At 35.9% G+C, this 135,496-nt stretch overlaps 2 protein-coding genes across 2 annotated transcripts; both read left to right on the forward strand.

Moving 5' to 3' along the window:
- Positions 1-55,142: 55,142 nt before the first annotated feature.
- Positions 55,143-56,191, forward strand: LOC115209519 (zinc finger MYM-type protein 6-like). Its single transcript, XM_036501666.1, has 2 exons — positions 55,143-56,035; positions 56,137-56,191. Exons 1-2 carry the CDS (start codon positions 55,143-55,145, stop codon positions 56,189-56,191), a joined length of 948 nt encoding a protein of 315 aa, XP_036357559.1.
- A 4,528-nt stretch (positions 56,192-60,719) lies between these two features.
- LOC115209163 (diacylglycerol lipase-beta) lies at positions 60,720-119,254 on the forward strand. The gene is made up of 12 exons (XM_029777390.2): positions 60,720-60,926; positions 66,987-67,234; positions 81,898-82,081; positions 82,658-82,748; positions 86,574-86,959; positions 88,174-88,312; positions 90,977-91,060; positions 97,471-97,626; positions 98,187-98,314; positions 99,554-99,695; positions 102,980-103,203; positions 115,192-119,254. The coding sequence occupies exons 1-12, from the start codon at positions 60,832-60,834 to the stop codon at positions 115,352-115,354; spliced, it is 2,040 nt and encodes a 679-aa protein (XP_029633250.1). The 5' UTR covers positions 60,720-60,831; the 3' UTR covers positions 115,355-119,254.
- The last annotated feature ends 16,242 nt before the right edge of the window (positions 119,255-135,496 follow it).

Below are 135,496 nucleotides of genomic sequence, written 5' to 3' on the forward strand. Positions count from 1 at the left end.
AACCTTCTAAACCACAGAATTTCAGTTTGAAAACGGCTATCGCAAGGCTCGAAGCTCATTGGAGTGACCGTAAACATTATCGTTAAAAAAAAAATTATCCCCGCAAAAGCCATCTCTACTCCTTTTTTCCTGTGTGTGTGTGTGTGTGGAAACATATACATAGGTGTCAACAGCTTGGCAACCGGTGTTAGTTTATTTACGTCCCTGTGCATTAGCGGTTCGGCAAAAAAGAGATCGATAGAATTAGTACCAAGCTTTAAAATATAAGTACTGGGGTTGATTTCTTTGGCTGAACTCCTCAAGGCAGTGTCCCAGCATAGCCACAATCTGATGACTGAAACAAGTAAAAGATAAAATATGTATATATACACATGCATATTCATGCATACATGCACAATTCATGTAAATAAATAAGTAAATTAATGATAAATATGAAATAAACAATCAAAAGCCAACAAGGCTGAACGAGATATATGTAGAAAGTGGGTGTCAGATAAATTTAATTCAATATAATTTATGCACGTTTATCTATCTATCTGTCTGTCTGTCTGTCTGTCTGTCTGTCTGTCTATTTATCTATCTATCTATCTATTTATCTGTCTGTCTGTCTGTATGTCTGTCTGTCTATTTATCTATCTATCTGTCTGTCTATTTATCTATCTATCTATCTATCTATCTATTTATCTATCTGTCTGTTTGTGTGTGCATGTGCGCGTGATTGTGCACACATGTATCAAGCACATACATATATGTTACTTTATATGTTTTATAGTTAATTCCTAACATTTAAAGCAGGAAGTATTAAAATTTAAAATAATTAAAGATAATTATGTGGAGAAGGAAAAACTATTAGCCTGTAACTAAAATTATTTTTATTACTTCAACACGTACAGATATATTTTGGCTTATGACTAAACTAATGAATGAATTTATCAGTGAAATATAGACTTTGATGCAATTGCCAAGAAAGGGATTGAAGAATCGTGAAATAATTGTACAAACTGCACACTGGTTGCATAAAAAAGCCTAACTTGTTTAGAGAAGTAAGTTACTTATATAAGTTTACTTATCTATTAGTCTGAGAAAGAAAGATCACCACCTATTGACTCTTTAGATGCTCCAAAACTAAGAGACGAAAATGGAACTACTTGAAACATTGCACAGAGAAAGGACTCTTAGTTGTCTAAGATAATTCAAACTCAACAAAGACAATGTCTGAAATTTCATACACCGCCATCAGCAAGTAGTCATCATTATCAACATTGTTTTAATGTCCACTTTTGCATCTTTGTATGGACTGGACAAAGTTTATTGAGGCCAATTTTCTTCAGCAGTATGTGTTTTCTGTCATCAACCTTCAACTGTTTGCAAGTAAAGCAATATTTACACATGGCAGGCATGTTTTTGCTGAATATTGGAAATGAATGACACTGTATGACAACAACACTTGTTTACAACTATCACACAATATCAAGACAAGTAGACACACACACATACACCCGCGTGCACAATAGGCTTCTCTTAGTTTCTCTCTACCAAATTTACTCACAAGGCTTTGGTCAGTCCTTTATGCAAATTATTGAAAAAGCTGTGCACTAGCTTACAAGACAGCAAACTTGAAGCTTGCTCCTTACTGTGGATCAATTATAATAAATATTTTCAAGCTAAAGACAACTAGTCATAAGCAGCAAATTGACAGAGTCATTAAAACATCAGATGGAATGCTTCAAATTATTTGTTCCAACTCTGTACTCAAACATCCAATAGATTGCAGATTCTTGTGCATGTTACCTGTCACCTGCTTCTTAGAAGCCATTTTGCATACAATGTGAGGTGTGATAAAACTTATTTCAACACCCACAGAACTAAACAGTTCAGAAACATTTTCCTACCAGTTTATTGCAACATTTAATTAAGGAGAATGGAATTTAATCTTTTAGCTTTCAGATTACTCTATCAAATGTAATGCTTATTTATTCGTAATGCTCTGAATTAAGCAGGCATAATCTCATAGCCTTCAGATTTCAATGATGTGATGTTTATTTTTAGAATGATATTGTAAGATATGTGTGAGAGGTCAGATCTGGTGATCTTGAATACAAAACAGGTAGAATATTTACACTGGATATGGCTGGTTTAAATGCTAGAGGGCTAAACCAAGTACCACAGATTAATGAAACATGAGTTATACTGTGACCCTCTGAATACAGTTAAGTAATCCAAATCAGTGTTTCTGGTGTGGAGGGAGGGCTAAGGGGATTGAAAAAGAGTTAGCAAATTGCTATGCTTAATTACATTAACCCTTTTGTTACTATATTTATATTGAAATATACTGCATTTGTTTTAGTTAATTTTGAAAATAATGAAGAATTTATTGAAATATTTTTTTTGTTATCTGCTGTCACAGATTTCATAGTTTTTCAATTTTGTTCCAATTATTTTCAGATTTGATTATATTAAATCAGTTTCGTACGCTATGAAAATGAAATAAATTTTTGCTGAATTAATAAATAAAAAGTTAATAGATTTTAAAGTTTGCAAATCTTGTGTAATTTTAGCCATTGAGAGCCACCATTATACACATGACCGTAAATCTCGCATTGTTGTCTGCTTCCAATAGTAATGAGCAAAATTGTAGTCTACTCTGCATTCATTGTAACAAGGATGCTGTACTCTGCAACTATAACACTTTCACCATCACAACCACTACCACAAGTTTTGCAAAGTGATACTATTTTGTACTGGTTATTTCTGTTTATCATTTTGTGACAGGCAGGCATCACACAGAAAATGCAAGGCTTCCAATTCCTGTTTTATGATTGGATTAAAACTGATCAAACTTTGAACATCCGTAACATATTTCTAAATTTCTGAGAATAAAGGAATCCCAAATTCAGATTCAGCATGAAAAATTACATCAATATACCAAATTTGAAAAGTTTCACTTAATTTTTAAATTTCCAAATCTGTGACAATAATCACAAAGATCTGAAAGATGAATTATAGGGATACAAACTCTATTTTGTCTTACTAATAAAGAAGAGGTGGTACAAAAGTGCTACGAGTATTTGGTGGGAGTGCTAGTATTTGTCAGTCTGAAAACCACTGAATTAGATCATTGAAATATAAGTATCTTAGTTATGAATATACTGTGAAATTTGAACCTTCAACAACCTAGCTACCAGACCAACTTCCTAATGAACCAGACAGTTGCTGTTATTTATACAGTAATGAGATATGTTCAGTAAGGTGAAAAAAGGAAATGTGAATTAGTTGGGAAAAAACATTTGGTAAGTAAAGTGAAGTTGATAAAATGGGTGGATAAACGGTGTGATCTGATAAAGTTGATGGCTAATAAAAAGCATTAGTTGATGTCTGCGAAAGATATGACTGTTGTAATATGACTATGAAATGATCATGAATGACTTGAGTAAAAATTGTCTCATGGATTTTTGTTTATGTCCAGAGCATTATTAATTGATGAGACTTACGATCAAAGTTATTTCAGCTATAACTATTCACTTTTCTGCCAGATATAGTGTATTATTCAATACATCCTCTCTTTTTAAATACAGTGGAGTGTAATTTAAGAGAGATTTGGTTGCTATTTCTAGCAGATCAAGTGATCATAGAGATGTTCCCCTTGTTGGATATTGCTGTGGTTTAAACTTAGGCCAGCCCTAATCAAGAAAATTTATTATCAAAGACATTTCAGCTATGACCATACTATCTGTAACCATGAATCCATATTAAAATGTATTTTTTCTAAGACAGTAGGATATATATAAGTGAAATTTGCCTACTATTTCTAGTAGTTTGAGAAATGCATAGAGATTCTTTTGTTGGCTCATCATGTTATATTTGGTGGCAGTGAAATGAGAGAGGATCAGGTTTTAGAAAATATAGAGGAGCGCTCTGTCGGTTACAACAACGAACATCCCAGCTGATATGATCAACGGAACAGCTTGCTTGGAACAGCTTGCTCGTGAAATTAACATGCAAGTGGTTGAGCACTCCACAAACACGTGTACTCTTAATGTAGTTCTCAGGGAGATTCAGCCTGACACAGAGTGTGACAAGGCTGGCCCTTTGAAATAGAGGTACTACCCATTTTTGCTAGCTGAGTGGACTGGAACAACATGAAATAAAGTGACTTGCTCAAGGACACAACGCATCACTGGGAATTGACCTCACGACCATATGATCATGAGCCGAATGCCCTAACCACTAAGCCATGTGCCTTCACAGAGAAGAAAATATAAAATATAGTTGATTTGTTCCATAGAAAATATTATTAACCTTTCAGCTAGACTGCAGATCAGATGGAAAAAAATGATCTGTAGCTCAGCTAGTTTATACCAGTATGATTACAAATTCTCCTGATAAGACATCAAGCTGGATCTACTGGTGAACCCCCAGCTCAGGAGCTCAGGAGTTTTGGGGAGTAATCACCACTACTCCCAGTTCCACTCTGGCCCTAGATTTTAGTATTGTCAAGCCTCCTACCCCCAATTATGGGTCAAATAGTGTAAAATGGGTTCCTGGCTCAGACTTGAAAGAGGAGGGATGGTCCTTAGACATGTCACACAGACTCACTAGTGTGTGGACATGTGCTGATGTCATGGAAACCAATCCCTCTGCTTAATAGTTAAGCAACCTTATCCTGTGTCTCAAGGAAAAGGCAGGGAGTACAGAAAACAAGCAGAATAAAACTGACTGTATAGTAAGAAGTTTGCTTCCTAGCCCTGGGCTAACCAAAAGCCTTGTAAGTGGAATTAGTAGACAGAAAATGAAAGAAAAGGAGCCTATCATGTACATATGTGTGTGTGTGTGTGTGTGTATGTGATACTACTAGAAGTCTCTTGCTGGATCTCTACACAGTTGGTAACCATTGGGTGATGGCCATTCCAGCACAGAACTTGTGAGTGACTGTGCTGTCTATGTCCGCCAGTGGTGACAAGCAGGTCTACTGAGACACAGTGCTACTTTTCCCAACAGAGGGAAGAGTGAGAAAAGGAGCCCCAAATATTGCTTACTCACCTTAAACTTGGCAGCCCACTGCAGCTGTCTGGCTATTCAGTAACACAGTCAAAACATGAAGAAATCTAAGAATATTAACCTTGGTTCTTGGAATGTGTGCACTCTCCAAGACAGTCACTCAGTATCAGAACAAAAAACAGCACTGGCTGCTCTTTGAACTAAAGAAATACAACATTGTAGGATCATCACTGTTAGAAGAAAGTAAAGGTGGATACATATTTTTCTGCTGTGGAAGAAATGAGATGAACAATACCACTCTAGTGTTGGTTTTGCCATCAAGACAGTAATATCTAGATAGATCCCTTCTTTCTCTACCCAAAGGTATTTCTGATTGCATCATGACACTAACATTGGAACTCGATCACATCACTTGTACTAAGCTTGTCAGTTACTATGCCCCAACCATGGCCATCACCGAGCAGGAAAAGGATGAATTTTACAACCAACTCCATGATGACATCTCCAGTTGTCACCATAGGGACAAACTTTCCCTTATGGGTGACTTTAATGCTCATGTTGGTACTATCAGGCATGGGAAGATGTACTTGGTTGCTATGGTGTAGGTTGAATGAACTCCAGCAGTCTGTGTGTGCTCTCGATCTGCTGGGAATTCAGTCTAAGCATCACAAATACCTTTTCCAACCGCAAAATTGTTGCAAGACGACCTGGATGTTTCCTAGATCTAAGGATAGGCATCTCATAGACTATGTTATCACTAAGAAACAAAATATTAGGGATTTTAACATTACATATTCCTTTCATAACACCTACTACTATTTCTCTGACCATTCTCTTCTCTGAAGTAAAGCTACATTCCATCTGAAACACACAAGACTACAAAGTCATCAGTGCCTAAGCACATTAATGTTCTGCCTTTTAAAACTGTTGAAAAGAAGGCTGAGCTTTGAAACCTGTTGAAAAGCAGGTATATAACAACACAGATGTCCAACTGTTGATAGATAAAATACACAGCCCTCACAAAACATGGATAAATGATAAGAGCTCATCCAGAAAATAGAATGCCCATAAGAAATGCAGAGGCCAGGCCCAAAGTACTCTGAGACAGATGAAGGAGGCTTGGTGGTCTTCCAAGGCTACAGAACTCCAAGAAGCTGCAGACAGAAAGGATTCTAAAGCCTTTTATGATGGCCTCAAGAAAGTGTATCATTCTCAAGAGCACAGTGTTACCCCTATTTTTTCATTCAATAGAGAGACACTGTTGACTGACAAATCTGACATCCTGAAATGATGGAAAGATCACTTCGAAGCTGTGTTGAACTCCACCTCAGACACTAATGATGATGTCATAATATCTATTCCACAGCACACTGAAATACCGGAACTGTCTCTGGAGTCAACCTTCCTGGAACAGATTTCTTCTGGTAAAGCATTTGGTATAGATGCTGTCCCTCCTGAAATCTACAAGCATAGTGGACAGAAGCTTTTTAAGAAATTGCATGACTTCTTCATAAATATTTGGATGGTAGGCCATGCACCACAGGACTTCAAGGATACCTCAATTCAACATCTTTATAAGAACAAAAGAAACAGAAGTGTCTGTGATAATCATTGTGAGATATTGCTTCTGTCTATTGCTAGAAAAATTTTTGCTTGACTCATTCTTGACAGGATCATCTAGCTCTTTGTAAATGATCTCTATCCAGCATTACAGTGCAGATTTTACTCTGGTCATGGCACTATCAACATGATCTTTTCCCTTCAACGGGTCATGGAGAAGGCACGTGAGAAAAATCAAGGGTTGTTCATGGTATTCATTGACCTTAGTAAGGCTTTCAACACAGTTAACCAGCAAACACTATGGAAAGTTCTGAAAAGCTTGGTATACCTAACAAGATATTGAATGTTATCATTTCCTTTCATGAAGGAATGAAGGCTGCTGTATATGTATATGTGTGTGTGTGTGTGTGTGTGTGTATATATATATATATATATAATAATAATGATATGTATATATGTGCTTATATATATATATATATAAATTAATCAAAATAAAAACATGATGCCAAAGATTCAGCGGTACATATGTTTCGGGCCTTTATTAGACGGATTTATAACAATGCATAATGTGTGTCTATGGCCTTCTTCAGCCGCGCGCAACTACTACCTCAAGGACATGTATTACATCAAAAATTCTACGTTGGGGATGCAAATCCTCTCATTCGCGTACAACATAATGCGGCAACAGCATAAAAATGAAGCGTCCATCTCGTCCTTCTCTCAATGTACATATGTATATATATATATATATATATATATATATATATATATATACTGTGTGTATGTGCAAGAGATAGCTTTGGGATCACATTTGGCATGAAGTTGAAAATATTTTTGGCCTATGACACTGCATGTATGTAGGTATTATATATATATGTATGTATTTATATATACATATGTGTATATAAATATATATACATAAATATATATACACCATCATCATCATTTAACATCCATTGTGACCCATACTTAAGAGCATGGTCTGTGTGCGTGTGTGTGTGTGTGCACGCGTATGTGCACATGCACATATGTGTGTATAGGAGAAATTAAGATAAGCACAAGTTATATTATTAGTTCCTATGTAAGTTCACTCCTTTGATAGCTTGAAAACCTGCATTGGATGTTCCAAGTTCACTTGGACGCTTAACCAGAACACATCATCAGGGAACGCTTTATTGCATAAAGTTAGAAAACAAGTACTGGGTTCAATTTGTTTGACTAAACCTTTCAAAGCAGTGCCCCAGCATGGTCACAGTCCAATGACTGAAACAAATAAAAGATAAAAAGATAAAAACCAACAAAAGGCAAAAAGAAACCAGTACTATATCTTTCTCAATGAAATTCACAAGTCTTCAGACTGTGGCATGGAAGTCCATTATTGCCAACATCTGTAGGCATAGCACAGAAAGAAAAAGATGATTACAAAATATTTGTTACCATAATTCATAATAGGGATGTTGGTATCGAATAAATTCTAAATACATAAACAACATTATAATGTACGAATAAATAAATGAATCTGAACAGCACACTTTGAATATATATATATACATTCCTGGTAACTATTAAGAACATTCTGTCTGGAATCAGTATTGGAAAATGTTTTGCATAAGAAGTCAATGTAATGATATTTCTAAGTGCATAATTTAAACACATGATTTTCATGTTTGTACTTGAACTAATCACCTGTCATGGCTCATATTATCTTTACTTTATCACAAGATGATTTTGTTATTCATGAGATTACTGTCAAATCCAAAAATAAATTTGTATGTGTATATATCTATAAATATGTAAATTTATGCACATCAAATCAGCACTCAATCTATATGAGTGTGTGTGTGTGTGTGTGTGTAAAGTTCATGCATGGATGTGTGATTAAGAAACTTACTTCTCAACCATGTGGTCTTCAGTTCAGTCCCACAGCACAACAGCTTGGGCATGTATCTTCTACGATAACTTTGTGGTGACCAAAATCTTGTGAGTGGATTTGGTAGAGTCAGCTGAAAGAACCTCATCATGTGTGTGTGTATGCAATCACAGAAGAGATAACAAAGACCAAAAGAATGGGGCAATTTGTTGTACTTGAGAAGAGCTGTCCATTTCTGCAAAAAAGTGAAGGCCTAAAAGCATACCACTTATGTCTGTACCCCCACTCACAATCTGTATCTTGTCAAGGCTCCCCCACATCTCATCTTCATGACATCCATCCCTCCTTTACCTTCCTCTGTTGCTGTGATTATCTTAGAGCAAAACTGCATATATTTCATCCCTATTTTGTATTTGTGCTACCAGTTATCTCCTTCCTTTGAACCACTTCCTTTGTCAACCATTCTGCATCCTCAACATACTCCCCTAACCACTTTATTTTCAGCTAAACACTCTCTCATATCTGCTACTGATGATACCCACTCCCTTTGATTATCACTCACTATGTTCTCAGCATGGTACTTTAGACCTCTATCTTTTTTCACTGCATTATCTTCCTATTTCTCATCTATCAATAACTCTGCTATATTGTTGCTCTCCAATTTCTTGCAACAGCTTCATGTACTGCCACCTCTTACCTCCACCTGCCTAGCCCACTCCTGTTTTCCTTTACCTCCCTTCTCAAGCTAGGATTCACCATTAACCATACCTCCATCCCTGTTCATCATCACTGCATTCACCTCTATCTTCATCTCTAGCCATCTGCCATTCTCCTTTCATACTCTCATGAATCTACAAATCTAACCTATTTCTTTACTACCCACAAGGGGCTAAACACAGAGAGAACAAACAAGGACAGACAAACGGATTAAGTCGATTATATTGACCCCAGTGTATAACTGGTACTTATTTAATTGACCCTGAAAGGATGAAAGGCAAAGTCGACCTCAGCGGAATTTGAACTCAGAATGTAGCGGCAGACGAAATACCGCTAAGCATTTCGCCTGGCATGCTAATGTTTCTGCCAGCTCGCCGCCTTTGTCTACAAATCTAACCATTCTCAGTTGTTTGTCCTTATTCTCACTTCATCCACCTTCTTTGCACTTGTAGGTATGCCCTAAAACTTCATCTCCACTATCCTCTCTCTCTTTCTAGCTGAGATAGCCATATGTCTGCTCTATAGAAAGACACCTGTTATCCATCTCTTATATTTTAGTTTCTCAACACCTGACTCAAAGCTACCTCCCTCAGAATTGCACCTCCATTGTTGAGGTGTATTGTTTTGTGAGTTACTTAATGACCTCATTTATGTTGGTGACATGAAAAAGCCTCCAGTGCACTCTATAATGTGGCTGACATTAGGAAAGGTATCCAGACTATGAACCCATGCCAAACCATACAGTGGAGCTCAGTGCAGTCCCTTGGCTCGTTGGATCCTATGAACCATCCAACCCATGCCAGCATAGAACATGGATGTTAAATGACAATGATGATGATGATGATATAAACAATTGTCACACAACTTATGTATGTGTGTGTGTATAAACCAAATGACAGAGATGGAAAATGGAATACACAGGAAGCTTTATTGCTCCCAATGATCATTTCGATACATCCTGCATTGGTGGGAAGCTATACAACTAGTTGTGGTGCATCTGTCGGTGCAGAAGCGTCTTGTCAGGTGACGTAATAAGAGGCACCTCGTTAAATGAACTCTGTTTTGCTCGGATTTAGTACAGAATGTTATTGGTAACCATGGGTTTAAGCTGTTGGGCAGGAATGGTGAGGGATGGATTCCATCCCAAAGTTATTGATACAGACAGGGAGTAATTAAGAAAAATAAGAAGAATAAAGAAAATGAGCAGAATAAGGAGAATAAAGTATACAATAAAGTAAAATATTAGGTATGTCAGTACCCAGATATATTTATCCTTTCTATCATTTGATTTATACATAACATACACTGAGGAATTCTTGAGGTAGATCCAGTGATAATTGCGCGGTTACTGTGGATAATGCCAGGTAGCCATAGGCAGTGAACATATTGTTATATTTCAGGATCATTTTTTTTTTTGCCAAATAAACACATGTGCTATATATTCATCCTTTACTTGTTTATTACTGTTCTTATTTTAACTTGCGATCTCTTCAGCAACACTTTCTGTCTTCGTGTGTGCTCCTGCTCTGCTTAGTCCATTAGAATGGACTAAGATTTCTAGACAATGGGACCATCCCAAAATATAACAATATCTGTTTCAACACACGGTTTCACATCAGGAATCTTGCAACACAAATTCATAAATATATATATATAAAATTAATATAAACAGCCAGTCACAATGTGATACCATAAAGGAAAAATTCAATCATCACTAAGTGTGACTAAGGGTGCCAGAGCATCTGCATTGCTAGAAATAAGAGTTAAAATACTCTTAATGCTGTGGAGGGAGTGCAGAAAGTATACACCCATGCTAACAGAGGGGGGGGGTACTCCATGACTGACTTGAGGATCTCCAGACTGGATTTAGTTTTGTCTATGACTGTAGGCATCATTGGTGAGGACTGCTTGAATGATGCATGATTGGCTAATTCCCTCTGCCAGCATATATATATTTAACAAAAATTTATGAATGATTTAGCGAAATGCTAATGCATATACTAAAAATTAATATAAACTGCCAGGCACAATGTGATACTATAAAGGAAAAATTCAGTCATCACTAAGTATGACTAAGGGTGCCAGAGCACCTACATTGCCAGAAATATGAGTTAAAATACTCTTAATGCTGTATGTATATAGCTAATCACTGTCCATTTAGATACTATTTATATTAGATATAACTGATTAACACACTTGAAATATTTGATTATTAAAATCGTTGATTCAATCAACTGTAATCACCTTATCAATGCACAGTAGGTAATTAACTTTAGAGTCATTGTTATAGCTTACTATAAGAATAATTCATAGCATCTAATAAGTATCAATGTCAGTATTATCTTCAGTCTGATCATTGACATCAGCCACAACACCAGTTTGACTGGTGAGGTTTCTATCTTTTGTCACTAAAATCCTCTCTATGGTCATCATCATCATTGTTGTCATCCTTGTTGTCATCAGCAGCACCAGCACTAGTAGCATTCTCTATTCCACAGTTATATTGATATTATTGCCTTCCCATTCCATTTGCTTTTCTTCCTCCCCCGCTGCTGATAATTATTGCTATGAATGGATGAATTAACAATTTATTTTTTTCATCTCACTTTATGGGTAGATAGTTTGCCTTACATTTGGCAGTCGCTTTTTCTTCAATTCCTCTTCTTCAAAACATGCTTAGAAAAGCTTTAACAAATATATAAATTGTCCTTCACCACCATCACTTTTTTTGTTCCAATTTTTGTGATAATATTTTGCCATATTTACTTCACATTCTGCTTTCCTTGATAGTTTTTGTTATGGCAAAAATCTAGTCAGCTTCAGTGTAAAAGATCAATATCTTAAATTCAGCCATTCAAATGCTTTATTTTTATGTTTTTAATGTTTTTTATAGCCTCTAGCATAAACTGAGTCTAGAATATAATGTCCCAACTAGATAAGCCATAGACAAAAAATGTAATGTATCTGGCCTAAGTTTTGATAATCTCTCAACAAGATTGCACATCTGTTATTTATAGCTAACAACAATGGTACAATGATTATTTATTAATAAACCTAAAAAAATTTAGACTGCATAATTGCATGAGCAACACAATGGTTATGCTGATAGTATAAATTAACAAGATAACCTTATGACCATATTAGATAAGATCAAATATAGATAGAGGACAAGGGTATATCACATTAATTCTATGAAAAAACAGCAAACATAGACTGTACAATCTCCTAAACAACTCATACAGATAAACATGTCTCAACAATATAACTGGTAATAATAACACAGATGTTTCATTATTGAATGCCAAGTTTAGACAGTGTAAATAGAAAGGCTTGGTAACATATTGTATAACTGACAAAGAATCATACAGTGTTTCTGTTTTAGAACCATGAGTTTGGTCTGCATAATTAACAAGAAAACAGTAGACTATTGAGACACTATTAAGTCTGTAGTTTATAATTCTGAATTTAGATTTTGTGAAGATAAACTTCATCATTTGTTTCTCTGTAACCTATAAAATTTCTATTGATTTTATAGGTTATAGAGGATTAGGTAAGAGTAAGTGAAGTATATGGTATCTTCACAATTGAAACACTTGAGAATCCATTTCTTATTTATTTTGTATTCTGTACTGTTCCCTGACAAAGGCACCAACTACTTTTACTGAAGTTCAGTACTTGATCTGCTTAATCATGGAAAACAGATCTAAAAGGAAATCTGTGGAATTTGGTGGTTTATTCTGGAATGAGTTAAATCAAATGTAATCAGCTTAAAACCTAGCTATATAGCACAGATATTGTTATGTGGTTAATAATTCACACCCATGTGGTTCTGTATTCAGTCTCACAGAGTGGTATCTTAGGTAAGTATCCTTTAAAACAGACCCAGCTGGACCAATGCCTTATGAGAAAAATTGGATAACTGAAAACTGCACGGAACATCATGAATATACATATCAATACGTGTGTGTGTGTGTGTGTATGTATAAGAACTGAAAGGAAATGAGAAAAGGAGATTTTATATATCATCATCATCATCATTTAACATCCATTTTCCATGCTGGCATGACTTGGACAGTTTTGACTGGAGCTGGTAATGCCAGAAGATGCACCAAGCTCCATTGTCTTTTCTGATATGGTTTCTATGGCTGGCTGCCCTTCCTAATGCCAACCACTCTATAGAGTATACTGGGAGCTTTTTATGTGGCACCAACACCAGTGCTTTTAATGTGGCATCAGCATGAATGCTTTTTATGTGGCACCAGTCACCAGTATCAATTCTGCTATGACAGATGGGTTTTCTTGAGTACAGTAATGCACTAGATATCTTGATCCTTAGTCACCTCCTTCCTAAGACTCAGCGTCTTGAGATCAGTCTTCAATACTTTGTCCCATGTCTTCTTGGGTCATCCATCTTCCACGAGATCCATCCACTTTCAGTGATTGGAACTTCTGTATTCAACTGTCCACATCATATGTATCACATGACCAAACCAGTGCAGTCTTCTCTCTTGCACACTGCATCTAATTTTTTTTATTCCCAACATTTCCCTCAAAACACTAGCGCTCTGTTGCACCTGTACATTGACATTGCACATCCTGCAGAACATAGTAGCTTCATTCCTCTCTAACCTTCATATGTTTTCTGCATTCAGGGCCCACATCTCACTACCATGTAACATTGCTGCTTGTATACAATCGTCCTTTCACTTGTGAGAGACCCTTGATTGCTAACAGAGGCAAAAGCTCTGTGAATTGCCTCATATATTTTTATTCTAGGATTTGATTGGTAGAGGACACTAGCCAGGAGTGTTTCTGTGTCCCTGTGCTCAGATTGGTTGTCATTACATATGCTAGTTACCAAATGCTGGGACCCTGACAAGTGCTACTATTCCAGGTCAGAGTAGACCTGGGAACAATACTGACTAGGATGTGGTTCCACACTTCTTGAAACTCTGAAACTTGCAAATCAGAGCCCCACTACCAATGCAATTTAATGTCAGATGCAAGACATAATACACATATCTAATGGCTGTCCACTCGTGACCGAGGAAGACCATCATTGACTATTACTCATGCAAAATGCCAGCAATGCCCATACATGAGGTTATTGCACTCTCAGTTGATTTCATCTGAGTTCAGGCCTGTGGTTTCCATGGTCACTGCAGTACCTTCTTACTCAACCAAGCTTCAAGACGTTGCCTTGCTGGCAATTGCATAGCCTAAAATTTTAGATCCAATAAGGCTTGCACAACACCTCACAGATCCTTTCCACCCTACTGACATGATCCAGAGACAAGCCAAGGCAAGATATCCAGTGCTGATATGGGTCAAGGCTCAGGAGTGTGGGGTACCATGATCTAAAGCACAATCAAAAGATCCCCAAAATGTTCAATGCCATTCCTTACATATCTGGTTTTCCTCATGTGACACTGTAGATATATGCCTGTAGGTTCTAGTGGTTGCTATAGCAGATGAAAACAAGATATAATTGGTCAGATTGCAACATTTGCTGTTCCCATTCTTTTGTTAGTGGTGACTCATGTAGGACAACTATTGTCCATAATGGATGCAATGTATAGTTTGTACACCATTGTTGTTATTTTTTTCTCTTGACTAATTTGGTACCCCTCCTTGCTCGAAATGTCTCTTTACTATGTCTTCCATGTAGTTTGTGAATATTGTGGAAGAGCTATGTATATGTATGTAGTCAAGTGGTAAGATCGTTTGGCTTATGATCAGAAGGATGTGAATTCAATTTCTGAACCAGGCTGTACATTGTGTCCTTGAGCAAGGCACTTCATTTCATGTTACTCCAGTCTAATCAGATGTAAATGAGTACTAGTCAGGTACTGGTGTAACTCTCTCTCTCTTCCTCCAGTTGCTACCTTCAAGATGAGCTACTGAGTCAAAAGGAGGCCAAGGGCATATCTATATCTGCTTGTGACTACATAGACACACACCTGAAACATTAAAGTATGGCAAATGTTACTAAGCCATCACAAGCTTGCAAGAGACAGCTGGTTGTACAGTATTTTTGGCTAGAGGAGTTGTGTGTAACTCTTAGTATTTTTGTATTCTCAGTGAATGTAAAGTATGCTTATATTGTTGAGTGTGATGGTTACTTTTACATTATTTATATTTGACAGAGGCAAGTGAAAATCAAAATCAAATCAAATCAAAACAAATCAAAATAGATGAACATAAATGGAATTTGTATCTTTGTGGTACCAGTGCCGGTGGCACACAAGAAAATCATCCGAACGTGGCCGTAGCCAGTACCGCATAGACTGGCCTCCGTGCTTTGGGGACGTAACAAACACCATCCGATCGTGGCCGTCCGCCAGCCTCATCTGGCACCTGTGTCGGTGGCACATAAAAACACCATCCGAGCGTGGCCGTCTGCCAGCCTCGTCTGGCACCTGTGTCGGTGGCACATAAAAACACCATCCGAGCGTGGCCGTCTGCCAGCCTCGTCTGGCACCTGTGTCGGTGGCACATAAAAACACCATCCGAGCGTGGCCGTTCGCCAGCCTCGTCTGGCACCTGTGTCGGTGGCACATAAAATCACCCACTACACTCTCGGAGTGGTTGGCGTTAGGAAGGGCATCCAGCTGTAGAAACACTGCCAGATCTGACTGGCCTGGTGCAGCCTTCGGGCTCCCCAGACCCCAGTTGAACCGTCCAACCCATGCTAGCATGGAAAACGGACGCTAAATGATGATGATGATGATGATGATTGTCCTCATCTTCAGCTGATATATTCTCCAGCCTTCATCAGGTGTCTTGGGGAAATCTTGAAACTGGGTTCTCATTCCTAAGGTATTTTTCGATGTTGTTATTATTATTATTCAAGTCACTGCCCGTGCTCTTAACCCCAAGATTCCAAGTTCGATTCCAGGCAGTGACCTGAATAATAATAATAATAATAATAATAATAATAATATAATAATAATAATAATAATAATAATAATATAAACAACAACAACATCGAAAAGTACCTTAGGAATGAGAACCTAGGTTCGAAATTTCCCCAAGACACCTGATGAAGGCTGGAGGGTATATCAGCTGAAACATTGTGTTAACAACAAACAAGATGAGAACAAATATCCGTCAAATGTAAATAATGTACATAATTCCTCATCTCTTAAATATAGAACTGTATGGCTGGTTTTATTTGGTGTTGCTGATATGAAGGCAGGCAGTGGAGTTGGTAGTGTCACTTCAAGCCTGTTGTTATGGAGTCAGGTTTCTAGATGATTTAAGAAGTATTACAGAAGTTTTACAAGAAGTGTCAAGAGAATTGTGGGAGGACGTGAATACGATGTAATTTGCATACCAGGTTGTGTATATGTGTTGCAGAGGTGTGGGAAGAATGCGTAGGTACTGGCTGAAAATCGTAGGTGAGAGGGTGGATTTCTGTGGAAATTGCAGGTTCTGGAAGTATTGTCCCAGTACACTCCATAGGCTTGGCAACCTGACAAATAGTTCGCTATTTTGTTTTGTGTGTGTAGGTGGGGTGATTTTTTCTTTTTCCTTAAATACTTGGATAGTAGAAAATGGGAATGAAAGTGTTGCTGATGTCACTGGTAGTTATTACAATAGTTACAATACAATGTGTAGGAGGAATTTTGTTGAAACATTCATGTATTTTTGGCGTTAATTTAACGAATAATGCTTTTGTGATTTAAATCCATGTTGTAACATGATGTGGGGGATGCATGGATTAGTTATGTCAAAAATTAGCCTTTCTAGAATGTTTGAAGCTGTCATAGGTATGATGTTAATCAACCTGCTTGCTACTGAAATCAGATATATCTATTCAAAATTAATTTTAACTACAGAAAGTGATTTTATATACCAATCTATCATGTCATGTTTTGAAATTATTTTCTTGTTAAAATATGTCCAAGTTTACTGAGACAACGTCTTTCAGAATATAGCACTTCTATCTTTTGGTACATATTTAACAGTCATTACTGGCCAGTGCTAGTGACATATAAAAGGCACCTGAGTTGGTGAAATGTAAAAAGCACCTATGCCAGTGACACATAAGAGACACTCAGTACACTTTGTGGAGTGGTTGGCATTAGGAAGTACATCCATTAGTAGAAACCAAGCTAAGATAGACTGGAACCAAGTGCAGCTCTCCAGCTTACTAGCCCCAGTCAAACCCCTTTACTCATGCTAGTATGGAAAATGGAAGTTAAATAATGATGAGTGGAATAACCATGGAATTTAATTTTGCAGTTTAAGGGTTAAGATTTTTGTTGTGCTTCAGAATTGTTATAACTTTGTCTAGCTTCTGATTTCTGGTAATTAACATAGTTGTAGATATTGATGAGTACCAAGACTGTTTCAGGTCCAAGGTTCTTTTATGCATATTTGTGATTTTGTTTGGTCTTGTTGCTCCTGAATTTTTAGAATTCTCTCTTGCTTTTTGGATGTTTAATGGAAGGAAGGAATAAAGTTGAGATCTATATAGAAAGGGATTATTTTACATTTTGTATCTCTGACTTTTTGTGGGAATTTTAAAGGCTAATTTTCGAAAACTGCCTGATGAGAGTATTTGATATTGCTGAGTTTGTTATTATGACATATAAGTGTGGCTGTTGATGATGATGCTACTTGTATGTAGTGTTTTATTGTTAGTTTTGTAGTTTGCTTTTGCGGTTGTCTCTGGTTTTTATGAGCCTAGCTATTTCTGGTGTATGAGTTTCATTTTATATGGTGGTACTTTGAAGGATATGTTTTTTTGTTTGTTTTTGTTTTTGCTTTTTTAGAGACGCCTATAATTATTTTGTTGAATATATGTATTACAGTGCTTACATTGGTGATTGTGATGTTTGTAGATATTTTGAAAACCTTGATTGTTCTGGGAGGAAATCGTTCCTCTAATGCTTTTTTGAAGTTAATAAAATGTGTTTTTGTTTTCTTCAATGATGTACGAGTGTGTTGTGATAATTGGTAAGTGGTCCAAGGTAAGTTGGGAAATTGCCTGCCAAGTGGTTTTGATAGCTAGGTATGTGAAGCCGAGGTGGGGGGATTGGACGTTTGGGGAAGAGATGTTGAGCGAATGAGTGCGCGTTCACTCACAGTAATACATCAACATAATGATAATTGATCTTGTTTCCTTTTAATAGACAACCAGCCAAACGTATATTACTGAACAACGGTTTGCTTTGCACTCAAAACAAAGCAATAATGTGGTCTGATTTGCTCTGGTAGTAGTATTATGGCAAAAGGATCTAGGTCAAACAGAAATAATATAATTTATTGTATCTTTTTGTGAAACAGCGAATACATTTTCACACGCTCATACATACACATCTGCCTATGTGTACATATGTATGTGCGGTGTGTGTATATATACGTATGTATATATATATATATATATATATATATATATGCGTGCGCGCGCGCACACACATTCACATACATACACACATATATATATTATTTTCTTGTTTCAGTCATTAGACTGCTGCATGACAGAGTTTCGGATTAGGATGTCCACATAAGTTGGATTTTCCCCGTTTTGACGAGGATCTTGCGGATTCTTTTTTGAAATAATGAATTAAAATTTTTTGAAAAATCTATGATTTTTTTCACCCCACCTTTTCTACACGACCCTCTGTGCCGATTTTGGTCAATATTTTGCACTACGCACTTAAAAAAGATGAGAGAAGCCTTTTCGGTAAAAAAAAAAATTGAAAATATTTTCAGTCGAAAAGGTGTGTGATTTAAGGGAGATTTAGCTGTTGTTTCTAGCACATCCCACGATCACCTTGTACCTTCCTCGTTCGGCCCAGGTTCAATTTCCGGCATGGGAACAGCATTATTGTTTATATAGGCACAGGCATGTTTGTGTGGTAAGAAGCTTGCTTCCCAACCACATGGTTCCGGGTTCAATCCCACTGCGTGGCACCTAGGGCAAGTGTCTTCTGTAGCTTCGTGGGTGGACCAAAGACTTGTGAGTGGATTTGGTAGGCGGAAACTGAAAGAAGCTCGTCGTATATATATATATATATATATATATATATATATATATGTATGTTCGCGTCTGTGTTTGTTCCCCCTCTCTCGCTTGACAACCGATGTTGGTGTGTTTACGTCCTCGTAACTTAGCGGTTCGGCAAAAGAGGTGATAGAATAAGTACTAGACTTACAAAGAATAAGTCCTGGGGTCGATTGTTCGACTAAAGGCGGTGCTCCAGCATGGCCGCAGTGAAATGACTGAAACAAATAAATGAAATGAAGTAAAAAATGTTTTATATCCACGCAGTCAGACAAGGAAGATGTCGGTTAGAATGTCTTTCAAAATAGTCTTCGGTCAAAGCTAGCCTGATATACATACTTTCCTTCATTTCCTTTTCTATTGGATATTTTTTCTGTTTATTTACATCTTACTTTCCTTTGATTAAACAATAACTAAATAAAATCCACCCAATTAACATTGGTATGAAATAACAGGTTTGGCTCTATGACTCATGGGGAAGTAGACGCAAAACGTTTTTGTAGTGCAAAATCGTCGGTTGGGTGTTACTAACTGAGCTTTTATTTACTTCTACATGAAACACGTCTCATAAATTCCGACGTCTCCTTTCACATATCTCTGAGATATTTAGTAGTCGCTTTTACTATTATACATTTTCTTCTTTTCTACCTGTAGAATTACGTTTTTTTTTTTCCTTTTTAAAAAATTTCTCTGTTGTCTTCTGGTATAATGAAAATTTAATATGAATGATTTCAGAAGACAAGCAGACAAATAATTTTTCATTGATCACGAAAGAAAAAAAGCCAACTGTAAAATTTGCCTTTGATCTAATACATCCTTTTCTACTAGAGGAACACGGCCTAAAATTTAGCAGGGAGGGGGCTAGTCGGTCCCTAGTACTTCTTTTATCGACCCCGAAAGGCAAAGTCAACCTCAACAGAATTTGGACTTGGAACGTAAAGACGAAGCTCGCCGCTTTTGATCTAATAAATTAACAAAGAGGGGTCTTATAACTACATACTTACAAATCAATTAAATTAATCTCTTCCTGTAGGCTAATTAAGAAAATAAATAACTGCTTTTTACTTACTTACAGACATAAAAATCAAATTTAGAAAAAGAAAAAAGTGTAATTAATTGATAAAACTAATTACCCGTTATTTTTAAAGCATTTCATTACTGTCATTAGTAAAGTGTAGTTATAAATTTCAGAAATATTAAATTATTACGAAATAAATTAAGCACAGTTTTTTAGGGACCTGTTTTTTCTATTTACATTCTATAACGAAATAGATATGTTCTTAGGTTTGATGTTAACAATTTTAAGTCTATATATCACCATTCAAACATTAACATATTTTAGAAATAGTAAAAATGAAATAAATGTATTTCATATAAATTGCACTTAATCTTTCTCGACGTAATTGTATCCTCTAAATAAGAGAAATTAATTTGAGTTGGAATATTTAATTGGGATGAAACAATATACAGTATAAAAAAATTGTCGTTTTCTGCATAAATCCGGAATGGTGCATATGTCAGAAATGAGAACAGTTTCGTTCACGTGTCTTAATGCCTTTATCATTCGTTCATCACATCACATTCCCACTCTTCCTTTAACTTTTAACTCAGAAGCTTTATAACTACAGCCATATTGAATTATGTTGTGGCAAGTGGAAACTGAAAAATACAGGACATAAAAAATTCTAAATTTTATTATTTTAGTGTGATTCTAATCTAAACCACTGGTAATAACAGTAAATTCATACATATTAAATACTAGTATTGACATTCTTTGCTGAGACAACCGACTGAGATGGCGTTGGAGGTAGTGATGGACTAATAGCAGCCTGCCAAGGCGCTTTTGTCTTCGTGTGATGTTTAATATAAATAGAAATCACTTACACACACTTTCATCACCTACTCATATATTGATACAAATAATATTCAACATATGTACTATTATTTACAACTACATTTTGTTTTAATCAAATAATAACTGCTAAAAACTGGGTGTAACAGACTTTCACATGTAAATGTCACAATAAAATATAGGCATGACTAATTAAAAAAAGAAAAACTATACACATAAATTTTAAATTTATTTTCTGCTTTGCCTCGCAATACTTCCGAAAATGGCTGTGAGCATTTTAAAGCAATTGCTATGTTAAATGAGGTCCATAAGGCAACTATTTATTTCCCTCCCAATTACGATTATTATACGTATACATATATAACACACGCACAAGCACGATTTCTTAGAAACCAGCGTTTTCCGAAGTAGGTTTCCACGAACATCAGGGTTTTTGCAAGATGACTTTTTAATAAAATTTTATACAAATGCACTTTATTAAAGAATAGTATTCACCATTTTAAGTTGCAATATATGTGTTAATCCCTCCATATATAAAATATACATACATGCATGAATGCATATATATATATATATATACGCACACACATATGTACGGTAACTAAAGTTTATATTCAACAAGTAAAATGTTCTGTCCCTGTGACTGCATAAAAAAATTATTTTTATTTACTTTGTCCCTTTTGTTAAATCAAAACGTATTTATACAACCAGTTAGAGATTCAACAAGCATATTCCAAATAAAATAGAAACACCGTTTTAACATGGTATGACACCTAAATAGATTATCGTTTTACTACTTAAAAGCTTCCCCGTGATTCATCAAGAAGAATCAGATGTTGATGCCATTTTATTTTTTCCCCACAAAGCCTAGTCGATGAAGTTGAATTAACCTCAAGGGAACCGAAATAGTGGTTTTAGTTATATGTGAGCACTGGTGCCTGCAAAACGAATCACGTATTTTATAAAGTTTAATTCAACACAATCATTACTAGATTACCCCATATTCATATTTCTCCTTTTCCTTATCTATAACAAAATGTTTAAATGATCTTCAGAAAAATTTTGAAGGTATTTTAGATGGAAGAATGGAAGCTATCTTAATCGATTCTTGCTTTGGTAGTCACACCATTTATCATAATTATATATTCAGCAGTGTATTGTAGATGTAAGCTTATCCAGTCCAGTTTCAAATCCAAATGGATGCTATTAACATTAATAAAAAACATAAATTAAAAACGTTCTTAACAGTATAAATTTCATCCCTATTTCCCAATAAAACTGATGGCCTAAGTGCAAGAAATATACTTTTTTATTATCCTGCGTTTTAACCTCCATTTATTCTCATTAGCACACATTAAAATAAATCACTATCTGAAGCTGTTGATTATTTTGTAACTTAAGTTATCATTACGTGATAAAATTCTAACTTAAACTTCTTTGGGCTTCTTTTAATTGTTGAAATTACACTTTAGTCGAACAGCCATAAAGAAATCTTATTTGTAAAGATTTTTTTTTAATATTCGCCTGAATTTTTCAATTTATAACATGATATAAAGTAGACACAGTTGGTTATTTTTCATATGTACTTTCAAATTGAATATAATTTAATCCCTGTCTTTAATATAAACAACTTATTGCGTCATAGTATTCTATTCGCAAAACATTTTATTTCTGCTATTGATGCAACGATGATATCATTTTATTAAACACACCCTCGATTTCAGTCTTCCACAAAGGACTGGCAGACACACACGCATCTATACATTAATCATGCATAAATGAATATAAAGAAATATTCCTCGATTTTAAAATACTCGCTAAAAAGATTTGTTTTCAGAAATCTCACAGGAAAGTTGACCTGATATTTTGCAAATTTCATTTTCTTCTATTATGCTATCAATACAATTGGGATTGGTAACTTGTACAATAATTAAAAATTTGTCTGGTCAATTTTCCGATTAGAGAATTAGACGATATACTATATAGAGTGTACGACACTCACACATATACACGTAAGTGTATACACACACTAATACGCAAGCACCTATACGTGTGTGAACATGTCTAAGTGCATAAATATTGTCTTACTGAATTAGTATAGAATTAAAATATTAACAGTGCATGTTGTCTTTAAAAGTGAAACAGTGAGTCTTCAATAACTAAATATTGATGACTAAAATAGCTATGTCTATTCTCTTAATAATTATGGCGGACGAGGCCGTTCTCTTCTCAATTCATGCTAAATAACTGACTTATGTGGCCATTTAATCTAGAGTTACACTTCTAATAAATATCTCTACCGTAATTACGTCATCGTCTAACTAAAACTCAGCTTACGTTCATGAGAAAGTCATGATTTTCGCTATGTCACCTTTATTGACTGAATATAAGTCACGTATAAACTAATACGTAACTTGTATTTCGCTACGCAATTAATATAATGATTTCACTGGTGACAAAAAATGTTTTACTGAATTCCTTGAAACAAAAGAAAAAATCCCATAAAAACTTGAATTTCCATTTCTATCTGACAATCTACACCTAAAAAATTGGACAAAATAATTAGTTTTGTAAAATTTCAGAACGATAAGATTTTTGGTAGCCCACAATATACTCTATATACATGCACAATTATATTTATAATATATACACTCATACTGACGTTTTTATTCATCCATTTATACATACATATGCACAAACGTATGCTCTTATGTATATGTATACACACATACATCTTTTATCTTTTGTTTCAGATATTAGACTGCAGCCATGCTGAAGCACCGCATTGAAGAATTTTAGTCGAACGAATCGACCTCAGTACTTTATATATATTTACGGCTCTGATTCTGAATAATTGCTGAAGAACTGCAGAAATAATTCGAAAACTAAAATGAAATCGGTGCTACTAGCCTATTTAGCGTGCGACCTCCCTGAGCCTGTTACATTATTATGCAGACTACTTAAGATATGATTACACTGTAGATTGAAAAGAAAACTGCCATGTAATTGATTAGACTCATAATTTTTATTATAATAACAAAAGAAAAACTGTACAATATGATTTATTAATGATAACATTCTTTATTATGATAAAACAAAACCGTACATGAGTAATGGCATACATGTAGCATCACATCCTTTAATGGCATACTATTCGTATATCATTTAGAAATTCTACAAATACAGAATCTGCATCATTTTTTTTTTCTTTTAGAACTTTCCAGCAAATGTGGTCAAGGTGCAGAAGCTGACCCCTATTTAATATTCTCCAGTATGTCTGTCGATCAATGAATTTTGCTTCCTTTATTTGGAGTTATCGGTAAACCTACACAAGCGTGTCTAGAAAATTTCATTAAAAAATGTCCATTTTTTAAAAAGTTACGAAGAAATAAAATCGGGTGGCACACAGGGCATACTCACGTATGCTCCCCCACCGATTTCGTTTCCTTGTAACTTTAAGAAAAAAGGATTTTTTTAATGAAATTTTCCCCTCATTCTCATTCTCCGTACCAACCTATCTTCGTGCACGATGGAAAACGATAGCCTGCCCCTCGCACTTCTTGACAGCTATATATCACAGTACTGAAAAATTTTTTACTATTGTGCTCATGGGTATTTCCATTACTATTACAAAAAATTAGCGGAGGACATGGCAGACCGTCACCACGCCCACATTCCTTTTTTTTTTTTCATGTCCGCCAAATTAGCAATAGTTCTTAAAATTTTGCACAAACTCAGATCGCAATGTAATTTATTGTTCATCTCCGGTTAATGCAGTTTCCTATCCGGATAGAACGTGAAGTGAAGCACTCTTTGCGGAGACATTAAAGTCTAGGCATGTTATTTCCTACCTCAGTCACGTTTCCTTCTTTTCTTGTACATCGACTTGCAAGACCACATCGATGACAAGGGTCTGCTTCTAGTGACTCCGACCAGAAGAGATTGGTGAAGATGACATTTCCGTAGAAATCTCTCAACAGCTTTGTACAGGGCAAACTCATTTAAGAGAAATATTCTCGGCTTGATCTTTAGAAGGATATTAATGTGGTATTCGTTGGTCACCCTGTCTTGAGGTCAGGTCAAATAGGATTTTCATTGATGTGCCGGATATACAGAAATTTACTACCTGAAATAGAAAATTCCGAAAATGGCAAAATAAGCTGTCTGATACATTGCGCATATCCTGATGCACGAAAGAAACTTTCTTGAAATTTTAATTGTTTATTTAGAATTTTGTGAATTAGAAATAATTTCAAATGAGTTTACCCTGTACAAATTATCAAGAGCGTCCCAAACGTAACCATCCAATCCTTTAAAATATTTTAAACCTTGACCATCCTGGACTTCTCTAAAAGTGTCCCAGCAGTATTCATCTAGATTTTTAACGCTTTTCATCCAACATTCCTAAAGTGAGCAACCTGTTTTAAAATTTCTAACCGTGACCATCCCATCTTTTTTTTTAAACGTTCTTGCTGTGACCACGGAGTCTTTAAAAAATGTATATTCCAGTTATGACTCTCAACTTTTAAAAAGAGATCTTCAATCCTAAGTTATATATATCTGTAATATAATATGTGACAATTATTCGGTTGCAATAAGCATTTTTGTTTGTCTTAATAACTGACGAGATGCCGGAGCAGATTTACGCCCCGACATCCGAAACTCGGAGTTTTATTACAGCAACCGAATAATTGACACATATTACAGATAAATTCCTCTATTTACCTAATATCATGGTCTCATTCATTACTATCAATATATATATATATACACTATACACACACATACAATTTTAAATATATATATATATATATATATATACATATCGTTTTTAGATTTGGTTTGGAGTGTCAAGACTTGAAAATGTTGCAAGACGCAACGAAAATTTTAGGAAAATAAAAATAAGGAATAAGTGGAAATATATATATATACACTACATATGTGGATCGATTGCATTAAGGGCGCAGTCGTCAGCAAAGAGAAAGTCTCTGACGACTGTCTCCCTCACCTTTGTGACAGCCTGCAATCTTCTGGAGTTGAAAAGTTTCCCGTCTGTCCTGTACTTGATGTCGATACCGGACTTGCAGTCCCTAAAGGCGTCGGACAGCATTGCCGAGAACATGATGCTGAACAGTGTTGGGGCCAGGACACAGCCCTGCCTGACTCCGTTGGTCACCTGGAAGGTGAGGGAGACAGTCGTCAGAGACTTTCTCTTTGCTGACGACTGCGCCCTTAATGCAATCGATGAGCAGGAGATGCAGCTCGAGATGGACAGGTTCTCATCAGCCTGTGACAACTTCGGTCTCACCATCAGTGTCAAGAAAACCGAAGTGATGTTTCAGCCAGCCCCCGGCAAACAATACCATGAGCCTCAGATAAGGGTGAACGGACGGATCCTACGAGTGGTGGAAAACTTCACCTACCTGGGCAGCACTCTCTCCTGCAATGCCAACATAGATGCTGAAACCATCAACAGAATCTCCAAGGCAAGCAGCGCGTTTGGGAGACTGCGAAAGAAAGTCTGGGAGCGGAGAGGAATCAGCCTCAACACCAAGCTGAAAGTCTACCGGGCAGTCGTGCTTACCACCCTACTATACGGCTGCGAGACGTGGACTGCTTACCGAAGGCACGAGCGCCAGATAAACCACTTCCATCTCAGGTGTCTTCGGAACCTCCTTCACATCCGCTGGCAGGACAAAGTCCCAGACACGGAAGTTCTGAAGCAGGCAGATCTCCCTAGCACCATCACAATCATGCGCAAGGTCCAGCTGAGATGGGCGGGCCACGTCTCCCGCATGTCCGACACTCGCATCCCAAAACAGCTCTTCTACGGTGAACTCGGCCAGGGCAGGCGCAAAGTCGGAGGGCAGAAGAAGCGCTACAAGGATAGTCTCAAGGTCTTTCTCAAAGACTTCTCGGAACAGAGACCTGGGAGACACTTTTTGCCAACCGCTCATCCTGGCGCAGCGCAATCACCGTGGGAGCAGGGACAACCGAGGAGGGACGGATTCGGTCAGCGGAGCAGAAACGTCAGATGCGTAAAGCCAGAGCCGCCTGCACCAGTAGCACGGCCCCTACCTACTTCTGCCCCACCTGTGGGAGGGGCTTCCTTGCCCGGATTGGCCTCACCAGCCACCCCAGGTCTCATGGCGGCAGTTCCATCAGATGATGTCAGTTGGTCATCTTCGAACCGAAGGACGAACATTATTATTACATATGTGGAAAATTCTGTCTGTGTGTGTGTTTGCTTATGGGTTTGTTTACTAACTCCTCCTACATCGTTTTATCGATTTTTATGAAACTTGAGACGTGAGTAGAACTCATGTCTGGAAACCTCGTGACATACTTAGATTGTTGAAAAAAAAAATCGATAATTGGGCTCCTGGAAGGGATCCTTATATATATCTAAAAAAATTATTTTAAAAATCAAGGGAAATAACCCTTTCGCTCCTGGAAGGGATCTTTAATATAGCCAAGAGAAATAACCCATTTACTTTCGTAAATTATTTGGTATAAATCATATTGAGTATGCTTATTTTTTAGTATTTTAACTGTTAGACTTATTTTCGTAATTTCTCCAATACAACGCTTAAACAAGTAAATAGTATTTTCCTAAACAATAGATCCACTTATTTCGGTTAGTGACTTATTCAGAATATACCAACACTAGCGCCGCTGAGTAATATTTTCTGGGAACGCACAAAAGCCCTTTCAGAGTTATTTAATTTGAATTGTTATTATCTAATATCTGATTACATAACATGGTTCACGATTTTAGTATATATACCTTATTAGTATTTCCTAATTTATTTTAATTCTTACTATCGGGTAACTAATTTCATGTTATTACATAACTGATTTCACAATTTGGGTATTCATAACTTATTGGGAATTCCTAAAAACAAGACCCTGTGTAAGACAGTTCGGTATTCTATGTAAATGCACAAAAACTGTTTTAAGGGCTACATACTATGTATTGTTGTTACTGGATTAGCGAAACAATTATGAGAACGGAACCAAGGAATAAGCCCCGCTTTCCCGGGAATTACCGGGTACGTCAGCTAGTATGTATATACATATATATATATATATATATATATATATATATATATATATATATATATATATATATATATATACATATACATATACATATACATATATCGGGTACTTGTCTATTGTCGTGGTCCCGGTTTCGCACACGCGAATTCGCGCGCGCGCGCCAGACGTAGGTACTCGATACTCGAGATCCTACGAGGTGACTTGCGCATGCGCAGTGCAGAATTCGCGCATGCGCGTTACCCCCCACCCCCCAAAAAAGGTGTTGGATTTCACTAAAAATATATATGTGTGTGTGTGTGTGTGTGTGTATATATAACATTTTCAATTTTACACAAAAAAATTACATAGTCGCTTTCCTCGCGGATTTACAGATAAATGAATTAATTACTATTTTACAGAATAAAATTAATGAATTAATTATATAAATTAAATAATTCTTGAAAATTAATTAATATTAATAATATTTTTTGAACAAAGTAAATAATTTATAAAACTTGGTTAATAATTTTTTTTACACAAACGCGAACGTATATAATTTGTGAAACTTTTTTTTTTTTACAGACGTATATAATTTGGTAAACTTAATGAATTAATTTCTTCTCATCATCATCATCGTTTAACGTCCGTTCTCCATGCCAGCATGGGTTGGACGGTTCGACCGGGGATCTGGGAAGCCAGAAGGCTGCACCAGACTCCAGTCTTATCTGGCAATGTTTCTACAGCTGGATGCCCTTCCTAACGCCAACCACTCCGAGAGTGTAGTGGGTGCTTTTTACATGCCACCCGCACAGGTGCCAGGAGAGGCTGGCAACGGCCACGGTCGGATTGGTGCCAGTCGAGGCGGCTCTGGCATCGGCCACGATTCGGATAGTGCTTTTTACGTACCACCAGTCCAGGGGTCCTGGCATTTGCCGGGTGCCACACTTGCCCCAACATGTCTTCGCAAGCAAAGGGGGTTGGCGTGGGTGCCTGTCGTGGGATGAGGTTCGATATCAACTTCGCTTGCCTCAACAGGTCTTTGTGTATAAATGTATAAATTTTTCGCACTAAATTCTTTCCGTAGAATTTATCAAAAAACGCGCAAAATTATTCCGTAGAATTTATCAAATTAAAAAACGCAAAATTAATATATTTTTTGAAATTGCAAATTATTTAGAATATAAAACAAATGAAGTTAAATTTTAAAAATAAATGTCATATACTTATACTCTGTAAGGTGCTGTGTTCACACTTCAATTTACTATTTTCTAGAAATGTTGCTTTTCTAATTGAAACAATTTTTCTCAATCTCCATTTAAAAGTCCATAATGCCTCTTGAGCCATATCAAAATGAACAACTTTGAATTACGCGGGAAAGCGACTATGTAATTTTTTTGTGTAAAATTGAAAATGTTATATATACACACACACATATATATTTTTAGTGAAATCCAACACCTTTTTTTTTTTTTTGGGGGGGGGGGGGTAACGCGCATGCGCGAATTCTGCACTGCGCATGCGCAAGTCACCTCGTAGGATCTCGAGTATCGAGTACCTACGTCTGGCGCGCGCGCGCGCGAATTCGCGTGTGCGAAACCGGGACCACGACAATAGACAAGTACCTATATATCGTTTGTAGAAATACATAAATACGGGGTAGAAGCACACTCTAAGATGTAGAGCAGTTGATTATTATAGTGGGGACCGGTTTATGGAGTTACCCTAGCTTTCTCGCTCATAAGGGGTTTAACCTTACGACATTGATAGCATAAAGGCCTCTTCAAAATATCCTGGGTTTGAAAATATTTTGAAGCGAGAAATCCAGGGTAACCCAATAAACCGGCCTCCGTTATAATACACACACGCACACACACATACACTCACTCATATATATATAATATATATATTCAAAATTCCGTTGAATTAGATACTTAAATTGAGGTACCTTTCTAGGTCGGTATGATCCGCACACGCTAACAATATTAATTGAATATTGAATATCAGGACTTCGTGTACGGGTGTTTGTACGTGATATTTCAGCTGCGTGTGCAGACAAGGCAAACCCAGCTAAGTGAAGATATTCGCTCTTGGTAATTCTGACCATTACTTTTTATAAACGTACTTTCTAAAATATTTCCGAAGTGCAGATTCCAGGTTAGGTGAATAAAATATAAATGAGTAACAAAGATGTGCAGGTGTCAGTTCGTTACGGAGTAGCTTGAAACGGCCGTAATGAATTGACACCTGTATATCTTTGTTACTCATATACATATATTAGTAGTATTTTGTAAGCTTAAAGCTCATAAGCGATCATTGTGCAATGGTTAAAGAAATTAGTCTAATACTGGAGCTTACACGACCTCGACGGAAAAAAAAGTTTTTTTCCGTACGCGTGGGACACGAACCTACATCTCTTTGTTTTCGTGACAAGTGTACTAACCATTTAAACTATCGTCGAAAAACTTCCTCCAGACACACATATAAACTCACTCTAGGTATTTTCTCTTAACTGTGTGTGTGTGTTTTTTGTGAGTGTGTGTTCGTGTTCATGCATATATGTATATTAAAAAGTGTTATTAAAAAGCTAGGGAGACTATATTAATATTAGAGTAAAATTTATTGTAAATTTCGAATTGAATGGGACTTCAAATTTCGCTTATCGGATATTCAACCGAGTTGTGTAGGTCAATTGGAGAAAATTTGAAGAATAGAAAAGTTTTTCAACGAAAGTCTAATTAAATTTGTCATAGTTACGACTAACTTTTTTTCGGAAGAAATATACGTAATTATAGTTTCTCGGATGTTCGTACCAATCCGTTTTATTTACGACATGAAAAAAGATTGAATGCCACAAAAACATTCAGCCTATCATTGCTATTAAACTATGACATTATTTTTTACAAGTTACCTATTTAATGAACATGTTTTTAAATTGAGGAATATATATTTATCAGTGGCGTAGCTATTAGGGGAACAAGAGGAGCGACAGCTCTCCACGAGCACATTTTTTTTCAAAATTGGCGCCTTCTTAACAATTTAAAAAAAAACTGTTTATATAATAATAATGAAATTATTGTATACAGTGCTCAGGTGCACCACAACTATTAATTACCTATATCAGTAGTTGTTTTATACATAATGATATTGTTATTGAAACATGAAATTAATGTAGAATAAATTATATTGTAACTAATGAAACATCGCGTAACATAAAAGAAATGAGTCAAAAACTGCTGTCAGGGCGCTTTCTTTGTGTTTGCACCCACTAACTTTAGAACTTGGCTACGCCTCTGATACTTATACATAAATATGTAACATTAAATGTGTGCATGTCTCATGGAAGAAGCCTCTACGTATCGCTCGACTAGCTAGAAGTTGCAGCTAAAGTGTCTCAAATCATATCTTGTCATTTCAGAAAGGATAGTCACGGGTTCTCTGCATATAGATTGAAAAAAGAAAAAGTTATGGTTCGCCTGTTTTTGATCTGCTCGATGAGAACTGACTGGGTTTGAATAACACCACCTAAGATTGCAGGTGTGGTTTTTAATATTATTGTTGCTCAATGACAAAAACTTACAGTTAGTGAATAAAAAGTAATAAAAGTAATGATGCAATGACATTCAGGTTTATAAAAAAAAAAAGAAATTTATATTCATTGTGAAAGTAAATATGAAGAAAGGAATATGTCTATATTTTTATTCTATTTCATATATAGCTTTATTATAAATTGATAGTCTTCGTAAATTAAAAAAAAAAGAAAAAAGAAGCTATTTAATTAGATTTCTTCGTAAGTTAGAAGAAGCATTGCAGAAATTTAGCAATTTTGAATTGTAGCCAAATAATAACTCAAGACAGTGCTGCAAATGTTCTCAGCATCCGGGGAAAAACATTTGGCGCCCTTATTTAAATCATGTTAATTTCGCACCCCTTTGCGCCTGCGCCTGGGTAACTTCTACCCATCGGATCTCTTATTTCTGACACTGAATACAGTCATAACTTTTTTTTTGTTTTGTTGGGAGTGATTATAGGAGCACAATTCTAATAATTAGCAGAAGCAAAAAATTTGGAAATAAAACCATTTCTTACACAAAACCATAAATTTACAAGGAAGAAGAAATAAAGATAACGCTGTATCTTAAGCAAGGCATTTTACTTCATTGTGTTTTAGTTCACACATCTGAAAGTTGAGTAAGAATTGAAAAACCGGGTCGCAAATATTTGGTCATCCCATAATTAATGCGGTTTTTTATAGTTTTATTTTTCAAAATTAAGATCAACAAAGTTCTTTTTTAATCTAAAAATATACTCCCCTTCATTTTCTACAGTGCTCTTCCATCTATCTGGTAGACTTGCAAAATTCACTTGTCTGTGACGAAAAATACTCTTCCAGTACTGTTCTGACCTTGTCTACAAAGTTCATATTTTTTCTGTCCAAATGATTTTCAAGACTGCAGAATAAATGATAATCAGATGAGGCAATGTCTGGTGAATATGGTGGGCGGGGCATCATTTCCCATTGAAACTGCTCCAGCCTTTGGAATGTCATCTTTGCTGTATGTGGGCGAGCATTATCCTGATGGAAGAACACCTTTCATCTTGAAACCAAAGATGGTTGTTTTTCTTCTAGCACTGACTTGAATGACTGGTTGAATGACCAAAACCAAGCTTCTCTGCTAATTCTTCAACAGTTATGATGGGATTTTGTTTCACCTGGGTTTGCAGGATGTCCTCAACAAGCTCTAAGATCTAGGACAAGTCTCACCTTCTAGGCTGTAGTTTTCAGCTCAGAATTTCTGGAACTACTATTGACACTGGCTTATGCTTATTGTCCAATCCCCATATATTGCATTTATATTTCTTTCGCTTTCCATTGCATTGTTGCCTTTATTGAACTCATGAAGCAAAATATGCCAAATATGCTTCTTTGTCACTTCCATTATAGCTTTGAAAAAATAACTGTTAAAATCAAACTGCACTCTTCAAAACTTGCACTAAGAATAAGGACAAGGTAAAATTACTACCTGCTTATATAGCAAATTGATGTGGGTAGTTTATCCCGTCCTCCTCCGACTTTTATTTCATGCAATTACAAAACTTATTATTTATGGGATGACCCAATCCTTGCATCTACAGATTTCTACTGAACATATAGTCAAGCATGGACCAATTAAAATGGTCAAAACCTTTAATTTTTTTTTTTTTATTATCTAAACATTATTTGAAGGCTGTATTTTTCTGAAAGTTTTTAGATTTTAGATATTTTACTACAGGTAAAAAAAGAATAAAGAAAGTGAAAACTATATTTCAATGACAAGAATTAAAGATGAAATACAAGAGGGTGCTACCATGGAGAAGATAATGAATGTGTTGTACAAAACTTGATAAAATATTTGTTATTCCTAGATTAGTGATCAACATAATAGCCAGAAATCCTGGTTTTGATCCTGATCAGAATCAATTTCCTTCGCATGTGCAGACAAGGTATTTGTGAAAAAGGTTTAATATTCATTCTCCCATTTAACCTTTTAAGTAATAAACAAAAATTTTCAATTAGTTTTTTTTTCTATTGGAAACAAACTTGTTAATTTCTACTTGAATATATTCATTTGTCATCGTCAACAGCATCATCATTTATGTCTTGTCTTCCATGTTGGCATGGGTTGCATGGCTTGACAGGATCCAATGAACCAAAGAACTGTGGCAAGTTCCAATATCTGCTATGGCTTAGTTTCTACAGTTGGGTACCCTTTCTAACACTAACTGCATTATAGAGTGAAGTAAGTGCTATTTTTTGTGACACTGGCATGAGTGAAATTTGTTAAGTAAGTAGTAAGACAAAGAAAATGAAAAAGCCGCCCAGAGGATGTGGCCCTGTGATGGGTGTTGAGAGGCTAAACTATGTCAAGCACAGGTGTCTTGCTCTCTCTCTATATATAGAGTGGACAAATGAAATTAAGTGGCTCTCAACATATTTGGTAAGAGTTACCTATACTTTTTAATAATAATGAAATAATAATAATAATAACAACAACAAAAACAATACAGTTCTATATTTAAGAGATGAGGAATTATGTACATTATTTACATTTGACAGATATTTGTCTTCATCTTGTTTGTTGTTAACACAATGTTTCAGTTGATATACCCTCCAGCCTTCTTCAGGTGTCTTGGGGAAATTTCGAACCTGGGTTCTCATTCCTAAGGTATTCTTCGATGTCATTATTATTATTATTGTTCAGGTCACTGCTTGGAATCGAACTCGGAATCTTGGGGTTAGTAGCCCATGCTCTTAATCACTATGCCATATGCCCGTGGGCATATGGCATAGTAACAACAGTGACTAATGCTTGATATACAAATTAGTTTCACCATTTCAGCTAAGTACAAGATATTGACTAATTTAAATACCATTTGCTATAAAGTTGTATTCATAAGCAGACCTGTGAGGAGTGCTTGTTCTCTGAAGTGTGTCTATGAAACATGCTAGAATAATCTATATTATTGTTCTGTATCAAGGAACTAGAATAAGAAATAAAATAGAAATATAGGCACTTAAATAAGAAAAGAGTAAAGACCAAAACATACTCCATGTCCAAGATACTGGTCAGTAACTAATTTCTGGAAAAAAAAAATTTTATAAAGTCTTAAATGAATGATTTAATAAAAGATTTTGACCTTGAATCATGTTATGACAAAACAAAATAATAAAATGAATATAAAGATGGAAACGTATTTTAAAATTCTAAAGTGACCATACTACACTGAAATCACTGTAGTTTCACAAAATCATCTCAGATTAATAGATCAGGAAGCAATTCCAATTAAGGAATTCCTTAAATGTTAATACATATTCGAGAGAAGATTCAAATGTAGATTTGGAAAGGGCCTAATGCAAGGGAGGTAATTTCACGTTTACCTAAACTTTCCCCACCCCGTATGTACACACCTATACGTATCGCAATGCGTACAAACATATAACCATACATGCAGAAAGCCCCATGCCCAATTTTTCACGTACAGTCTCTTCGTTTAAGTCATATTTGCTAAATATTTGAGCCCCAGTGCATACGAGCCAAAGAGGGGACTTCGCTCTGATTGCTCAACTAGCTAAATAAGCGGCCAAATCTTCTTAAAATCTTATTCTATAGTCTTAAAAAGATAACATTGGGAAATTTCATCTAACACAACTTTAAAGAGACCATTTGGTATCAGCTAGAATGTCTTCAATTATATATCTGCTCGATTTAGACTGACTTGGAACTGAGCAAATTCTAAATACGTTAAAATAATTTTAAGGCAGTTTGATTTACCTCCCTTTTGTTTCTGTCACTTTTGAAAATCCCTTTTCATAGAGAATTTGTATGTTTTGAATTTTATGTCCAATTTATTGGAACGGTATCAATATATACCTTTGAATGTATATTAATAAAACCACTTGATTGGCCATTTGATATTCAAATAAAAATAGCTGAAAGAGAAATGCCGAAAGGGAGAGAGAAAGAAGGAGAGAGAGGATAAAATGACATGAAAATCTAGATGACCTTAAATTTTAAAATGTTTGTTTTCAGCCGCCTCCTCAGTTCAGGTTGAATTGAATGGAAGACACAACTATTTTCTTTACGCACACTTTTCTCTGGAAGTGATTTTCAAGAGGAGATTGGTTGTAGAGGAAAAGATCTGACTAATTTTTCCAACCTTGTTCACTATCCCACCATTTTTTGTCACAGCAAATAATGATTGTAAGATTAATTTTTGCTGGTAGGACTCATGTAATATCTGTTTTTGATAGGTAGCATACTTAAGCCACCGTCGAGTTAACACCACCACCTAGACCTTGAGTGTTTTAGTGGAGTCTACTCAGCTGCAAGCATCCAGAGAAGGTTCCTAGTCTGAAAGTGGAAGCATGTGACTTGGTGGTTAGGGTGTTGGACTCATAATTGTAAGATTGTGGTTTCGATTCCTGACACATTATGTTCTTGAGCAAAACACTTAATTTCACATTACTCCGGTTCACTCAGCTGGCAAAAATGAGTAATCCTGTGGTGGACCAGCATCCCATCAAGGGGGTTAATATATACATCATGGAAACTGGGAAACTGTCCCTATGAGTCTGTACAACTCAGAAAGGATCTCTTATCCCTAGTCTGAATAACTCAAATATGTGCAACCAATGTTCCCTGATTTCTTTGCTCTCCCACCTAATCAGACTTGGAGGCCTTGTTAGATTCACAGATGCTGCTCTTCCTTTCTGAATAAAACAAAAAACAAAACAAAGTAAAACAAAGACATTGTTCTTACAGGGTACATCTGCCTGAGTACTTTGTCTTTAATAATTTATTCAAATTTTGGCACAAACTTAGCAATTGGGGAGTGGCTAGTCAATTACGTTGGCCCCAGTACTTGAGTAGTACTTATCTCATAGACCCTGGAAAGATGAATGGCGAAGTTGATCTCGCTGGTATTTGAACTCAGAATATAAAGAGATAGGAGTGCTTCTAAAATTTTCCCCATGTGCTAATGATTCTGTTAGCTTACTACCCCACTACTACTACTATTACTACTACTACTTTCTACTATGGGGACAAGGCTGGAAATTTTGTGGGTGTGTGACTAGTTCATCAACCTCAGTTAGCAACTGGTATTTACTTTATCAAGCCTGATGATTCCCAGTTGTTAGTTTTGTAGTTATACTTTGTATTTGCAACATTTTTTTTCTTGCAATCTACTATCTGTTCACTATTGGCAGACCACCAAACAACGGAGACTGTCTGGCACCAAGGCTGGCTTTTCTGAGATAGAAAGTATTTGACAAGTACTTTACAGTTCATTCAATGAAAGCAGACTAATAGTCACTTCCTTTCCATTAACCTTTGCCCCATTTCAAAGCTGAGTTGAGGGAGCCTCTATGTAATTACTTAAACTGTGAGAAATAGCAATTATATCTCACTCAAATCATAGCTCCACCACTTTAGAAAAACGCAAGCTTTTGTGTAATGTCTTGGTCTTTGGACATGGCCTGGCTTTTCATCAGTTACAACAAGTGTTCCTGTTGATACAATCAACTGAATAGCCTGCTGATGAAATTAATGTGAAAGTGGCCGAGTAATCCACAGATACGTGAATCCTTAATGTAGTTCTCAGGGAGATTCAGTATGACACAGACTATGATGAGGCTGGCCCTTGAAATACAGGTATTGCTAATTTTTGACAGTTGATTGGACATTAAATAAAGTGTCTTCCTCAATGACACAATGCACCACTGGGAATTGAACTCACAACCTTCATGTATTGAATATTCTAACCACTAAGCCATATGCCTTCACTGTTTTGGACATGGAACTCAGGGTGATATGATTCTGAGTTTCCTGCACATACAAAAAAGAGAAGACGCTCCCTGCCAGAATGCCTTTGGTCATAAATCTGCTAGATCAGAGTTGACTTGGGGCTAAACAACAACAACATCATCAACATCTATTTCAAAGACAGAACATATTGGTGCAACACTGTAGCCAACTACAGTTCCTTTTTCTGTTACACTTTCTAAAACTGATTATTGTACTTCCAACTTTTCCTTCATATTTGAGAAAATAATCAGAAAATTCAAAATTTTAACAGTGCTCAAGTTATCCCTAAGATTACCTTCAAAAAGGAATCACTATCTATATTAGATATCCTACTAATATTTACCTGTTAAAGTCTGTGCATACTTACTTAAAAATCTTGTCCTGATTTACAAGAATATCAACATCTTGATTCTTTCTTCTTTCATTGACATTTTTCTAATTAAAACTTAGAAACTGTATCAAACTTTATTCAGTGACACTTAACATGAGCTATGGGAAAATATGCATAGAAGAGCCTTATACAATGAACTCTTCTCTGGTTGTAAGGGTATCTCAGACTTGGATTTGTAAGAAAAGATAAAAATGTCTTTTTAATGGACTATGATCATTATTTTATATCCTTGGGATGATATTTACAATGTACACTGTTTTTATACCCATCTGGTTGGCAGACTACAGGAACTGTGTAATGTATTTCACCACATAAACACCATTATGTATAATAATTGCAAAAAGCATTAAAATACTTATTTTGAGCTTATGTATAAGAATGTGTGTGACTATAGTTTTGATGCTTGTATATAACCTCCAGCCAACTATTCAGCTAGAGGGCATTGAACTAAGAAGTTAGAATGTTTATTTAGTCCAAGGATAATGTATTTTAAGAAAAAATAAATAAAGGTAAAAAGACATGACTTTTATAAGTATAATCTTTAATTTAATAGCATTCAATAGCTTAAATACTGTAAGAAATATGAACGCACGTGGTCGCATTGTGTAGGGAATACGATCGCACGTGGCCATATTCTTAACGAATGTAGATAAGCCATTAGTACAAATTTATACAATGCAGTGCCAACAGAATATAGATGAACTGACGACAAGCCATTCCACTGTTTGAGAGATAGATATTATTTTATTTACAATGGTGTTAATGTTAGAAGGTTGTGAGTGCTAGCAAGTGCATGTGTGCAACACGTGTTTGTGTCTGTGACAGATACAATAAGGGTGAAAGCGTGTGACATAGTAGGTACAGAGCATAGAGTTAATAATGGAAATTGATTTACTGTTCATGAGGTACACGAAGTGTAAGCGTTCAATATCAAGATGTTGTGTCTCGGAGCTGAGATTAGTTGAATCACTTGTTGTTCTTATCTTTCTCTTGATATAGATATTCTTTCAGATATATATACTGCAACTGTTTTTCCGTGGTGAGATTTTCACACTAACAGCATGAGTTGAATCTGTATTTATCTTGTCGTGGCTGATCGTCTGTCGCTGTGACTGGAACATGTTGAGTAGCTCTGTGGTCAGAGGTTTAGTCCTCATAAGGACTAGAAACCAAAGACGCAAGTATACTGAAAACACTCCCTTATATACAAGTAAAGTGGCTCAACAGAGCCTAGGAAATGGGACCTTAACCAAAGGCTGTGATTGGTTGGCTTTGGCCAGTGGCGCGAAATAAGTAGAGAGACAGACCGTGTTTAGATGCCAACCAATCAAAATAGTGGACACAACAACGTTAAACTAGCCAAAGATGTTTGTAATCTCAAACGAGATCATTCTTAATATTTCTCTCAAACGGTGAAGATAGCAATGAAGAAAACAATATTGCTACAGATAGCCTCTTGCCAGACGTTTTGTCATAGACAAAACGATGATAAAATTGAAGCAAAGATGATATTCGAACGCTTGGTCAATCTAACTGGCACTAAGTCACCTATGTGGAATGTTCGAATGAACATAAAATGGCTGCGTGTTTGAAAACGGCGGGTCACCAGTGTAGGGAATAATAATGGCTGAGTGTGTGCATGCAACACATGTTTGTGTCTGTGTGTTCGTGTGTGTGACAGATACAATAAGAGTGAAAGCATGTGACATAGTAGGTACAGAGCATAGAGTTAATGATGGAAATTGATTTACTGTTCATGAGGTACACGAAGTGTAAGCGTTCAATATCAAGATGTTGTGTCTTGGAGCTGAGATTAGTTGAATCACTTGTTGTGCTTATTTTTCTCTTGATATAGATATTCTTTCAGATATATATACTGCAACTGTTTTTCCGTGGTGAGATTTTCACACTAACAGCGTGAGTTGAATCTGTATTTATCTTGTCGTGTACAAGTTGAATCTTCGTAGATGGAGACGATGTTGGTACAATGATGGTGACGACGGTGGCAGAGATAGAAATTGGTTTTCTGTTGCGGGTGTACACTAGCGTCGTCGTGGCTGATCGTCTGTCGCTGAGACTGGAACATGTTGAGTAGCTCTGTGGTCAGAGGTTTAGTCCTCATAAAACCAAAGACGCAAGTATACTGAAAACACTCCCTTATATACAAGTAAGGTGGCTCAACAGAGCCTAGGAAATGGGACCTTAACCAAAGGCCATGATTGGTTGGCTTTGGCCAGTGGCGCGAAATAAGTAGAGAGACAGACCACGCTTAGATGCCAACCAATCAAAATAGTGGACACAACAACGTTAAACTAGCCAAAGATGTTTGTAATCTCAAACGAGATCATTCTTAATATTTCTCTCAAACGGTGAAGATAGCAATGAAGAAAACAATATCAGGAACTGTGTAATGTATTTCACCATATAAACATCATTATGTATAATAATTGCAAAAAGCATTAAAATACTTATTTTGAGCTTATGTATAAGAATGTGTGTGACTATAGTTTTGATGCTTGTATGTAACCTCCAGCCAACTATTCAGCTAGAGGGCATTGAACTAAGAAGTTAGAATGTTTATTTAGGCCAAGGATAATGTATTTTAAGAAAAAATAAATAAAGGTAGAAAGACATGACTTTTATAAGTATAATCTTTAATTTAATAGCATTCAATAGCTTAAATACCAAGCCCATCGGTAAAAATATAAAATGCATGTTTACAAACCACACCTTGGTATATCAAAAACAAAGGAAACAGTTAAGCTACTCTTTCATAAAAATGTGGCTCTTGTGCACATCTTCTAAGTGTTTATGGCCAACTGAAATATTTATGCCAATTAATCTTTGCTTTAATCATATAATATATCTTTTATTAGTTGATACAAGGTCATGATTATAAAAAAGAAAGAAGCAAAATTGAAAATTGGACAAAAATATCTATATTATTAGAAATAATTAATTTCTTCTGTCTGCTGCCTTTCTTCAAAATAAACAAATCAAAAAATTTATTTTTGCTGTTAAGGAAAAGAGAGTCAAATTATGCTAAGAATGTACAATTATAGCAAGGTGGAAGAATTTGTTAATTTGGGTGGTATTTGATCAAGTAGGAAAAATGACCAAGAAGCTAGCACAGTGAATACTGAAAACTTTTTCTAGGGGTCTCCCATGCAAGAAGAACCTATAGTTAAATATGTGCTAATATACAGACTGTATTGAGCCAAAAATAAATTTTAATCAGCTGAAATCAACTTTTCTACTCATTGCTGGCATAATTTCAAATGATTAAAAATATTTTTGGTTTACTATGTTCAGCACTTAACTGTATATGTTTCATGTAGAAGTTGCCTCTAAGAAATTTCTCAAAATCATTATTTAAGATTAGTCAATAAGTGAATACTTTTTACACTCTAAATATTTGAAGACCTGGTGTGTGAGAATAGGGTTTGCTGAGGAGTCTTAATATAGCTACATGTCTGAAACTGTCATTGTAAATACCACACACCAGTCACCTTCCCCACAATATACCTCCATTCAATTTTTACCCAAAGTAAATTTTAGGATTCACTTCCATACCCCCTTGACGAAAAGTATCATTTAATGGTAATGACTTTTCTTTGCATTACAGGTGTAATTTAAGTTGATTAAACATTTTTAGGCTTATTTGATTTGGTTTCTTAGCCTGCTTTTAACTATATGTAGTTAATAGTTGTACTGTTTTGAGAACAAATGCATATCAATTTGTTCATATGATTATTTGTTTTCGCAAGAGCAATCTTGAATCTTAAATTCATTTCCTGTTTAGGAAAGGTCTCTTGCAGTAGAATATTTTCTAGCACATTTCAACAATGAATTCATAGAGATCACAGAAAGTATCAATAGTCATCTGTTGTTTTGTGATTCTAATTATGGGATGTGTCAAAGCCAATGGAAAAATCATCAAAGGACAGTGATATTGATTGCTGAAATATACTCTTCATATGCCACATGTAATGAAAACATCAATAAAAATATTAAATTCCCGGTGACATGTGTCTTTGAGCAAGACACTTTATTTCATGTTGCTCCAGTCCACTCAGCTGGCAAAAATTAGTAGTACCTGTATTTCAAAAGGCCAGCCTTGTCACACTGTGTCATGCCGAATCTCCCTGAGAACTACATTAAGGATTCACGTATCTGTGGAGTGCTCAGCCACTTGCATGTTAATTTTACAAGCAAGCTGTTCCGTTGATCATATCAGCTGGGACCCTCATCGTCGTTACTACATAGGTATAAACACTGACCTTATTGCTGAAAAAAGACAGAATTTTGAAAACTACATGAAACCTTCAACATTGAAAAGAATTTTTTTTTTACTTGTTTCTATCCATTTCAAAGATTGTCAGTTATGAGTCTCTGACTTTAATAAAAGAATGAATTTTATTCAAAAAATTTGCACATTATTGAAGACATTGGTTTGAGATAAGAAAACAAGTTACTTTTGATTGCTAAACAGGCCTTGACTTTGATATTTCCAAAACTGGTACTTTTGAAAATTATGGACCCATTATAATAATAATAATAATAATAAAAGTACAGAAGTACAAAGGGTAAGGTCACTTTCTTTATACTGACTGTTGTGACTCTAGTCTTAATCTATCTTTGTATTTATACAAATGAAATATTTGCTTTGTTAGAACAAGTGGAAAAAAATGTTCTAGAATTTTCTAAGCTGAAATCAAATAATGAAAGAAAAAGCAAAACGTTCCCATTTTATAAAATACTCATGATAAATAGTAATGAAATGAATCTCCAGATTAGTGAAATATTAACAAATAACAAATATATAAATAACCTGATTATGCCATTGACTCCTTGTAAAACATACTTCTAATAACAATAGTAGAATGTTTGAGAAAATCAGTCAAATAGTATACAATTCTCTCATTTCACATGTTAGATTTAACAATGCTGAATGCTTATGACTTTCATATTTATTGAAGGCAGGGGCAGGAGGTAGTTTTTTTAAAATCAAAATTTCAAAATAAAAAACAATTTAATAGAGGTCATGCAATAACTTGTTGAAGAATATGGTACCTTCGATTGTTAGGTATAGTAGAACGTCTAACTACAATATTGAGAGGTTTAGTGCTGTAAATTTTATACAAAAGCTATTATTCTGATCATATGCTGTCAACAGGAATTGAAAACAGGGACATCACAGATATTTTGTATATACAAACAATAGTATAGATATCAAGAGAAGTTCATATGTAACAAATTGATGTACAGAATGTAAGTTTTGTCTATATTTGGGAGATTGTTTTAGAGTTTATGATACTTGAATAACATTTTAGTGAATCAGACTTTATGTAAGTATTGGTCTTATTTGAACGCTTCATTAGAAACTACGATACAAAACTCAATATTAGGTGTGGGTGTGTGGTAAGAAGCTTGCTTTCCAACCACACGGTTCTGGATTAATCCCACCATGTGGCACAGTCGGCAAGTGTTTTTTACTATAGCCTCAGGCTGCCCAAAGCCTTGGTAGATGGAAACTTAAAGAAGTCCATTGTATATCATCATCATCATCATTGTTTAACGTCTGCCTTCCATCTAGCATGAATACTTACCTACCTATATTTATTTTATCCTTCTTATTCAATTTTTGTTTGTGATATGAACATGTCAAATGAAAATACAAACATAATTAAAAAAGAGTTCATTATCACTATTTTGTGTTCACTAAATTACAGAATATATTGAAGATGTAACTGAAACGACAATTGTTAGAGAATGGGATTTGAGTGAAATAACTCTTGTTTTAATGTTTTAAGAAATCAGTTGTTTATACTAGAATTAAGTTAACTACTTGACAGCTATGAGTCTTAAAGGATGAAAAGCAAGGTAGGAAACCAACTTTTTAAATTACAACTCCAGTGAGTCTATTCTGAGTAGTTTTGAGTTAAAGGGAAGTAATTTCTTGTTGTTTTATTTTTAACTAAATTTCTTTTGACAAGTCCCAAAGCCAAAGTAATAAGCAAAAGATTTACTAATATTAAAATTTTATGATCAATATTTAAACAATAACAGTTCCATAATGAAGAGCTGGGAACAACAATAATTATAAATAGGCAAAATCAAGAATAACAAAATCACAGAGCATCCAGGACCACACTATTCGATGTGTTATTTTTCACTAAGATATTAATGTGTGATTTGAACACAAATTGTCTACTGTTTTTCTCATGTTAAGTGGCCTTTGTTGGTTTGAGAGTGGAACAAATTAGATGATGGGAACTAGAATTAAGACTGGACCAAAAACCAAGGCTACAAGCATAGAGTTGAGTATGTGGTGGAGAACTGACCAGCAGAGTGTTTTTAATATTTTCCACTAGATTTTGTCTTATTTATGATTGATAGTGTTTATTGGAGCACAAAAGCTCAAAAACATGGCTAATCAATTAGAATCAACTTTTGAATCTACTCCTGCTGGACCCCAAGTGGATATCAGAGGCTATGGATGGGCATCTTAAAATTCAGAGCTTGCTGAATTGTTGCATCAGTAATAATTTAATAGAGAACAGGATTTGAGGTAATATGCCAATGAATAAGGCAGTCAACTTCCCAAGGCATTATACATAATTTTAAGCATCTATAGGACATGGTATTGGGAGTGACTCTGCTCTCCACTGTCAGGACTATCAAGGAACACATCTCAGTGGGCAACAGTACAACAAGACGTATTGTCTTCCTAAAACTGGACGCCTAGCTCAAGTAGTTGCAACAAAGTGAACTCTCATGAATGTACACACATCCAGGAGAGGGTGTAAACCGGGCAATAGGTAGCTGCTACAACACTTTACATATTCTGGTGGCAATAAAGCTCTGTGTTCTGCCTGACTGTATTCTGGATGCACTGTTTCTAATAATAAATAACTAAAATAATCTCATGCACATGGTTCTGGTTTCAATCCCACTGTTTCGCACATTCGGCAAGTGTCTTCTATCTTTGCGAGTAGATTTAGTAGATGGAAACTGAATGAAACCCAGTGTGTGTGTGTATCTTTTTCTTTCTCTGTATGTCTGTTGTCCATAAGTCAGAACCCCCCCCCACTAATTTTGAGAAGTTATTCGTTGCGGTTATGTTAAACTGTCGTATGTCCAAATGCGTTTTTTTTCCATATTTATTTTTGTTTGCAAAAGTCGGTTCTTTTGGTCAAACTATCGTATCTTCAGTTGCTTAAGATGCCAAGATATCAAAAATTGTTAAGGTGTAGTAGAACGGTTTTGCTTATGGAATGGGAAAACTTACAACACTTTTGCACAATAGCAACGATTTATATAATAAAATGGTACAATATAGTACATTCTTGGTTATGGCAGAAACATTGGTTTTGTGTCTACTATTGCACTTGGTTATATTGATGACTCGTCAAACCTGTTGGCTGGAAGAACATAGTCTACTGATGGATGTAAATATACAATCTTTGTCAGTTCAGTTGTGAAAAAACAGAAACGATAAAAATCCCTACTGAGAGAGAAAGAAGAGTTGCTTCCCCTTGCATGATTCCGACTGTAGCTAAATTAGATTAGTTGTGCCTGCTTTACATTATTTCTGTTTTCTTTGTATATGTGCTTTTGCATGTAGGCTAATCAATTAATCAATCAAGTTTTAAGGAGTTGGATAAAAAAAAAAAATTAATATCCTGGGACTCAAAGAAAAAGTTTTTCAAATGGCACTCTGCATATTCAGATTTTTTTAATCTATTATCCAAGGTTAACTGGACTGACTTGTCCAGAAGAGAAACATGGAGAAGTATATGTGTGTGTGCATGCGTGCGTGTGTGTGTGTGTGTGAAAGTGTGTGTGAGTTTGTGTGTGAAAGTATGTGTGTGTGGTTAATTTTTGGAGACTTCATTAGTGGGAGTAAAAAAGAAAAAAGAATGATCTGATGGAAGAAAGAAGGACAGGAAGAAAGAAAGAGAAAAGAGAGAAAGAAAGAGAAAGAGAAAAGAAAGAGAGAAAGAAAGAAAAAAGAAAGAGAAAGACCAAACTATACAATCTGTGTGTGTCTTTGTCTTTGTTCTGCTCCCACCATTTGACAACTGGTATTGGTTTGTTTATGTCTATGTAACTTAGCAGTTTAGTAAAAAGACTGATAGAATAAGTACTCCAACTGGGGTTGATGTATTTGAGTAAGCCCTTTATAGCATTGCCCCAGCATGACCACAGTCTAATGGCTGAAACAAATAAAAAGTTAAAGCTAAAAGATATTAATCTAACCTAGAGGTAAACACTCAGTGGCATTGGTATTTTATCTTGTATTAAAAATTATTTGCATGTGAGATAAGATACCAATAGGTGTATTTCTGAACAGATACCTGACATCTAAATATGGTAATATTTTATGGAGTTATCATTCTAATCAAAGACTGAGTAAAAAACAAAAACAGAAACAAAAACAAAAGGAACAAACAAAACAAAACTCTGACTTACTCTATTGTAAAAGTTGAGTTAAAAAATTCTCAGACATGTATGCATTTACACAAATTAAAATCTACAATAATTTTCATCTTGACATTGTTATACTTAGGGATGGTCAAATTTTGCCAATTAAACTTGCACACTATATATTTGGTCTTCATTTCAGATTTTATTATTATTATTTTAGTTTAATTTGTCAAAGCTCTTTCATCACACATCCTGTGACCTCTTCAATGACTCTTTATCCTATGTCTCCTCTTGTTCTGCATGTTTAATTGGCAAAATATGACCATCTCATGTATAACAATATCTGTTTCAGTACACAATTTCACATCAAGAATCTTGCAAAACAAATCCATAAACATTTCAGCTAGACTTTCTGCTTAAATTTGTTGGCTCTCAGGTTATCTATGAATACTCACAATCTCTTTTAAAATTTATGCTTTATAAATTATAATTAAAAAGAAATCCCTAAGATTTTTTACTAACTTTATAAATAATTCTTTCTACTATTGGTAAAGATCTGAAATTTGGGGAGGGGAAAATCAATTACACCAACTACAGTGCTCAACTCATATTTGTTTTATCAATCTTGAAAGTATGAAAGTTAAAGCTGGCCTTGGTGGAATTTGAACTTAAAATGTAAAGAACAGGAATAAAAGCCACTAAGTATTTTGTTTAGCACAGTAATGATTCTCTCAACGTACTACCTTAATAACCTTATTAATACTGATATCAAATTTTAGCATAGGGCCAGTAGTTTTTGAGGGGAGGAAGTAGTCAATAACATTGACCCCAGTGTTCAACAGGTACTTATTTTTATTGACCTTGAAGGGATGAAAAACAAAGTTGACCTTGGTGGAATTTGAACTCAGAATGTAAAGATACATGAAATGCTACTAAGCATTTTGTCCAGCATGCTAATGATTCTGCCAACTTCCTGCTTTAAAAACCTTATAAATAATAAAACTATCAATACAGAATTGCAAATCCTAACCTAGGGAAAATTTTTCACCTGGATAAAATTCTAAGATTTCAAGAGGCAAAGCATTCTTCAGTTGAAAAATTCTTCATTATAATTTACATTCTTTTATTTGATTTACCAAAACAGAAGCTGAAAGAGATGCCACTAAGCATTTTTGTCTGGTGTGCAAGTGATTCTAACAGTTTGCTGCCTTTAACATTAAATTAATGATTGAAAGCTGTTAATGTTATATAAGCATTGTATGCAAAACATTTTACTTATCATATATGTGTGTGTGTGTGTGAACTGAAAAAAGTGAATAAACAAAACTTATCAATTACTACTCCTCCATTGAATCATGCTGTCCTATTATCTCTGCACTTGTTAACTACTTAGAAATATTAGCAAAATAGATTATATAAGTCTAACCTAAGTGAATCACTTCCTTTTTAAATCACTATTTTTCTTACTGCTTTATATATATATATATATATATAAGTTGGCTAAAAGTTAAGTGAATCGTCCAACCTCGCTACGACTACCTTCTTTCTTGCACTTATCCTTATTCTTTCTCTATTCTTCAATTTCCATCTCATTGTATTGTCACTCATTCTTTCAGTATTCCCTCATTACCCTGTCTAGCTCAAACATTTTTTTTTTTTTTTTTTTTTTTCGTTTAGACTTGTCTCCAGGTTCATAGCCACTCTGATTTTTCAATTTTTCAATTTTTCGTTTAGTATTGTCTCCCGATTCATACAAACCCATTTGCTAGCTCACGATTAACAGAACCTCTTTACTCAGCTACGGTGTTATATTAGCTATCAATAATGATATTCCCTCTGATTTTTCTGATTTTCAAACCTATTTATCTAATGTTTATTTATCGACAATGCCGTCCCCAGTCAAATTCCCTCACACCGCTTATTGTCACGTGTCCCTTGACCTCTCTTTCTAACTAACCGTATCTCTCTCTCGCTATGTCCCCCCTTCCCATAACCATCATCGCCATGGTCCTCTATGCCCCCCCCTCCCCAAAACCATCATCGCCATACATAAAAGAGCCATCGCATTTATCGTTAACCCCACTCGCTTCAAAATATCTAAAGAATACGCACAGATCATGAATGGCTAAAAGTTAAGTGAATCGTCCAACCTCGCTACGACTACCTTCTTTCTTGCACTTATCCTTATTCTTTCTCTATTCTTCAATTTCCATCTCATTGTATTGTCACTCATTCTTTCAGTATTCCCTCATTACCCTGTCTAGCTCAAACATTTTTTTTTTTTTTTTTTTTTTTTTCGTTTAGACTTGTCTCCAGGTTCATAGCCACTCTGATTTTTCAATTTTTCAATTTTTCGTTTAGTATTGTCTCCCGATTCATACAAACCCATTTGCTAGCTCACGATTAACAGAACCTCTTTACTCAGCTACGGTGCACCCGCCCTCCCACCCCCACCACGCATGCCGGAAGTTCCTATTCTCTTCCATTCCGGGGTTGCTTCCCATGAAGACTGCAAATGCTCTCACCATCCATACCCCTCCCTACCCCTAGTCTCGACCTATGTAAGGTAATGTTCATACAGTGCAAAATATGAAAGGCTAGCGTTATGCAGGTTGTACTGAAGGCTACTTTACTACTTCATTTCTTGCACATGAATTCTGCCAAATGCGAGCTTTCTTTTCAGGTACACGAAGCTACTGTCCACCGTCCCAGGGTCTCTAGAGCCCATGCCTTCCACACCCTCAGGGTTGGCACCCTCAACGTTGGCACTCTGAAAGGTAGGTCTGGTGAGATAGTCGAGATGCTTGAACGGAGATGTGTGGATATATGTTGCATGCAAGAAATAAGGTGGAGAGGAGGATCAGCTAGGTTCCTCACAGGCAAGGAACGCAGGTACAAGATTTTCTGGGCAGGGAACACTGACGGGGTTGGTGGCGTGGGTATACTTATCGCTGAGAAATGGGTAGATAAAGTAATTGAGGTAATCAGAGTAAGTGACAGAATACTTAAGATTAGATTAGTGCTTCATCATAGTTTAGCAACCATTATATCAGCCTATGCTCCTCAGTCGGGGCTACCCGATGGACAGAAAGACCGATTCTATGACACTCTACTGCAGACTACCTCATTGACGAACGACAGAGACCTTATCTTTGTGGCTGGTGACTTCAATGGTCACGTTGGACGACATGCTGGGGGCTTCCATGGCGTACATGGAGGCTATGGCTATGGCTCCCGCAACGAGGAGGGAACCAGGCTGCTGGAGTTCTGCGATGCAAATAATCTTATGATTTGCAACACTAACTTCAGGAAACCTACCAGCCACCTAGTCACTTACCAATCGGGCCAACATACCAGCCAAATTGACTACATCCTTACAAGGCAAAGGGAGAGATGGCTGCTTATAAATGCCAAAACCTTCCCAGGTGAAGAATGTACCCCACAACATAGACTGGTAGTTAGTGACTTTAGGATCAGGACTAGGAGGACAACCAGAAGACGTCAAATATGGAGAAGAAGGATCTGGAAGCTTAAAGATCCTGCAAATGGACAGAGATTTAGGGACATATTACTTGAAGCCTCTGACGAAGTAGAAGGGGATAGAGCATCACAGGGGGTAGAAGACAGCTGGACGTTTCTAAGGGACAACCTGCTGAGAGCCACTGACCAGATCTGTGGCTGGTGCAAAGTCCCCTCTCGACCTAGAATAACGTGGTGGTGGAACAATATTGTAGACAGGGCTATTAGAGAAAAGAGACAGGCTTGGAAGGTCTGGAAAAATGGGGGTAGCAGGGAATTGTATCAGACTGCCAAAAGAGAAGCTAGGAGACAGGTTTATTTAGCCAGAGGGGAAGCAGATAAGAAAAAATTTGCCAATGTTCTGCACCGTGAGGACCAAAGACTGGAGGTGTTTCGTGTTGCAAGACAGTGTTTGAGAGAGAATCGTGATGTGGTAGGAGAGAAGTGTGTTCGCATGGAAGATGGTTCACTTGCGCTAAATGAGGATGCGAAGAGAGAGGTTTGGAGATGCCACTATGAAAGGTTGCTGAATGAAGAAAATGAATGGGATAAAGAGAGTCTGCCGAATGTTGACCCAACAGAGGGACCAGCTATCCGAGTTGATAGTTCTGTGGTAGCTAAGGCAATTAGAAGCATGAAGACAGGGAAAGCCCCAGGCCCATCAGGAATCACTGCAGAGATGCTCAAAATGTCTGGTAGTGTCGGCTATAGCCTAGTCACCCATATAGTTAATCAGGTGATACACAAAGGGGTCATACCCAATGACTGGTGTAGCAGTATAATAGTCAACTGCTACAAAGGTAAAGGTGATGCCCTAGATACAAATAACTACAGAGGTATCAAGCTGTTGGACCAGGTGATGAAGGTTACGGAGAGGGTCATAGCCCAACTAATTAGAGAGAGAGTTAGTTTAGATGAGATGCAGTTTGGGTTTGTGCCAGGGAAAAGTACTACTGATGCTATATTCCTGGTAAGGCAGCTGCAGGAGAAATACCTAGCCAAAGATAAGCCCCTGTACCTGGCTTTTGTTGACATGGAGAAAGCCTTCGACAGGGTCCCCCGATCCCTTATCTGGTGGGCAATGAGAAAACTAGGGATAGATGAATGGTTAGTGAGAGCTGTGCGGGCCATGTATAGGGACGCCGCTAGTAGGGTGAGGGTTGGAAATGAGTACAGTGAAGAATTCCGGGTAGAGGTAGGGGTCCACCAAGGCTCAGTACTCAGCCCCCTCCTATTTATCATAGTCCTCCAGGCAATAACGGAGGAATTCAAGACAGGATGCCCTTGGGAGCTCCTCTATGCTGATGACCTTGCTCTAATTGCTGAGTCGCTATCAGAACTGGAGGAGAAGTTTCAGGTGTGGAAACAAGGATTAGAATCGAAGGGCCTCAGAGTCAATCTAGCTAAAACCAAAGTCGTAATCAGTAGGAAGGTAGACAAATCACAAACACCTTCAGGTAGATGGCCCTGCTCGATCTGTAGAAAAGGTGTAGGTAGAAACTCTATAAGATGCACCAAGTGTAAGCTATGGACACATAAGAGATGCAGCAATGTCAAAGGAAGGCTAACTAGGAAGATGGTTTTTGTATGTGGCAGATGCTCAGGAACAATAAACACTGAAAATGCTCTGAGACCAACTTCCGTCACTTTCCAGGGAGAAAAACTAGAAATAGTTGATAGTTTCCGTTACCTAGGTGACCAAGTCAGCAGCGGGGGTGGGTGTGCTGAAAGTGTAACTGCTAGAGTAAGAATAGCTTGGGCAAAGTTCAGAGAGCTCTTACCTCTGCTGGTGACAAAAGGCCTCTCGCACAGAGTGAAAGGCAGACTGTATGATGCGTGTGTACGAACAGCCATGCTACATGGCAGTGAAACATGGGCCGTGACTGCTGAGGATATGCGTAAGCTCGCTAGAAATGAAGCCAGTATGCTCCGATGGATGTGTAATGCCGGTACTCACACTCGGCAGAGTGTAAGTACCTTGAGAGAAAAGCTGGACCTAAGAAGCATCAGTTGTGGTGTGCAAGAGAGACGTTTGCGCTGGTATGGTCATGTGGCGAGAATGGATGAAGATAGTTGTGTGAAAAAGTGCCACACCCTAGCGGTTGAGGGAACCTGTGGAAGAGGCAGACCCAGGAAAACCTGGGACGAGGTGGTGAAGCACGACCTTTGAACTTTAGGTCTCACTGAGGAAATGACTAGAGACCGAGACCTCTGGAAGTGTGCTGTGCGCGAGAAGACCCGGCAGGACAAGTGAGTCCACAACCCGTGGCCTTCTACATGGGATGGAGCCAGCCTACGTATGCATACCTTCCCTTCTTGGGACACAAAACTCTACTTGTGAAGACGTGTTGAGGCAAGTGAGGATCAGAATCGAAATCGATCAATGGAAATTGCGGATGTGCTACCAGTGCCGGTGGCATGTCGAAACTCTGCTTGTGAAGACCCATTGAGGCAAGTGAGGATCAGAATCGAAATCGATCAATGGAAATTGCAGATGTGTTACCAGTGCCGGTGGCATGTAAGAGAACTTTCCATTTCGCGACCGTTGCCAGCATCGCCCCGTTTCGTGTCCGTTGCCAGCCTCGCCTGGCCCTCGTGCCGGTGGCACATAAAAAGCACCATCCGTTCGTGGCCATTTGCCAGCTCTGTCTGGCACCAGTGCGGGTGGCATGTAAAAAGCACCCACTACACTCATGGAGTGGTTGGCGTTAGGAAGGGCATCCAGCCGTAGAAACACTGCCAGATTTGACTGGGCCTGATGAAGCCTTCTGGCTTCACAGACCCCAGTAGAACCGTCCAACCCATGCTAGCATGGAAAACGGACGCTAAATGATGATGATGATGATGATGATGAAGTTCAAATAAAGGTTGTAAACCTCATTAAGGAATAATAAAATCCAATGAATATACTGGTTTATTACCTATCACAAGAAGTATTGAATATTACAATTAATGTTGTTTATATATATTTTTAAGAAAAAAAGAAAATAGAGAGATAATTAAATTAATAATTATAATTATTTATTATAAAATTAGACATCATCTGTGACAGCTGTTTCGATTAAAGACTTTAGAAATGAATAGGAATAATTAAAAACATATTAAAACCGAATCTCACTGGAGTTAGGTAAAGATATACTAATGATATTTCTTTAGCCAACTCTGATGTGATCCAGCTTTAATATGTTTTTAATTATGCTAATTAATTTATTTCTAAAGTCTTGAATCAAAACAGCTGTCATATATATATATATATAGGGAGCAGTGAATAAACTGTCATCTAAATTAATCAAAAATGAAAATAGCACTGACATCTCATTTTAACAGATATATTTACCAATATTACATAAAAATATCTTGAAATACTAAAGAGTAAATTTATTCAATAAAATCGCCATTGACTTCAACTATGGCCTCTAGACGATTTTAGAATCTCCTGCAACTCTTCTGGATGGTCTTGTTGTTTAAGTTGGTGAATGCTGCCATAATCCTTGCCTTCAGTTGATCTTTGGTGTTACAAGGAGTTTTATTTGTCTCTTGCTCAACTGTGCCCCACACATAATAATCAAGTGGGTTGCAGTCTGGGGAGTTAGGTGGCCAGATATTAGGGGTGATGTAGTCACAGAAATTGTCTGACAGTCATGACTGTGTTTTACTGCTTGTGTGGCATGGTGTAGGGTCTTCCAGCAGTCACTCTCTTGACCCAGGGCAGCACTACTTCCTCCAGGCACTTGATGTAAGACTCTGTGTTGAGTCTGAGGCCGTGTGGGAAGATGAATGGAAGCATAACATCACCATCACTAGTGATCACTCCAAACACCATGATGTTAACTGGATGTTTGATTTTTATCACTTCTGGTGTGAATGCCAAGCAGTACAGCATGGTATTTCCAAATTTCTGGCAGAGTGAATTGCGTCATGATGCTGTTTTTCTCACAGATGGTATCCAACTGACCTTTCTATACTGTGTAGTCAACAAAATCAACAACAAACAATGTGCATACATAAAATTAAAAATATAAAATAGTGACAATTTACCCATTGCACCCTGTATATATATATGTGTGTGTGTGCATGTATATATGCATATATCTATGTGTGTGCATTGTTGTATTTGTCACCACTGCTGCTTGATAACTGGTGTTGACTTGTTTATGTCCCTGTAACTTAGCCTACACAAAAGAACATCAAAATAAGAACCAGGCTTAAAAATAAGTACTGGGGTTGATTTGCTTGACTAAACCCTTCAAGGAGGTACCCCAGCATGGCCAAAGTCCAATAAGTGGAATAACAAGTAAAAGATGATATATATATATATATATATATACATATCATCATCATTTAGCGTCCGTTTTCCATGCTAGCATGGGTTGGACGGTTCAACTGGGGTCTGTGAAGCCAGAAGGCTGCATCAGGCCCAGTCTGATCTGGCAGTGTTTCTACGGCTGGATGCCCTTCCTAACGCCAACCACTCCGCGAGTGTAGTGGGTGCTTTTTACGTGCCACCCGCACAGGTGCCAGACGGTGCTGGCAAACGGCCAAGAACAGATGGTGCTTTTACGTGCCACTGGCACATATATATACACACACATATATGCCCCATTAGTCTTACTAGCTGCATCGCCAAACTGATAGAATCCTGTGTCAGAGAAACCCTCTGGAACTTCTGGAAGTCTCACAGCCTCATCCAGCCGTCACAATTTGGATTTATTCCTAACTCTAGCTGCTGTAATCAACTCATTGAGTTTCTTGAGGACATTACCCAAATCACTGATCATGGATCCTGGGTGGATGTTGTTTACCTGAACTTTGCTAAGGCTTTTAAATCTGTGCCACACAAAAGACTTATGGTGAAACTCTCTGCTTTGGGCATAAGAGACGAACTCCATAACTGGTTGAAGTCCTTTATTTTCGGCCGAAAAGAGGTTGTCACAGTTCTAGGACAGCACTCTTCCCCTATGAGATGACATCTGGTGTACCATAGGGATCTGTTCTTGGCCCCCTTTTATTTGTTGCATATGTTAATGACATAGATGCCAACTTAAAGAATGCCACAGTGCTGAAATATGCAGATGACATCAAGCTGTACCTTGAAATAAAGAGGTCAGATCCTGTACACCAGTGATTCGCAAGGTGGGGCGTACGCCCCACTGGTGGGGCCTGAGAAAATTCAGGTGGGGCGCGGGGCATAGACGTGGGCTGTGAAAATATTTGTACATGACGAGCGGTCATCGCGGGCACAACCTTAGATTCCGTCTTTCCTTTGAAGCCTCCACATCGGAAACTCTCGCACCCCAGCGAGACAAAGAAGATCCCGCACTGAGCAATAAACTTACTATTCAGATAAGCCAATCAATTGCCTCAATTAGTTTGCCTCAATTAGTCTTTTGTTAGCCCTATTGAAAATGAGCAAACCAAACAAGAAGAAGACTCGTCAATACGCGGTGGAGTTTTTGAAGTTTGGATTCATTCCTGATGAGCATGATGAGCGTAAACCGTTTTGCTTATTATGTAATCAGACGATGAGCAATGAGTCAATGAAGGCAGGTAGGCTGGAAGCGCACTTAAAGGTAAGACATCCTAATAATTCTAATTTAGATTTGGAATACTTCAAATCATTGAAAGAAAAATTTAAAAACCGAACAAAACTCACTTCACTATTTCATGCAAAACAAGCGCCTCATACTCGTGCCCTTGAAGCCAGCTACGAAATCTCCTTGCTTATAGCAAAACATGGAAAGAATCACACTATTGGAGAGCAACTGATTAAACCTGCTATCTCAATATTCTTAAAAACTGTATTACAAAAAGATGATGGAGATATCAGGACTATGCCACTCAGTAATAACACTGTCTCGAACAGAATAGATGAAATGGGGCAAGATGTTGAAAGCCAGCTCATTGAGAAATTAAAATTGCATAAGTTTTCATTACAAATGGACGAATCCACAATCCGGGACAGTGAGGCTCTGTTATTGACTTATGTGAGGTATATTGACCATGAGGAGTTTCAGGAAGAGATGCTGTTCTGCGAATCGTTTGAAACCACCACAACTGCAAATGATATTTACATCAAAATCAAACATTATTTGGATGCAAACAAAATACCAAAGGAAAACTTACTGGCATGTGCGGCAGACGGTGCACCTGCCATGATGGGCAAGAATACGGGATGCTTAAAAACGATGAAGGATGAAAATCCAAACATGTTGACTGTCCATTGTGTAATACACCGAGAAAACTTGGTTGCCAAGAAATTGTCCCCTGTTCTTAACAAGATTCTTCAAAGTGTGATCAAGTGTGTCAACAGCATTAAAAGAAATTCTAAATCTGAACGTCTTTTTAAGCAGTTTTGTATAAATCAAAGTGCTGAACATGTTCGATTATTGCTTCATACAGAAGTAAGATGGCTATCAAGTGGAAACTGCTTAAAGAGGTTCATGGAATTATTTGATCAGATTAACGACTTTCTTAGTGATAAATGTGAAATGAAATTGCTGTCAACAACGGATGGAAAAGCATTTGTCAGTTATTTGACAGACATATTTAAGAAACTTGGAAACTTGAATAAACAACTTCAAGGTGCAAACATGACACTTATTGATGCAAAAGCAAAGATTTTTGGATTTATTACAGCTCTCGAATTATGGAAAAAGAAATTTTCCAAAAGAAATTTCAGTGAACTTTACTGGTTGAGTAAATGTGAAATAACGAATGATGCTGGCATTGTAATTATTGATCATTTAAATATCTTGATAAAGGATTTCAATGACAGATTTTGCGATTTAAAGGCAATGAATTTTCCTTCTTGGTTAACTCAACCGCTTCTGATTAACGTTTCTGATGCTACAATCCAATACCAAGAAGAGTTATCAGAATTACAACATGATGAATCAGTGAAGACTTTGTTTAAATTGAAAGGTACAAAGATGTGGCTATATGACGAGGTTGAAAGAAAATATCCTAAAATTTCTACATCAGCGAGAGAGCTACTGATTCCTTTCCCTTCGTCTTATTTGTTCGAATGTGGTTTTAGTGCAGTTGATAATTTGCTCGAAGCCAAGAGAAACTGGCTTGAGATTACAAAACGTGGCGATTTACAACTGAAATTAACAAAGTTGTCTCCTCAAATTAAAAACTTGTGCTGTATGCATCAGGCACAGGGTTCTCACTAAATTAGTCGAGCTGACCGTCAAATAATTGAACTGAAAAAACGTGTTTCTTTATTCTTTATAAATTGACATTTTTTAAAAACATGAGAAATCGTAATAATTTTATCGATTTATTGGGTGTTATTATGCACTTTCAGTGCCTGTTGTTTCAATTCTCAAACTATTTTTTTGTATTTTGAATACAATTTTTTAATTTTTGATTTTTTTTCAATTGTAAGTAGGCCCACAAGTACTTGTAAATGTGAGTGGACATGGGAAAAGGTGGGGCGTAAAAACTTTTGCTATGAAAAAGTGGGGCGCCGGGAAAAAAGGTTGGGAAACACTGCTGTACACTATAGATCTCTATTGCAAGCAGACCTGGACACAATGCAGCAGTGGATCATGGACTGGCAACTCAAGCTGGCTGTGGACAAATGTACCACCATGCATTTTTGGAGGAGAAACCCAGTGTCCACTTACTCCCTCCACAACACTAATCTCAAAAAGTCTTCATGTGAACGTGACCTGGGTGTTATTGTCGACAGCGATTTGCGTTGGACAAAACACATTGCTAAAATTGCCAAGAAGGCTGAGGGTGTCTTGGCATCACTCACCAAGTTTTTGTGAGCCGCTCTCCGGCTATCATTCTGTGGCTTTATATAGCTATGGTAAGACCTCACCTGGAATTTGCATCACTGGTTTGGAACCCCTATCTTGCCCAGGATATTAATTGTCTGGAAGCCGTTCAGCGACGTGCAGCCAAGAGAATACCCTCCATCAGGCATTTGCCATATTTTGAACGCCTTACTTCCCTGGGCATGGACACATTGAAACTCCGACGTCTAGCAGCTGACTTGGCAGACATCCATAGAATTATTAACTATCTTACAAACAATAACTTTGAGCACCTTTTCAAACCCCATCTGTCTAACTCCCGTGGACATGTTTACAAAATCAGAAAACAGCACAGCTCCCAAGGCTTTCAGAAACATTTTTTCATGCTAAGAGTTGCTGAAGCATGGAACAAACTGCTGGCATCTGCTGTTAGTTGTTGGAGCACTGCATCCTTCAAAACTTCCATGCTTCCTGAGATTCGCCAACACTACACCGGATTTTCTCCCCTCCATAAACACGCAAACATGTATCTGACTCATACACTGTTCACTTTCCAGACATTTGTACATTACTGCATATGCTTTATGCACACTTTTGACAAGTTGTGGTGCACCTGAGCACTGTATACAATAATTTCATTATTATTATGGCCACAGCTCATGAGCTGAAACTAGAATCAATCAATCATATAAATATATATACACACACATATCATCATCATTTAACATCCGTTTTCCATGATGGCATGGGTTAGTCAGTTTGACCGGAGCTGGTAGGCTGGAGAGCTGCACCAGGCTCTACTTAGTCGTTTTGGCACAGTTTCTACAGCTGGATGCCCTTTCTAACACCAACTACTTTACAGAGTATACTGGGTGCCTTTTAAGAGTCACTAGCACTGGCCTGACTACAATTTCACTTAGCTTGATGTGTTTTCTCAAGCGCAGCAAATCGTTAGAAGTTTTGGTCACTTATTGCCTCCATGAGACTCAACAACCAAAGATCATATTTCACTGACCTCGTCCCGTGTCTATAAATAAATTAAAATTAGAAAATACGAAATTATTCTGCCCATGGCAGAACCTTTGTGCTTGTGTATCATCCTATAGCTTCAAAAATGATGTATAATTTTATTTGGGAAAGCAACTGGTTTAAGTGTATCCCTCAGTGTAGATGTGTCTCCTCAGATGATTTCAAGTGGTATCTCGTTAAAATAAACTCTATTTCACACAACTTATTTCTAGATGTTTTCTTCTTGGTTTTGTATTGTGTATTTGTTTCTTTTTGTATCTCATCTTTTGTTATGGATCTTCTATAAGAATGAAGTTGTATCCCTTAATTTGCTATAACTATTTTTGTTTTTGTTTTTGCAGTGTTAATGCTTTTTATATGTATATATATAAATGTAAATGCTTTCCCAAATAAAATTATACATCATTATACATAATTATAAAATTATGCCAGGGATGGGTTGAAATGATTGTAGTGATCAATAAATATTCTCATATCTTCCATCTTCTGTCTCTCTCATTAATTAGTTATGCATGTATATATATAAATAAAACTTACTTGGAAAAGGATGCGTGGCGTTCGATCATATAATACAAATCTATATATATAAAACTGTAGTTGTGTGAGTGTCTGTCCCCTTCGATTTAGATTCCTAACTACTCCCACATTTTGTGGTGCAGTTTAACCAAATTCGGGTATCTTATAGTCGTGATTCATATCGAGCCCGTCTGAGTATTAGCGCGCGTCTACGATGAGTCTACGATTTCAAAAATAATTTAACATAATTTTTTATTCCATTTTAATGCATAATTTTTCGTGTGTCGATGGCGGTGGAGTTGGCGTCCATGGTCACACCTGCACCTGTTTGCTTCTCCCCCTTCTTCCCTCCCTCGTGAAGCTGTGGGGAAGGGAGTGTAAGGAAATCAACGTCGTAAAGCGTTGTCAAGGAGACCAGCGTTCTTTTAGAACAACGACTTCATGGCTTGAAGACACCAAAACAGAAATGGCTAAGAAAGCCCGAATTGGCATCTATAAGGGAAGTAACTCTCTAAAAATGCTTATATAGTTATTTCCCTTACAAACCCGAGCAACGCCGGGCGATACTGCTAGTAATATATAAATATATGCATATATACATACATATACGTACATACCTACATATATATGTATATTATACATGCATATATGTGTACAGGACATCAAGAAAACGAGGAACACAATGAGAAACGAAAACATAGAAACGAACTTTTTTCAAACAACGAAAAAAACAGAGTACAAGACATACAATACAAGGAGTATTCCCCTTCTTCAGCTGTCACTGTTTTATCTACTCCACGTTTCGAAAATTTTTTTTTCTACACAAACCCCCGTTTTCTGCGGGAAATTGGTTGAGGACGGGAGGAAGTCTTTCCTATATAACCCCAACGAGTCTAGTTCGCCACTAGGGATCTTCCAGGTTATAGACATTTCAATTAACTTACGCCGTTCATTTCTTCGAAATAAGCAAGGGTATTGTACGATCTTTTATTCATTACCTCTCAGGTCTTGTGTCTGTCTCATAAATGGGAGAAACCGTTATATGGTTGATAGTACTGGTAGAAATAGCGGCAAAATCTCTCAAAAATCCTACTGTATAAAGAATACATTGGATAATGTACCCTAAGCCAATGAAGGAACTACTTCGTGGTCGTTCGACTTGCTAGAAGTAGCGGGCAGATGCCCATTCAAACCACACTACCTTCACAAATATTAGATAACGTAGCTTGAGATAAGCTTTGTCCGAGAAGATGGGATGATCAAAGACAGATCGTATTTGATCACAAGGTCTGTCGAATGAGAGCTGACCTGAAGCTAAAGAACGACAAGGTGGTACCAGTTAGCTATCAAATCACGATTGAAGTTGAACAAAAACAGATAGAAGTGTTGCACGTTTTCGTAATTTTGTTTCTTGCAAAGCTAACTTGAGAATGAAAGCTATTAAAAAAATAGTAACCCTTAAGTATTTATCTTAGCAGTTTTATGAATGTATATGATTAATGTTTTCATATGATTGAGTCTGTGTGTGTGTATGTATGTATAAACATGTATATGTATGTATGTATCTATGTATATATATATATATATATATATATATATATATATGCATACACACACACATACATGTATATAACGCATTGTCTGTGTGTACACGCGCGTTTGAAAATACGAAACTAATGAAGGAATTCCCACACTTAAGACTCGGGGAATTGTCGTCTGTGCGGAAAGAATCCCTGTAATGCTTGAAATATGGGACTAATTTGACGTGTTGTTGGAGTCAACAATGCCTGGTTTAGTGTTGTTTAATCGTCGATGGCATATTAGTGGAGATGATTTAGTATTTCCAGGGCTGTTGGAAATTTTTACGCGGCTCGCATGGTAAATTTCTTTTATCTTTTCCTTAAAATACAATTTGTGCATTAATATGCGTATCTATCTATCTATCTATCTTTATATGTAGGTATGTAGTTATGTATGTACTGCTTTGTTTATAATTACATAGGAATATGAAAACATTATACATAACCAATTTCTATCAGACGTCATCAAACTCGAAAAACAAGACACGTACAGGTATTTCAGAAGAATACCTGTCTTTTTATTCCTTCATCCAAAAAAGGAGGAATGAAAAATGGGCTGTGAAATTTCTTTAAAATCTCTTTCTCTCTCAATATTTTTGAACCCCAAACTATAAATCTTATCCCAAATCATATGTATTTTATTTATCTATTTTTAAAATGAAAAATGCGTTCTTATTCATTAAAAAAGGGAACGTTTTAATTATTTAAACAGTATCCAAGTATTCCAGTAGAATAATTTAATTATCCTAAAAAAGAATAAATTAAGGAATGTTTCTAATGAGTGTGTGTGTACACGGAAGCTAATAATGTCATTTACTTTCGATATATATATGAGAGAGAGAGAGGGGCGGGGATGAAGAGAAATGGAGATGGTAGAACTCTATTTCAGTTTGTCCCACTGAAAATACTTTTTGAAATGTTTTAAAATTACGTGAAATAACCTATAAAGTATACAAGTAGAACAGAAACAAAACTGAAACACTTTAAAATGTCACTTTAAATTGAGTTGATAATAGCAAGAAATGACTGAATGCTTTTAACAGTTTCTAAAATTTAGTTTCCTTGTTTTTCTAGTTCAAACCCTGCATTGCTGAGTTAGTTTTTATTTCCCTCTTGAGTCAATGAAATAGTATTAGTACTGCACAGCAGTAAATTCAGCTAGCTGTTTTTTGAGCAGCATGGGAGCCTCTTATTGATTGTTTTATCTTCTAGAAATAACAGCAAAATCTCCTTCGTGTAAGTACCTGATCATGGGAAGGGAGGGCACATTAGATAATGTAAGCATTGGCACACTATGCTTTGGGGGAAAAAGGACATGTTGGTTACATCTGGAATGCCTTTTGACTCAATTGCTTGACTTGTTTAAAATCATCATCATCATCGTTTAACGTCCGCTTTCCATGCTAGCATGGGTTGGACGATTTTGACTGAGGGCTGGCGAACCAGATGGCTGCACCAGGCACCAATCTTGATTTGGCAGAATTTCTACAGCTGGATGCCCTTCTTAACACCAACCACTCAGAGAGTGAGGTGGGTGCTTTTTGCCAGTCAGGCGGTACTGGCAACGACCTCGCTTGAATCCTTTTACACATGCCACCAGCACAGGTGCCAGTAGGGCGACTTTGGTAATGATCACGCTCGAATGGTGCCCTTTTACGTGCCACTGGCACGGAAGCCAGTTGGCTGCTCTGGCAACGATCACGCTCAGATGGTGCTCTTGGCACCCTTCTAGCACGGGCACAAGTGCCAGTAGGGCGATGCTGGTAACGATCATGCTCGAATGGTGCCCTTTAAGTGCCACTGGCACGGAAGCCGAGACTAAAATCTTTGAACTCTTGTCCTTAAATAGAGAAGGTTACATGAGATAATGTGATCTATGTTATACAGAAAGGAAGGATGATCATAACTTGAGCTTTCACCATTGGTCTGCTCACTCAGAGAGAACTTAGAACCAAAAAAAGAAAAAAAAAGTAAAGAAAAGTCTACCTCTTGGTTTGTGCCTAGTCAAATAAATAGGGCAATATTTTCTTTTGATTTAATGCAAGGGTTTTCCTCCCATCATAATGAGAGGGTGTATAGTTAAGTGAATTGATTCTAGTATATTACAGAAATTTATATTATTCATCCTGGGCTAAAAGGTTAAGTTAACAACAGTGGAATTTGAACCCAGAAACTTTTTAAAAGATTCCCACATTCTTGCCTTGATATATAATAATGCATTTCTAAAAGCCTAAAAAGTAATCATTTTGTAGAATAGGTTGAATGATGGTCTGAGTGTCTTAAAGTATTTAATTACTTTTAGTGTTCAGTATTCTAGGATTGCTGTGTTTCCTTTATCCTCTAAAACATTCCAGCTATGACAATCCCATTTTTTAGGTGTGTCTAGGATTAAATTATGTAAAGTGTTCTCTCTTTTTTTCAAAATGACATGATTTCATTCAAGGGAGTCTTGATTGGTGTTTCTAGCAAGTTAACTACTTAAAGTCTTGGTCATTGGCTCATTCTTCCAGGGTTGATAAAATAAGTTCTGGTCATATATGTAACAGACTGATTCAAGCAAGTATATTCCATTCCATGCAACTAATATCCTTAACAGTGTTAATTTGTATTCTATCAATTTCTTACATATGTTTAAGGGCTTAAATTCATAAGGTAGAAAAGATGATATAGTGTGACTGTTTATTCTTAAAAGCATTAGTAATTATTTAGTGTAAGGTGGAAATGAAGTTCCCTATACATTTGCATGGTCTTTAAGTCAATCTGGGTAATATTCTACAATAGCTTTTCAATCTGGGTAATATTCTACAATGCTTCAGATGGGTATAGGTCTGAAAATGAATAATTAGGTCGTGTTTTATATATGACTCTTCGCAGGTATGCAAGGATAAGAGGAAAAACTAGTATATGGGCTTGGACAGGAATGGTATACAAATTGGTGATTGGAGCAGGAACCCTTGTAGTAGATGAAACTGAGGGCAATTACAGTGAATTTATAGACTAGTGGTTGTAGTGTGTTGGTAAATGAAAATTGACTATCAGTCAGTCAGCCATTTTTTGGATGTGGTTTAAATTGTCGGTGTGAGTAACAGTTGCATTCTCCCTGAGTTGAGAGCAATATTGTAACATGAGGTGCATTTGTACTTTTTAGAAAGTGAACAATTGTTCATGCTTGAAATACTTTTTGGGCTGCCATGAAAGCTCAAGATTTTAAGGTTTAGCATTTGTAGTAATGACTAGGAATAGAACCTTGGTTGCTAAGTAGTTTTCACAGATTATCTTTTACTCTTTCTTGTGTAATTTCAACACTGTACTGGGAGCCTTTATATGGACTCTAGATCAGTGCTACTCAAACTGGTGGCCCACTGACTGTGGCCAGTCTGTGAGCCATCAGCTGCCGATATGCAGTGAGTTTCCAGAAAAGAAACATTCTAAAATGCTTACGTGACATTAACTGGTGGCCCGCTGACTGTGGCCAGTCTGTGAGCCATCAGCTGCCGATATGCAGTGAGTTTCCAGAAAAGAAACATTATAAAATGCTTACATGACATTGTACTATTTGTTTACAAAATATATATAAGATAAAAAAATTGTCAACTTTTATTATATTCATTGTATATATTGTTTCCAGTTTAAATTAATATTACTAGGAAATATTACTGGTCCCTGGTACACTGGAAAAAAAACTGCTGGTACACCATATCAGATACTTTGGGAAGCACTGCTCTGGACAAGCTAGAAATAGTTGCTTCAAATTATACACTCCCATCCTGCAAAGGAGTTACATAGTTGATATCGTTCTTGATGTTCAATGCTCGAGAGAAGGATGGATGATCATAGTTGGAATGCTTTTAGTCACAGGTCTTCTCAGTCGGTGTTTCTTTTCAAGGCCTGAAATTTTTGAGGAGGGGGCCAGTCAATTAGAATGAGCAAGGCCTGAAAGTTTTGGGGATGGGGCCAGTCGATTAGATCAACCAAGGCCTGAAATTTTTGGGGAGTGGGGGGCCAGTTGATTAGATTGACCCCAGTATGCAGCTGGTACTTAATTTATCGACCCTGAAAGGATGAAAGGCAAAGTTGACATCGGTGGAGTTTGAACTCAGAACGTAAAGACAGATGAAATACCGTGAAGCATTTCACCCAGTGTGCTAATGTTTCTGCCAATTTGCCGCCTTCTCAGTTGATGTGGTGTTAAATAACAACAATACATCTATATATATAAAACTGTAGTTGTGTGAGTGTCTGTCTCCTACGGTTTAGATTCCTAACTACTCCCACATTTTGCGGTGCAGTTTAACCAAATTCGGGTATCTTATAGTCGTGATTCATATCAAGCCCGTCTGGGTATTAGCACGCGTCTACGATGAGTCTACAATTTAAAAAATAATTTAAGATAATTTTTTATTCCATTTTAATGCATATTTTTTTGTGTGTCGATGGCGGCGGAGTTGGCGTCCACGCTCACACCTGCACATGTGTTGCTTCTCCCACTTCTTCCCTCCCTCGTGAAGCTGTGGGGAAGGGAGTGTAAGGAAATCAACGTCGTAATGCGTTGTCAAGGAGACCAGCGTTCTTTTAGAACAACGACTTCATGGCTTGAAGTCGCCAAAACAGAAATCGCTAAAAAAGCTGAAACGGATCCACAAAAACGGCAAAAACCGCCACACAGGGCAGGTTTCCTGTGCAAACAATTTGCACAACCGAATGTTTTAGTTGTTGCACAAATCTTTATATATAAAAGTAAGGTTGTGTGTCTGTCTCCTATGATTTAGATTCCTAACTACTCCCACATTTTGCGGTGCAGTGTAACCAAAACCGGGTATCTTATAGTCGTGATTCATATCGAGCCCTTCTGGGTATTAGCGCGCGTCTGCGATGAGTCTACGATTTAAAAAAAAATTTACCATCATTTTTTATTCCATTTTAATGCATTTTTCGCTATTATATAAAGGAAGTAACTCTCTAAAAATGTCTACGATGAGTCAACGATTTAAAAAAAAATTACCATCATTTTTTATTCCATTTTTAATGCATTTTTTGCTATTTTTTTGCTATAACTCACTAAAAATGCTTATATAGTTATTTCCCTTACAAACCTGAGCAACTCCGGGCGATACTGCTAGTTTGATATGAAATAGTAGTTTGATATATTTTATTTCAACTCATGGTTTATTATTTCAGTTGGTTCTAAATAATGCATTTCTAACCTATTTATTCTAGCTAACATTCTAGTTCAGCTATGCTATTTATTTAAAAAATTTTTTTATCAAGATAAAATTGAAGTGGTTGTTTTAAGTTTGTGTAGTTGTGCAACAGGATATAAACAACAGTAGTTTCTAGTATTTACTTTAATCTTTTTTTTTTTTACTGAGAATTAAAGCTTATTGCTGAAAAACAACAATGGATATTGAAAGTATTTATTCTTATGCTTAAATAAAAAAAAAAAAAAAAATTTAGATTGTGATTTTGATGGAATTTTTATTTGGATATAGCGATACATGTAATTGGCTTAATTTAAAATATTTAGGCTCAAGACATTTAGCTTCATTTACAATTCTGTACTTTAATGACAAGAACTTGTAAAGTTGCAGCAATAGAATTTGTAGTATTGGTTGTTAAACTACATTTGTAATGTGATGACTATTAGTAAAATCAAATATCTCTTATTAAAAGAAGTTGTGTACAGGCACTATGTGAAAGCAATTGTATTTAATATTGAGTACTAGGCACAGAAAAATATAAATTGCTTCCAAAAATACTGTTTCCATTTCAAATTTATTCCTCTCTTTGCTGAGGAAGGGAATAAATTTGGAATAAAAATAAATTATATCATGAATATGGCATTATTTCATAAAGAAAAACTTTTGTAAAAATACTATTTAAGTTTTTAAGATTTAAGAATTTGGTTTCAGCATCTCTTACTTTTTGGTATCTCTGGTTCATACTGATGGTGATAACATTATTGTTCTCTACTTAGACTATCAAATCCAGTTGATGAAATAAAGATTCCAGAAGCAGTGTCTCTAGTTAAGGAATACCACTTGAAGATGATTGGAGAGAATACTGTATAAAGATTACCAACAATATTTCCATAATTGGTAAAAATAGTCCTAAAAACTGATGTCACTACAAACCCATCTCAGACTAAAAGAATAGAGACTATTGAAGTGTATCTAATTGTTCAGCCTACCTGTTTTATTACACACAGTAAACTTTTGTTATTAGCCAGTTTTAGGTAGCAGTTGGTCACAGGAAAGAGCTCATAGCAAATTATGACTGATTTTATTGTACCTTTTTGATAATTTGTGCATTTCTGTGAAAAGTAAAACTGATCACTTTTATTTTTACTTTTGTTGTTTAGGTTAATTGCTATAATTGTGGTTTTTAATCACCACAAAGAAGCTTTCAGTTGCAATGATGGCCATTTGTTATGGACTTATTACATTGGAGTTATCACTCTTCTTTCAATCAGCATTGTTCTGACAATTGGTATAATCAGTATAAGCATGAAAGGGAGCATTACCAACACATTTCCTCGAAGAAAGCTACCATATTTTCTCTACTTAAAAGTTCTCCTTGGAATGCCTGAACTTATCTGGAATGTACTTGGTAAATATTTAATTTGTTTTATTGGATTAATTGAATAAATTGTGTGTATATAAATGCATATCATTATCATCATTGCTTTTAATGTCCACCTAAAAGTGAGGCCCAGTGTCTGACGATCCTTTCTCACTTCTGGGACGAAGTAGTGAGAAAGGATCTTCAGATACTGAGCCTCACTGAGGAGATCACAAGGGATCAAGGCCTCTGGTGATTTGTTGTAATTGAGATGACATGTCAAGCAATTAAAATCGTAGCCATCCATACATACAGGCATGTCCTTTGTGGCCATGCCTCCACTCCTCCCAAATGAGAGGTCTTTGTCTTGCAGGTGCTGGTGCTACATGAAGTGCATTTGTGTTAGTGTCACATAAAATGCACTTGTGCTTACTGGCACTCTATTGGTTATGACGATGAGTGCTCTAGTTGATCTGATCAATAGAACAACTTACTCGTGAAATTAACATGCAAGTGGCTGAGCATTCCTCACACACAAATAACCTTCATTTAGTTCTCAAGGAGATTCAACGTGACACAGAATGTGACAATGTTGGCCCTTTGAACTATAGGTACAACTCATTTTTGCCAGCTGAGTGAATTGGTGCAACATGAAATAAAGTGTCAATGAATCGACCCTAGTACTTATTTATCTAAGCTTGGTATTTATGCTATTGGTCTCTTTTGCCAAACTTCTAACTTATGGGGATATAAACACACCAACATCAGTTGTCAAGCAGTGGTAGGACACAAGCACAAAGACACATGCAAAGATATATATATATATATATATGATAATGATATCATCATTGTGAAGATAATGATGATTACACATATACACATACACACACATACATACATATATATATATGATAGACTTCTTTCAGCTTCCATCTACCACTCACAAGGCTTTGTTCAGTTTGTAGCTATCGAAGACACTTGCCCAAGGTGCTGCACAGTGGGACTGAACCTGGAACCACGTGGTTGGGAAGCAAGCTTCTTACGATAGAGCCAATCCTGCACCTATGCATACACATATATATATATGCTGGACTTGGTTTCTGTCTACCAAATCCACTCACAAGGTTTTGGTTGGCTTGGGACTATAGCAAAGAATATTTGCCCACAATAATTACCATTCAGTGAGACTGATCCTGAAACCACATAATTAAGAAGTGAACTTATTAACAATGTGGCAACCATTCTTGTACCTATCAGTCATGCCTGTGCTTGTTGGCCTTGCCTGGGATTGTTGTGTATGCTTGGGATTGTTGGCCATGCTTGAACTTTGCACTGTATATATATATGTGTGTGTGTGTGTGTTTTTACTTTCTTCTACTGTACTTGAAGCTTAATGTCAGCTCTGATCAAGCAGACCTATGGAAAAGAGCATTCTAGCTGTGATCATCCTGTTTTTGTTTTTCTTTCAGCCACAGTATATTGAGGACTATTTTATACAATGCGCCTTTCCATTTCTTAATGCAATATAGTATGATTTAAAGTGGGTTTGGTTGCTGTTGCTGGCAGATTGAGCAACCACATAGACACTCTCTTGATTTGTTTGTTTTATGAGTTAAACAGAAGATAGGCAGTCCTCATAATCTTTGCAGATGACATTCAGATTGAATGTTTGTAGGAAAAATATGGATTTCAGGAAACTCTAGTTGATTGCAATTGTGGGGAAGGAGGACAGGAAAAAATATTTAGTGCAGGGCCTGCAAGGTGTGAGTGATGGGGGAGAGAAAAGAGACGAGATTCTAGATGGGGAAACGCAGCTAACAAGTTCAGGATTGTAGAGGTACTGCAATCATTGAGCCAGTGGTTGCAGTATGTTGATAAGTGAATCCTTGCCAATTAGCCAAATAGCATTCTTTGATATCTGGTTTAGGATGTATGTGTATGTCTGTGTCCTTTTAAAATAGGATTGAAGAAAGGGGTTGAGTTTAGTGAGTTTAGTGAAACTGAATTTCAGATCTAGCTTTAAAATATATTGTTTAAAGATGATGGATAATTTGGCATTAGGACTGGTTGGAACAATTAGAGGATTTTTTGTTCATGGCAGCTGCAAATGTAGTGCTAATAGAGACATCTTGGTTGACAAGTAATGTGTATTCTGTCAATTTGGAGACACTCTTGGCAAGTGATCAGATATTATCGCTTCCATTTGATTGGCAAGAAAGCTTGAAGGCATTCTTTATTTTTTTGATGAGGCATTGTGGTAGTGAATAATTAGCCTCCCTCACCCTGTCGTCATCATTGCTGTCATCATCATCATTTTGCACTCACTATTTCTGATGGCAAGAATTGGATGGATCATCATGTCCAAGTTAATCTTTATTCAGAGTTACTGGCTTCTGATGGTAAAAAAGGATGACTGATGTCAATGATGATTGACTTGTGGGAAAGGGAGTGATGGTTAGCTTTACAGAAAGGTGATGGTAAGGATGTATCAGCTATGGAGAGATCTGATACAATCCATTATTATGCAGGCATCATGACGTGAGATAGAGATAGTGGTAGGGAATGATCCGATGCCATCCCTTGCTATACAAGAGGTGTGGTATAGTGTCTTGGAGAGAGACTATGTGATAAGGAGATAAGAGAGTATTAAATAACAAGCAGATGAAGACTTAAGAGCATATTGTGTGAGAGACTGAAATGTAAATATATTTTAGATATATATGAAATGTAAATGTATTATAGATCACAGCCTGCATCACTATCACCATTTTAACATTTGTTTCGCCATGCTTGCATGTGAGGGCAAGTACTAGAGTACTATGAGTTGCAAGTCTTTGCAGTCATTTGTCATGTCCTTTGTATCTTTTACTTGTTTCAGTCATTTGACTGTGGCCATGCTGGGGCACCACCTTGAGCAGTTTCAGTCAAACAAATCAACCCCCAGCCCTTTTTTTAAAGCTTGGTACTTATTCTATCGGTCACTTTTGCTGAACTGTTAAATTATGGGGATGTAAACACACTAATACTTATTATCAAGTAGTGATCGAAGACAAATACAGGCACAAAGTAATACATACACATTCTTTTATTCTTTTATTTGTTTCAGTCATTTGACTGTGGCCATACTAGGGCACTGCCTTTAGTCGAACAAACTGACCCCAGTCCTGGGGTCAATTGTATATGTGTGGGCATACTCATAGCTGAGAAATGTGTGGATAAGGTCATAGACAAGTGACTGAACCTGTGGACTTCTTTGCCACCTCACTCTAAGACCCTTTGATTCTAGACCTTGTTTCCACACCTAAAATATATATATATATAATCATCATTGTTTAACGACTGCTTTCCATGCTAGCATGGGTTGGACGATTTGACTGAGGACTGGCAAACCAGATGGCTGTACCAGGCTCCAATCTGATCTGGCGGAGTTTCTGCAGCTGGATGCCCTTCCTAACACCAACCACTCCGAGAGTGTAGTGGGTCTACCTCTTCCACAGGTTCCCTCAACCACTAGGGTGTGGCACTTTTTCACACAGATATCCTCATCCATTCTTGCCACATGACCATACCAGCACAGTCATCTCTCTTGCACACCACATCTAATGCTTCTTAGGTCCAACTTTTCTCTCAAGGTACTTACACTCTGTTGAGTATGCACAGTGACATTACACGTCTATCAGAGCATATTGGCTTCATTCCTTGTGAGCTTACGCATGTCCTCAGCAGTCATGGTCCATGTTTCACTGCAATGTAGCATAGTTGTTTGTACGCATGCCTCATACAGTCTACCTTTTACTCTGAGCAAGAGGCTCTTTGTCACCAGCAGAGGTAAGAGCTCTCTGTACTTTGCCCAGGCTATTCTTATTCTAGCAGCTACACTTTCAGTGCACCCTCCCCTGCTACTGACTTGGTCACCTAGGTAACGGAAGCTATCAACAACTTGTAGTTTTCCTCCCTGGAATGTGGTGGAAGTTGTTCTCTGCACATTTCCAGTGTTTATTGCTCCTGAGCATCTGCCACATACAAAAACTATCTTCCCAGTTAGCCTCCTTTTGATATTGCTGTACCTCTTATGAGTCCATGGCTTACACTGGGTACATTTTATGGAGTTTCTACCTATGCCTTTTCTACAGATCGAGCAGGGCCATCTACCTGAAGGGATTTGTAGTTTGTCTGCCTTCCTACTTATTAGGACTTTGGTTTTAGCTAGGTTGACTCTAAGGACCTTTGATTCTAATCCTTGTTTCCACACCTGAAACTTCTCCTCTAGTTCTGATAGTGACTCAGCAATTAGAGCAAAATCGTCAGCATAGAGGAGCACCCATGGGTATCCTCTTTTGAATTCCTCTCTTATTGCTTGGAGGACTATGATAAATAGGAGGGGACTGAGGACTGAACCTTGGTGGACCCCTACATCTATCCAGAATTCTTCACTGTACTCATTGCCAACCCTCACCTTACTGACAGAATCCCTTGCACAGCTCTCACTAACCATTCATCTATCCCTAGTTTCCTCATTGACCACCAAGTAAGTGATTGGGGGACCCTATCAAAGGTTTACTCCATGTCAACGAAAGCCAGGTACAGAGATTTGTCTTTGGTTAGGTATTTCTCCTGCAGCAGTCTTACCAGAAATATAGCATTGGTGGTGCTTTTCCCTGGCACAAACCCAAACTGCATCTCATCTAAACTGACTCTCTCCCTAATTAGTTGGGCTATGACTCTTTCTGGGACCTTCATTACCTGATCCAACAACTTGATACCTCTGTAATTATTTGTATCTAGTAGTTGACTATGGTGTTGCTACATCAGTCATTGGGTATGGCTCCTTTGTGTATCACCTGGTTAACTATACAGGTGACTAGGCTACAGCCAACACTGCCAGATATTTTGAGCATCTCTGCAGTGATTCCTGATGGGCTGGGGGGGAGGGGGGGCTTTCCTTGTCTTCATACTCTTAATTGCTTTATCTACCAAGGTACTGTCAACTTGGATAGCTGGTCCCTCTGTTGGGTCGACATTTGGCAGACTCTCTTTCTCCCATTCATTTTCTTTATTGGGCAACCTTTCATAGTGGCATCTCTAAAGCTCTATCTTTGCAGCCTTGTTTAGTGCAAGTGAACCATCATCCATGCGGACACATTTCTCTTCTACAACATCATGATTCTCTCTCACACACTGTCTTGCAACACAAAATACCTCAAGTCTTTAGTCCTCACGGCACAGAACATTGGCAAATTTTTTCTTATTTGCTTCTCCTCTGGCTAAATAAACCTGTCTCCTAGCTTCCCTTCTGGCAGTCTGATACAATTCCCTGCTACCACCGTTCTTCCAATCCTTCCAAGCCTGTTTCTTTTCTCTAATAGCCCTGTCAACAACATTATTCCACCACCACGTTATTTTGGGTCGAGAGGGACTTTGCATCATCCACAGATCTGGTCAATGGCCTTCAGCAGGTTGTCCCATAGAAACCTCCAGTTGTCTTCTACATCATGTGAAGCTATATCCTCTTCTATTTTTTCAAAGGCTTCGAGAATGTGTCTCTAAATCCCTGTCCATTCACAGAATCTTTAAGCTTCCAGACCCTTCTCCTCCATGCTGGTCGTCTTCTGGGCATTCAGTTAGCCCTGATCCTGAAGTCACTAACTATCAGTCTATGTTGTGGGGGTACATTCTTCGCCTGGGAAGGTTTTGGCATTTATAAGCAGCCATCTTTCCCTTTTTCTGGCGATGATGTAGTCAATTTGGCTAGTGTGTCTGCTTGAACGGTGGGTGACTGGCAGGTTTCCTGAAGTTAGCATTGCAAACAATAAGATCATTTGCTTGGTTGAACTTCAGCAGCATGGTTCCCTCCTCATTGTAGGAACCAAAACTGTAGCCTCCATGTATGCCATGGAAGCCACCTGTATGTTGTCCAACATGTCCATTGAAGTCACCTGCCACAAAGAGAAGGTCCCTGTCATTCGCCAATGAGGTAGTCTGCAAGAGGGTATCTTAGAATCTTTCAGTTTCCATTTACCTAATCTGCTCACAAAGCTTTGGTTGGCATGAGGTTATAGTAGAAGACACTTACCCAAGGTGTCATGCAATGGGACTCAACCCAGATGCATTTGGTTGGGAAGCAAGCTTCTTACCACACAGCCACACCTGCACCTATCTTAACATCTTGATATTCATCTTCACTACTTCATCCCATATTGTCCTAGATGTCTTTCACAGGGTTCTATCCACTTTGAGTGTTCATAAGTTCTTTATATAGTTGTCATACTCTATATGCATCACATGCCCACCCCAGTGCTGTCCTTTGTATAGTTTTCTCTCAGGTTATATTTATTCTGTCATTCATATACACTAGTATTACAGATTCAGTGAAGTTTGCTAACTTCATTTTATTCTTGCCTTTCAAAATATTTTGCATTCAAGATTCATATTTCACTAACATGCAACATTATACTTGATATACAAATTATAAACAATCTGCTTTTCACAGAGATAGAATTCCTTTGTTGTCAGCAGAAGTAGTAGCTCCTTGAACTTTCATGGCCTTGTTTTTACTCTTCTGCTCTCACTATTCTGAATATCTACCTCTGCTGCTAATTAGATCATATCAGTAAGAAAAGCTAGCAACTACTTTTAGAGTCTCCAGAACAGTTGAAAGAATTTATTTCACATGTATTCTTACTACTGACTATGCCTGTGCTTCTGCCACATAAGAAACCTATTGTCAGCTGGAATTTCTACCCACTCCTTTTCTGCTTGTTAAATATATGGCCATTTCCCTTATGGTAGCAGAGTCCTGTCTTCTTTTCTACTTAAGTCTTTGATAAGTTTTCTTTTGAAGCTTCTTGATTTTAAGTGTTTAAATCAGGAATTTCTTTCCTGAATAGTCTTAAGATACTACCATAAGAACCAGGTCATCATCATACAGGAGCATCCACAGGTAGCTAATCTTAAACTCCTCAGTTATAGTCAGTAAGATTATGATAATCAGGAGAGCCTGTGAGCTGAACCCTAATGGACCCTACCTGTATGGTAAATTCATCACTGAACTCTTTACTAACTTTCATCTTGCTGGTGGTGCCTCTGTAAATGGCTTCTGTGACCCTCTTAAATCATTAATTTATTCTTAGCATACTTGGCAACCACTAGATTACAGAGCATGGGAGGCCTTCTTCAGATCAACAAAAGCTAGGTACAAAGTCTTATGCCAAGTTAAGTACTTCTGCAGTTGCCTCACTAGGATGATGATAATGCTAATATCTCTTGCAGCACTCATCTAGGCCAATTCTCTTCCAAATCAATTGTGCAATAGCTCTTTTAATAACTTTCATAACTTGGTCAACAATTTAGTACCTCTACAATTACCTATCCTAAGTGTTTCTTTGCTCTTATAGTAGTTAACTATCTTATTGTGCCAGTTATTAGACATGACACCTTCCTGCACTATTGTATTGGGCATTGTACTACTGATTGAGTATGTGAGCGACTAGTACATACCAAATATTTAAAGCATCTCTTTGACTTTTCCTGACAGACCAGCTGCCTTCCTTACTTTTATTTCTTTAATTGTTATTGTTATTAATACTGCTTGTCATCTTGTTGTTATCAACTTGCGTGGTTGGTCTCTTTGTTCGGTCTACTTGGGAAAAAAATCCTTTTTCTCCTATCAATTTTTCTCATCCAATAATTTCTTGTAATACTGATTTCACATCCCTTACTTTTTGGTGTCATCAAAATCAAGTGCCATTATACTTCTTTATACACTTCCTCCTAATGATATCTCAGTTTTATCTTGTGCACTACCTTCCATCCTGGAATACTTCACACTTCTGATCTTCATGCTACAGAAAATTAGTAAACTTCTTATTTTTAGCTTCTCGCATTATTTGATAGGAAAAATCTTTCAGGTAGTAGTGGTAGGGGATTTCCTTTAGGTTTTTGTAAGCAGTGTTCTTAGTTCTTGTGTAAGTAAACCACTCAGAGATTCTGGGCTTTTGGTTTTGAGTAAAATGGGAATGGTCACTTGATTAGCTGTCTCAGATGGCTCAGGAGTAAATTACATTTAAGCAGACATTATAGATTTGATGGAACTCCAACCAGTTAACTGACCTTGATTTGGCAGTGACTGGATGATCCAATGAATACATAAATAGTAAGTTATTGCTGGGTAAAGGTTTGTTTGGGACAGGAGGAACAGATCAAATATTTTGTGCATCTGTCAGGAATACAGCTATTTGAGGATACTACTTAATTGCATAGGCATCTTACGGTGGCAAACGTGTGTGTGTTTGTGTGAATAACTGCACATGTGTACAAGTAAGGATGTCATTGCTTGTGTGGACATGCATATTTTGATCTAGGTGTGTGTACATATATTTTTTTATACTTACATATACATATGCACTTATTACAAGCTAAAGTTCTGGAATGTTTGACATATTTTAGCAGTTCCATTAATAGTTAATAATTGTAATTTATTAATTAGTTGTGTCTCTTTGGGTTTTGTGAAACCAAAATTAGTACCGAGATAGTTAGTTACATTATCAATCCCTTCCTCCAATTACAGGTATAAATCTAAAATTATAGTCTGAGCGTAGTATATGCAGATTTTTTATTTGTGAGGTACAGAATTTTTTCTTTTTCTTTTAAAACTATGTTAATTTTTGTTGGACAACTAATTTCATCTACCGTGCACATTTTTTTTTCTCTCTCAGATCATTGTCTGGTCTATTATGTATATATATTACAGAAACATTCCACAGTATTTTTTCATGTTATGGGTGATTATGCATATTACATCACTGTAACTTCTTATATTATAATGTTCACAGCTATCCTTTCTATGATTTGCATGGTATAATGGTTTGGCTATACCTCATGTAGATATGATGACAATTTTGGACAGCTGCTTACAGTATGGGTAACATCTTTTATTTTAATTCTATGGAGTCTGCATTGGTTATCATACCTAGACATTTTTAGTTGCATCTCTATTCTTTTTGAGCCTTGGATTACAAAAGTATAATTTTCAACACTCATTGTTGGTCCAAGGTAGACCACTTTGGTTAACAATTGATTACTGTCATTTTGAAGCTTTCTGATAACATAGTCATGCAAGACTTTCTGCTGATAATCAGAAAATCATTCATCTGAGAATTTGTAGTTGTAGAACTGTGCCACTTCCTTGTATTTTTAATCTTTGGGTAGGGAGTATGTTCTAAAGAGCTCTTTTCCAACTCTTGTAATGTTATTTGTCTCATGTATGCATATTAAATCCAGACATGCATTTTGATACTTGGTGGTTAGTAGTTGTTGATGAAGGAATATTATGTGACATTTGAAGGCTGTTTTATGTTAAGACACTGCCTCCTTTTTTATATATTTAATTTGAGGCAGTTAATTTTCCCACCGATGGGAAAATTTCTGGTAGTGGTTTACAGTTTTTGGGTTTTAACATCAATGGGCTGAATCTCCTCTGGTTTCTTAAAGGTTGCCCAAATGTTGGTATGAGTACTACTTTAGCAAACAAACTGTGGGCCACTGATTTATAGTATACAGAGAATTCTGAAAACAATATATATATATATAACACAGATGTAATTTTTCCTGGTTATGCTTTTCTTGTTTAAGATCCATCTTAGGATATATGTTTATCCATCCCTAGCTACCTGTAGCGTTCTCCATCAGATATTGGCAAAATAGTCTGGCCATTGAAAGAGATGTTACTAGACTGGTTTGTAGTTTTCCATACAATCAGGTAGAAACATTTATCCAGCCAAACTCCATCCCTACATCCTTTGAAAATGTAATTAGATCAAGGCTTTTCTTCATGCCATTCATATTCTAGGTATTTACTTTCAAGTTGTTCACTAAAAAGCTATGTCTTAAGTTGGTGTCTCTGTCCTCCTGTGAGCCAGTTATGTTCCATTCAGATTTCTGCCACAGGTGCAGCTGTGTGGTAAGAAGTTTGCTTCCCAAGTATGTGGTTCTGGGTTCAGTTCCACTGCATGACGCTTCAGGCAAGTGTCTTCTACCATAGCCTTTGGCTGAAAGAAACCTGTCATATATATGTGTTTGTGTGTGTTTATATCTGTATGTGTTTGTCCTCCACCACTGCTTGATAACCAGTGTTGGTTTGTTTACATTTCTGTAACTTAGTGGTTTGGCAAAAGAGCCTGATAGAATAAACACTTGAGTCCAGTAACTGAAACGAGTGAAAGATAAAAAAAAAAGACATAAGGTCACTGAAAATATAAACAGTATCAGAGAAAGGCTGTCTCTTTGAAATATGTCCCTGAGATACTGTATCCTATTTATGACAACTCCATCACTTTTTATGTTTAATTTCAAGATAGTGGCTTAAGTTCTCTGTGGTCTTGATTTTCATTTCTGAAACTTTAGTAATCAGAAATTTCAATGCTACTTCAGTGTGTGTGGTCTACCACGGTATCTGTATTCTATGCAGTAAAGTAACCTGATCTGGGTTAGGACTAGGAACACTTTGAAGATACAGATTGAAAATTCAGAAGGCATAGGTATGTTAGTACCGCCTCATGTCTACACAAGAAATGCTGTTCTTCATGAACTTCTGCAGAAAATCATACCTGTATAGTATTTTGGGAGTGATAAATATAATTTTCTTATTTTCTTGTTATTTTGGCATTTTTATTTTCTTTCTCACCCTCTAATTAATTTTTCATCAACTTAGGGTAACTTTTTCAACCATAACACAGTCATTGTTGACAGCTCAAGTACTCTAGTATATCAATAATATGCTATGGCAGTATATGTGTGCTTTGAAAAATGAGACTGGTTGAATGACACAATGTGATAGAGAAAGTTTTTCACATTGGTAATAATGGCTTGACGCATGAGCCAAACTTCTGACTGAGGTAAGCTGTTGATGTTAAAAGCAAGATTGAGAAAGAAATCAGTGATTGTATTGGAAAAATTAATACGTCATTCGGTACCATTTTGCTGTTGTTGAAAGACTTAAGAAACACCTATAAACGGTAGTTTTTTTTTAGAACTATTATATTTCATAGTTGTGAATGTTAGTCCATTATTAAAACGTTCAAAATAATGTTTTGATTCGATACTTTTATAGTTTCACTACTTGCACTTGGTGCACCATAGCTATATTTCTAAATTTTTTATTGGCTGCTACTTATGCTGGTCACAGAAGAATGAAAGTCAAAGTAATTGGGTGAGATTTGATCTCAGATGTAACCAACTATACAAGTTATTTTGTTTGACACTCTACTGTTTCTCCTATCCTCTTGTCATTGAATATTTCTGGAAAATGGAAAGAATTTCATTTCTAAATGATATTGCACAGAATTATTTCTCAGCAAAAGCTGAGTATCAACATGATCAAGTGATGGTGATACTAACTTTGACCTTTTTAAGAAAGTATGATAACAATCATGTTTGTATATATTATATAACATTAAGCAATTGGCCTAATGCGCAATATCATAACAAACCTATTGGATCAGAATGTCAGAGGAAGTTTATCTTCTCATTAATATGGATGTCAAGGAATTGTAAAATCTAAATATTATATGTTTTGCCATGCAGTTAGAATTTAGATAAATAATAACAATGATTTAAGCAGTAGAACTGTTAACTTCATCCACAACTTATTTGTTGCACTTCACTACATGTAGAAGTTGTTCACTAAATCACTCAAATGTAGAACTTGAATATCATAACATAAAGCTCCAACTTTTGTCTTGTTTGAATAAATTTTACTGAAATGGCAATGTGATTTTTATAAGTTGAACAAATTACTGAATTGCTACTGGTATTTCAAGTCTAAAAGCTCACACGTGCCAATAAGGGTGACTATTTTAAGCTGTAAGTTAGTATTCTAGTGGAACAAGTGTTGGACAAAATAGCTGTATCAAGTTCTAGGATGATGCAATATTAGAAAAGAAACTACTAACAGAGATTCAAACAGATGTTTAACTAATTGCTATTCAAATATTTGTGTTTATTTTTAGACTAACTATTACTGCTTGTTAGTGATTATTTTCAGACCAATTGGTATGGTTAGATGAAGTTAATGCATTTAGTATTTAATTTAAAAACCTTAATGACAAATAGTTTGAGAAAACCTATGAATGAATTAGGTTGTCCTAGAAATAATGGCCGATTTCAGAAGCATAATTATATTTTGGAAAAATTAACGATAGAAATGTTTTGATTAGTCAAGTATGAGCCATGAGCATCTATGTATCTCTTCCATTGATCAACGAGATTATTTATGCCTTGTCAATAAAAACTTATTGGCTTTGATGCTAAGAAATCCTTGAAATCTGATTCCACCTCTGGTTTGAACCTGAAAGTTTTATCACTTAAAAACGTGTTTTATCACTTAAAATCGTGCTTTAAAAAATGGTAGTCAGTGGGTGGGATGTCGTAAAGTCTCGTATCCCAAGTCTGTGAGTTTCTGCAGCATCATTCTTGCAACATGTAGCCTTGCATTATCGTGGAGCAGAATCAGACCACGGTGATTCACCAATGCAGGTCTCAATTTTTGGAAGTGAGCATACATTTCAGCGTGTTGATTGCAGTAAACCTCTGCTGTAATGCTCTGATTGGCTTCTAGAAAGCTGTAATGGACAAAACCAATTGCTAACCATCAGACAGTCACCATAATCTCTTGCTGGTGCAACTTTGACTTTGGGAAATGTTTGGGAGACTCATCACGATCAAGCCATTGACCTGATCATTTATGGTTGTCATAAAGAATCCACTTTTTGTCACAAGTAACTTTTTGGTCAAGAAAAGGATCATTGGTGTTTGGCAGAAAGAGCATTGAGCACACATCAGAATGCCTAACTTTTTGATTTTCATTGAGCTCATGTAGTACCCATATATCAATCATTTTCACCTTACCAATCTTCTGCAGATTGCGTGAAACCATTGCAATATCAACACCAAGCGCCTGAGACATTTCTCTGACACTTTGATGTGGGTTTTGTTCAACAATTGCTTTCAATTGTTCATTGTCAAGACTTCATGACTGTCCTCTACTTTCTTCATCTTCAAGGCTCTCATCACCACTACAGAATTTCTGAAACTACCTTTGTACTGTGCGATTACTTGTGGACCCCTCTTCCCATGCTCTGCTGATATTGGCAGCAGTTTGGGAGGCATTGTGCCCAAGCTTGAACTCTTGCAAAAAAAGTAAACAAAGGTCCTTTTTTGTCATGTTCATAATGAAGGGCACCTATGCTTCAAGAATGTTTTCTGTCCGAAATAAGTAGAAAATTATTAAAGAGCATACATCATTTATTAAGTATGTTGAAATTCACCTAAAATATAATTAAAATACTATGATAAAATTGCGTTTCAAAACACAACACTTAGAGTGGTTATTATTTTTGGAACAACCTAATAGTTCCAGAGAAGTACAGTTTTGATGAGGAAGGATTAGATTAAGTGTTGAGTATGAAATCTTTATGGGTTGAAGCAGATGGCAATGTCAGGATGAAACTAGATTGCCATATCATGGATTTGGATAGAGAAAACATAGAGCAAAGTCTACAGTAGCTAGAAGATAAGGGTAATAGGACTTGATGGTTGGTCAGTCTTTGTGGATTGGGACAGAATCCACTTATCAGGTATGATTACATTTATGTGTAGTCCAGTGTTTAGGAAAGGTATGGCATATAAGACCAAGATATAGGGATAGTACTTAATTTTTAGAGAAATTTTAAAAAACCCTGTTGGGGTTTATTAAATGCTTCAGGTATGATAAAATACAGTATCTACAAATTTGTGTTCTTATATCCGTGTAAGAAATCTAATGAAATCCTTTTAGTGTCAGACAAAATGCTTATATTTGTTCCAGCTCTTTATAATCTGAGTTCAGATCTTGGTAGGGTCAACTTAGCCTGTCAGCTTTTTAGAGTCAGAAAAATAAAGTATTGGTCAAGATATATTCAAGTAACATTCCTATACCCAAATTTGTGGCATAGTAGTTGTATTAGAAATGATTATTTTAATATTTTCTGTTATTGAAGACTGTAGATTAGCAGAATCATTAGTGTTGGTCATAATACCTTGCAGTATTTGTTTTGGCTCTTCATGTTTTGAGATCAACTTTGCCTTTTATCTTTCTGGTGTTGCTTAAAAAACTACATCAGTAAAGTTTTGGGGTTGTTATATCAACTGTTCCCTTCCTCCAAAATTTCTGACCTTGCTTGAAGTTATCAATTAGCAAAATAATAATTATTTTGTAAACAGGATGTACAGGTATATTCATTAATTTTTATTATAGTACATTTTCTAGCTAATTGTAGAAATATATATAAGTAGAAGTGAATGTTGTTGTGGTTAACCTCAGCTTTGTTATGATCAAGCAAACCTAAGATCAAAAAAAATTCTGGCTGGGACACTTCTTATAGAGTATAATTTAAAGGAGATTTTGTGGCTATTTCCAGCAGGTCTAGTGATCACTTAAAAATTCCCTCAATAGTTCAACATTCATCAACTACAAAATGCTTCTATATTTTATGACTAAAAGTTAAGGTGGAACTGTTGAAGGAAATCAAATGGTATTGGACTGTATCTTTCTCACCGACTCTTTTGTGAATATGTAGTTACTAATTGTTTGAAATGATATACACTATGTGAATTTTAGTTCTTTATTTCTATTTATATGAGAATGCTTTTCAAAAATGTGTTTCTTGTTTTCACAGGTACATTTTGGGCATTTGGGAAATCAACTGGTTGCGATTACATGTTGGTTTTGACTGTAAAGGGTGCAGTGATCTGTGGCTGGTGTATATGCATTGTCATTAGTTTTGGCATTGTTCTTTTGTTTGATCCTATTGGATATGGCCATACTCGAAGATACCCTTCAGCAAAAGTCTGGGAAGGAAGGTAAGCTTATAATTTATATAATTTTTATAACACTTGTTTATGAAACCTTGTGTTCATTATTTTTAAAAAAAATCATTTATATGGTCATGTTTTTAATATTTCTAGTTGAGAGATTCTTCATATTTTTATTCTTAATTCCATATCTATCAATATAATGGAGAAGTTGAAATGACTTATAGAGATAAAGTTTTGAGCTACGAGTTCATATCCTTGAATTTAAATCTATTGTCAAAGTTTTGTTATATATGTAGGGTAACTTTACACACTGTAGTTCACCTGATATTAAGTTTTGACTTAGTTTATATGACACCTTATCTGAAAATATTAACTGTAGTAAACTGGTATCCAGGAGAATTTCTTTTATCTCATCCGCTTAATGCTTATTTTCCATGAAACAATTTTAGTTTGGGATAGAGAACTTTTTTTTGATTAAGTTAATGTTATTAATCCTTTGCTTGTCAGTCAGTTGTTTTGCTTTATTTTTACAAACAAAATCAACTTGAATAAATAATTTACTTGATATTCTAAACTTAAATAAATCAGTCATTATAAACTATTTCTTTTGCTTTGTTTTAGATGCAATGTTATTTGTTGTTGTTCTCAAAACAATCCAGAGAGCAAACGAGCATTAAATGATGTTGCAAAGTTGTTTGCTACAATATTTCAGGTAAATATTATTATTATAACAACAAAAAACAAATTAACAAACCAAGTGTTTAATAATTTTTTTGTTAGGAAGATTATTGTGATGGGATTGGAGTATAACTGTGAACTCAGCATCATTTTTAGGTCATGTTTCCATTTCTTATTGCAATTTCTTTTTACTTAATTTATTTTCAAGCTGTTTAATTGTTTTTACTATTTATCTTTTTTTAAAGTTAATAGAGTAATAAAATGGAAGAAATGGTAATGTCAGACTAACTACTTTGTTTAGTTACATCTCTTTACAGTGTGGATTCAAATCTCCAAGTGGTTGATCCTACATTTCAACCTTTATGAGTCAATAAAATAGATACCAGCCAGGCACTGGAGTTGATTAAATGAATTACACTCCTCTTCAAAATGTATGAATTTGTACCAAAGTTAGAAATCATCATCATCATTTCATCCTCTTCCCATGCTGGCATGGGTTGGATGGATTGTCATGGTCTTTTTTTATTAGATTGGTGCCCTAGCATGGCTGCAGTCCAATAACTGAAACAAATGAAAGAAAAAAAGAATATGTGCCATTTGATTTAGTTTCTATGGCTGGATGCCCTTCCTATTGCCAACCACTTCACAGAGTGTATTGGGTAAGTTTTCTCTTGGCACCAGCATTAGAGGTAAAATAAAGGGACCTCAGAACACCATACATCTCTGCTCATTTGCCAACCAAACCCTGGTTACATTTCTGTGGTAGCAGCAATAGAGAGATTGTATTACTCACCTGTCATTCTTGAGGGAGCATGATTTGTCAGCTTTCCATTGTGGCACCAGTACATGAGGTGTATCTTGCACATCAGATAATGTAGAGAGTATTCAGTATACTAAGATATGTAGACAAAGAAGAGAAAACAGTTGGGAAGAGCAGTAGTGGGGTGGTAAGAAATGGTAGAGTACTGGATGACTTGGATAGAATAATTTGTCTACACCTTCTTGTCTAACACATGTACCATAAATCATATTAGTTAAGCAGTAAAATTCTTCATAGAAATAAGGGAAAGTAGCAACCCACAAATCAATAGTTGGTTTTAGAGCTTTAGGTCTCTCCATGGATTTATAAAGAGTATTATTTTACTTAAATGTTCTTTCAAATCTCTCAACATTCATTCATATTTAGTGAATGTCTTTTTTTAATATCAGGAGATTTTGATTATTGTATAAAGAAAAAAATAAAAGGGAAAAGCATATGGTGGATTGATAGAAGGTGAAAATAGCAGATGGAGTAATTAGTTGAAGTAAAAAATTAGGTATATAAATTATATACAAGAACTAAATATCACCATATGGCCATATTCTGGATGGCATAAGTTATATCTATTATTCAAGTTAATTGATATGTAACAAAGCATTTAAATCACTGTAGAAATGTTAAAATCTTCTATGATAGAGATAATACATTAAATGTTGATTGCATTTCAAAAGCATGCTCATGTCAGAGATCATATAGATTAAAGTTATTTACTATTTCATTAATATCAAAATGATTCAGAAGTAAAATGAAATCAAAATAGAAACAGCAAATGGATGAAATGCTCAATTGTTGTTCATATGCTATTATGTACCTTAGTTCATGTATATCATACATACATACATTCATATATATATATATACATATATATATAAAGTTAATCCAAACATGAAAACACAAAGAGAAAACACAACAACGCGAGGACGTGGAACAAGTATAGTGTTATTGGACGCTCAAGAAAGGAAAGAAAGAAGGAGGATTTAATGTTTCGAGCGGAGCTCTCTGTCAGAAACATAGGAAAAGGAAAGATCCAAGGAAGGGAAGATGGAGGAAAAAAAGTCGCCAACAATATACAGGCAGTCACATATATATATATATATATATATATATAGTATGTGACCTTGTGAATACCACCGGGAATTTTTTTTCCTCTGTCCTCCCGTCTCGGGATCTTTCCTTCTCCTATGTTTCCGACGAAGAGCTCCGCTCGAAACATCAAACCCTCCTTCTTCCCTTCTTTCTTGAGCGTCCAATAATACTTCATTGTTCCACATCCTTGCGTTGTTGTCTTTTTGTTTTCTTGTTTGGATTAACTTTATATATATATATATATATATATATATATATATATGAATTATTAAGGTGGCTATTTGCAATTTAAAACCAAAAGGCAACAAATATAGTCATCATTAAAATGACGAAGGATGCTTGTAAGCACCAGCATTGCTAGAAATAAGAGTCAAAACAACTCTTAGCCACATGAGAGTACTTTTCTAATGACTGACAAGAGAGACAGGCTCCCTCCCTACGGCAAGCAAGATGGAGTCATATCACTGCTGATTTTAGATTTAATTAATCTTCATCTGTTGTCGAGGGTTAAAGAACCTAACTCACCTTTTCAGCCTTATAGAGAACACCATAGGAAACATTGACTGATTTTGAAAATGATGAGGTGAGAATTATAAATTATTAAAGTGGCTATTTGCAATTTACAACCGAAAAGCAACAAGTATAGTCATCATTATATATATGCTGCTATGAGAATATATAATTAAAATTTTGTTCGATAACCTACTATAATAGGTGATAATGCGAAGATGTTCCAGTTGTGACCATCCAGTCAGTATATTACACATATATGGTTTAATATGCTAAAATTATTTAAATAAAATTGAATATACAATTTATTTGATAAACATTTCCTTTTATTTTATTAAATTATTTAAAAATCATTTTAAAACATAATATTGCATATCTATAAAAAGTTGTTTTGAAATAAAAATAAAAATTACTATATCCAAAATGTTTGATGCTGAGAACATAAAAATCCAAGGACCATTTAAAAAAAAATTAATTATCCAAAAATTAGAGGAGTTTTAAAATATTCATACACATCACGTGCGGGTGGCACGTAAAAAGCACCCACTACACTCACGGAGTGGTTGGCGTTAGGAAGGGCATCCAGCCGTAGAAACACTGCCAGATTTGACTGGGCCTGATGAAGCCTTCTGGCTTCACAGACCCCAGTAGAACCGTCCAACCCATGCTAGCATGGAAAACGGACGCTAAATGATGATGATGATGATGATGATGATCACATAGCAAAATTAAGTATAGATTTATGTAAGTTCACCATCATTATGAAAATTAAATTAATTTTTTAGGAAATATAAAAATCATAGTTGTGTGACTTCTACAATGTTGACTTCACACCAGGTTCACTTTTATGATCTACACTAGAAAAGTTCAAATGTCACTTTCAAAGTTACATTTTGTTTTGTTTAGAATTTGGGAACTATTTCAGTGTATTTTATTTGGTAATTTTTATAAATATGACAAAAGTATTTTCTCCATACATCATAATGCTAAAAGAAAATCATGGAACTGCTTGACTATCTCCACAAATTTGCCCAGACACTGTATCTTATGAGCAGGCTCTATAAATCCTCACTTCCTACATGTTCAAGTCTTTAGAAAATATATGCCATGGAAGGTGGGACATGCTGTTCTATAGATTTTGCTGTTGACTTATACAAAGAATATTTGTGTCAAAAGAATAGCATCATTCTAGAACGAAAGTTGTATGTTTTGGAAAATAAAAGACTTAAAATTTTTTTTACATATGCTTAGAAAATGGCTTGGCAAGAAATGTACTTTGGCTCAGAAAGTGGAAGGAAATTTCTTGCAGACAGATTTGTTCTTATTTAGGTTGTGATTTCTTGTAACATTAATTTAATAACAAATTACTTCGGTGAGTCTAATAATAATGTTTTACCGTGTGTCTAAAGAAGGCATTGAAGTTCTATTTTATATGTATTTCAGGACCTTGATTTAGTGCCAACTGACATTGCTGCTGGTCTTCTTCTACTCCAAAGGAGACAGACTCAACGAAAACATTTAGTTGTCAGCAGACCAAGCCAACCATCCAAAAGTCGAAAGTCTAGAGAGGCTGTAAACAGGGAAACAGGTCGAATTCTTGTTTCTGGTGAAGGTAGTGAAAGTAGTGAATCTAGCCCAACACATGCAAGTTCTATAAATGATGGTGGCTGTCCTGAGTCTATGTCATCTTCAACTGTATTGCCTAAAGGATGGATGCATTTAGGTGCAATTAAGTATTATATGAAATTTGCCATGGCTATGTATGGCTGGCCACTTTATCTGTTTATAAACACTTGTACTGGTGGTCTGCGATTATGTCCCTTCTACAGGTAAGAAATTATTTAAGAATTTTTTGTTTCCAATAACTTCATTAGTTCTGTGAAAGTAAATCAATACTTCAAAAATTTTCTAAACATTATTGAGGAAATCTCATGACTTAAAGATACATTTCATTAAATAAAATACACAACAAAAGCAACATTTGGAATCATTATTATTTTTATTATGCTTTGTGGAATTTGATCTGGCTATTTATGTCACAAGTCCAAATTCACCATGTCGGTTTTGCCTTTCATGCCTCAGTCAAGTACTAGGGTTCACAATATTGACTAATATTCTCTCTACATTGTTGGCCTTGTACCTAAATTACAAAAATAATCATTAAGAGCAGCGAGCTGTTTTCCTGACTCTAAAACTTGTCTTTTTTTTTTAAAGAAAGGGATCTCTTATCCCATATGGTTTCAAAGGTACAAAGAAAGCCTTTGAAAGTGTGGGTAGTTTATTGACAGTTAACAGAACACCATACAAATGTTATAACTTTCAAATTTAAGAGCAGCAGTTGTAAACAAATATGAAGACATATACATGCACATACATATACATCTATTAATCAATCCACCCATCCATCCATTGTGTCAGTCAGTCTGTCAATTGGACTTTGTTTTTAGTTTTTGTTTATCTTATTCACTCACAAGGCATTGATTGGCCTGAGGTTATTGTGTGACTAAATCTGAAACCATGTGATTGTGAAGTGAACTTCTCAACAAAGCATGAAACATCTTGCTTAAAATAGTAATACAACAAAGTTCTTACACCCCCCCTACTTGCTTTTGTTTTTGAGGCAGGATTGTATTTAACGGTCAGATACTTCTGTTAATGCCAACCATTACCTGTTTTTCAGGTAAGGTCCCTATTGCTAGTGATGTCATCATTGAACTTAGCTCTCAGATCCTCTTAGGAGAAATCTAGGTGTGCTCTGTTGTGCCTACTTCTTCATGGATACTTTAAGCTTGTCTATATCACCAAACTGTTGCCCTTGAAGACTGTCCTTCATTGGATTGAACAAATAGACGCTAGAGGTCATCAGAATCTGGGCTGTCCAGTGGGTAGGGGACCACTGCACTGATTGCTTGATTTGCTGCCAAGTAATTATGTCAGTTTGATGTCTTTATTATTCTTATTGATAACACTTATTAATTCTGAAATATAAAAAAGAAAAGGATAGTTTTTATTTTTACATTTGATTTTATTTTTTGTATTGCAGATGTTGTGCCCACTGTAGTAAAGCAGCTGAAGAAGAGCATGTAACTGGAGACAATTGTTGTTTGTGTAATTTAGCTGCAGTGAAAAAGTTCATTGAATTCACTGATGCTGAAATCATTCATGTTTCTTTCCGTGATGAGGTAAATAAGGATGAACTTAATATTTCTTGAAGGATTTAACATCTCTTGAACATTTTATCTCTGAATCTTTATTAAAACAATATTCTTTTCTACTCTAGGTACAAGGCCTGAAATTTTTTTTGGAGGGGTGGGCTAGTTGATTAGATCAACCCCAGTATGCAACTGGTACTGAATTTATCGATCCCGAAAGCATGAAAGGCAAAGTTGACCTCAGCGGAATTTGAACTCAGAATGTAAAGACAGACGAAATACCACTAAGCATTTCGCCCAGTATGCTAATGCTTCTGCTAGCTCACTGCCTTTTTATTAAAACAATATTACAACTTAGAAGGTGGTGAGGTGGTGGAATTGTTAGCATGCTGAGCAAAATGCTTAGTGGCATTTTGTCTGTCTTTACATTCTGCATTCAAATTCTATCAAGTTCAACTTTACCTTTCATCCTATCAGAGTTGATAAAATAAGTACCAGTTGAGTGCTGGGGTCAATGTAACTGACTACCCCATCCCCCAAACTTGCTGGCCTTATACTAAAATTTAAAACCAATATTATTACTTAGTGCTCTGTTCTGTAGTTTGCAATGCAATTTCTTTGGCATTTTTCTAAAACTACTGCTTTTCCTGAATTCCAGTTATCTTTTTTTCAGAAAGGTAGTTGAAATGGTTTTTCAATTTGACATCCTTTATTGAAATGTTAGAGAAATTGACACATGTCTCTTCTATTTTTTAACCTGCTGATTAGTTGCTATATTAGAAAATTCAAATAAAACTGAAGACATTGGCTTACCTATTACCCATGAATTCAGGCATGTCTGAATTCTATAGTATGGAGTTTGTAAGATTTACAATAACTAGTTAGAGTTCCAAAAGTTTGAAATTTTTAACTAGTTCAGAGCCACAGAGCTTACTATTGTGAGCTATTACTTGGAATTTACAATCATTGCTTCATCCTCTAAAAAGTGCAATTTTTAGTTAGTAATTCATACTGAATGTAATGCAAACTGAACATCAGAGAATATTGAAGTGTTAGGTGGCTATAAGGAAAAATTTTCATCATTCTGCATTTAAGCATGGTACTGCACTAGACATTTTAGGTTATAGTGTGTGAAAAATATTTATCTGGATTATATTTTCATCCTTTATGATTATGAAAAAAGAAAATATGACTAGGAAAGCAGGAAATCATTTGAAGACAACATGCTCACTATGTAAATGAATGGTATGGTTCTTCTTATGATTAATGTAATACACTTTCATTTGGTTGTATCTATAAGTAAAACTAACCATGGTCATACAGTGATGTATAACAACTTCATGATTGTCTCTTTCAATGTGTGACACTGTGATATTGTGTGGGCAAATTTTGGAATGTATATACTCATATTTATTTGATGAGGGTAGAGATGCAGTTATAGGGAATTCTGATTGTTATGCACTCATGTTGCAAATTTCTTTTTTCTTGAATTGAATATGGCATTAGAGTAAGAGCTTCCATGTGCATGTTTCGAAATGTTTACTGATAATGTCATCATCTGGTGTAGTGACATACCATGGCTTGCCAGATTGCTTGACATTTCTGTTTGTCAAATAGCTGTGCACACAGGGTGACCTGAAAGTTGTTATTTATTGGAAAATTGTGGCAGTACCTCAAGACATGCGGTGATGTATAATGTATACTGGATAAACTTAAAGTTGATGTTTGTTAGGGAACTATAACAGTACTTCAAGATATAACATGATGTGCAATGTACAACTTCAAGTATGTATATGAAACAGTAGGAAGTGTTATTTTCAAGACTTAATGAATGCTTACTTATATATTAGTTATATGTTTATAAATGGCAACAATCATTTTCCATTATTCTGTACATTTAGATGATAAAAGTTGTTAATATCCTATATTTGTCAACATTGTTTTCATTTAAAACTTAATGGTTTTAAATGAACACAATGTTTGACTAATATAAGATGGACCTTACATGTGTGTGTGTGTGCATGCACCCCCCTCCCAGCAACTATCTGTTCCTATCTCCTCTCTGTTTTCCTCCTCTCCTTTTCTTCATTCCTAACAACCTCATCCGATTCCCACTCCCAAATATTTGACCTCATCTCTTCTTTTTCTTATTTCTTGACTGTATTATTTCTGCAAACATTTGTTTTTTCTTATTCTGTTCTTCTGGCCTCACCACTCATTTTAACTCACATCTGTGGTGATTTAATTTGGGAATCCCAAATGACAATGTAACCTTCATGTAATTAAGATATTCTGATGAATAGCTTATCTGAGTACCCCCCTGCTAAGTAATTATTACATCAGAGGATTAGCTAGCTAAGAAATATATGTAGCCTGGATTTTACCTATTCCACTCCTTCAATTTGGATTTTTGTTCTTATTCAGAGCAACTCTAATTGCTAACTGTAAGCTATACAGAAACTTTCAGCATATCAAATTTCCTTGTAACTTTGATATAAGAAAAAGCATGTAACCTTCAATGCCAATAAATTGTTATTTTTCCTGACTATATACTGTCCACTTTTTGTTTTCTGCCATGGAATGCTTGAAGCTTACAAGCTTCATACACTAGAATTCCTGGATCTTATCTTTATCTATTGATATATATATATATATATCTTCACACATTATATTTATTACTTTTGCTATTTTCAGATATTTCAACCTCCATTTTTTGTCTCAGTTGACCATAAAAATACTGCTGTGGTGATTGCTGTTAGAGGTACCTTGTCATTTCAGGTAAATATTAATTTATCTTTAATCTGGAATATACTGAATAACTTGACTTTCTGTAAATGTCAATAATTCATTAATGTCTTCTTTTCTCTGCATTCATCATGTGTTCACAATAAAATGCTTTTCTTAAATGTGTAAGAACACTTTTTCTTTTAAATTTATTGACAATAGTTTCATAAATTGGTTTTTGTATCTCTACTTATTATTAAGTAATATAGGGGCATGTGCTGTAACAGTGTGTCACTGCATCTACCATATGTTGATCCCCTACTCCTGGTGGACGATACCTTTGTACCAATTAGATGACAACCCTCCAATCCATGGGTCTGCATGGGTAGTTTTTGCTGGTGGCATTTTACGAGGTCGGAGTGCAAATCCTACCTCAACTTCTTTTAGTTTTCTTTTAAGACATGCATTTGAGACACTGGGTCTCTCCTTTGGCATACTGGTTCTCGCATAGCATGCTGTGTGGAAATTGGAATGCCAAAGGAATTGTTGAAAATTCAATTTAATTGAATGAATCAAAGGTGCTTGGTGGGACTGAACTTGAAACCACATGGTTGAGAAGCAAACTTCTTCACCATATTCCTGAAGAAGGAATTTTTGCATTCTGAAATATTATTTTTTATATCAGACTGGATAATTATAACAGTCATTATAGTCCATTCTGCATTGTTTTGCCATTCAAAACACATTATATTTTACCTATAAGAATGGTTTTGAATCAGTACATTAAATCTGGGACCTGTAACTACCTGTTCCTCATAAAGAGAAAAAAAAGAAGACTCATTCTCTTTGAATTTTGAGAGGACTCCCACCTCCTGGGGCTGAAAAGCAGTCTTGTTCCACTTTACTAAATTTCTATTAAAGGCCCTGAGTATTGTTGCCATGGTAAAATGTCAGTGCATTATATAAAGTGACTAGCAAATTAGTGGCAATAATCTTCTTTAGTACTAGTACCATGATAGAATGCATGCTGTAAACTTTGTAAAGGGATTGATGTTAGGAAATGCATTGAGCTGGTGAAACCAAGCTGAAAATGAAAAGTGATTGTAAAATGATAATGATGATGATAAATTTTGCATGAAAGAACAATTGTTATTCTTGCGAAATTGTACATATTGATTAATTAATTAAATTAACCAATACTATCAGATTGAGTAAAAAGTAAGCAATGCTTTGAATCGTGAAGAATTTGTACCAGATGTTTGCAGACTTTTGAATTTTTTAAAAACATTTTTTGCAGTTATCTGATAATACAGACATAGACTTGCCCTAATGCATCAATAAATTAACATTGATATTTTTTTCACTGTTGTTACAATCATCTGAAATGGAACTGCCGAAGTACAATATTTGAGCAATTTTGCTATTCAACTTCAAAAAATGGACGTAAAGCAGCTGAAACTACTTGTGATATCAACGAAACATTTAGTGAGGAAATGACCAGTGAGTGGTCAGCTTGAAAATGGTTTAAACGATTTCACAGTGGAGACCTGAGCCTTGAAGATTGTGAGCATAATGGACGCCTATCTGTCATTGATGATGATCAATTAAAGACCATCATTGAGAAAGATTCACGTAAAACCACCTGAGAATTGGCAGAACTTCAAGTTAACCAGAAAACTGCCTGCAACCGTTTGCATGCAATCGGAAAATCAAAGAAGCTTGACAAATGGGTACCACACCATTTGAATGAAAATCAGAAAATGTGCAGATATGAAATTTGCTTGTTTCTTTTCCATAACCAGACTGATCCATCTCTTGGCCATATTGTAACTTGTGATGAAAAGTGGATTCTGTACAATAATAAAGAATGTTCTTCACAGTGGTTGGATCAAAATAAAGCACCAAAAACCTTTCCTAAACCTGAGCTCTTCAAAAAGACTATGGTGATTGTTTGGTGGTGTACTGCTGGACTCATCCACTATAACTTCTTAAAACCTGGAAAAACCATTACTGCAGAAACATCTTACCATGTAATTGCCAAAATGAACAAAAAACTGCTACTCCTCTATCCCAGACTGGTCAACTGAAGAGGGCCAATCATTCTTCATGACAATGCTCAACCACATGTTTCACTAATGACACTCCAGAAGTTAAGGGAACTTGGCTATGAAGTTCTTCCCCACCCAGCTTATTCCCCAGACCTTTCTCCTACTGACTACCACTTTTTTAAACACCTTGATGGTTTCCTGCAAGAGAAGGAGTTCAAAAATCAAACCAATGTTGAAAGTGCATTCAAAGAGTTCACCAACTTCAGAACTCCAGATTTTTATGTTACTGGAATAAACAAACTTGTAACTCATTGGCAAAAATGTGTTAATTGTAATGGTACTTATATTGATGAATAAAACTTCTGCATTGTTGAAATATTTTGTGATGAATTTCATGTTTCAAAACTTTTACTTTTTACTCAGCCTGATCGATGTCTTTAATAACATCAGTTATTTCTACATGTATATGTTTCTTTATTACCCACAAGGGGCTAAACATAGAGGGGACAAACAAGGTCAGACAAACGAATTAAGTCGATTACATCGACCCCAGTGCGTAACTGGTACTTAATTTATTGACCCCGAAAGGATGAAAGGCAAAGTCGACCTCAGCGGAATTTGAACTCAGAACGTAACGGCAGACGAAATACGGCTACGCATTTCGCCTGGCATGCTAACGGTTCTGTCAGCTCGCCGCCTTCTACATGTATATATGTGTGCACATGCATGCATGTATAACTAATTTCCAATATTTTTTAAAAAGCAAAAATCATTCAATGTTTGTTTATAATCTTTTTGTTCAAAATTTTTCATTTAAATGCAGTGTTATGGTGAAGAAGAAACTAGTTATATTTAGATGATAAAATGTTTTGATAAATGATTGAGAACAGATAAATGAGTAAAATGGTAATTTAACTGTTCAATGAAAATTTAATGTTAGCATGTCTCTTGACATTTTAGACAATATTGCTCTTCAAAAATTTGTCATGTTAATTATTTGAAAACTAAATGTCACATCAACAAACATTTAAAAAGTTATTTCCTACACTTACATTAATTCACTTGACATTTTACACTATGTATTATATATTATTTTGTTGATATCTTCTAACTATTGTTGCTATATCATCAAAATATTAACACTACATTTAAATATTTATTTGAAAAATTTACCCATAGTTTTGAAAATCTGAGTCAAAGTTCAATAATTTTTGAAATTGTGAAATCCATTACAGATAATTCAATATTGAAATTCATTTTTTTTTTCATGTATGTCAGTGATCTAAATTCATGATGATGGCTTTTAAGTTCAGTTTTTCCTCATTTGCATCAGTTAGAAAGGTTTTTCAAAATGATCACTGTTCAGTTGCTCTTGTTTTTAACTATTCTTTCTGTTAACCCATTTGTTACTATATTCCTATTGAAACAGGCTGTCTTTGTTTCAATTATTTTTTATAATAACGAAGAATTTGTTAAAATAACTTTGTCATTATTATACTGATGTTTGGAACATAAATTAACATGAGATTTTGCTGGAAGGTTTTAATTTCGATCACTTTAAAACATGAAGTTTGTATCATAGAATCATAGATGGCTTCAAGTGGGTTTGTATCAAAAAGGGTTTACTCCAGTTTTCATATTTCACTTCTCCAGCTTACTTTTATGTTTCTTATGTTGCTTGTTTCATGTGCAGTTTCACTTTTGAGATATTCATTGCACTCTAGACATATTCATCACAATCAGCCTTTATATTCATCATCTTAGATCAATAATAAAACACTCTCAGTTGCCTTGAGTGTAATATTGCATCAGTTCTTTTGAATATTTTTTTAAAGAAATGAAAACACTGAAGGGAGTTATATTAAATTGGGCTATCAAATCTACTAGTATTTCAATTAATATTTTGGCAATACATTCAATTCTGTGTCTCATTTCTTCTAGCTATATCAAGAAATATTATATACAATAAATTAGTATGCTATCAAGATATAGATCTTTCTCAGTGATCATTTTGGATTTTGAAGGAAAAACATGCGATAGTGTATATGTATAAATTTTTATACATAGGGAAATTTAGAGAGCATGGTGATTTAACTGTACTGAAACTAGCAATGAGACTCTGATCTAGGTCTATATGTTCATTCTAAATTATAGCCTTATTAGTGTTCAAGAACAAGATTAAAATTACTTTCCTAAATGTCTGAGATGAGTTTTGTTAATGGGATTATAATTTTTCAGATTACTAAGCCTTGATTTTAGAGATAAATTTCTAAAAAATATTTACATCATAGCTACACTCCTTTTTGATCAATTTGTTCTCTGATCTTCATCAGGTGTTTTATTCCTTTAAGTGAGCAAAGTACCAGACTGAATTTAAACAGGAGCCTTTATTTCTAAACTACACACATCAGTGACCTAGTGGATAAGTATATCATTCTTTGATGTAGAAAAACAGGTTCTTCAGTCAAAGTTAGTTTGTCACTATGTACACAAGCAAGAATAAGATCACCAAACTGATCAGAACATAGTGTAGATCATCATCATCGTTTAATGTTTGCTTTCCATACTGGCATAGGTTGGAGAGTTTGACATGGAGCTGGCCAGACTCCAATTGTCTGTTGTGGCATGGTTTCTATGGCTGGATACCCTCCCTAATGCCAACCACTTAACAGAGTGTGCTGGGTGCTTTTTACATGCCACTGACACAGGTGCATTTACACAGCACTGGCATGGGTACATTTATGCAGCACTAGCATGGATGTGGTTATGCAACACCAGTACAGGTACTTTTTATGTGGCACAAGCTCCTGAAAGGACAAGCCTGTATGTGTGGAAGATAGCACTTAGCTTGATGCATCTTATCAAGTAGAGCAAATTGCCACATCTCCCGATCTTTTGTCATTTCCTCAGTGAGGTCCAGGGTCTGAAGATCCTCCACGTCTTCCTGGGTCTACCCCTTCCACAGGTACCTTGCACAATTAGAGCTCAGTACTTCTTTATGCAGCTGTTCTCATCCAAATGCATCACATGACCAAACCAGAACAGTCATCTTTCTTGCACACAACATCTGATGCCTCATATACCCAGTTTTCCTCTTAAATCATTTACACTCTTTTGTGTATGCACAGACATTGCCCATCTAGTAGAGCATGCTAGCTTCATTTCTTTCAAGCCTATGCAAGTCCTCTGTAGTCAAAGCCTATGTTTCACTGGTATGTAACATAGCTGTATGTACACAGGCATCATACAATTTGCTTTTCATTCTGAGGGAGAGGCCCTAAGTTACCAACAAAGATAGAAGCTCTCTGAACTTCGCCCAGCCTGTTCTTATTCTAGAAACTACACTTTCAGAACTTCCTCCACTACTGCTAACTTGATCTCTTAGGTAATAGAAGCTATCTACCACTTCTAATGATCCCCTTGAGCATTTAAGGGAGTCTATTGCCTGCACATTTTTAGTGCTTATTGTCCCTGCACATTTGCTGAGCTTAATATTCCAAACAATTATAATTTAAATACTTTCTTACATATATTTTGAATCTCTTTGTTTCCTTTAGAGGATATTCATAAATTCATCAGCCATCAGGCAAGTAATTGGTTTGATGATAATTTCCCAAAACAGAACTGACCAATGATAAATGTTCAAAGAGAAGTTAGATTTGTTATTGATGATGCTGTGTAATTCCAAGTCATTTTTATTTGAGCAAACCTATGGTACATAGGCAGTTGGTTGAAAATTGTTTAGTTCACTGATCAATAGTTTTGGATATCTCATCCTTCCATAATAAGCTAAAGTTTGAGGGAGATTTGGCTAATGATTGCCTATCAACTTCCTTGTTGGCTCAGATGAGATTGGTGTGAAATATGGAACTGGAGATATATTGTATTCTAACCATTTTTTAAATTTAAGAATGAGCATTAGGGATACAATTCAGGAGGTTGACTATGTAGTTAATGAAATATAACTAAATGTCATGGTAGTTATTATTAAGAACTAATTAAGACCGAGCCTCTAAGAGTTACTGAATAAAATAACCAAAAATAAGGAAAGAATGACAGAAGATCCTATCAATCCATTTAACATATAAAAGTGATAATAATTTAAATCCAGTATCGATAATTCTATCAATTCATTTAACATGTAAAAGTGACAATAACTTAAATCCAATATCAGTACAGACTTAAAATTATGATATGAAATATTTGATCCCTATTTTGTTTGAAATGAAGTTACAGTTGGTAACAGTTGAATGTCTTCTCTTATTCTTGTAATTTTATGTTGATCTCTTTTTAATTTGTTGTTTAGTTATGTCACAATATTCACTACATGACACTCTATTCACTTGAATTCATTTTGGAAATAGTCCACATTCACTTGCATGTTACATTTATTGAATGTTGTTGTCTCCTCTCTAGGATGCACTTACTGATTTAACAGCAAATACTGAAAAGATGTTTGACTCAGGAGATCCTGAGTTTTGCTGTCACAAAGGTATCTTGCAAGCAGCACGTTACATTCGTGATGAACTTGAATTTCATTCTCTCATAGAAAGAGGCTTTCAGAAAACAGGTGTAAGTTTCTTCTCATTCTGTTTTTTTTTACCTGCAAATATTTATATTTGTGCTTAGTTTCGTATTTAACTTATCAAAAATAATTATGGGCCATGTATATTGTCTTATCACTTTCATTCTGCTAGTAGCACACAATATATTGTTTTATTACATATTGGCATATATGTATGGCATATCCTTTGTATAGACATATATACAGAAATACATCTTCTTTCCCTTTTTTTTATTTTACAAGAAGAAGAGAAAATGTCGCATTAAGTCAAGGATTAAAGATTAAAGAAGAAAAATTCATATTTTTCTTAAAAGTTTATTTACTACAGCTTTTCCACCATCTTCAGGTGTGTTTCTGAATGTTGCCTATGTTAATGTAACTTTGTGAGTAATCTCCCTTAAGTTTATAAGGAATTTCTACTTCCACAAATATTTAGTTCATTGGAGCAATATTTTATAACTGCTTCATAGTTTGAAATAGAATATAAAATTATGACAAATGTTCAATATCATATAGATACATTAGAATATAACTAATATAACTGTGATTTATTTGCTATTTGTTTCAGAACCAGAAGATCGTTGTCACTGGACATAGCTTAGGAGCTGGTACAGCTGCCATTCTTGCTATTCTCTTGAAAGAAAAATATAATGATGTCTACTGCTTTGCTTATGCTCCACCTGGTGGCCTTTTGTGGTTTGTATTAAAATATTCTTTACATTCCTTATTATTTTCTTTTCTTACACATTTCTTTCTTTCAATAAAGACACTTATTGAAATGAAGGCAAGTGAGGATCTGTGTTTTGATATTAGAAAATATTCTCAGCTAAGGATATGAGGTAACTGAGTGGAGAGTTAATATAGTTGATATTCAGTTTGAAATGTTGAGAGTTAATTGTCAGGAACCAAATGTGGTGAATTTTAGAAAGTGCAGTTAGTGGAAGGCAGATATTGGATAAGCTATTAAGTATGATGGAGGAGGTATTGAGAGGACAAGACATTGTAGGAAGTATGAGAAGAAAAGTATGTCTGTCAAATATGTCTATCAAATAAGGTAGGTATACTTTTCTAGATGTGAACAGTATTCTTGTATAGGAGGTATTTCTATGTGAGTAAGGTTCACAGCTTTCAAGACAAGCATTTTCTGTTTTAGAAAAGCCATAGTGATGCTCATGCTTTTACTAGTCATATGTTCAAATGTTCAGAATAATGTTAGATATGGGTAGGTGGGCTGTTTAAAGTTCACAATTGTATTACATGGGTATGATGTCCATTGGCATTATGGTGATTCTCTTTCATTTTGGCCAAATTATTTGAAGTGTTTTTATATTGTTACAAAATACTGTGATATTTTATATTGTTTTCATACTATTACAAAATATTGTATTGTTACAAAATATTCTTGTCTTAGCTGGTGACTAAGTCGCCCAAATAAGCCATTGAAATAAATGAAGAACAAGTAATGCATGTGAGGAAATGTATTTAAGATATATTGTGGATTCCATTCCAAAACCGAATGAATATTTTTCTCCCTTTTAAGAGAGTATTTGAAAGAGATTAGATTGCTATTTCTGGAAAGGTAAGCAACAGCATAGCTATAACAGGCTGAAAAGTCTATATTTAATTGTAGAATATGCCAGGGTTCAGTTTGCATAAGTTGTATATATTTATTTCGTTAGCCCATCCATATTAATAATTTATCAGCAGAATATTTATGATAGTCACTTTATTGCCTGACTTATGAGTTATTCCCTATAGTCAAATATTTACCCTTATTCACTAATTAATCTGTTAGCCTTACTCTTAATTAGTTTAATAATTTATGATTTATCTTAAGATATAATTTTCCTTAGTATTGCTGAATTAATTAGCCTGTTCTCTGAAAGGAGCATCAGTGTATTTGTTTTAATTCCAATATCTCATTTTATTCTTCAGTCGTCCAGCCAGTGACTACAGCCAAGAATTTACCTGCTCTGTTGTTCTAGGTGATGATCTTATTCCTAGATTGGGATTATGTAATATTGAAAAATTGAAGACTGATGTGGTGGGAGCTGTCAATGCATGTGATTTACCAAAGGTAACAAGGAGATACTCTTTTTCTTTAACTAATGATCTCTTGATAATTATCAAAGCAATAACAGAATTAGACAGTTAATGAATAGCATTGTAGAATGTAGATATTTTAGAAATTAAAAAAAAAACATCATTCTGAAATATTCTTTTCTTTAATTTATTTCTGTTGAGGGTGACTTCGTCTTTCCTTCCTCTTGAGTTGATAAAATAAGTACCAGTTAAGAAGTGAGATATATTTAAATCAACTACTTCCACCATCCCTAATTCTTTTGTCTCAGTGTAAGAAATGAGTATTATCACCTTCATCCACTTTATTCTGATATTGGCCTCTTTAAGGGACAAAATCCTCCCTTCACCTGCAACAACAATTTTCATCTTGACTATGAGGTCTGCTACTTTCACTTGTGATGATGATATGGTAATGAATTGTGCTATTTTGTGTAGTACCTTTCCAAAGTTTTGAGTTCAAATTATGCTTAAACCAACTTTGCATTTCATCCTTCTCAGGTAAATTCCCTGATCAAGTATTGGGGTTGATTTTATATTCCTGTAAAGCATCCTAGATCAGAATGGAATTATAATAAATGTATAGTGTTATTACTCTTTATCAATGCCTGTGTTGCAAATGTTGAAAGATGGGGTGCAAGTGAGCTGAGAGTGCAGCTGTATTGAAGGTATTATCTAACAATATGTTCTGGAGACACAGCTGTGCTAGTAAAGGACATCTGAGTGAATGGATGTTAAGTTCTGGGTGAAATAAATGCCATGTGCTTTCCTGATCTTCCTTCTGTGGCAGAGGAAGCTCTAGAAAGATGTGGAAACAATGAAGTCACTTCTCTTAGACAAGATGATAGTGAACTGAGAAAAAATAATATGTTGTTGGACTGTCCAGTCCATAATGGCATGGGAAAATAGATATTGAAATAATATGAAGTATGTTGAAGAATTAAGATTACTGTTGACTTTTTTTTCTTAATAGAATGCTTGGTCATCACCTGATGTAAAACTGTTTGTAATTTAGGCACACCACCAGCTGTTTTGAGGGGAGGGAGTTAGTTGAAGCCATCAATACCAGCACTTGACTGGTACTTTATTTTATTAACCTAGGAAGGATGGAAAGCTAAATTGGCCATGGTAAGATTTGAACTTGGAAGGTAAAGGGCTGGAACAAATATTGCAAAGCATATTTTCTGACCCTCTAATAATTCTCCCATCTCTGTTGAGTTAATATTCTTTGCAACCTTATGAAGGCGATATGATTTAGGTATCAGCATTACTATTTACTGTGATTCTGGCAGCAGTTAGAAAAATTTGTAATATTGGACCTTTTTATGTGTCTCAATAAACTTAACCTTATACTTCTTTCCTGGTCTACTTTTACATTGTTTACTTTCAACTATCAACTCAATATTTCTTCATCTGGCAATACCAGTACAGTTATCTCTCTTGTATTTATTAATTGAAAGCATTTGCACCATTAATTTTTGGTTTCAGATTTCATATAGCCTGCTCTATTAACATACAGTGTAATTTTGTTATCAGCAAGGACAGGATTTTCCTAAAAGTCTTGTATTTCATGATAAACTCTAATCATAATGGTCTCATCATTACTACCTCCAAGAGTTTTGTCACTTAAGTAACAAAACTCATCTACAATTTCTGCAAAACATCCAGATAGTGTTTTTTTTTAATATTGTTTACATATTGTTTAGGTTATTGACATAATTACCATTTGAGATGAGCCAACAAAGGAGACTTTATGCTGTCACATGTCCTGTTAAAAGTAGACTATTACTTTGATTGTCTTAGAAAATGAAAAAGCAGGTAGCATGGTCTTGGGTTCCCTGCATATAGGGAAAAAAATGTGGTTGTCATGGCTGGAACATCTTTGATCTTAAGTCCTTTTGATCAGGGATGACCTAACAACAAATAGCAACTTCATCGAGGATTTAAAAGTTGTTTCACATACTAAACTTGTTTTTTATTTATTAAAGTTCTTTGTGTTTCCTATACAATAGATATGTCTGAAATAGATGTGAAATAATAACATCTGAAATCATTTTAAGATTTTGGGTTACATTTCTTCATTTCAATGTATTAATAGTAGTGGTTGTTCAGTAACTCTAACTCAATGTTCTTTTCTAAGGTGATAGGGTATGAGTTAAGGGATATCTGGCTGCTATTTTTAGCAGGACAAGCAACTACATAAAAGCTTTCTTACTGGTTAATGGTTTTATTAATAACCTCAACAGTATGTGAACAATGAAAGGACACACTGATATAGGTCTAGCTCTCTGGACATACTGATATAGAATGTCTGACATGTCAGTTTAGATTAAACTTCATCTAATAGATATTTTAGTCATGGTCATCAATCTTAATAGTGTCGTTGTTGTTGTTGAGGCTTAGAATACATGGTTCCCATTTTTAATGACAGTAACAAGTTTGACAAAAAATGTAAATTTAGAACTGATTATAATGATATCCTGTGGCTTGTAAGGGTAAAGACCCTCTCCAGTCATGAATGACCATGGGATTGCACTTAGAAAGTTATCCTCTGAGGCATAAGTCCAGGCAAGGTTGTTTACAGAAGACCAGTAGTCGTCCATGTATATCAGCTTCCTATCTCCATGGCACCAATGTTATTCAAAGGAAAGGCAAAGGCTGATACAGCTTGGCACCAGTAATACTGTAACTCATTTCTACAAATGAGTAAACTGGAATAAAGTATCTTGCTCAATAACAACACACAGCCTGGTCCAGGAATCGAACTCACTATCTCATGATTGTGAGCCTAATGCTCTAACTACTGAGCTACACGCCTTCAGGGCAAGCATTATTTTGTGATTGGGCTCCACACAATATGTTGGTGTCCATTTTTGGTGAAAATAAAAGAAAATGGAGGTAAAACAAAATTCGCAAAATTCAATAAACTCAGCTTTTTTTGTTCATTTTGTTCAATGAAATGTATGGTGTTATAACATTTGTGGCAGCCATTTGTAATCATATAAGGATTATCAAAACTGTCAAAAGTTAGCATACATCAATAATTTGAGTTTTTAGTGGCAGTGAGAAATTTAAATGCATTTTTAAAAGATTTTAGAAATTATTTTCTTTAGTAATTGTTTAGTTACATTCATTGCATAACACTGAGAAATAAAGTAAAATAAAGTGTGCATTTTCTCATTCTGCTACAGTTTCTAGTATAATTCTGTACTAATTTTATTAAGCTACTGTTAAAACATTATAGTAACACCTAATATTTAAATTTATCTTATTATTTTTCAGTATAAAATCTTCCTGAGTGGTTTCTGGAAAGTAGTATGTGGCTTGAATATAAACCATCGTGAAGAAGATTTCAATGTTGACGAACCACAACATAATTTGGTAGATGTCAGTTCTAGCAGTTCATCTGGTCATTACGGTAGTATTGGAGATTCTGTCACACCAGAGAAACAACTTTATCCACCAGGACTTATTTTGCATATTGTTGAAGAGCAAGGTTCTACTGGGTAAGAAGATATTTTTGATTTCTTAATATTTATCCACAGGCATGGCTGTGTGGTTAAGAAGTTTGTTTCACAGTCATGTGATTCTGGGTTCAGTCCCATTGCAGAACTACTTGAGCAAGTGCCTAGTACTAAAGCCCTGGCCAACCAATACCTATTTCTTTATTACCCACAAGGGGCTAAACACAGAGGGGACAAACAAGGACAGACATAGGTATTAAGTCAATTACATAGACCCCAGTGCGTAACTGGTACTTTATTTATCGACCCCAAAAGGATGAAAGGCAAAGTCGACCTCGGCGGAATTCGAACTCACAACGTAACGCAGACGAAATGCCACTAAGCATTTCACCCTGCGTGCTAATGTTTCTGCCAGCTCGCCACCAGCTCGCCAGCCAATACCTTGTAAGTTAATTTAGTGGACAGAAACCATTTAGAAGTCCATTATGTGTGTGTTTGTGTATGTGTGCATGTGTTTGTCTTGAACTGCTTCACAACTGGTGTTGGTTTCTTTGCACTTCTGTAAGTTAGTAGTTTGGCAAAAAAATAAGAGACCACCAGAATAAGTATCAAGCTGAAAAGTAAGTGCTGGAGTTGAGTTGATTAACCAAATCCTCCAAAGTGGAATCCCATCATGAGTACAGTCCAGTAACTTTAACAAGTAAAAAAATGAAAATAAAATATTTTTTTAGATAAGCTCTTAGTGAACTGTAGCTGCAAACTGGTTTTGATTCTTGGATGAAACCGATTTATTTCTCTTATTCTCCTAACATCCCTAAGAAAGCCATGTAAGTTACACTATCTAAAACCTTCCCTATAACTTTATGACTGTGAGCTTAAAAAAGTGTTTTAATATTTATTCTTTTTATTGACTACTTAAAAGCTAGCAGAATTGTTAGCATGTCAGATAAAATGCTTAGTGGAATTTCATTCATCTTTACATTCTGAGTTCAAACTCTGCTGAGGTTGACTTTGCCTTTCATCATTTTGGGGTTGATGAAATAAGTACTAGTTGAGTACTGAGGTTGATGTATTCAAACTATCCCTCTCCCCACAAATTTCAGGCCTTGTACCTATAGTAAAAAGGGTTATTAGCCATTTGTAATGATAAATATGGTATCTAGATAATTTATGGAATTTAATTTACCATATTTCCTGGCATTCAAATCAGTGTAATACGTAGTGTAAACATTCAAGCATCATCACTATCTTTTCTAATCCTGCTGTATTTCAAATGGAATTCTTGGTCTTCCAAAGTCACCTTTGACCTACCATTTTTGGCTGCAAATTTTGGTTTTAAAAATGCAATTTAGATGTTGGAAAATACAGTATATTTTGTTATTTTAAAGAGTATGATATCAGTTGTAACAAGTTTTAGATTCTATCTAAGTCTTTTTGACTTAGATAAGGATCCTATTGTATAAGTGACAGCACATGACTTTATGGTTAGGGTGTTGCACACTCATGATTGCAAGATCACAATTTTTATTTTTGGACTTGGGTGGTGTGTTTGTGCTCTTGAGCAAAACACTTCGTTTTATGTTAGCCAGTTCAGTCAGCTGTGATGGGCTGATACTCTGTTCAAAGAGAATGTTGTGATCTTGGTCAATTATATGCCATGGAAACCAAATAACTGGCCCCATGAGTCCTAAGATATGAGATAATAATGTCCAGCAATACTATTGTATAAAAACAATCTTAGTTAACAGTATAGGTGTTTATTTTGTGTTGCTTGTCAAGGTGATGGGCTGGCAGTTGTTAGTGTCAGTGAAATGCCTTGCAGTATTTTTTCTGGCTCTTTAAATTCTGAATTCAAATCTCACCATGGCCAACTTTGCCTTTTACCCATTGGGTGGGTCAGTCAATAAAATAAAGTACCAGTTATATGCTGGTGTCAACAGTATTGACTATTTACTCTCCTCTCAAAATACTGGCCTTGTGCCTAAATGAGAAACTGTTAATTTGCTGTTTGTGAGACAAATTAATATATTTTTAAGCATTTAGTAAATTCATAGTCTCAGAAGATATAAAATATTTGAAAGAAAAACAAGTGATAGTTCTTCCATGTCTATTTATAAGATTGAGTACAAAATATTGCAATTAAAGAGCTGAACCAATTGTTTTTGGTTTGCTTTAGCCACCATGTTGAAGACTGTTCTGGGAGATTTCTTATAAGATCACATCATTGCAGTATGTGTCTGCATGCTCTTTCTTTGCTAGATAAACAATATTGACACTGTTAGATTAGGTTGAATCTGCAGATCATATCCCCCTCCCTACATTAAGATTATTCACATGTAACCTAGGTACCTAATCTTAGATATACACTCATTCAATGATCAATGACTTCAGTTATTGGTTGTGTAGCTGAATCCATTTTATAAAAAGGTTCTAAAAATTGAAATCATTTTGGCTAACCATGTGTGTGTGTGTATGCGTATAGGTATATATGTAAATATATATGCAAACATATATATATATATATGCATGTAAATGTGTATGATAATAAAACATATCAGAATAGAGCAGTAATTATTAAAACAAAAAGTTTTAACTTTTTGCTTTAATATTTTTTAAATTTATATATGTATGTGTGTGTGGGTGTCTAGTTTTCCATTTCTTCTTGTTGTTTACATATTTCACTCGGTTTCCCCTCATTTGTTTATTTATTTCATGTTATTTGTATTGTTGGTGACGTCCTGTACCCTTTATGCATATATATATATATATATTATATTTATTATTTAATTGAACGCGACCCATCCATTTCCAAGTAAGTTTATATATACATACCTTTATATATATATAATTCAACTACAGTAGTAGTTGAATAATATTCTTAAGGCTGCAATTTACTCACATGCAGCATCTTTCAGAGCTTGTCACTAATTCAATTCTTAACCAGATTGAAAACTGTTAACATTTTCGAAGAGGATTGGTCCTTAGCTACATTTTGGCATTAAAAAATTGAGATTTGGTCCAGTAGAAAAAAGTTTACATAAAAATTTGTAGCAACATTATAGGAGAGTAAGTAACACCTCCAATCAAGTTTAGATCTAAATAACTTTTTTATTTTAAAGCAAAATATATTTTTCTTAGCTTTGAGGATAGAAGAAAGCATGAGGAATTTCATAGTTTTGGTCCCATGCAACAAAAATTTGTATCAAAAAAGTTGTGAGGTAAAATATCATGAAATAAATAAGTAAGGCAAAAAATTGGATTTAAGTATAATTAACTTTTTTATTTTAAAAACAAACTATATTTTAATTAACCTTAAATGATAGAGCTCAATCTCATGCAATGAAGTTTGAAAAGGAAAATGTTATGAAAAAAAAAAATGCCCCGGAGTGGTTGGCGTTAGGAAGGGCATCCAGCTGTAGAAACACTGCCAGATCAGACTGGAGCCTGGTGCAGCCTCCTGGCTTCCCAGACCCTGGTCAAACCGTCCAACCCATGCTAGCATGGAAAACGGACGTAAACGATGATGATGATGACGATATATATATATATATATATATATATATATATATATATATATATATATATATATCATCATCATCTGTTTGTGTGTCTGTGTTTGTCTCCCCCACCATCACTTGACAACTGATGTTAGTGTGTTTACGTCCCCATAACTTAGTGGTTCAGCAAAAGAGATTGATAGAATAAGTACTAAAGGCAGTGCTCCAGCATGGCCACAGTCAAATGACTGAAACAAATAAAAAAAAAAAACTTCATAATTAAAGAAGGTACCATCATTTTGTTAAAATATTGGCATGTGAGAATACTTAAAAAATGAAAGCCAGAAGTATCAATATAGCTAAAGTTTTATGCAAAATAGAGTAGTATATATGGTAGGCAAATTCATTATGTAAAAGAATAGGCATTGGATCAAGCCTAAAAATGTGAAGACTTAGGCAACAACTCAAGCAAATTTTACTGTGAATTTGTCGTTATAGGTAGATTTTACTGTAATATATAACTAATTTTTGTATTATTCTGTTTATTGTACTAACTAATTATATACTACTATTATTTTTATGACCTATTTTTAAATTTCTAATTATTAATTAATAGTTAAAAAAAGGAATTTTTTAAAGTGCAAAAAATATTTTGAGTTATTTTTAATATTTAATAGAAGTAACAACTAATAACAAATAGAAGTAATAAAATTTTTAGTTTTAATAAAAGCTAATATTTTCTAAATCTAAATATTTTATTTGAAATTTTATCTTTAGCTGTAATATTTTAAGTAAAAATTTTCTTGTTCTGTACTTTACCAGATGTAATAACTTGTCCTCAACTTTTCCAAGTGTAATAACTTGTCCTGTACTTTTCCAGGTTTATAATCTTAAGAATATTATTTCTCTTGCTTGCATTTTTCCATGTAATATAGATAAATGTATAAACATATGTATGTTTATATGTACATATTTATCTCTTTTACACATACACACACACAACCCCGCTCTATGCATATATATATATATATATTATATATATATATATATATATATATATATATATATATACACATGCATACATATATATAAATATATATGTATATAGGTATATATTTGTAGATATGTAGATAAATGTATTAACATATGTATGCTTATATGTACATATCTATCTATTTTATACACACACACACATATGTGTGTGTGTGTGTGTGTGTGTATGTATATAAGGTGTTTAGTCTAAATTTGACAGTTTGCATAAATGGAAAAGAAAACAGAATATCCCATCCCAAAATAAATGTGTATGCATATGTTTTTATGTGCATGTATACCTTAATATAGGTATATGTATGCGTATATATGTATGTCAGTGTATAAGTATCTATGTGTATATGTGTGTGTATATCATAATCATCATATAAAAGTGTATATGCATATGTATGTATATATGTGTATGCATATACATGTATGTGAATGTGTGTGTGTGTATGTATGTGATAAATGAGCAAAAACAGGTAAAAAGCGCAAGGGGAATAAATTTTCACTAAAGTGTTAGTTCTTTTGCACTTGGAAAGGGGAAGAAAAAAAAGCATCAGAAAAGAGAAAGTAAGAATGATGGTAGGAAGGGGGAAGAAGAAAGAAGGAAAAAAAGAAAGACAGGTAAAAATGTTTAGGGGACAGGTGGGACTGAGTTTATATGGGGAGGAGTTAAGAAAGGGGAGGAAAAGTCTGGGTGTTGTGTGCATGAATAAAAGTATCTGTGTATGGAGATAAACATGGGTGGAGGTGTATGAACACTGTGAGATGCAACTGGTTCTCTGGAGGTGAGTGGTTTTGAGTGGGATGTGAATGTAGTAAAGGTGAGAGGAAAGTATAGCAGAAAAAGGTGTGTGTAGGGAGAACCAACAGTGAAGAAAATGGTGCAGGAGATGAGAAAAAATAGTTATAAGTGCAGAGAAAAAGCTATATTGTTTAAAAAAATAGTGGGAAATTAAGATGGTTTGGTATAAAATCTGAAAAATAAAATTCTTGAATGTGAAAGAGTATGTAAAAAGGTAGAGAGAATAGGAACAGTATGGTTAAAAACTATATGGTACACGTGCAAAGATTATTGCAAAGGGGAGAGATGACTGTAAAAAAGATTAAAAAAAAGCAAGTGTGTATTTGTTTATATATATATATATATATATATATATATATATATATATATACATACATATATATATATGTGTGTGTATGTTTGTGTGTGTGTGTGCATGTATGTGTGTATATATATATATATCTATATGTATCTGTGTGTGTGCATGTATGTGTGTATATATATATGTGTGTGTATATATATATATATATAAATATTGGGATGTATATATGTATGTATCTATATGTATATATATGTGTGTGTGTACATATATATATATATCTATGCACACACACACACACACACACATATATATATGAGGTTTCGACTGGAATGAGGTTGCTTTTTCAACAGGGATGCATTTCATCTGAGCATACACCTGCTTAGCTCCATATTGATTAATTTTCCTGAAATTTGTTAATTTGTGTCAGTTTTGATGTTTACTGATGGTTTTTTTCAACATCAGTGCTTAACACTTATGAAGTTCCAGTTGGTATTATATTTTCATCTGTCCTATATAGGAGAGCAGAATTTTAATAATATAATATTAAAAAAAAAATAATAGTCAATCACATGTCACCTACGCGTATATCAATTCCTACCTTCTCTCATATTTTACAATTAAATTCATAATGCAATTTAATTATAAAATGTGAGTAAAGGTAGGAATTGAAACATGTGTAGGTAACATGAAATAAATTGATTTTTTTTTCTGTGTTCACACTCTCCATTTTCTTTATATTATGGATATGTTAACCCCCCCCGCCCAAACACACATGTCTATTGGTCTCTTTTACTAAACCACTAGGTTATGGAGACATAAACACACCAACCTTAGTTGTTAAGCAATGGTGGGGAAACAAACACACACACACACACACACACATATATATATGATGGGCTTCTTTCAGTTTCCATCTACCAAATCCACTCACAGTTTTTGAGCCCACTGCAGATGTGCCCATCGATGACAATCTGTGAGGATGGGCCCCTAGCTGGCTGTCAACAAGACATTGAAAGATCTCAGCTGGCGACGAACTGTCTCTGCACAAATGGGTCTGTGGTGAATCCCTATGGTCTGCCTAGCTGATTCCATTGCCCTCTGGACTTGATCCTGCAAGTGCTGTTAGTGCAGGTGGCAATCTTGATGTGCCATTGTAACCCTTGGTTGACCACTGTGTGGATGATCATCCGTGCTGTTTGTGGTATTGTATCATAACCTCGGCCACTCAGTTGTCTGAATACTGCAGTTCAAGTCATTAGCAATGACCCATGGATATTGACCAACATGAAGATGTCTGATGGTTTGCTCCCTCTGATTTTGTGTCAGTCTTGGCATACTTGCGTTCGGGAAATGAATGATTGACTGGTAAATTTGGGTGCTTTTTGTACCCAATGAGTCAACGTTTTACACGTGCTTCATGCTTTTCATAAAGATGTGTTCATGAGTATTACCATGTTCACAAAAAAGTGAGTGAGTTCAAACACGACCTGCAATCCTTATGTCTTCAAAAGAGAGTGGTGTTGTGGGTCAGTGACATCTTGATGTCAAATTACCTAGAAATGTAATAAGATCCATATAATTTCAATATTGTGTAACAAATAATCTTTTACAATGTGGTGTTTCTTTTGTAGTTCAATATATATATCATCACATCATCATCGTTTAATGTCCATTTTCCATGCTAGCATGGGTTGGATGGTTCGACTGGGGTCTGGGAAGCCAGGAGGCTGCACCAGGCTCCAGTCTGATCCAGCAGTGTTTCTACAGCTGGATGCCCTTTCTAACACCAACCACTCCTTGAGTGTAGTGGGTGCTTTTTACGTGCCACTGGCACAGGTGCCAGGAGAGGCTGGCAATGGCCACGACTGGCTGGTGCTTTTTACATGCCACCAGCACAGAAGCCAGTCAAGACGGCGCTGGCATAGGCCACGTTCGGATGGTGCTTTTTACGTGCCACCGGCACAGGTATCACAACTACAATTTCCATTTGATTTTTATTTGATGTTGATGTGTGTGTGTATATATATATATATATATATATATATATATATATATATATATATATATATAAAATGTATGTGTGTGGTGTGTATAAGTTGGTGAGCTAGCAGAATTGTTAGCATGCTGGACAAAATGCTTGACATATCCATCTTTTCAAGTCCAGTCCATGCCAGCTTAGAAAATGGATGGTTAATAATGTCCTCTGCAGTTAGAGCCCACGTCTCACTACCATGTAACATAGCCATTCTCACACAAGCATCATACAATCTACCTTTCACTCTGAGAGAGAGAGAGTCTTTTTGCTGCCAACAGAGGTAGTAGTTCTCTGGACTTCCTCCACCCTATTCTTATTCTAGAAACAATATTTTCAGAGCATCCACCACTGTTACTAATTTGGTTACCTAAATAGTAGAAACTACCTACTACCTCAAGAGAGCCTCCTGGGCATTTGAGAGAGTTTAAGTCCCTTGTGCTCTTAGTAGTTACTGTTCCTATGCATCTGCTACACCTGAAAGCAACCTTATCTGATAACCTTCCCACAATTCCACTGTATCTCTTATACTTCCATAGCTTACATTTGGTGCAGCAAATGGAATTATATCCCACTCCTTCCCTACATATTGAACAGGGCCATTTGCCAGCCAGAATAACAACAAATTTAGTCTTAGCTAAGCTAACTTTAAGGCCCTTTGATTCTAGGTTTTGCTTCCAAACCGGAACTTCTTCAATTCTGCTTCAGATTCTGCAATAAGAGCAAGATCATTAGCATATAGTAGTTCCCATGGGCACCCAGTTTTGAATTCATCTGTTATGGTCTTGAGAACTATGATGAATAAGAGTGGACTAAGAACTGATCCCTGGTAAATTCATCACTGTTTTCAAGGCTAATTCTCACCTTATAGACAGCATCGCTTTTCATGGTTTGAACTTATCTAACAAGCCACTCCTTTACTCCTAGCTTCTTTAGAGACCAAATAAGAGAGCAGGGAACCCTGTCAAATGCTTTCTCCAGGTCAATGAAGGCTAAGTACAATGGCTTACTTTTGGACAAAGACTTTTCTTGCAACTGTCTCACTATGATTGCATTTGTGGTACTTCTCAAGGAACAAAACAAACTGCACCTCATCTAGTTTAATTTTATCTCTAATTAGTTGAGATATAACTCTCTCTGTAATTTTCATGACCTGATCCAGCAGTTTGATACCTCTGTATTTGTTTCTATCTAAGGCATCACCTTTACCCTTATAACAGCTGACTATAATATTGCTACACCAGTCTTTGGGGATGACACCTTCCTGAATAGCCTGATAAACTATGTGAGTGGCTAGGCTGTATCCCACTCCACCTGATATTTTAATCATCTCGGCAGTGATACCTGATGGTCCAGGGGCTTTCCCAGTCTTCATTTTCGTAATTGCTTTATCGATTATACTGCTATCTGCTCTGATGGCTGGTCCCTCAATTGGTTCAGTATTTGAAAAACTCTGCTTCCCCCAGTCATTCTCCACATTTAACAACTTTTCATAATGGCATCTCCATGCATCTTTCTTCTCTGAGTCACTAAGTGCAAGCATACCATTATCCATATGTACACATTTCTCACTTACCACTTCTCTATTCTCTCTGATATACTGCTTTGCAATCCTGAATTCCTCATGCTTCTGATCTTCATGCTGCATAACATTGGCAAACTTCTTACCTTCTGATATTCCTTTTGCTATGTAAACCGGTTACCTAGCCTTCCTTCTGGTTCCCTGAAGCTTTGCTTCCAGTTTTTCCAGTCCTTTCAGGCCTGTCTCTTTGCTTTTATAGCACAGTCTACCTCCTTGTTCCACCACCAAGTCACCTTTGGCCTGGCTGAGACTGCACCAACTACAGATTTGGTCAGTGGCACCCAGTAAATTCTCCCACTGGAACTTCCAGTTGTCCTCTAAGCTATATGTCCCTTCCTCGTTCTCCTCTCTATCATCAGAGGCTTCCAGTAGAATGTCTCTAAATTTTTTTGGTTTGCTGGGTCTTGAAGCTTCCATAATCTCCTTTCCAATATGGTTTATGTCTTTGAGTCTCTCTAGTCCTAATTCTGAAGTCATTAACTAGTATCTGTCTGTCTGTCCATCCATACACACACACACACACACACACACACACACACCACACACACACACACACGAAATATGCATCATCATCATTGTCATCATCATCATTGTCATCATTTAACATCTGTTGTCCATGCTGGCATGGGTTGGACGGTTTGGCCACAGCTGGCAAACTGGAAGGCTGCACCAGACTCCAGTCTGATTTGGCATGGTTTCTATGGCAAGATGCCCTTCCTAATGCTAACCACTCTGAGAGAGTGTAATGGGTGCTTTTACGTACCACTGGCACAGGTGCCATTTGCATAACACCGGTATCTGCCATGACTGTGATTTTGCATATATATATGGATATATATGTGTGTGCGTGTGTGAAGGGTAAAAGATATCCTGGAAATGTGGTCTCTGAAGTGTTGGTTGTAGCTCTGACAACCTATTTAAGAACATCATGATTTTGAATAAGAATTGATAAAGGATAGTAAATGCTCAAGTCTTGCTACTGACAGTTGTTGCAGTGCAGGTAGCACAGTAATACACTCTCGGTCTATGCTGTAGGTGATTGGAATAGCATGAAGCTGTAAATAACTGTGCAAAAGAAAAAGAAACATTATAATGGTTAAGATGTTGATATTATAAGTTACAATGCAAGCAATTATTGGATTGGCCAGTAACTCCGAATAAGAACTGGAATAGACTGGGAAATTCAAGTAACTCCTACAGGGTCAGTGACACAATGAAATGTATTCAGTGTATGCTGTTGTACCTTGTGTTATACCAATGTTGCTGGAATGAGTTGTTGGTTGGTTTGTGGAAGGCTGTGTATAATAATTGAGCAACACCAAGCAAACATTTAAACATGATTTATTATTCCTGCACAAGGCATATGGAGTTGGCCGTGTGTTACAAATATACATTTACAGTCAGCAAGATGAAAGAAATATATTGCAACATGCATGGTAGCTGGATATCAAACATTTACCACTGGGGCTGGATTAAATGCAAGGAATATAAATTCATGCACTGCTTCATATCTGCCATTATAACTCATCATCATCGTTTAACGTCCATTTTCCATGCTAGCATGGGTTGGGCGGTTCAACTGGGGTCTGGGAAGCCAGGAGGCTGCACCAGGCTCCAGTCTGATCTGGCAGTGTTTCTACAGCTGGATGCCCTTCCTAACGCCAACCACTCCATGAGTGTAGTGGGTGCTTTATACATGCCACCGGCACAGGGGCCAGAGGAGGCTGGCAATGGCCATGATTGGTTGGTGCTTTTTACATGCCACCAGCATGGAAGACAGTCAAGGCGGTGCTGACATTGGCCACTTTCAAATAGTGCTTTTTACATGGAGCCAGTTGTTCTGGCCTGATGTCTACAACATTCAGCAGACTGGTACTTAAAATCAACTCAATTTATAATATTTGTGGGGAAATGTTCTAGGACCTTCCAAAATAATCTTTCATGTGATGTCTGGTTCCTGACTGGACGATAACTTGACTGCACACATGATCAAACTGCTGCTATGTCATGACTTGAAATCTGCAATGTGGCAACATGAGTTTGAATCTTGCTACACTGTGATGTGATTGGTGATAGGAAGGTCATTCAGCTGCAAAAACCATGCAAAAAAAGAATGTGCCATACAGAGATTGGTGATTTCCTCTATTGCTTGTGTGTCAAATGATAGAAGATTAAATTCTGTGAGACTCATTAATAAGTTGATTTATAATTCAAGGGCTTCTTCATGTCTTGAATTTTATAATTTGTGTTTTAAGTACAGGATTTGTAATTGCATGCTACTTTTGGAAAATGATGTAGTCCGTATGTTATTTCATTACCTATATCAGTGGTTTTCAACCAGGGTTCCGCGGAACCTTGGGGTTCCGCCAGTACAGTCCAGGGGTTCCGCAAGAAGTTACAAAACTGCTAAAATCAGCAGTAATTTTTAATTCTCCTGTGCAGATATGTGTGCATAAGACTATTAAATTATTGCACAGGGGTTCCTCGAGCCAGTGGAATGTTTCCTTGGGGTTCTGCTCCAGCAAAAAGTTTGAAAAGCACTGACCTATATTGTTTGATATTTATAGTTATTGTCTCCTATACAATTATTTTTTAATTATGATATAACAAATATTAAAATATAAGGAGCCATTTGAAAGGTTTATTCTAAACCATGAAGCAGGTGTAGAGGAGGATTTGAAATGTTTTCCATTTTATTATATTTGATATTGAAATATTCCACTAATTTCATATATCTGTGCATATTTAACCTTTTTTTTTTATCTATTTAATTGACAGTTTCTTCAGTAAACCAACATACCACATAGAATGGACAAGACCAAACGAGTATACTGAAATACGTGTCAGTTCAAAGATGTTATTAGATCATTTACCCAACTCATTAGATGATGCTCTTGAAAGACTTAATGTGCCTTATGAAGAGTTTGCTGCTCAAGTATGATATCAACCTTTAATCTTCTCATCAAGCTCATTACATTAAATATTTCTCATCTCCCACGAACAAATATTCAAATGTTTCAGTCAGTGATCGTATTCAGACATTCATTATTTTGCTGCCTACTTATGGTTGATGAATTAACTCTAATTTATAATTGCTGCTGTTTTATACCTGATTATTCTTTTGGTTCTTTACTTAATTGATTTTGGAGACTTTCTAAATATTTTTCAGTACAACAGAGTGTATTTTTCTGTTATAATTTCATTAAATTATATTGGATATTCTGGTATGGATGGCAGTAAACTCTCAGTGTATGACCTGATTTTCAAACTTCTTTTACTTAAAATTTTTATGCTTTTGAAAGAGGCATAAATGTCACTACTCTGTTTCTTTTTCTTCTAAAATCTGAAGCTTCACGCTTAAGAGGTTGTCATTGGGGGGGGGGATGAGCGACAAAATTGTATATTGTAAATGTTCCAAATTAATGAAGCATGACATAAAAGGTACAGCAATATTTGGCAGAATAGTTTTTGTTGTCAAGAGGTTGACCTGATAAAAATTGACAAATTTGCTTTTTATAGTTAGACATGAATATTTTTTCATTTTTATTTTTCTGAATTCCTTTATTATAACTGTATTTTCATTTTCTCTGAACTTCCAATAATAATCCCACTTTTTTTCCTTTGTAATATAATCATTGAAACACTGTGATAAAACCGGAATGTCATTCCCTGCCAACAACATATGTTTTGGAGCTATGGGAGTGCATGGGTGGGAATTCTTTGATTCAAAGAAACTTATATTTGTCTTCTGTCAATATATTTTACCTAGTATAAAAATTAAAGCATTAGGATAGATTGTTATTGGGGTTATCAAAATACTTTAAGACATAGAGTAAAAGTATCAGGATATTCTGATGTAAACAAATTATATTTTGAACGTGTATTATTTTAAATAAGAATGAAACTGTTAAAAAGTATAAAATGTCATAGTTTTGGTCTTTACTACTACTACTACTACTACTACTACTACTACTACTACTATTATACAAGACTAGTAATTAATTTAAGATTTTTATCAGCACAAATGTATTTGCACATATTAAGAAATATCTTTAAAATGTCTCTTTAATCATTTTCTGCACAGGTCAATAATTATTTATTGAAAGTGTTTAGGTTCACTGATTTTTGTTTTCTTTTTTTATTCTCCAAATCAAGAGACAGTTTTCAAAATTAGATTGAAACAAAAATGCAAAACTAGTATTGATGGCCATTAAAAAAAAATCAAGTAGTGAAATATTTTTGCATTATTCAATTAGTGGCAACTGCAACAAACTGTTTGCCATTAGCTGTAGCAATATTTTGTTCACATGTATATTTATATTTAATTTATTTTTCTATATTTTTAAACACTCTTGTTAAATGCTTTTAATTTAACTTAGCTTTAAATGTATTTAATTCCTAAAATAAATTGTTACTATTGTTTGATTTTATTTTTACCTTCTAATTTATTCCAAATTGAAAACACCCACCTACTTCTTATTTTGATAGTTAATGCAAATTACTTATTTGTATACTATATTATTTGGTGTATGTGATCACATAGATAGAGAAGAGAATATTGTTCAAATTTTTATTTTATTTGTGTCATGCTAGTTGAGAAGTTTCATTGAAGAAAACAAAATTCATTTATGAACTTAACAATTTGCTGGAGCCTGATTGATTTCTGAAGAATACATGAACTTAACACAATATTTCAGTTAATAGTATTTAGCTATTAAGTAGCAAGAGGTAAAAATCAAGACTATTTTGTTATTCTTCTCTGTAGTGCAATCATTACTGATAATATTTATTCTGTTAACTTATTAACTTTGCATTATATATATATATATATATATATATATATATATATATATATATATATATATATATATGGAAAATAATTGCAAAAGTGTAGAAATAAATACTAAATCTAATTATAAACTCATGAAACCTGATACTAAATATACCAATAAGAAAGGTAAAAATAAAAAATTTAGTAAAACAGAATTTAACAGCATTGATAAGAATATATTTGAAAATTCTTATAATAAACAAAATATAAATAATAAAGGAAGATATACTCCTTGCATAAATTCTGAAAAACATAATATGGATTATGAGTGTCTTAATAAAACAAATACTTTGTGGTTCATCATCCCCTTTGCAAGTCAAATTAAAAATAACAGTCAAATCTATTTACTAATCAATACAGGAATATTTAAATAAAGTTAATAAGTATAGTGAAATTATTAATTCTAAATCTATAAGAGTTTGTCATTCTTTATCAAAAAATCTTTTTGCATTTATATCCTCAGTTAATAATAGAAAATTGGATACTTTTTATAACAGCCGTAACTTAAATAAAAATGATGTTAGGGTAAATTACAATAATAGAAGACATATAACCGATATTAACTTTCTTCCTAACCCTAATAATAGAAATAATAAAAATGAAAATAATTCTATTAATAATAATGTTAATATGAATTGTGATTGTAGGATTAAAGAAAATTGTAAACTTAATAATAACTGTAAACAGGACAACCTGGTATATAGGTATATAGTTAAATCTGAAAGAAAGGCATACCATTACATAGGCTCAGCTGAAACTAGATTTAAACGAAGAATCGCAAACCATGAAAGTTGTTTTAGAAATAGGCATAAAATTAACAATACTAGTCTCAGCAAATTTATATGGATGTTAAAGGATAATGGAAATGATTATACAATTAAATGAGAGGTTGTAAGCCATGCTATAGCTTACCATATTTCAAATAGGAAATGCTGTTTATGTACCAAAGAGATTTTTCAAATTATAGAATCTAAACATAAATTCTCAAAACGAGAGTATTTTAGCTTGTTGCTACTAATCAAAATGTGTTTTTAGAAAATTTAATTAATTAGTGGATTTATATTAAACTGGAAATTGTAAGTATAGACATGTTACCACTACTCGTAATATGTCTTTAGAAAATTAATTAATTTAGTAAATTAATAATTAATTGAACTGAAAATTATAAGTATAAATAGGATATAAAATAAGTATTAAATAAAGTATATAACATCTAAACACAAATTAACTAACATGGAGAGGATGAATATTTTAATTTGTTGTGATTAACCTAAGCACAATTTTAGAAAATCAAATAAATTTATTAAGTAGATAATAAATATAACCAAACATTAACCTATTCTAATTTGTTTTGATTAACCTAAATATAATCTAGAAAAATTAAATAAATTTATTAAATAACTAATGAATTAAACCTAACATTAAAAATACAAACATAATATAATAACTATGGCTTAATTTAAACATCACACATGTATGTAATTTAAGGAAATTATTAATTGTCAGAAATGAAAAGAAAATTGGTTATTTATCAGGTATAATGTTTATCTTTTTTTCCCCCATATACTGTCATCAATTACATTTTTGTCTAGTGACAGTTTTACCCTTAAAATACACTTCATGTTAGAATTTATGAAAGTATATACAAAATATGCATCCCTCTTGTCCTTAAATATTTGCCAAAAAATTCTTTATTTGCTATTAGTTATTCAAAAAAGAGCATGAATTGACAGTTTTTAGAATGTTGGGCAAAATGCCTTGTGGTATTTACTTTGTCTCTTTACATTCTGAGTTCATATCTTACCAACATCAGGAATTATTAATTATTTAATATTTATAACTATTTAATATTTGTAATTATTTACTCTTTTGGGAGATCTTGGTAATGTTGAAATTAATATTTTTTTTGTTATCCTTGATAATTATTTTGCAAAGTTTATTAAAATTCTGTTCTTTCTAAATATTCTTTTTTTCTGATACAAACTAACCCATGGAAATATTGTCGAGTTACGAAAAAAATAAAACAAGAAAGTAACAACAAAAACAATACTTACTTCCTTTCCTTTTGGTTTATGTTGGGTCAGTATAATCTTCTTAATGAACACGTATTTTTATTAATTCACATAATAAAAACTGTACATCATAAAGGCAACAGCCTACGATCAAAAGCCCACTTACTTAGATTCTGAAAAAAACTAACAAATGACATTAAACATTTAAAGGAAATTCAAAGAATAAAGAATTTTGTCTTCATTGTAATGTTATCATTGCTATATAAGCAAGCAGATATCATACTCCCTTTTGTAAATAGCAGTCTTGAAAGTGTAAAATGTATGCGAATTGTGATTTTTAATATGCAACTGATGAGCCAGAGAGATATTACATTGTGGAAATATTTTTTAAGTCATTCTATAAAAACTACTGTTGTATTAATTTTTAAATGTGATGTCATTGATTAAAAAAAAAAGGTGCTTTTTAGTATCACTTTTATTTATCTTGGCTCAGTGTGCTCACAATCATGAAAGAAAAAGCTGATATAAATCTATATGTTAATGGTATATTAAGTTTATTATTGTTACTCAGGCATCTTGAATTGTGAATGCAAATTAAAATTATGGCTCATTATACTGCTCTGCATGTAGTTGCCTAGATATCCAAATGTTATTGCATCAAAGTGCTGATGGTATACAACTGACGAACCCTTCAGACAAGAATAAAGACAAGAATAAACTTTAAGCAATTTTCTTAGAATTGAAGATTAATGATGAGATGTAGCATGTTTCTAAGATATTTCATACACGCACACACACACACACACACACACACCACACACACACACACACACACACACACACACAAGTTTATGTGCATATGTATATATGTATACATACATACTGAATACACTGTCTTGTAGATCTCAACATACCAAACCATCAAGTATGGAAAACATTGATTATAAATGTCTATCCATGCCAGAGATTTTTTAAACAATTATTGTTAGATGTAAATGAAAAATAAAGCTATGAAATTATGTTACTGAATACAGTTAAAAAGACTTGCCACTATATAATTAATCAGGGTATAATAATGAATAGTCATTTGATATATAAGAAATAGCTGTAGTTGTTATTTGTGGGACATTAATATATACAACTCAAGAAATGTTTGAATTACAGAAATGCTAACCACATAAGAATTTTGATTAACTGATTTATTTAACAGAATAGTGAAATCTTACTCAATAAATAAAAAAAAAAAATTGAATTAAATAAAACAAACTCTCAACATATATCCTGCAATAAGAAAATTCTGCCAAGGTTGACTTTGCCTTTCATCCTTTCAGAGTCGATAAATTAAGTACCAGTTAGTTGTGTACTGGGGCCGATCTAATCGACTGGCCCCCCTCTCCAAAAATTTCAGGCCTTGTGCCTAAAGTAGAAAAGAATTGTAAGCAAGCTGGACAAAATGTTTAGCAGTATTTTGTCCATCTTTACATTCTGAGTTCAAATTCCACCGAAGTTGACTTTGCCTTTCATCCTTTTATGGTTGATTAAATAAGTACCAGTTGAGCATCGAGGTCAATGTAATCGACTTACCCCTTTCCTTGATATCAGTAGCATTGAGCCAAAAATTAGGAAGAATAATATATTGAGGTTGAGTTAACTATACCTCCTACAAAAATAGGCCAAGTAGGAAATCAGTATTATTAATGAAACATTTATACTCTTGAGCAATTTCAAGTATCCCACCCTACTAAAAAAAACAACAGCCAAAAATAAAAAAAGAAGGAATCAAAGATGTTTTATTACAATACTTAAATACCATTTAGATATTAGAAAATGTATTTTTTTAGCCTCACTAAATTAAGATATATGACTAAATATTGAAAACATATTTTATGAAAAATTTTACTTTCTTGCTTTAAATATTTAATGCTTCATGAAAATCATTCTTCCAATGATATTTGTACAGACAGACATAAAAAGACCCCATATTTATTGTTATATTGCTGGCCTCATTTCCTTAATACTTTATTGGAAATTTCCTTCATTGTTCATTGTTGTTCATATGTAAACCATGCTTGAATAAATTCTGCACATTATTGAAATCTTCTATAATATGTATATACTTAATAAAATTCAATTGTTCAAATAAAGACAAAGGGAAATCTTCCATTGTAAGACCCTTATGATTGCTATGAAACCTGAAATTGTACACTAATAAGAATATTTGATCATTTCTGTGGTTAAAAAAAAACAAAAACAAAACTTTTTTTTCATGTATTTGTAATAATGTGTAATGATTGATGCTTTTAGTGTTGTGCAATATCTGCACAATATCTCTGTGTTTGTATGTGTATATGCATATCTGTATAATCATAGGCATGACATTATAGTTAAGTTTACTTCCCAACCATGTGGTTTCCCGTTCAGTCCACTGAATTTTGGGCCATATTTCTTCAACTATGCCCTGGACTGATTAAATCCTGGTTACTGAATTTTGTAGACTGAAACTAAAAGAAGCCTATAGTGTGTGTTTGTGCATGTGAATATATATATGTGCATGTGTGTATGTCTTTTTTGTGTCTCCTTGTCTTGACATTGTATAAGAATTGCAAACGAGTGCCACTGTCATGCTAGCAGTGTTTTTTGCGACTCATGCAGACTTGGAAAGTGGATGTCAAAATGATTGTGTGTATATGAAACAAAAGATGACAGGCAATTTTAACAGGAGATCAATGTAAGCTGGAAACTAAGCTGGCTTCTCCAAATTTCTTGGGTTGCAGATCAAACTATTGTTTCACTAAAAGGAATAGGTCTTCAGTGACCTGGCTTTATGGAAGTTGCATACTGGCAGTGAGTAAAGAATGAAAGAGATTCAAAGTTTTGGAAAAGTGTGTGTGTTTGTATATATATGTATGTGTAATATCTACTAATCTGTATGTATATATTTTACAATGTAAAGTGAAAAAATTAAATATATATCATTGTTATTACAAGATGAAAGACAAAAAAAAAAAAGTTTCAATCAAGCTTTTCTTTTTGTTTGATAAATCATAATTTGGAAAATAATAAATTTCAACTGTATAAAATTATATTCATGTTTATATGTTGTTTTTAATGTTTTTATTTTTGTGACACTGTTCTTTTTGCCCTAAAAACTAATAATCAATCTTAACAAGGTGGCGAGCTGGCAGAAACATTAGCACGCCAGGCAAAATGTTTAGTGGTATTTCGTCTGTCTTTACGTTCTGAGTTCAAATTCCGCCGAGGTCAACTTTGCCTTCAACCTTTCAGGGTCGATAAATTAAGCACCAGTTGCGTACTGGGATCGATTTAATCGACTGGCCCTCCTCCCCCCGAACTTCGGGCTTTGAGCCTAGAGTAGAAAAGAAAAAAGAATAGTCAATCTTGACAACTGAGAAGCAGATTTAAGAAAAAATATGGTTAAAGGGCGACAACTTTGTTTTTGTTTTCAAAACACGCTGTGTATCGTTAGGCGTCTTCTTACGCGAGTGTATAAAGACTTAGGTAAGCCTGTATTTGTTGCGTAAGAAGCTCTGCAATTGGAAGTGGATGTAGGAGATTTAGAGATCGATAAATATTATGAAATATTGCTAATTCTTAACATAATCTACAGCTAGAGCGATTGAGTTCAGCTGAATGAAATCATTAAAGTATTGCACGTAGGAAACATAAGACACTAGTTTCTTTTATCTTACCTTTTACTTATGTTAGTCATTTGATTGCGGCCAGGCTGGAACACCGCGTTGAAGGACTTTTAGCAGAACAAATCGTCCCCGGTACTTATGTTTTATTTTAAAGTCTGGTACTTATTTTATCGGTCTCTTTTGCGGAATCGCTAAGTTACGGAACCGTACTTTTGCGGAATCGCTAAATAAACCAGCACCGGTTGTCAGGCGATGTGGGGAGACTATCACACGCGCGCGCGCACATACACAAACACACACACACACACACACACACACACAAGTAGCGCTCTGCCTGATTTACCATAATGTTTATATGCGTCCACTCATTGCATATTCTTGACTTTGTGCGAACTCCATCTGCTAAAATTATCATGTAATTCCGTACCCCCAGAAACAGCTGTCGGACCTGTAATACCATACCGTCTCTCGGTAGAGCACCATAAAAAGTTCTTTACAGTATTTCTTCTGGCTCTTTACGTTCTGAATTAAAATCTCACCGAGGTCAACTTTGCTTTTCAATACCTCGGGGTTGATAAAATAAAGTACTTGGGGGCGAGCTACCAGAATCGTTAGAGCGGGCATGAGCAAGCTTTTTCGACTAACGAGCTGCACGAGACTTGGTTCATCATCAGGTGGTCCGCACTACTAAAAAAATTCAGTGTAATTTTTCGTTAAGCGTGGCTTTCAGAAAGTCGCATGCTGAAAATGGGGAAGGAAGTAGAAAATGCTTCATCACGGATATGGCAGTCGAATGTGAGAGTAAAGATAAAAGCTGGCAGTAAAAGAGAGTCTCAGAACGTAGTAAAACAAAATAATTACTCGTCATAATTAGTTTATCGAGGTGGCTGCATGAATGATGAGGGAAAAAGTGTGCTGTAGTATGGGCCCAAAAACCTGGGCATTCCCTGGTAGCATCAGCGCTGCATGACGCCTCTGGAAGGAATGATACTCTCAGAGAGTGCCGAAATCGTTGTGATCTCTGTATGACAGCGGATGAAGGGAGTGTTATAATAATAACGATAATAAATTCTGAGGGAAGTGCGGCAACTGTTGTTGCAAAGAAGGTAAAGTTAATGGCAAGGAACAGAGCGCATGAATAATTGGCTAATAGGTGGGAGCAGAAACCTATGCATGGAAAATATGTGGCCCTAAAAAAACAAGCTGATGTTAACCAGAAGCACACACATCAGTGGCTACGGAGCTCAGGGCTAAAGGCAGAGAGCGAAGACTTTATCTTAGGTGCTAAAGATCAAAGCTTACCGACCCAGCCAATGTGATGAAGAATGGAGTAGATCCAAAATGTCGATTCTACAATGATGAAATTGAAACAGTTGACCACTTAATCTCTAAATGTAAAGTTTTGGTACCCTTGGTATATAAATCAAGACATCATACCTGGTCAATATCTGCACTGGTTAATTCGGCGGCATTATAAAATCAAAACTGTTGACAAATTGTATAACCACCACCCTGAGGTTGTAACTGAGGGAGAAAATGTAATGATTCTTTGGTACTTTCCAGTACATATAAACCGAACCATCAAAGCTAATAAACCAGATATTGTTGTGAAAGACTATAACAATGAAGTTTATTGATCGACATGAGTATTTCTTGTGATCATAAAGAATTTGATAATCTCAGAAAATATAAAAAATTCTCATTGAAATCGAAAAAATGTGACATCTCAAGGCGGTTACCAGTGAGTGTAGGCGCATAACGAATGATAAATAAAAGAACTGAAAATTATTTGAGGATGATTCCTAGCTTACCATCCATGCAAGAAGTGCATAAGATTGTTTTAAATGATACGTTACACGCATTGAGAAGAACATTGTCGCTGCGAGAATGATTACCAGCCAGGTGATTTTTAAAAAAACTTCATTTGATTTTGTAAATCAACAATGTTTACAGTGAATTTCTTTGCCCTTGGTGTCGGGAAGGAAAAGAAATAAAATCGAAAGAAGAAAAACTCATAATAATGATAATGGATTTGTGATGCGAAGGAGGAAAAGACGGAGGCAAAGAGAGAATTGCGGTAGTCTTATCTATCGATCTGGAAGGGTCACTCACACCGTACTCTATCTGCCGCCTTACCGTCTAACAGGTCTGCTCTCGTACGCTGTCTACCGCCGACTGGCTGCTCGCGCCTCGCTGACCCCGGAGGCCACCACGGTCCTTCCGGTGGGACCCACAGGCCCCACTTCTGAAGGACATGCGTACTTCCCCACTTCCGGTCCTTCCCTACAACACAGCCTGGCTCATAATACCACAGGTTTCAAGTTTTAGCACAAAGTCAGCAAGTTCAGGCGCCCCCACCTGATCTGAAGATCCTTCAACCAACCTGCCCACACTCTTTCCTCAACCCCAACCAACGCCTTAACTTGTCGCGCAATCTGCGACTGCCGTGGTACTTCAGGACTGGCCTCAGTTCCTGGCATGTTGCTGCCGGCTTCGTCCTCTTGTCCATTATTGTTGGCTCCATCCTCCGTCGCATTGATGATCTTGCGCACATATAAAACATGACGCAGGATGCCATCTACGGAAGCATTGTTCCTCGAATTTAAAGAGGTTATTGCCCCCCTTTCCCCATTGTGATGTGCATCACGCATTTGGGGTTTTAATCCAGACTTCTTCCCCAACCTGCACAAAAGCATGCCCTTTCTCCTCTGCGGGTTGCGGCGATGCGTTACATGGATGTCTCCGCTCGTACTTGAATATTTCCCTGTGTGGCACTGAGTCCTCAGCCTGTCCCGACCTGGGTGACATATTATACCGAAAAACGGCCTCGACTGGTGAGATGTGGCACCCTCTCTGCCATGGTCTTGATGGTGCGATGATACCTCTCCACAGCCCCCTTGCCACTTAGCCAGTAATCTTCCCTGACGAAACGGCTAACGTGCCACTTGTCGAGCATTTCCCTCAGTACCTCCGAGCGAAACGCGGTGCCATTGTCCACAAGCAGTTCATGCATGGGATCTCGTTCTAGGAATATCACATTTAGTATTCTTGTGATTTCATCCGCGCTCCCCGTCTTCATCTCCTTCTATATGGCCAACAACCCCGGTCCGCAGTCGACCATCGATAAGTATGTCCCCTGCCGGTAGTGCGTTACGTCTGCTGCCAATCGTTTTCAATTGTGTTCCACTGGAATGCTTCCTGCCTCATGCACATCCGGAGCGGGGTCAATGGACTGGCACCCGTCGCAGCTACCAAATGCTCTCTGCACATTCTGCCAGGCCACGTCAGAGTCAACTTTGCTGGCTGGGAACAGGGTCTTATCCATCCACATGTGATGCATGGTATGCAGTCTCCTCAGCTCCGAGTCACTCAGTCGACACCCTGCAGCCACTTCTTGCTCCAGCTCCTCCGGCACCTGCAACCAGGCTTTCTTTACTCTGGCCAGGACGTCTGCTCTATTCCTCTCAGAGGGCATAAGAACCACACTCAGCCTTAGGTCAAACTCGGCAGCTAGCTCTTCCAGAATTACCAAACGGCGTCTTATCAGCATCTCTGCGCCCCCTTTGGTTCGCCCCCTCCATTCGCCGGTGATCACTGATCTCACCCCTCTAAGTACAGTGGTCGAATCGGTCCGGATCTCGATGGTACACAGCCCCCCACTTCAGAGCCAGGTTCAGCTCCTTCAACGCGGCATCCAGCTCCACCACGTTGATGTGGTTGCAGTCGTCCTTCTTCCTGAGCCAGGCCGCATCCTCCACATCGACACCTCCGATTTCCAGGACAACTCCCGTTGCTCTGCTGCTGGCATCACACTACACGGTCCCATTCTTCAATTTGGGCATATACCAGTTTCCTATTCTGAGTTCTTCGCAGTCACTCTCTCCAAGACCTCTTGCATCATGGCAATTGTCTTCTCGCCGACGTTGTCACTCCACCTCACTCCTTCAGCTCGCCTCTTCATGAAGCTGCATGCTGTCCGGAGCCATCCTGCAATCGGGTAGTGTCCCAGCAGCTTCCTCCACACAGAAAACAGTTCTCGCCTACTCGTCTAGGAGCCCATTTCTGGGATCTCATTCCCTCTCCGAAACACCAACGCGCCGGCATTGTCTCTCCGTAGCTTGAGTTCCAGTGCAGCTCCCCCTTCCATCGTCGACTGGCTGCTCGCGCCTCGCCGAATCCGCAGGCCCACTGCGGCTTTTCCGGTGGGACCAACAGGCCCCACTTCCGACAGGACATGCATACTCTTTCACTTCCGGGCCTTCCCTACAACACAGCCTGGCTCATAATACTACAGGTTTCAAGTTTTGGCACTAAGTCAGCAAGTTCAGGCGGAGGAGCAAGTCGATTACGTCGATCCCAATGCTCAACTGGTACTTATTTTATAGACCCTGAAAGGGAGGAAAGGCAAAGTCAACCCCGGCGGCATTTGAACTCAGAATGTAAAAACAAACGAAATACTGCAGAGCATTTTGCCGGCGGGCTAATAATTCTGCCAGCTCGCTGCCTTACTACTACTACTACTACTACTACTACTACTACTACTACTACTACTACTACTGGGATGGAAGCACTCCGTCGGTTACGACGATGAGGGTTCCGGTTGATCCGAATCAACGGAACAGCCTGCTCGTGAAATTAACGTGTAAGTGGCTGAGCACTCCACAGACACGTGCACCCTTAACGTAGTTCTCGGGGATATTCAGCGTGACACAGAGAGTGACAAGGCCGGCCCCTTGAAATACAGGTACAACAGAAACAGGAAGTAAGAGTGAGAGAAAGTTGTGGTGAAGCGTACAGCAGGGATCACCACCATCCCCTGCCGGAGCCTCGTGGAGCTTTTAGGTATTTTCGCTCAATAAACACTCACAACGCCCGGTCTGGGAATCGAAACCGCGATCCTATGACCGCGAGTCCGCTGCTCTAACCACTGGGCCATTGCGCCTCCACCACCACCACCACTACTACTACTACTACTACTACTACTACTACTACTACTACTACTACTACTACTACTACTACTACTTTTATTTTGGCACAAAGCCCGACATCTTGCGGGAGGTGTCTATTACATCGACCCTAGTACTCAACTAGTATCTATTTTATCGACCCCGAAAGGATGAAAGGCAATGCCGACCTGGGCGAAATTTGATCTCGGGGCGTAAAGTCAGAAAAATCGCCGCTAAGTATTTTGTCCGGGGTGCTAAAGATATCTTGCCCGCTCGCTTCTTTATTTGAAACCAATATTAAGAGTGAAAAAGGTGGTGTATTGGTAGAATTGTTACCATACCGGAAAAATGCTTAGCGGCATTTCTCCCGGCTTGACATTCTGAGTTGAAATGCCGCTGGGGTCGACTTTGCCTTTCATCCTTTTAAGGTCGATAAAATAAGTACCAGTTGAAACTGGGGTCGATGTAATCGACTTAAATCCGGCCCTGAAATTTCTGGCCTTGTACCAGTGTTTGAAACCAATATCATGAATAAAAAATTGTTGGTAGAATTAAGGAAGGGAGGTAATCCGTTGTCTCTTGTGTTTCCTCCGATCTCTCTCACTCTCTATCTGTACCTTCCATTTTTCATTATCTTCTACGTTCTGCGGTAAGTGGTTAAAGTATATTGTTGGATATAAATAGGACGCAAATCTCATTCTGTAATAAGATTTTTTTGTGCGTAAAGTACACCAACAGTTTTCTTGCAGGCGGAGACAGATAGTGAAGTGCAATCGCCACATGACGTAAATTTCAGATAGCAGCAGCCAGAAAATAAATTTAAACCCGAAGAAGACACGAAAGAGAGGAAAGGAGAGAAAACAAACAAACAAAGAAGCAAACACACACACCCATCCATCCCTATACACCACATGCACGCTCACATATACGCATCCATACACACGCACGCACGCACGCACGCACGCACGCACGCACGCACGCACGCACGCACGCACGCACGCACGCACGCACGCACGCACGCACGCACGCACATACACGCGCACACACATACACATGCATCCTACGCATCTTGAAATCTACGTAACGCGGAATTCATGTGATGCGAAATCTACTTTCCCATTGATTTCCTTGTTAGATGAAAACGTATCTTTATACAGCTCAGTGTTGAAGCTGAGTACATTTTGAGCAACTCTTAAATTGGTTTCATGACTCAGCTTTGTTATAAGCAAAAACTTGTTGACTTTGTTCTACAACTGTCAACTCTTTGACCACATTTTTTTGCAGTTAACTGAAATGGAGCGGGGAAAGCTTTTGTATCCTCTTCTTGACATGCATCAACTCTTCATTAGACAAACTTTCTCTATATAGGACTCTAAAAGCCCCAACAATATCATCTCTTACGACTTCCTCAAACCCTACATCGTTTGCCAGTGCTGCAACAGCTTATTAAGCTTGATGTAGACTTTTTGTTTGTGGAATTCTGTAGAGTTATGCATAGGAGTGGCTGTGTGGTAAGTAGCTTGCTAACCAAGCACATGGTTCCGGGTACATTCCCACTGCGTGGCACCTCGGTCAAGTGTCTTCTACTATAGCCTCGGGCCGACCAAAGCTTTGCGAGTGGATTTGGTAGACAGAAACTGAAAGAAGCCCGTCGTATATATGTATATATATATATATATATATATATATATATATAATATATATATATATATATATATATATATATATATATATATATATATATATATATATATATATTATATATATATATTTGTGTGTGTATATGTTTTGTGTCTGTGTTTGTCCCCCCAACATCGCTTGGCAACCGATGCTGGTGTGTTTACGTCCCCGTAACTTAGCGGTTCGGCGAAAGAGACCGATAGAATAAGTACTAGGCTTACAAAGAATAAGTCCTGGGGTCGATTTGCTCGGCTAAAGGTGGTGCTCCAGCATGGCCACAACCAAATGACTGAAACAAGTAAAAGAGTAAAAGAATATGTTTTACCAAACGCCAGTCATATCTGAGAGTCTCACACCATCTCATGACTTGCTTATGTTATGCACTGCATTCGTAATTTGAACTTTTCCCGGAAGTCTCTAACTGCAGGTTTATCTACCTAATCAATTGCTTTTATGAATTGTTTCAAAGTTCTCAGTTGGTGTGGCTTAAATTATCTATCACATCTTGATCTACTGGTTGGAACAAAGATGTGTTCAATGACATATTAATAAATGGCCTACTTACACTTTAGAAAGTCCATTAAAGTTCACTGGCTAGAATGGTGCATAATTTAAAAAGAAAAATGCTTTGCTGGAAATATTACAGCTAGCACTGTACCTGTCTAGAGCAGGGCATAAAAAGTATTTGTAAACCAGCTTTGGAAAAGACTCGTGAGTCATCCAACTCTTTTTAGTTAAGTGCCAAATCACAAGTAGATAAAAATTAGCATAGTCTTTGAAAACCCTACTATTTTGGATGATACTCTAGTAGGGGTTTTTAATTCCATATCACCAGCCGCATTTACTCTTATAAGAACACCAGAAAAGTTTTGGAAGCTTTAAAAAGTCTCGTAGGTACCAGGGGCGTTCAATAAGTAATGCCCCTGACCCACTTCCCATTGCAGTAGAGCAACGAAACTTGGCACATTTATTAGTCTTTTTCTACATAGGAACCACCCAGAGTTACGCATTCCTCCCATCGTTTGATGCAGCTCTGGAGACCGTTTTTGTAGAAGACCCCAGCTTGGTCCTCCAACCACGACGTGACTTCAGAAATCAAGGCTGCATCATCTGGGAAACGCTTTCCTTTCAAAAACAACTTCATGGCTGGGAAGAGGTGAAAATCAGAGGGTGCAAGGTCAGGAGAGTAAGGGGATGGAGGAAAAGTTCATAGCCGCACGCCTGTGCTTCTGATCTGGCAACACGCGAGTTGTGAACCGGAGCGTTGTCCTGCAGGAGGAGTATGCCTTTGCTGATCTTGCCCCGCCTCTTGATTTTGATAGCTTCTCCTAATTTCCTCAAAAGTGAAGCATAATAGGCTCCTGTAATTGTGGTACCCTTTGCCAGGAAATCTTTCATCACTACTCCGTCCTGGTCCCAGAAGACTGTGAGCATGACCTTGCCAGCGGAGGGCTGCACCCTTGCCTTCTTTGGAGGAGGTGAGTCACGGTGTGTCCACTGCATTGACTGGGCTTTGGTCTCTGGATCATAGTGATGGACCCAGGTTTCATCCTGTGTAATCAGTCTTTTGAAAAATTTTGACTCATCTTCTTGGTACATCTCCAAATCCATCCTCGAGCACTCGACGCATTTTTGCTTCTCGAAAGGTGTGAGCAACTTGGGAATCCATCTGGCAGACACCTTTTGCATATGCAAATGGTCATGAATGATAGTTTCCACAGACCCGGTACTAATCTTGACCTCATGGGCTATTTGGCGAATAGTTATGCGTCGATCTTCCAAAATGGCAGCCTCAACTTGAAGGACAGATGCCTCATCAATGGCAGAAGGGGGGCGACCAGATCTGGGAGCTGTTTCCACAGAGTTCCGACCATGTTTGAATTCACGATGCCAGCGTTTTACAAGGTCATATGATGGGGCATCATCACCATAAGTTACTTTCATTTCATCAAAAGTCTCCCGTGGTGTGCGTCCTTTCAAATACAAAAACCGGATCACTGCTCGACACTCAACAGGCTCCATTTCACACTTGACTCAGTTCAAACATCTGTAAATCAGAAACCACAATTAGTTCAGAGCTGTAATTTGCCACTTAATCTATAAAGATATAAATAATTGCACATGCAAAATTTCAGCTAGATCAAACAACTGCAAGTGGGTTAGGGGCATTACTTATTGAACGTCCCTCGTATGTGCTTCCAGAAAAGCGAAGTTTCATCAATATCATACACATGTTTTGGCATGTAACCCCCTTCAGCAATTATTTTTCAGCTTTCTAGAATAATTTGTTGCAGCTTCTGTATCAGTACTTGTAGTTTCATTGATCATCTTTATGTTGAGCAAATTTAGGTGACTCTTAAGTCTTTCAAACCAGCGTTTACTTGCAAGTAAATCTTTTGCTTCAGAAGTCGTGTCTTCCGCTTTGTGCAAATTGTCATACAAACTTTTAGTGTTCATTAGAATGGCTATCATATCCATTGGTAAATTACATCCCATTTTGTCGTCGAGCCACACACTCAGGAGCTGTCTCATTTTAAGCAGCAGTCCAGATCTATGGAAAAAACAACAAGAGCAGGAAAAAAACTAAAACGAAAAAACTAAAAACAACAACAACCCTAAAACATCCAGACACTTAACTGTATAGCTATTTGAGCACTTGATCTAATCTGATATTAATTACCATGTATTACTCTTATAGTAAACATTGCAAGTTACATACTTTTGCGATATTGCTGGATTTTCTTCTGTATTAAACCTTGTAGATCAAGTTTTACAAAAGCTTGATCAACATTCAATGTGATCTCTTTATGACTTCTGAGAATAAAAATAAAAATGTGATAAAATGAAGAGTAAAGGGTATAACAGTTGATTTTAATCTTTTGCATTTGTTTATATTGATACTCTTCGTTATTTTCATTTTATATCTCCATATCAACGCCTGCACTTTGATATATTTATTTTATTTTGGCATTCGGCATTAAAATAACCATTTCACACTATCTTATCAGTTCATGTAGTTTTACCAACCCAAACTATATTATTACCTTATACAATGATGTAAATTATCATGCCATATCAAGCTTATATCATTTTGTTATTATTACACGTATTTGTATAGCTACATTGTTATAACATTTATATTATAACATCCATTCAAACTTAAATTGAATCACCATCTTGTCTAATAAGTTATTACTACATCTGTATTATTGTACTATTATCTATATAGTTACCTTATTTTACACAATCATTTACATAATAGACATTTTCATATTTAATCTATCTTGGATAAACTTGGCACAATTTATCCAATATCTAACTTTATGTTTAAGAGGAGTTGCCTCCCTCGTCTCAGTTACGAACTGTTTGTTAAGCTAGGACTAAAAACTCTATCAGAGTTATTGAGATCTCGCTACTAACCGAAAGTTCTCCATTGGACAAGTATATATATATATATATATATATATATATATATATATATATGACTTTATGACTTTATATATATATATATATATATATATATATATATATATATCACGTGACCGACCAAGCTATCAGATGTTGCTACACATCGCTAGTCACAATGCGCTTCGCATTGTTTTAGCCTTCAAACGACGCCACCCCGCTGGGTAAGCGAGCAGGCCAATATATATATATATATATATAGTGTGTGTGTGTGTGTGTGTATGTGTGTGTGTATGTGTGTTTGTGTATGTGTATGTATATAAAGCAATGCTATTTAATTTGCTAGTGTGCTATCCCTGGTTTTGCTGCCTTGGTCTTCAGGCCCTGTGTATGTTAAAAGAATGAGAAATTTTTTGAAAAGATATTTTTCTATTTTTCGCTTCCATCAAGATGAATTAGTGATTGTGAGTTATTTTTCCTGGACTGTGGTAATGAACTCATTGGAAACAAACATTGTAAATTATTTGATGTTGAGGAGAAACGAAAATATTAACAGTTTTTAAGGGAGATTAACCTCTACAATAGCAGAAGAGTAATAGGAGCAGGGAAGGAGAAGATAGGTGAACGACAGAAGAGCAAATGTATGTATAAAAATATAAATAAAGCAGGTAAATGGTAGACGGACGAATGTTAGGAGAGCATGGAGTAAAGAGCAAAGAAAACTTTAGCTGAATCAGTATCAGGTGTCTGTGCATATATATAGTTCTTGTACGGTGGAGGTTAATCTTTCCCAGCTGCATAATAATTAAAAGCAAGATGAGATTATCTCCGACCTGATGCTAAGAGAGCTTGTATGTCAAGGTTCCAGAAGATTTTCTTCTTTTTTGCTGAGTACAGATTACACTTTTTATTTCCATTTAAAAAGGGCCTGAATTTCTCCAGGATTTTTTATTTATTTAGTACTATAGTATCTTTATGTTTGAAACCTTTTCTTTTAATCTCCAGATATAGTCGGCCAATTTTTAGTCTTCATTTCATATAAGCATTTAAAAGAAGATATATGACTAAAAAATCTTGTTTATTTTTTCTTCTGTCATGTCCTGTATGACAGTCATGTGTTTCTAATACATTGAGGTCCTAGAGAGGCAACCGCTGCCTTGTGAATTAGTGTTTTTCTTTCATAGGATTCGTCTGGTGGGGATGTATTAGGATCTCTTCATGTGCAAGTGTCTTCGCTTAGTAATATGTCTGATATTAAGTTTTGTACCTTCGATGTGCAATTACAACCAGTTTTGAAGTTGTGGCTCTTAAATAATCTGGAGGAAAGTGCTTGTCTATTAGCGTTTGGAATATTCTTGCTATAATTGATTTCAAATTGAGTGAAAAGTAGCGCGTGAACTACATAACATTATGGCGCTTCGTTTTCATTTCTGGAGGTAAAGAGTAGGATGCATTGGTAATTTCCACTTTTGAATCCTCTAACAGAATGAATTAACCGAATATGTATAACTATATTCTATACCATGTATTGAGTGCATTTTCTAAAGTTCATTATATATATATATATATATATATATATATAAATATGGTGGCTGTCTACTCCTTATGCATAGTTTGACAACCTCTTGTACTTGTAACTTAGATCCATCATGGCGTCTGATGTGGCTTTTTAAACTAGACAATGTATTGAAAAGACAACCACGAAGATTGCATATATGATTTGGCCACCCAAGAGCTGCAGTTAAGTTCTGATCTTTGTGGATCTTAAAATGCCTTTTGAGGCCTCCATTAGATTTGCAGACCCTATGAAATACATGGCATTGAAACGTGTGCAAAGATATATAGGCAGAGTAGTTGGTGGAGGTTCATTTTTCATGGGTCCGCAAATAAGATTTGAGACCAGCAAAAATAACAACAACAACAACAATGAAACGGCACGGTCTGTCACAAACTACACACAAAAACGTCGCTGTGATTCACCTTCTTGAGACTTTCTGAATCTTTTGTTGTGGAAAATGAAGTGAAGCAAGGGGACCTTGATGTAATCACCCTCTTTGCAATATACATTGCTGTTGTTCTGTCACACGCTTTTCAAAACTCTGAGAAGGGTATTTACATAAAAAATCGAACAAAGAATGTTTTTAATCTGACCAGACTGAAATTCAAAACAAATTTTTTTACTTCACTCATTAGGAAACTCTTATACGGTTATGATTGCGATCTAGTCAGTCATTTAGAAACAGGTCTGCTGTCTCTTGTATATGGATTTGACTCAGCTTGTGATGGTTTTAGTTTGACTATCAACTCGAAAAAAAAAAGCAGAGTTGTAAAGTATCATCCTTTACGTGGTGCTGTTTGGAAGCCCGACTCCTAAAATTTTCGTTAAGGGTACGTTACTTGAGGTTGTTGACTCTTTCATCTACCTCGGAAGCTCTGTACAAAATTATGGAAATCTGGATATAGAAATAGATCTGTGAATTCAAAGGGCAGCCCAAGAATTTGATGGTTTGGAGTCACGCATTTAGCACCAACGACACACACACAACACAC

The sequence above is a fragment of the Octopus sinensis genome, linkage group LG3, assembly GCF_006345805.1.
Source record: "Octopus sinensis linkage group LG3, ASM634580v1, whole genome shotgun sequence".
In the NCBI taxonomy this organism is placed as follows: domain Eukaryota; kingdom Metazoa; phylum Mollusca; class Cephalopoda; order Octopoda; family Octopodidae; genus Octopus; species Octopus sinensis.

What these genes read in the sequence shown, in the direction of transcription:
- LOC115209163 (XM_029777390.2), top strand. Translation starts at nt 60,832, where the DNA reads ATGCCTGGTTTAGTGTTGTTTAATCGTCGATGGCATATTAGTGGAGAT. An exon ending in ATTTTTACGCGGCTCGCATG is followed by an intron (nt 60,927 to 66,986) that starts GTAAATTTCTTT and finishes TTTGTTGTTTAG; the next exon opens with GTTAATTGCTATAATTGTGG. An exon ending in GCAAAAGTCTGGGAAGGAAG is followed by an intron (nt 82,082 to 82,657) that starts GTAAGCTTATAA and finishes GCTTTGTTTTAG; the next exon opens with ATGCAATGTTATTTGTTGTT.
- LOC115209519 (XM_036501666.1), top strand. Translation starts at nt 55,143, where the DNA reads ATGAGCAAACCAAACAAGAAGAAGACTCGTCAATACGCGGTGGAGTTT. An exon ending in ATTCTTCAAAGTGTGATCAA is followed by an intron (nt 56,036 to 56,136) that starts GTGTGTCAACAG and finishes TGCTTCATACAG; the next exon opens with AAGTAAGATGGCTATCAAGT.